Source organism: Balearica regulorum, chromosome 27, assembly GCF_011004875.1.
Source record: "Balearica regulorum gibbericeps isolate bBalReg1 chromosome 27, bBalReg1.pri, whole genome shotgun sequence".
Lineage (NCBI taxonomy): Eukaryota > Metazoa > Chordata > Aves > Gruiformes > Gruidae > Balearica > Balearica regulorum.
Window position 1 is genome coordinate 8721 of NC_046210.1, and position 122216 is coordinate 130936.

At 57.6% G+C, this 122216-nt stretch overlaps 11 protein-coding genes across 21 annotated transcripts in view; 2 read left to right on the forward strand and 9 right to left on the reverse strand.

Annotated features, from left to right (window-relative positions):
- Window positions 1–5093, reverse strand: part of LOC142598271 (uncharacterized) — a 5685-nt gene extending 592 nt beyond the window's left edge. The window contains exons 1-6 of the mRNA XM_075736423.1: window positions 5016–5093; window positions 2159–2214; window positions 2044–2083; window positions 1911–1957; window positions 707–769; window positions 1–58 (exon numbers count right to left, since the gene is read on the reverse strand). The exon at window positions 1–58 is cut by the window's left edge and continues 199 nt beyond it. Coding sequence (XP_075592538.1) covers window positions 1–58; window positions 707–769; window positions 1911–1957; window positions 2044–2083; window positions 2159–2214; window positions 5016–5093 — 342 coding nt within the window. The remainder of the gene's footprint in view (window positions 59–706; window positions 770–1910; window positions 1958–2043; window positions 2084–2158; window positions 2215–5015) is intronic.
- A 1242-nt stretch (window positions 5094–6335) lies between these two features.
- Window positions 6336–7212, reverse strand: LOC142598272 (class II histocompatibility antigen, M beta 1 chain-like). Its single transcript, XM_075736424.1, has 3 exons — window positions 7093–7212; window positions 6721–7002; window positions 6336–6442 (listed from the first exon to the last, which is right to left on the reverse strand). The coding sequence occupies exons 1-3, from the start codon at window positions 7139–7141 to the stop codon at window positions 6336–6338; spliced, it is 438 nt and encodes a 145-aa protein (XP_075592539.1). The 5' UTR covers window positions 7142–7212.
- A 727-nt stretch (window positions 7213–7939) lies between these two features.
- Window positions 7940–9456, reverse strand: LOC142598273 (class II histocompatibility antigen, M alpha chain-like). The gene is given in 5 exon segments (XM_075736425.1): window positions 7940–7944; window positions 8047–8172; window positions 8240–8305; window positions 8308–8620; window positions 9409–9456. Coding segments are annotated over 5 exon segments (558 nt in total).
- A 32608-nt stretch (window positions 9457–42064) lies between these two features.
- LOC142598328 (uncharacterized) lies at window positions 42065–44476 on the reverse strand. The gene is made up of 5 exons (XM_075736631.1): window positions 44452–44476; window positions 44279–44358; window positions 43686–44061; window positions 43374–43585; window positions 42065–42829 (listed from the first exon to the last, which is right to left on the reverse strand). The coding sequence occupies exons 2-5, from the start codon at window positions 44280–44282 to the stop codon at window positions 42207–42209; spliced, it is 1215 nt and encodes a 404-aa protein (XP_075592746.1). The 5' UTR covers window positions 44283–44358; window positions 44452–44476; the 3' UTR covers window positions 42065–42206.
- Window positions 44477–45396: 920 nt separating this feature from the next.
- PPIA (peptidylprolyl isomerase A) lies at window positions 45397–47930 on the reverse strand. Its single transcript, XM_075736638.1, has 5 exons — window positions 47791–47930; window positions 46407–46437; window positions 46210–46298; window positions 45841–46013; window positions 45397–45714 (listed from the first exon to the last, which is right to left on the reverse strand). The coding sequence occupies exons 1-5, from the start codon at window positions 47857–47859 to the stop codon at window positions 45579–45581; spliced, it is 498 nt and encodes a 165-aa protein (XP_075592753.1). The 5' UTR covers window positions 47860–47930; the 3' UTR covers window positions 45397–45578.
- Window positions 47931–48721: 791 nt separating this feature from the next.
- On the reverse strand, window positions 48722–55557 carry ZMIZ2 (zinc finger MIZ-type containing 2). 3 transcript variants are annotated; one of them, XM_075736637.1, is made up of 19 exons: window positions 55417–55557; window positions 54357–54481; window positions 54140–54254; window positions 53826–53917; window positions 53547–53739; window positions 53212–53466; window positions 52963–53136; window positions 52804–52869; window positions 52561–52732; window positions 51871–52015; window positions 51171–51381; window positions 50984–51089; window positions 50633–50790; window positions 50460–50527; window positions 50304–50372; window positions 49954–50198; window positions 49694–49869; window positions 49361–49579; window positions 48722–49246 (listed from the first exon to the last, which is right to left on the reverse strand). In XM_075736637.1, exons 2-19 carry the CDS (start codon window positions 54404–54406, stop codon window positions 49139–49141), a joined length of 2622 nt encoding a protein of 873 aa, XP_075592752.1. In that variant the 5' UTR covers window positions 54407–54481; window positions 55417–55557; the 3' UTR covers window positions 48722–49138. The 3 variants fall into 3 exon arrangements, with proteins under 3 accessions (XP_075592752.1, XP_075592751.1, XP_075592749.1); XM_075736636.1 differs by having other exon boundaries at window positions 53826–53920; XM_075736634.1 differs by having other exon boundaries at window positions 53826–54028.
- Window positions 55558–56693: 1136 nt separating this feature from the next.
- OGDH (oxoglutarate dehydrogenase) lies at window positions 56694–90999 on the reverse strand. 5 transcript variants are annotated; one of them, XM_075736639.1, is made up of 24 exons: window positions 90879–90999; window positions 87349–87597; window positions 80347–80535; window positions 75961–76063; window positions 70572–70616; window positions 68115–68230; window positions 66747–66901; window positions 66162–66308; window positions 65594–65684; window positions 64444–64623; window positions 63240–63368; window positions 62725–62904; window positions 62209–62361; window positions 61411–61513; window positions 61064–61192; window positions 60004–60154; window positions 59792–59919; window positions 59530–59708; window positions 59281–59352; window positions 58679–58801; window positions 58034–58106; window positions 57250–57413; window positions 57015–57169; window positions 56694–56922 (listed from the first exon to the last, which is right to left on the reverse strand). In XM_075736639.1, the coding sequence occupies exons 2-24, from the start codon at window positions 87568–87570 to the stop codon at window positions 56802–56804; spliced, it is 3108 nt and encodes a 1035-aa protein (XP_075592754.1). In that variant the 5' UTR covers window positions 87571–87597; window positions 90879–90999; the 3' UTR covers window positions 56694–56801. The 5 variants fall into 5 exon arrangements, with proteins under 5 accessions (XP_075592754.1, XP_075592756.1, XP_075592757.1 ...); XM_075736641.1 differs by lacking the exon at window positions 75961–76063 and adding an exon at window positions 76193–76283; XM_075736642.1 differs by lacking the exon at window positions 70572–70616.
- A 595-nt stretch (window positions 91000–91594) lies between these two features.
- Window positions 91595–94152, forward strand: IL1B (interleukin 1 beta). 4 transcript variants are annotated; one of them, XM_010312535.2, is made up of 6 exons: window positions 91595–92599; window positions 92692–92740; window positions 92822–93011; window positions 93120–93290; window positions 93400–93545; window positions 93634–94152. In XM_010312535.2, the coding sequence occupies exons 1-6, from the start codon at window positions 92559–92561 to the stop codon at window positions 93844–93846; spliced, it is 810 nt and encodes a 269-aa protein (XP_010310837.1). In that variant the 5' UTR covers window positions 91595–92558; the 3' UTR covers window positions 93847–94152. The 4 variants fall into 4 exon arrangements, with proteins under 4 accessions (XP_010310837.1, XP_075592571.1, XP_075592572.1 ...); XM_075736456.1 differs by having other exon boundaries at window positions 91595–91821; window positions 92420–92599; window positions 92692–93011; XM_075736457.1 differs by having other exon boundaries at window positions 91595–91821; window positions 92423–92599; window positions 92692–93011.
- A 1787-nt stretch (window positions 94153–95939) lies between these two features.
- On the forward strand, window positions 95940–103458 carry CKAP2L (cytoskeleton associated protein 2 like). Its single transcript, XM_075736500.1, has 9 exons — window positions 95940–96011; window positions 97300–97366; window positions 98928–98994; window positions 99352–100484; window positions 100859–101051; window positions 101710–101865; window positions 102399–102462; window positions 102786–102933; window positions 103030–103458. Exons 1-9 carry the CDS (start codon window positions 95984–95986, stop codon window positions 103271–103273), a joined length of 2100 nt encoding a protein of 699 aa, XP_075592615.1. The 5' UTR covers window positions 95940–95983; the 3' UTR covers window positions 103274–103458.
- A 641-nt stretch (window positions 103459–104099) lies between these two features.
- On the reverse strand, window positions 104100–109018 carry LOC142598291 (cytosolic purine 5'-nucleotidase-like). 2 transcript variants are annotated; one of them, XM_075736502.1, is made up of 18 exons: window positions 108880–109018; window positions 108270–108343; window positions 108046–108163; window positions 107873–107968; window positions 107688–107779; window positions 107546–107603; window positions 107358–107451; window positions 107193–107246; window positions 107004–107087; window positions 106764–106805; window positions 106569–106676; window positions 106329–106395; window positions 106082–106252; window positions 105847–105898; window positions 105690–105750; window positions 105379–105555; window positions 105145–105243; window positions 104100–105027 (listed from the first exon to the last, which is right to left on the reverse strand). In XM_075736502.1, the coding sequence occupies exons 1-18, from the start codon at window positions 108960–108962 to the stop codon at window positions 104989–104991; spliced, it is 1569 nt and encodes a 522-aa protein (XP_075592617.1). In that variant the 5' UTR covers window positions 108963–109018; the 3' UTR covers window positions 104100–104988. The 2 variants fall into 2 exon arrangements, with proteins under 2 accessions (XP_075592617.1, XP_075592616.1); XM_075736501.1 differs by having other exon boundaries at window positions 104100–105045.
- Window positions 109019–110473: 1455 nt separating this feature from the next.
- On the reverse strand, window positions 110474–119636 carry SLC20A1 (solute carrier family 20 member 1). Its single transcript, XM_075736849.1, has 11 exons — window positions 119462–119636; window positions 118830–119314; window positions 118608–118748; window positions 118421–118506; window positions 116731–116827; window positions 114874–114993; window positions 112992–113240; window positions 112358–112907; window positions 112072–112257; window positions 111667–111751; window positions 110474–111177 (listed from the first exon to the last, which is right to left on the reverse strand). The coding sequence occupies exons 2-11, from the start codon at window positions 119143–119145 to the stop codon at window positions 111016–111018; spliced, it is 1992 nt and encodes a 663-aa protein (XP_075592964.1). The 5' UTR covers window positions 119146–119314; window positions 119462–119636; the 3' UTR covers window positions 110474–111015.
- Window positions 119637–122216: the final 2580 nt, after the last annotated feature.

The window sequence follows — 122216 nt, forward strand, 5'->3', positions numbered from 1 at the left end:
CCGCTCGGAGTCGGATTCTTCGGTCTGCCGTGCCGAGGCCTCGCCGCCACGTGTAAAACTCAAACGACCGGGTACGATTTCAGCTATGTCTGTAACACATCTCAGAAAAACGCTACGTCGGCACACCGGTCGTCACTCGCCTCGCTTAAGTTCGCTCTCGTGCTAATACCCTGTTCACGCATTGATTTGCGCCTAGAAAATACAACCGGAAAAGCGTGAACAAAATGTAGGGATGAAACCTAAGAAAAGAACTCGGGGCAAAGATAACGCTCGGTGGAGCTGCGGGCAGCGCCCGGCTGGCCGCCGCAAGAGACGTCCGCTCAGAAACATCTACGACACAATGCACGCCAAACAGATCTATGCTTTAAGCTATGACTGCAAGATAATAAGGGCTAGATGAGCACAATACCAATGAGTACAGATATTGGAGACTCATGACATCGAATAAGGTACCTGCTGATGACAGAAAGCAGCGGAGGCATCAAGACCTGAGGAAGGTATGGCATAGAGCATAAGACAGCCAAGACAACCTATGCGACACAACCGCAGACAGGCTGGAACTGCCCTGCCCGGCAGAGACCGGCCCGGTGCTGACGAGTAACCCGCTCCCTTTGCCTACCCCAAGGGGACTGTTCCCAGAGAGCCCTCTCCCGTACGCTAACTTCAAAAGCCATCCCCTGCGACTCCCAAACTCATCCCGGCCTACCTCGTGACGGCGCTCTGCTCCCCTCCTCTGCTGCTCTTTGGTGCGCATCTTCTCTGTCCGCATCTGAAAAAAACCACACCAAATTCTTAAACAAGTCACCCAGAGGCTGAGTCAGAGCCAAACCATTCCAGACCGGGCATATCAACATACTAAGCGTACACTCTTATTGCTATTCCACCTAACCCTGACTCAACAACCCCAGGCAGAGCAGCTCCATGCCCAACCCACACACACAGAGACCAACGCTACACAGAACTCGACAAATGATGTGACGCAAAGCTGAGAGAAAACTCTCAGCGAGAAGAAGGACTCCGGGACCAGAGACGGATGTCGAGCGAGACGACCGACAGGGCGCGACGCCCGGGCGAGGAAGATCTACGGCAACCCCAGAAGAGAATTGACTGCGATGGCCCGTTATAACAAGTTACGGTCAAAACCGAGATGACGGATGCGCGAGAAGCGGTCTTCGAGACCTAAGAACGCGAGGATGCGGGGAGGAAGCCCCGGTCCCTGAAAAGGGATGGCTGGAGAGCAGAGGTCCCGGCACAGCCTGGGAAGAAGCTGCAAGAAGAGGGGATCCGCTGGAAACTTCTGAGATGCAACACCGATCCACACCGTAAGCTCGCTGTGCAAGAAAAGAAGCGCCCGATCGGCACTACCCCGACGAGTACGGGCATTCGAGACCCTAGGGATTGCGCCCGAGAAGCATGCCATGCCCCTCGAGCGCAAAGAGGGCGCCGAGACCCGAGGAAGGGCTAACACACAGAAAACAAACATGCACAACAAACATACCACAGACACAGGCTGGAACTGCCCTGCCCGGCACAGTCTAGCATCGTGCTGACAAATAACCCGCTCCCTTTGCCCACCCAAAGGGCGCTGCTCCCAGACAGCTCTCTCCCCTGCGCTAACCATAAAACCCCTCCCCTGCAGCCCTCAAACTTGCCCCCTTCCTACATCCCGCTCCCTCCCTAGCCCCGGTCCCTCAACTTAGCTTTCAGAGGGCCGGGGATCTGGAACAATCCGCGACGGAAGACCCGCGTGCTGTGCGTTGGCAAACCGGGATGGTTCCTCTTCATCAGCTACCATTAAAAAAAAACCCACAACACAAACAATACAGCAGTGCCAGTCAGCATCGTGCTGCTCAACACCGACCTCTCCCGCAACACCCCCCTCCTCGTAACCGCCGTGGCTTTCCGCTCACCTGCTCGTTCCAGAGACTGACACTGCAGCTGTCATCGCCTGTGGCACCTGGAGACACAAGAGACACAAAATTACTCCTATGTTTGTGGGAAGTCACCATTCCCAGGATCGCCCTTGCTGTTTTTCCAGCTCACCTCAAATGCATATCCAGTTCCAACAGTGGCCACACAGCTCCTGCAAAACCAGAGGGAAACGCTCAAATGAGTTGCCATATAATGCTCTGGTACGAGAAACTGATGAGCATCTAACCTTCTCGGACCGCTCCTCGGCATGCGGCTTCGCCCCTCCGAGGCTCCCCGCAGCACCTGCCAAAAACAAAGCAAAAGGCACGTGCCAAGACGGTGCCCAAAACCGCAGCCTGCCCGCACAGATTCCTATCTCCTGCTCCTTTACCTCAGCCGCTTGCTCACCTAGCCTCTGTCATTTCGGGCTGCCATGGTTGCACCCCACCTAGAAAACACAAACAAAGAATATCTGCATCTTAGCCATCAATGTGACACCTGAAAAATAACTGCTACTTCAGCCCACTAGTCGCTGCGCACCTGGCCCGAGTCACCTCCCATGCTGATATCCAGCTTCACACCTTCAAAAAATCAAGAATCCCCAGACAAATCTGAATGTAGCCATACAGCCACCAGCCACCTCTTCCCTCCGACGCCACCGGCCGACCCGCCTTCGTGCGGCACTCTGCTCGCCGCCTCTGCCGCTCTTTGGTGCGCATCTTCTCTGTCTGCAACTGAAAAAAACTGAAAAAAAAAAATTTTTTTTTTTTCCCCTGCTCCTCACTGGGTATACCTGGCAGCCCAGGCGGCGGCGTTGGCCGCCAGCCGCGGTAGCGGTGGGAGCAGCCGGTGGCATCTTGCCAAGTGGCGGAGGGGTCCGGCTCTACCTCCCTTTTACTTTTTTTTTTGCCTGCTCGTCAATGGTAGACCTGGCAGCCCGGGAAGCGGAGGTGGCCGCCAAGCGCGGGAGCGGCGGGAGCAATGGGTGGAACGTCGCCACGTGGCGGAGGGGTCCAGCTCTCCCCCCATTAATTTTTTTTATTTCCCTACTCCTCACCGCATAGACCTGGCAGCCCGGGCAGCGGCGGTGGCCGCCAACCGCATGGGCGTCGAAAGCAGCGGGTGGAACCTCGCCGCGTGGCGGAGGGGCCCAGCTCTACCAGCAAATTTATTTATTTTTCCCTGCTCTTCACCGGGTAGACCTGGCAGCCCGGGCGGTGGCGGTGGCTGCCAACTGTGGGGGTGGTGGGAGCAGCGGGTGGCCTCTTGCCGCGTCGCGGAGGGGCCCGGCTCTACCCCCCATTTCCTTTTTTTTTCCCTGCTCCTCACTGGCTAGACCTGGTAGCCTGAGCGGAGGCGGTGGCCGCCAACCGTGGGTGTGGCGGGAGCTGCAGGTGGTCCCTCGCCACGTGGCGGAGGGGCCCGGCTCTATCCCTACATTTATTTATTTTTCCCTGCTCCTCACTGGGTAGACATGGCAGACCCGGCGGCAGAGGTGGCTGCTAACCGCAGGGGCGGTGGGATCAGCAGGTGGAACCTCGCCGCGTGGCGGACGGGTCCAGCTCTACCCCCCATTTATTTTTTTTTTTTCTCTGCTCCTCACCGGGTAGACCTGGCAACCCGAGCAGCAGTGGTGGCCGCCAACCACGGGGGCGGTGGGAGCTGCAGGTGGCCCCTCACCGCGTGGCGGAGGGACCCGGCTCTACCCCGCATTTTTTTTTTTTTTTCCCTGCTCCTCACTGGCTAGACCTGGTAGCCTGAGCGGAGGCTGTAGCCGCCAACCGCAAGGGCGGTGGGAGCAGCGGGTGGAACCTTGCCGTGTGGCGGAGGGGTCTGGCTCTACCTCAAATTTATTTTTTTTTTCCCCTGCTCCTCATTGGGTAGACCTGCAGCCCGGGCGCTGGCAGTGGCCGCCAACCGCGGGGGCGGCGGGAGCAGCGAGTGGACCCTCGCCACGTGGCGGAGGGTTCCAGCTCTAGCCCCCATTTATTTTTTTTTTTTCCCTGCTCCTCACGAGGTAGACCTGACAGCGCGGGCGGTGGCAGCAGCCGCCAACCGCGGGGGCAGCGGGAGCAGCGGAGGCCCCTTCACCGCGTGGCTCAGGGGCCCGGCTCTACCCCCACATTTATTTATATTTCCCTGCTCCTCACCGGGTATACCTGGCAGCCCGGACGGCGGCGGTGGCCGCCAACCACGGGTGCGGCGGGAGCAGCGGGTGGCCCCTCGAGGGGTCTGGCTCTATCCCCACATTTATTTACTTTTCCCTGCTCCTCACCGGGTAGACCTGGCAGCCTGGGCGGCGACGGTGGCCGCCAACCGCGGGGGTGGCGGGAGCAGCTCATGGCCCCTCACCGTGTGGCAGCGGGGTCCAGCTCTACCCCCTTTTTATTTTTTTTTTTCCCTGCTCCTCACCGGGTATAGCTGCAGCCCGGGCGGTGGCGGTGGCCGCCAACCGCGGGGGCGGCGGGAGCAGCGGGAGCAGCGGGTGGCCCCTCGCCACGTGGTGGAGGGGACCAGGTTTTCCCCCCATTGATTTTTTTTTCCCTGTTCCTCACCGGGTATACCTGGCAGCCCGGGCGGCGGCGGTGGCCGCCAACCACGGGTGCAGTGGGAGCAGCGGGTGGCCCCTCGCCGCGTGGCGGAGGGGTCCAGCTCTACTCCCACATTTATTTATTTTTCCCTGCTCCTCACCGAGTAGACCTGGCAGCCCGGGCGGCGGCGGTAGCCCCCAACCACGGGGGTGGCGCGAGCAGCGGGTGGAACCTCGCCGCGTAGCGGAGGGGTCTGGCTCTCCCCCCTATTTATTTTTTTATTTTCCCTGCTCCTCACTGGCTAGACCTGGTAGCCTGAACGGAGACGGTGGCCGCCAACCACAGGGGCGGCGGGAACAGTGGGTGGTCCCTCGCCGATTTGCGGAGGGGTCTGGCTCTAGCCCCAATTTATTTTTTTTCTTCCCTGCTCCTCACCAGGTAGACCTGACAACACGGGCGGTGGCAGTGGCCGCCAACCGCGGGTGCGGCGGGAGCAGCGGGTGCCCCCTCGCCACGTGGCGGATGGGTTTAGCTCTCCCCCTTTTTTATTTTTTTTTTTCCCCTGCTCCTCACCGGATATAGCTGCATCCCGGGCGGTGGCGGTGGCCGCCAACCGCGGGGTGGCGGGATCAGCGGGTGGAACCTCGCCATGTGGCGGAGGGGCCCAGCTCTACCCCCACATTTATTTATTTTTCCCTGCTCCTCACCAAGTAGACCTGGCAGCCCGGGCGGCGATGGTGGCCGCCAACCGGAGGGGTGGCGGGAGCAGCGGATGGAACCTCGCCGCGTGGTAGAGCGGCCCGGCTCTACTCCCACATTTATTTATTTTTCCCTGCTCCTCACCGGGTAGACCTGGCAGCCTGGGCAGCGACGGTGGCCGCCAACCGCGGGGGTGGCAGGAGCAGCTCATGGCCCCTCACCGCGTGGCAGCGGGGTCCAGCTCTACCCCCTTTTTATTTTTTTTTTTCCCTGCTCCTCACCGGGTATAGCTGCAGCCCGGGCGGTGGCGGTGGCCGCCAACCGCGGGGGCGGCGGGAGCAGCGGGTGGCTCCTCGCCGCATGGCGGAGGCGTCTGGCTCTGGCCCCCATTTATTTTTTTTTTCCCTGCTACTCACCGGGTAGACCTGAGCCCGGGAAGAAGGGAGGGCTGGGGGGAGGTGTTTGAGGATTTGGGTTTATTTCTCGTTGCTCTACTCTCTTTTGCTTGGTAAGAAATTAGATGACTTTTTTCCTCTAAGTTGAGTCTGTTTTGCCCATGATGGTAATTGGTGAGTGATCCCTCCCTGTCCTTCTCTCGACCCACCAGCCTTTCGTTACACTTTTCTGCCCTGTCTAGTACAGGAGGGGGAGTGATGGAGCAGCTCTGGGGGGCACCTGGCCTCCAGCCAGGGTCAACCCACCACAGCCCGACACCGCTTGTGCTCAGTGTCCCTTATGGCGGCATCTCTGTCACCAGGCATCGCGTGTGCCTGGCCCTGCCTGCGCCTGCTGTCCCTCGTGCCCGGCATCACTTGTGCCCAATGCACGTGTCACCGCTCGTACCCGGCCCCGCTCGTGCCACGGGGGGGGGGGTGTGTGTGTGTCCCCTCAGTGGGACATCACAGGTTCCCCTGTACAAAACCACCCAGTTGCCACACAGCATCGTTATTGTCGGCACTGCAGTGTCACCCCCGGGGTGACGGTGACACGGGGGGGCCATTGGGGCCGGGAGGTCACGGTCCTGGGGGTCCTCAGATGCTGCCTGGGGAGCAGACGGGGTAGCAGAAGGGGTGACATGTCCCTTGGGGACAGGGGGCAGGGACGGGCTGGATGTGCCGTTACCTGCAGGGGAGTTGTCTCCGGGGAGGGCAGTGTAACCTGCAAGAGGGAGTACAGGGGTGAGGAGGCTCTGTGTCACCCCCGGCCACAGTCCCTGTAGAAGCGCCAGACGGGGCAGGTGAGGAGGACGGGCGCCCGGGCGTTGCCTGTCTTAGAGGGGGTGATGCGGGCTTGGGGTGGTGCTGGAGCGGGGAGGGGGGACGGTCAGTGAGCCCCCTCCCCACCCATGTGATGTCCCCATGCGATGTCCCCGTGCAACATTCCTCTGCAATGCTCCAAGCAATGTCCTCGTGAAACGTGCGATGCACTGTCCCCATGCAATGCTCCATGCAACACCTGCGTGCAAACCCCATGCACCATCCGTGTACAACATCCCACACCACACGCTACGCCACGTCCCCCTGAAAAGCCCCTGTGCACGATGCCCCTGTGCAAAGCCCCCGTGCGCTGCAGGGCTCACTCCAGCGCATCACCATCTGGGCCCAGAACTGGGGGGCCAGGTCGTCACAAGCCCAACGCTGGGCTTCGGCGTGCTGTACCGAGGCAGTGCCATTGTTGAGGACGGCAGCAAGTTGGGTGGTGACGGGGTGGAGCAGCCCCCAGTCGCAGGGGACGAAGCACCAGGCGTCGGGGTCGTAGCAGACCAGCGGGTTCTTGTTGAAGACGAGGGCCAAGTCAAAATCCAGTGCGGAGCCGTTGGCCGCCAGCGGGCAGGAGCTGGCCACGTGCATCAGGAAGGTGCCTACGAGGGGGACGCGGAGGTGGGCAGGGTCCCCAGGGGTTGGACCCCTCCCCCAAACCTGCTGCACGCCCCTGTCCCCCCACATCCTACCTGCCCCCCAGCAGCTCAGCACCAGCCCCAGCACCCCCAGCACCCACATGGGCAGCGGTGAGTGCCGGTGCCTTCGGCACAGCGGGCGAGCTCCGGCCTCTCCCTGCAGCGCCCGACCTTCATTCCCACCACCGGCCCGCTCCCTCCTCCTCCTCCTCCTCCTCCTCCTCCTCCTCCTGCTCCTCCTCAGGGCTTATCCCCAGGGATTTGGCCCTGGGATCCCCCGTCACCAGCGATGGGCAGCGCAGGGCTTCGCCCCGAGGGGACTGTGCCCCAGGGCTGGGCTTGGCACCGCGGGAATCCTGCCTGTCCCTTCCCAGTGGAGAAACTGAGGCACGCCTCTTGGGTGTGGCTCTCTGGGGAGTGCAATCCTGCTGCACCCCAATATCAGACAGCAGAGAAGCCACCACCATGTCCTCCCTGTGGCCAGCTGCTGCCCTTCCACCCTTTGGCAGTGGAGAAACTGAGGCATGACTCTTGGGGACAGCTCTTTGGGGGGTGTGTCCAGCCCAACCCCAATATTGGACAGTGGAGAAGCCACCACCACGTCATCCCTGTGGGTGGCTGCTGCCCTTCCACCCTTTGGCAGTGGGGAAACTGAGGCACGCCTCTGGGGAATGGCTCTTTGGGGGGGCGCGATGCAGCTGAACCCCAATATCAGACAGTGGAGAAACCACCGCAGCGTGGGGTAGGGGACAGGCGAGGACACGGGGCGCAGCCACAGACGAGGAGTTTAATTGCTGGGGGGTTGGGGTGGGGCAGGAGGGAGCTTATTCCCACCTTCTCCCTCCCCCCCACCATCTCCACTCCTGCAATGAGCGGCGCCGGTCTCTGCACCGTCCTGTGCTCAACCTGGGCGGGGGACACAAGAGGGGATTTGGTGACAGTCCCCTCCTCACCCCCCCCCATCACACCCCCCCTCACCCGGGGGACACCCCAGCATCCGGGCCATACCATGGGTGCTCCGGCATGCTGCCAGGGTCATGGCGATGCCGAGCAGCCCCAGGAGGATGCCCAGAGCCATGGCAGCACTGCACAGCGCCATCTCCAGCACCTCAGCGGGGTCAGGGGTTTGGGGCACTAAGGGGAGACACGCGGGGGGTCACTGGTGTCTCCCCAGCAGCCCCGTCCCCATCCCCACGCTCACCCCAGTAGGCAATGACGGAGGAGTTGTCCCCTTCGCGGGTGACCATGCAGGTGTAGACGTCACCGGCAGGTAGGAGAAGCGGACAAAGGCCAGGTCGGCCGTGGGGGCGTAGTGGGTGTGGGTGACCCCTTGGGTGACAGGGACCCCGTCCAGCTGCCAACTGATCTCCACCGCCGGCGGGAAGACATTTCCCACCAGACACACCAGCGTGTTGGGTTCACCCAACGCCAGCAGTCTCACCGGGAAGACATTGGCCACCGGGACACCTGCAGCGGGCGAGAGGGGATGGGGTGGGATAGAATCCGTCAAAGGACCATTTTGGGTGGGAAGGGACTTCTGAAGGTCATCTCCTCCCTCAGCAGGGGCATCTTCAACCAGCTCCTGTTGCTAACAGCCCCGTCCAGCCTGACCTGGAGTGCTTCCAGGGATGGGACATCTTCCGCATTCTCGATACGGCATCTCACCACCCTCAGAGTAAAGAATTTCTTCCTTACATCTAACCCAAATCTACCATTTTTAGCTTCAAAACATTCCCCCTTGTCCTAGCAACACTTTTTCTCCCACCAAGTCCTTCTCCGCTCTCCAGCCCTTCATCCCCCAGCCTGTCTCCTTGTTCAGGATTGCCCCAACCCGGGTGCAGGACAGAATCCCAGAATCCCAGACTGGTGGGGGTTGGAAGGGACCTCTGGAGATCATCTAGTCCAACCCCCTGCTAGAGCAGGATCACCTCGAGCAGGTTGCACAGGATCACATCCAGGCAGGTTTTGAATCTCTCTGGAGAAGGAGACTCCTCCACAACCTCTTTGGGCAGCCTGTCCCAGTGCTCAGTCACCCTCAGAGTGAAGAAGTTTCTCCTCATGTTCAGATGGAACTTCCCGTGTCCCACTTTGTGCCCGTTGCCCCTTGTCCTGTCACTGGGCACCACTGAGAAGAGTCTGGCCCCTTCCTCTCGACATCTGCCCTTTAGATACTTATTAGCATTGATGAGATCCCCTCTCAGTCTTCTCCAGGCTAAACAGCCCCAGCTCTCTCAGCCTTTCCTCATATGAGAGATGCTCCAGTCCCCTCATCATCCTCACAGCCTTCCGCTGGACTCTCTCCAGCAGTTCCTTGTCTGTCTTGAACTGGGGAGCGCAGCACTGGACACAGAACTCCAGATGTGGCCTCACCAGGGCAAAGTAGACAGGAAGGAGAACCTCCCTGGACCTGCTGGCCATGTTCTTCTCAAGGCACCCCAGGACACCAGTGGCCTTCTTGGCCACGAAGGCACATTACTGGCTCATGGAGAGCTTCTTGTCCACCAGGACTGCCAGGTCCTTCTCCACAGAGCTGCTTCCCAGCAGGTCAGCCCCTCACCTGTTCTGGTGCCTGGGGTTATTCCTCCCTGAGTGCAGGACACTACACTTGCCCTGCTTGAATTTCATTTGGTTCCTCTCGGCCCAACTCTCCAGCCTGGCCAGACCTCGCTGAATGGCAGTGCAGCCTTCTGGTGTGTCGGCCACTCCTCCCGGTTGTGTATCGTCAGCGAACTTGCTGAGGGTCCACTCTATCCCCTCATCTAGGCCATTGATGACTATGTTGAATAAGACCAGACCAAGCACTGAGCCTTGGGGCACACCACTAGCTACAGGCTTCCAACTGGACTCTGTGCTGCTTACCACAACCCCCTGGGCTCTGCCATTCAGCCAGTTCTCACCCCACCTCACTGTCCACTCATCCAACCCACACTTCCGAAGCTTGCTTACGAGGATGGTGTGAGAGATGCCACCATCCACATGGCCTAGAGCAGGAGCCCTTCTTCTCAGTGACCATCTGTGTGTCCACAGAGCAGGACACCTTCTTCTCAGTGATCATCTACGTTGACCCCCCTATGAAGAAGGTCTCCTGCTCTCAGGCCACCTGACCAGGGAGACCCAGCGGATGAGGCCCTCTGTAGACAGACAGACAGACAGACAGAAGCAGTCTCACGTTCACAAGCCCTGGTCCAGTGACATTCCCAGTGACTGGAAAAGGGGAAACAGAACCCCCATTTTTAAGACGGGAGAAAAGGAAGACCTGGGGAACTATAGACCGGTGAGTCTCACCTCTGTGCCTGGCAAGATGATGGAGCAGATCCTCCTGGAAACTATGCTCAGGCACATGGAAAATAAGGAGGCGATTGGTGACAGCCAATGTGGCTTCACTAAGGGCAAATGGTGCCTGACACATTTGGTGGCCATCTATGATGGGGTTACAGTGTTGGTGAACAAGGGAGAGTGACTGATGTCATCTACCTGGACTTGTGCAAAGCATCTGACACTGTCCCACACGACAATCCTTGTCTCTAAATTGGAGAGACATGGATCTGACAGATGGACCACTCCGTGGATAAGGATTTGGCTGGACGGTCACAGTCAAAGAATTGTGGTCGAGGGCTCAATGTCCAAGTGCAGACCAGTGACGAGTGGCGTTCCTCAGGGGTCGGTACTGGGACTGGCGCTGTATAACATCTTTCTGAACGACATGGACAGTGGGATCGAGTGCACGCTCAGCAAATTTGCCAACACCACCAAGCTGTGTGATGAGTCGACACGCTGGAGGGAAGGGATGCCGTCCAGAGGGACCCTGACAGGCTTGAGAGGTGATGGCCTTAAGCTGAAGGAGGGGAGATGGAGATGAGATGTTAGGAAGAAATTCTTCCCAGTGAAGGTGGTGAGGCCCTGGCACAGGTTGCCCAGAGAAGCTGTGGCTGCCCCTGGCTCCCTGGCAGTGCTCCAGGCCAGGTTGGAGGGGGCTTTGGGCAACCTGGGCTAGTGGAGGGTGTCCCTGCCCATGGCAGGGGGTGGGACTGGATGAGCTGTGAGGTCCCTTCCAACCCAAACCAGGCTATGATGCTGTGCTTCTATGTCCCCAGCCATCCCCACCAGGTCCCTGCAGCATCCCCAGCCACATCCCCACCATATACCCCCACTGCCACACCATGTCCCCCCCCACATCCCCACCATGTCCCCAGCCGTCCCCTGTGCTGCAGGTGGCCGCCGTCCCCCAGGAGCTGGTGCTCTTCTCCCGCTCACTCCACGCCAACATCGCCTATGGGCTGGAGAGCTGGAGCCAGGCAAGGTGACGGTGGCAGCCACCCGTGCGGGTGCCCACACCTTTATCACCCACCTGCCCCGGGGCTATGACACAGGGAGGAGGTGTTCCCCAAAATGGGGAGGCTGCGGTTTCCCTTTGCTGTTTTGCTGCTTGGTTCCTCCTTGCAGGTTTATATTTTGATTCACGACTTGGTGACAGGTGCAGAAGCTCAGCTCGTTTTGTGTAGCATGGACTCTGAAGTCACAGCACAAGCAGTAATTCTGAACTGGAAACTGAGCAGCCTGATGCCTCCGGTGCCCATCTGGTGAGTACCTGTTCCTTCCGCAGGAAATATATTTACACTGCCGGTCCCTACCCCCTAGATGCTCCATTGATGCTGCCCTTTATCCCCCCGGGGTCCTCCGCCCCGTTGCTTGGGGCCTGTTGCTAAGGCCGTTGCTAGGGGGCCGTTGCCAGGTTCCCGGCCCCGCCTCTGGCGCCTGCGCGTTGCGACTGCTCGCCCACATGACTCGGCGGGAAGATGGCGGCCCCCGCGGGCCGGCGTGTGCGGCGCTGAGCGCGGCGGCGCCTGGCGCTGTGGCGGTTGGTTTCTGTCGGCGCCGCGTCGCGGCTTTTCGTGAAAAACCTCCCCAGCGGGGTGAGTCCGCCGCACGGTTGCGGCTTCTGCGGCGTGGAGGGGTCCTTCCGGACCTAGAGCTTGGTCTGAGGGGACACCCCGGGGGGACGCGGGGTCCCGGGCAGGGAGGGGCCCCGGGAGGGGAGGGGGCCCTCGGTGGGGGGGGGACGGGGGTGAGCAGGGAGATTCTCTGGAGAGAGGGTCCTCGGTTCGGGGGGTTGGAGATATCCTGCGGGAAGGGCTCTGAGGGGTCAGGAGGTCGCGGAGATGTGCTGGAGGGCGGGGGTCCGTGTGGGAGAGTGGGGGGGCACCCTTGGGGGTAGGATGGTGGGGGAGCTGGGGCAGGGAGTGCCCCAGGAGAGGGCAGGGAGATGCCCTGGGGGGAGGAGGCAGAGTGTGGGACACCAGCTGGGGAGGTGCCCTAGGGGAGGGGAGCTGGCAGCCTCCCCGGGTGGGGGAGCGGAGCTCGTTGTGGCCGCTGTCCTCCCCTCGATCTGCGGGAGCTGGGCACAGGTGAGCACTGTGCCGCTCTGCTGCCATCCACGTCCCCCTGATGTGCGGAAAATCGGACTCCACAACTGGGAAAGTTGTAAAGTAGGTATGTTTATTCAGCGCTGGGCAGCACGGGGGGTCATCCCACCAAAATCGTGCGCACCTTGCGGCAATTCCCTTTGAATTTTATACAACAAAATGTTACATATTCAAAAAGCGCCTGTACAGAGTCATGATCTTTCTGTGGAAAGGCGGTCTTATTACAATGAGTTCATTTCCATTGTCTCCGCCTTTAACTCCTCTCAACTGCGCACGCACAGTGCCTCTTGGTGGTCGTGGGCCGGGGTCTTGGGGATGAAGGCCGTATGTCTTCCTCACTGTGCACTTTTCACCTTCACCACAAAACTTACTCAGACCGGTTCCTAATTAGCAGAGAATCCTCCGTGTTCATTCCATTATGATTTACTACCTCCTTATCTTGTGATTGGTTACAAAAATGCAAACAGAGGGAAGGGTCATCTTGACCCTTCCTTACACTAGTTCTTGTTAAAACATCTTACGTAAGGGTTAAGATTACTAGATATGTGGCTTAAGCTAGTTAATGGTCCTGCCATTTCCCTTAAGTGTTAGTTCTATCACCCCGCTGGGTCCCACCGTGCCTGTGGCAGGGCAGCGCTGTGGGGCCCCGGGCTCCCTGAGAGCTGGCTGCACCCTTTAGCTGCGGGGGCGTTGCAGGCAGATCTGTACGCGTAGTGGATTCATGGAGGAGTTGAAACGGTTTGGTAGCTGACGTGCGGGGTTTTTGTTGGGGTTGTCACAGTACAGCGTGGTTCCTATGGCACTTCAGAAGCCCTCTGACAGCAAATGTTTTGCTTTAGACGCAAAGTGTTTCTCATTGCGTTGCTGATTTGCCTTCCTGTTGTCCTTCCTTGTTTCCCAGATGAAGGAAGATCGCTTTTGGAAGCTATTCGTCGCCTTTGGCACGCTGACTGATTGTTGCTTGAAATTCACCAAGGAGGGCAAGTTCCAGAAATTTGGCTTCATTGGCTACAAGTCTGAAGATGAAGCTCAAAGGGCACTGAACCATTTCAACAGAAGTTTCATTGACACCTCCAGAATCACAGTGAGCTGGTCTTTAAAAATATTTTCTTGGGATTCTTAAGAAAGTTTGTCACTTTGGTAGTCTTAGGGGTGAACAGCCAGGGGCTGAGAAAGCCTAGAGGTTAAGTCTTCTGCAGCAAACCAGCAAAGCCTGATGCCAGGGCTCGTTGCTGGAGTCTCGAGCAGACACTTGGCTCAGTTGGGCTGTGCTCGTGCACCAGCAGTGATTTCAGTGCTGGTTGGGACAACAGTGTCAGGTTTTGAGCTGTCATAATCTGAACTTTTGAACTTGAGGGTCATTTTCCATTTAAAGTCATTCGTCTTGCTGGATGATTCACAATAAACAGGACAACTTATTTGATTCTGCTTAAATGAGCACACCAGACTGTTCCCCGTGTTGAGTGAACATGTAGCCCTGTGCTTTTAAAATGAACATCCGTATGGAGTTGCCTGTTCTTCTCCTGCACACACACCCTCCGTCCTGTCAGGATTATAAGAAGGGTTTCTGAGTGAGGCTTATCCAGCAGTTACAGAACCAGGGTGCTGAACATATGTTTAATTAAAGATCTGAATGAGTCTTTTCAGGTGGAGTTATGCAAATCTTTTGGTGACCCTTCAAAACCCAAAGCATGGAGTAAGCACTCTCAGAAGGCCCCTGCCTCAGAAAAACAGGCTGAGAAACCTGTGACAAGTACAGTTCCTGCAGGCACAAAGAAAGTGAGTTTTGCTTCTTTCCTTGAGGCTCTGACCTATGTCAGTGGCTTGGCAGAGAGAAGGGGTCGGAGTAGCTGGGACAGCGGATGTTGGGAGTCCTGGTTCTGGTATTTTCTGCCTTAGATTCTATGTTCTCTGTAGTATTAGGTTATGTGAGAAATGATCTTGGCTGTGCTTCTAGTAAGCCTTTTGAAAAATGGTGTTGGTTTTTTTCCCTAGGATAAAAAGAAGAAAGATCCAACAGAAAACTTAAAGGAGGTGAGTTGAGGTTAAATCGCAATCCCTACGTTCTTGCTAGCTTGTATGAAGAGCAAGAGCTGAATAACTCTTTTCTGTACTGCTTCCTGTGCTGTTAATTCAGGCAAGGTGTATGATTTAACCAACTGCCTGACAGTCCAATTCTACTGTAATAAACCATGATTTTAACAATCCCCACATCAGGGACCAATTTTTTAATTGTCAGCCACTCCTGTGTGAGCACAGCATCCGGGACAACCCTTGTTTCAACAATTAAGGTTTTTAACCATATGTGAGTTTTGTCATGTTTAACTTGTACTTTTTTTTCTTTTTTTAATGTTTTGGTTTTTTCTTTAAAGTACTTTCTAAACATGAATTACAAAAAGAAAGAGTAGGACTGAGAGATCTTGAGAAGACTTGAGTCACTTTAGGTGCTCACCTTGTGAGTGTAAAGGGGACTCCCCTCTTAGGGATTTTTCTGCATTGCTGGAAATGAGATGATATTTTTGAAATCAAACTCATTACTAGCTCTCCTGTGTCTGTCTTCACAGCTTGTCTGCTTGGTTTCTTTTTCAACAGCTGGAAGAAGATGAAACATTCCAGGAGTTCTTGGTGGTTTACCAGAAACGGTCTCAAGTGGCCACTTGGGCTAATGACACTTTGGCAGAGGAGCCCAGGAAGAGAAAATCAAAGGCAGCAGCTGATTATCTCAACTTTGATTCACACAAGTCTGAGGAGCTGAGTGAGGAGGAGGATGGGAATGGGAATGAACCCTCTGAAGATGAGAAGGAAACTCAAGGTACCGAGAGGAACTGTTACCCTTTGCTTGTCTTTGTCTCAGTGGACGTGGGAGCAGGTGTGCTCATTGGACCGAACTCCAAGTCCTGCCTCCAAATGGAGACCGTGTAGTCGGGAAGGTGGTTTCTCAAGCATGAGACTCATTCTGCATGTGGTGGATGTATGGTTGTATTCTCAAGTTTGGGGAAACGGGGGAAATGCAGCTTCTGGTATTAAGGGGATGGCATTTGTGCTTTCCATGGGCCCTTAAGTCAATGCCTAGAAAAGAGTAACAGGCCAAACATCTGTGTCACTCCTTTCAGTGCTCTCCTAGCCAACGGCTGCTTTCATCTCCAGGATTTCCAGAGCTGGATGTGGTTTCTGTTTATTTAGTAACCTGTAGCTGATGTCTGTGAACTGGTTTGGTCCGCCTTTGAGGCGTATTTCTGGAAATGTTGGTGTGTCCTTGGGCCCTGTCAGAGTTGATGGGAATGGACAGAGTTCAGTGTCTTGGATCCGGAAAGGAAAACTCTATCTAGTGGAGCAGTGGGATAACTTAGACAACTGAGAAATCTGGGCTGCAGTTTGGTGTCTGTCATCTCAGTCTCCAGTGTCTCTGCACCAGCAACAAATGTGGGTTTGGAGCCGTTCTCCCTCCTTGTATGGTATTTCCTTATGCTGTTCTTTTGGAGTGAATGGTATTTCCCTGCTGCTTCTCACCTCTCTTTGGGTAACTAAAATGATCAGTTGAGCATTGGTAGGGAGGATTGTTTCGGAGAAACAGCTTCCTGTGTCCTTGACCCTGCAAAACTAAACCGAACAATTGAAAACCTTCTCTGGCATCTGTCTGAAGTATTTAGTTAAAATTGAGACAAAATACTCTGCTGTGGAGTTCCTCAATCTCCTTTTTAGTTTGTTTTGTACATGAGCTGTTGCTTTGAAAAATAGTCATCCAGACATGTCAGTCTGGAATTGCTGAGATAAAATTGCTCTGCTATTCTCGAGCCTTTCCTCCCTGTGAAAAGGGAAGGGTAGAGGAGAGGAAGGTGGTTCTTGTGATTGTGTCTGTTCTCAGCTTTTACCTGGTTGGGCGGAGAGCAGCGGTGTGTGCGAAACCTCTCTGGTCTCTCCTCTCTGACAGCAAAGAAAGGAGAGAAGGCGGCAGCTACCAGCAAAGACCTCTCAGATATGGATTACCTGAAATCTAAAGTGGTGAAGGATTCTTCCTCCTCATCCAGTACAGAGGAGGAAACAGATAGTGAGGAGGTGGAAGAGGAAGGCGAGAGCGAGGAGGATTCGGGCATTGCAGAAACCATTGGCACCCACACAGATTAAAGGGGAAAGCCAAAAGCCCGACAAACACAGCAAGACACGCCAGCGGAGAAGAAGAAAAAAGGATCCATGCTAGAGGTGGAGCTGAATTAGACTTTTGCCTTATCTAAAGCAGGAGGTTTATGGAGATGGTGTGTGTCTGTCAGTCGCTCAGGGGATGAGCTGAAAGCCTGAAGTCTGTGGCACCCCAAGGTACCAGCTTGCTTTCCTCACTGGGCGGAAGCCATTTAACAAAGCTTGCTGGATCGCCTCTTAGTGCTGATTGAATTCCTCCCCGCCAAGAGAGGGCTTCCAAACAAGTGCTGCTCATGCCCTTTTCTGAGGCTTTTCTGTTTTTCCTGTGTCCTTCTCTCTCTCTACAGACAACGCTGTTATGCAGAACTCAGTTTTTAGCAACTGGGTTTAACTATCCCAGCCAAACCTGCACCCTCCTGCCCAGGCTGATGCAGTTGCAAGATTCTCTGCTTGTTGTGCAAGACCAGCTGCTTGTGCTATGACTTTTGCTGTTTTTCACCCAACATTTTTTCTTCCCGCCCCCCCCCTTCTGTCCAGAACCAAGACAGCTCAGCGCAAGCCAGCACACCACACACGGTGAAACTTCGTGGTGCCCCCTGAACATCACTGAGGTAAGCTTTGTTACAAAGCTGGGAATGGAGGCTTGGGGGTGTCTTCAGTGTGTAACTCAGTATGATCTTTGCAGAGGTTTCTGTCTTCACTTCTGGAGCTGTTTTGAGGGTTGTATGGGCAGTCAGGAAAACTTTTGAACTGGCTTTGTGCAGAGATGTTGTGGTGCATGTAGTGTTTTTACAGTGTATATAAAAAACCTGTAAATCTGAAACTTGGTGCTTCCTCTATCTGAGAACTTACTTAAACAATTATAATTCTTCCTGCAGCAAAAGATACAGGAATTCTTCTTGCCAGTGGCAATCCGGATAGGAAGAAGTGCCCAGGGGAAAAATACAGGTACATGTGGAAGGGAGGTTGGATCTGTGACTCAGAGGACCTCTCAATCACCCCTCTGCTCTTTCATCTGCAGTTCCAAATTGCTGGCTCATGTCCCGATTGTTCCAGACCTTTCTGTGACTTTGCAGCTCACCTGCCCTGGCTGCTATCCGTAGGATGCCATGGGCAGAGGAGTGTTGGCTGTGCTCCCTTAGGAGCAGCAGCAGGAGCCTTTCCTTTGATCTGCCTCCAGAACTTCCCTAACCATCCCAAACCATGCCAAGGAAAGCTTTCTTCCCCAGGTTCACCTGCAGCAGTGCCCAGGGACTTTGCTGACCTGTGCATATCGGCTGCAGAGCAATCTTCAGCCAAGGTGGGTCTCCTGACAGGCTGAAGGAGCGGGTCCTCAGAGCTGACAGGGAACTTGGCTATATGCTGTTTTCCTTTCATAGCCTAGCAGCAGATGCACCTTTTATTTGCTGTTGGAGACACCTGTGAAAGCCTCCTTCAGCTGTTAAATCAGGCTGCTTTGGTTTGCATGTAGAAATGAGGTTTTAAAAGGCAGACTTCCAGTCTGCCATGGCCATTTTCAGGCTGGATTGACACTTGGATGGGAGCAAAATGCTTTATCTATAGGAATCCATATTAAAGAAAGTCCAATTCACCCTTAATTAGCCAATTAGTGGTTGTGTGTTCCCCACATGATGCTCAGTTGAACCTTTCCTTCCTCCAAGCTTATATCTTTGTTGACTTGAAGAGTGAAGCAGAAGTGCAAAGGGCCTTGAAGCGAAAAAAAAAGACATAGGTGAGGGCTGTTTGTTCCTTCTTGTTCTGGCTGATGTTGATGGCAGAGTGCTCAGCTGCTGAAGTGTTCGCTGCGGAAGTATCTCCTGTTCTTTTAGGTTTTTTCCAGGCAGATGGTGGGGGTGGTTTCCTCTGCTCAGCTAACACGGGATTAACCAGATTTCCGTGTCGGGAGCAGCAAAGAATTGGCAAGTGACTGAGCTGTGCCTGTTGCTCTTTGGCCCTTGGTTTTTGTCATGCTTCAAGTGTATCTTGCTCTTGATATAAAAATGATACTGTTTAAATCTGGTTGGAATAGTGTTGGGGGTTTGTACAAATTAGTTTGTAAGCCTGTGTCTGAAGCCCATTCTTGGCCTATGTCCCATCCCACTCAGGGGGTGAGGTTAACTTTTTAATTCTCTGCACGGTAAGCAGAAGTAATGACAATTACTTTAGAGGTTCAAACCAATCATAAATTTACTTAAAGCTCAGTGGAACTACAAAAGATAGAGGCTTGGCAAAAGTCGTAACAATGCTCAAAACTTAGCAGAACCATGAAAGGTAAGGGTTTAGTAAAACGTGATGATATTACCCTAATGTGCCAAAAATTAAGTTAGAGACAAAGAGAGTGATAGGAAAAGAAAGAGAGAAAGAAAAGAGAGAGAGAGAAAAGATATCACCACTGTTGGATCCAGCGATGTTCTCTGCTCATAGCTGTAGTCTTCAGGTGGTGGGCGTGCGCTGAAAACTTACGCTTCCACTTTTTATAACCTGATGTGCCTGCCCCATAGGCGGGGGTCTGTCATCACTGAGCAGGCGCAGTATGTGCTCAGGAATGTTCAGAAACATTCTAGAAATGAGTCGGTGGGTTGTGGGGGTCCTGGGAGTTACACACCCCCCCCCCCAGGGCTGACCAAGTGAGTGGTGACCTGTCACAGGCACATGGTGTACAGAGCACAGATGGTCATTGTTTCTGTGTTTCAGGAATAGAGGAGTGGTCTCACAAGATGTTATCCTGCCTCCGCAGGCTCCGTCCTTGTTCAACACTCCCTGGTCATCATCAGCCCATCCCTGTCCATGTCAAGACGGGGGTTTGCGACATTCACTTGTTATCAGGGCCTTACAGGGGGTAGGTGTTTTAAGATTTGATTTTATTTCTCATTACTCTGTTTTACTTAGTAATAAATGCGATGAATTTCCTCTCTAAGTTCAGTCTGTTTTGCTCGTGATGATAATTAGTGAGTGATCTCTCCCTGTCATTATCTCAACCCATAAGCTTTTTGTTACACTTTTTCTTCCCTGTTTGGTGAACAAGGGGAGTGATAGAGCAGCTCTGGTGGGCACCCTGGCAGGGTCAACCCACCACAACCCTCCAAAATACATGGTGATTCCCCAGCCCCTGTCTTCCCCCTGCATTTCACAAGGCCCTGCATGGAGGGAGGACCCTCCCTCAGTCCCAGGAGTTATGCAAAGGCCGTTCCCCTTACAAATACCCTTCCATTCCCTGAGCTTGCCTCTTAGTTTCCTCAATTTCTTGTTTCACAGCGATGCTGCAGAGCTGGGCCCTGGCTCCCACACAGTCTCACTACCTCCCTCTTGGGTTTCTTGTACGTGCATTTTACCAAAGCCTCGCGCTTCTCAGCTTGAATGGTTTAAAATGCATTAAAATAAAGCTATGGAGTGTTCTGAGACAAACTCCCTATTTCATTTATTCTCCAAAATCTCAAACATGAGGTTCCTTGCTCGGGGAAAAACCTTCTCCCAGGCTGGGAAACAACCCAGTGCGAGGTGTAAGTGCACATCAGCTGTGCCCGGGGGGCTGCAAGCCAGGTCTGTCACACCAAACCCTGGGCAAAAAAACCCCCAAAACACCACTGCCAGCTGTTCCTAGTATGGTCCGGCCCCTGTGAGATGAAGGGACGAGGTGCCGCTGAGTGGGTGAGCCACCTCCGGACATGGGCAAGCTGCTGCCGGGTGCAATGACACCCGCAATGCTGGGCCTGGGTGTCCCCGAGTGGGGGGGACTGGAAGCAGGACCTGAGCATCCCCGATGCCGGGGAGCCGGCCTTCCCTGGGTCTTCCCCAGGCCAGGAGCCGCTAGAGGACAATAGCGGTATGTCCCACACCCACAGTGGCTGAAGGCTGGCCCACAGTGGCTGAAGGCTGGCCGGGGAGCGGCTGGGGGACCCCCAGGGATGCTGTCCTGGTTTCAGCTGAGAGGATTGATTTTTCTTCATAGTAGCTAGTGTGGGGATATGTTTTGGATTTGTGCTGGAGACAGCATTGATAATATAGAGATGTTTTTGTTCTATGGACTTATTGTTGAGCAGTGTTTACACGGGGCCAAGGCCTTTTCTGCTTCTTGCACTGCCCTGCCAGCGGGATGGCTGGGGGTGGACAAGAAGTTGGGAGGAGACACAGACGGGACAGGTGACCCAAACTGACCAAAGAGATATTCCATACCATATGAAGTCATGCTCAGTTTACAAGGAGCTTGGGGGAAGGGGGGGGGGGGGCAGCGGCGTTCGGAGCAATGGCACACTCGCTTCGTATGTGATTGTATGTCTCACACACTCACACAAATTCAAACACCTCAAGTTATACTTGAGAAAGAAAAAAAAGAAAATTTCTTGAAACTGTAACTGTTAAGCTCCTAAACAACCAATACCTCCACACAGTTACTTTTCAAATGTGTGTGTGTGTAACAGTAACTGTTAAACTCCTAGACAACCAATACCTCCAGTCAGTGACTGTTCCAATGTATGTGAATAAGACGCTAGCAGTCCTGCATACGCTCAACCCTGCGTTATAACGTAACGACCTACGGGGAGCCACCAGACAACCGGTTCCAAAAACAGAGTAGTAACTGTTAAACTCCTAAACAACCAATACCTCCAGACAGTTACTTAAATAAAAATAAAAGCAAAATATTTTAAAGAATACCTTTCAATAGATGGTCCTTGTCTGTCCCCGCAGTGATCTGACTGAGGAGAGGAGTCTCTCCGGAGAAATCCCCAGGGGTACCCAAGAGAGTCCCAATCTCAATGGGTCCTGCAGCAGGGCAGAGAGGGTCCCATCTGGGTCACCAGTCTGAATCAAAGAAAATTCACTCAATAGCCAATGTGACTATTAAGCAGGTATCCTTTATTGCAGCGCTGGGAGTTGCACTGGGATATTTCCACCAACGTGCGTCTCGACGAGAAACAAATTGTTCATGATTTATATTACAAAAGAGTTTACATATTCATTAGGTTTCCAATAAATTTAATACATATTCATTATTATTCCAGGAACTCCTGAATATATGCTAATGTCCTGATACGCCTGCACAGTTTCTTTCTCAGGTGGTCGTCAGGGGTCGTCCTCCTCAAATCTTCCTCTTTCTCCTCTTCTTCAGTGTACAGAGTTGGGTGACCTCTTCTTCATTATCTCCGTTTTGCAAGCTCAGCAACCTTGTTATCCATCCTGCCCAGATGGTCCCAGGCTTGTTGGCATATTGGGCCCCCTTTATCAGGTTGCCTCAAACTTTGTGTCTTTTTCTAGTTCATACCCAAGGACTGTTCCCTAATTTACGGCTTCTCTTATCCTGTTTCTCCATTCCAACTATTTTATTAATTGTTTTCTTTTGTACTGGAGCATGAGACAGGCGAAGCCTGAGTTTGTGGGGCCTGACTCAAGTGTTGCCAAGTTATATTCTTTTTTTTTTTTTTTTTTTAAATTGTTCTACACTAATTAGATTCCCCTATTCACACCTTTCCCCTGATTCTAGGCTTGGAAACAGTTCGAGGCCTTAAGCAGCTTTCTAGTTAACATAAGTTTTCTTCTAGCTCAGCTTCTATATTTTTTACAGCAGTGGATTGCTTCCCTCTACCTTCTCTGGTAACTTTCCAGCGGCTGCTTTGGGCATGCGCCATACACCTTGGACGGAGGAGGAGCTCCCCCCAGCCCAATTTCAGAACGCTGTGGAGACAGACTGCGCAGACAGAACCCCTGAACCTTCTAGAACAATGGACTGTGCAGGTGCAAAGCTCATCTGTGTGTTACCGCCCCAAGGGTGGTCCCTGAGGGGTAGAACAGTGGAAAGGTGAGCATGTGTGTCACAGCAGGGTCGACTCTCCCTCATTCTTGCTGGACCCTATCTCTGATATTGAAAACGTCCAGCGACTGCTCCAACATGGAATGTGCCAGGACAGAAAGCTCTTTCTGGCTCTCACCTTCCCTTGGCACCCCTTCCACAGCCCCACCACAAGTGGGTCTGCACTTGCTTGGGAACTTAACGGTCCCCTCTCTCTCACGCTCACCAGAGCATACCTCCAGAATTCAAAACGTACAGCATCTGTTCAAGACGGAATGTGCTGGGATGGAAAGCTGTTGATGGCCCTCGATTGTCTCTTTAAACGCCCCACCAACGTGGGGGATCGGCGCTAGCCTCACGAGGTGAGGGGCCCCCGCTGCACAGGACCCGCTGGGGGGCAGGATGGGGCAGGCTCAGTGTACCTCCCCCCCGGGAGCCCCGCCCTGGCAAGGTGAAATGTGGGGGCAGGGTGGGGAGGCCAGGCTGTGAGGTCACAGAGCCGGGCTGTGAGGTCACAGAGCCTGGCTGTTCCGTGCCATGATATAAAGCGCTGTGCCATGGGCACCAGCCCAGCAGTGCTAGCAGCAGCAGCGGCAGTGGCGGCAGCAGCAGCGGCATTGGCATTGGCATTTGCATTGGCAGCAGCAGCAGCAGCAGCATCATGGTTCAGGCACGGGGGGCCGTGGCCCCTGCCTGCCGCCTTATCCTCCTCTTGATTGCCCTGCGAGCCCAGGGCGTCGGGGCCACTCCGTGGCGAGCACGGGAATTAGGTAGGTGGGCAGGTGAGGGCCAGCACCCAGCCCTGGCAGCATGGCGCGGCACCCACTGCCCCTTGGTTGGGCTGACAGCGGGGCTGGGGTTGTGGTGGGGCAGGGCTGGAAGAGCAGCGGGGCCGGGCCGGGCTGGGTGAGCCGTGGCCAGCTCTGCCAGCAAGAGGAGACAGACACCCTGTGGGGAGGCACAGGGGTCACGGCTGCTGCGGGGGCATTTTCCAGGTGAAGGCTGGGGCCAGGAGCAGTGAGAAAGCATCCCTAGAGCTGGCCCTGTGCCACCCTGCCCCAGGACAGCCTTCACCCCCCGCCTGCGTGTCAGGGCCAGAGCAGCACCACAAGGGCCAGGCAATAGCCCGCGGGAGCGCTTCTCGAACCCCTGGGCTTGTCACAGCCATGTCCAGGGCTGTGGCTCTGGGTCCCCGCTTTCAGCCTCAGAGACGTCCGCCTCAGGAGATGTCCGCTCAGGAAGACAGCAGCATTCCAGCTCTAGCCTGGCAGTGTTCTCCTTGGGCGAACCCAGGTTCCCGTGGCACACCCAGCCCACAGCCCCGGGGAACAGATGGGGCAGCGCTGGTGCAGCCTCTCCCTAGCCAGCGGGCTCTTGTCCGCAAGATGTGTGAATGAGCATTTTTTTGCTGCCGTGCTCTCATGTGGGCTTCTCTTGTGCACAGGAGAGATCTCCCAATAAAGGGGCTGTATGCTTGTCCAGCCGGTCCTTGAAGGGTGTTACACATGGCCTGGAAACACTTGAATGAATGAGCTGTTAGGTTTTAATATGCTGTTCATATGAAGTTTAACTTCATATTTTCTGGGCGGATGCTCAGACAGGCAGAAGAGCAGAGAAGGAATGGGTCAGGCTCCGTGATGTGCCCCAGGGCACTCTGCCTTGCAAAGCGTTCTAGCATTCCTTCCCAGCCTTTCCAGTGCCCGCTGCAAAGCCAGCGGGCTTGTTGGGGTTGAGTTTAGACTAAGCTGGTGCGAGCTCCAGGGAGTCCTTTCTCCCAGCAGCCCTGTGCACGGCTTGTTTCAGACCGGCATGGTCCAGGCACCCGGTAACTGTCCGCGCAATCCTCCTGAGTGGAAGGGAGAGACGAGCGACACGGAGCAATCCCGCGTTTAAACTGCATTCACTGCCGTTCAGATCTGAAGAAGTATTTTTATGGGATGTCACGGGACTTTCTCTGTTCGGTTTGTTTACAGACGTGGCTGGAGGCAATGGACACCCAGTTTCCCAGCTGGGTTCCGGGGTTGACGCGCAGGGAGATGGCATGGGTATGTCATGGCTTTTGACTTCCTTTGAGAGCTGCCAGCTCAAAGCCCAAATGTGAGCGAGGCATCTCTTGCAGCAGCTGTGAGAATACAGATCTGCATTCTGTGTGCCCTGTCATTCCATCATCCCTTTATATGTTCTGCTATTGAGTTATGATGGTGTATATCACAGTGTATGATGGAAACTTCTCATGGGTGTTTAGTTGCAGGTGTGGGTCCAGGGAGGGCTCTTCCAGCTCCTCGGATGGATCCTGCGCTGGAGCTCACCTGGCATCCCACGGGTGAGTAGTCAGGCTTGACTGACATCACAGACTAAGCACTCCTTTTCAATATTGTAGTTGTGAGAAATTTAACTTTCCACTTTTGGTTAAGGCCCTCAAAGAGCAAAGTATAGAGCCGAGACAGGAACATCTTCCCAGCGGGTATCAGAAATCTTCAAGGACATCCTGAAGGAATGGGACAGCACGGCACATGGTGGGTATCAATCACTCTGAACCAGAAGATGTGGGCAGCTAAGGTTTTAGATGCACTTGCGGACAAGCAGGATGCCCAGGCAGCTTGGGGTCACTAAGCCTGGCAGACTTTGCCTGGGCTGCAGGCATGCCCTGGCCAGGATTGGAGCAGCCCCAGCTTCACCGCCTGCTCCAGCCCCATTGCTCCCCTCTAGGCCTGAGGCCTCTCAGTGCCACCTCGGGGTCAGGGACAGGTGGAAGCTGCCAGCCTGAGGCTGCACACCTAACTTGAAGGCAGCTGAAGCGAAGGGCTGTTAATTCAGTCTCGGGTGGGTTAGCTGTCTGTTTCTAGTTGTGTTTCAGATAACAACTTGGTTGTGGTTTTCCTCTTGTTTGGGGGGACTGTGGGCTCTTCACTGCCACTTGTGAAAGTGCCCAGCATACGGCTGCAAGAGCTTGCGGTTCGGTCCACCACATCTGTCTGTCACCCTTACCATGTGATAGACTTGGCATGATGGGAAGCGCTGCTCAGAAGGGCTCTTTCCCCGGATGAACTGGCTACAGCGTCTTCCTGTCCTCTCTGAAGGAAGCAATTTACCATCATCTTGCAGTTTGCCAAAAATGCACTAAGTGGAATGCGAGCCAGAAGACCACGTGCAATCTCCTAGCCTCTCATCAGGTCGGGATTTGCTGTCTACTGGTAAACTGGAAAGTGTCTAGTGCTTAATTTTTTCTCCATGAATGACACGTTGTTTGAGCCAGCGACTAGGTGCACCGCCAAATGCCCGGGCTTTGTTTTGAAGTGGTATTAATGTATTTGGAGAAGTATTGGCTCGTGAAGATACCCTGTTCCTGATGAGGACCAGTTGCATCTAATGAAACTCACTTTCTTTCTTTCTAAAGAGATGGAGCGTGAGACTGTGGAGAAGGAGGCGCTTCAGGAAGGAGGCAGCCAGGCAGTGCCAGTCTCTGATGCAAAAAAGAGGGCAATTCAATCAACAGGCGTGCCAGGTAATTGCTGTCCTTCGGTCAGCCAGTGTCATAAATCAAAATCACCGTGCGCCTGCAGGCACGTGCCCTGGTGTCCGCTACTGCACATCGTGTCAGCAGCCAAACTATTAGTACAGAGCGAGTGTTCTGGAAGAAGCCAGGAGTGGCTCTCTGCGGATGACTGTCCTCTCTGGGGTGCGGAGGTTATTGCCATCAGTGTGCCAGAGAGAGACACTCGTAACCCTCTGTGGATGCAGCGAGATGCACCCCACTCACCACACCCAGTTCATGGGAGTTTCAGAACTTTGCCATTTTGGGAATGAGGCCACCTGAACCACGCTCAGCAGATGATGGGAAATAGGACTCTTAATGGAATGTGCCTGTCGCAACACCTGCATCCCAGAGCTTGCCGTGAGCCACCCTAGGCACAACAGAGGCGCGTGGGCTCCCTCCTGCGAGCTGAGGTCAAACGGGAGGCACTGACAGATCGGGCACGGCCTTAGAGGAGAACCTGCACTGTCATCCTGCATCCTCCTTGCCCGAGCCACGCTGAGGCTTTACCTTTCTCTGATTCTTGGCAGTGCTGTCCAACCCCGAGGAAGCCCACCACGCTGGCATCTATGAATTTCTTCAAACGAATACAGGTACTGAGCAGTCTGGCAGGGGGCCATAAGTGGGAGCAAGTCCTGAAAACTGGGGGCATGCAAGCAGCGCCCATGCTGGAGAAAAGGCAAAGAGGGAGAGCGCGGTTCAGCTGTCCCCCTCGGGGGGTGGGTGCTGGGCTGTGGAGGGAGAGCTGGGGGTGGAACTCCCTGGCACAGGGATGGTTTGGGTCTGTCTCTCTCAAAGGGGCAATTGGTCAAACAGCTGCGCTCCCCCACAGGCTCTCCATCTGTCCTCATGAGTTCTGTTCACTGGGACAACTTCTCGCAAAGGGTCAGAGAGAGCCTCCAGGCAGCAGCACTAGCCATTTCCTGGCAACATCAGGCCTCCTGTGAGATTACCAGGGGTCTGCAGGACACACTAACTTTCCGAATGGTTCCTCCAGGTGTGGATGGCAAGAGGAACGCAAATGCTATGGATCCTGATGATTTACAGAGGTACTGCATAGAAGGCGCCGTGGCAATCCTGGGCTCCATACTGCTTGGGATGGTATTCTCTTGTGCCATCTATATGTGGAGGAAGAGAAGACGGTGAGTTGTTGGGGGAAGAGGGGAGTTGCCAAACTTCTGTATTAAATGGCTGCTAGTAGCCGTGAAGCATTTAGGGGTAGGGTATTCTGGAGTGCCGCGTTAGTTACTGGCCAAACTCTACTGAGATTTCTGGTATAAGATGCTTGAACTGGCCTCTCAATTCATGGGCTCTCTTTCTGGAAACCCCTTCGTACTGTGGCAAGTGTTAGTTAAAAGTGACCCTGCCTCGACAAGAGCAGACCAGCGACTGACGTAGGCAGAGCAAGGTCAGGAAGAAAAACAACGAGGGATGACATTGCCACAGAAGGTGAGAAGCGCAACAGTGACCTCTCCCTACCAGTGAACCTACCAGCAGAAATCCCCCTCTTAGGCGATGCCATAAATTCCAGATATTTGCCTCGGCCAAGGTGTCCCAGCAACTCAGACCATGGTCAAAAGCCTTCCCAGCTACCGGCCTTGCTTTGGACAGGAGTCTGGCTGTCCCAGCTGCACCCCAACACTGCCCGCGTGCATGTTCTCAGCACAGGCAGGGTTTTTTTTTCTGTGCGGGGGGCTGTATCTCTTTGGATACATATTCCGAAGAGAGGATGGAGAGCACCTCACTGCAGAGAGAGCCGAGGCTGTTCCCTCATCTGGTCAGGGACAGGCAGAGGAGCCAAGGATTGGTCTCCGTCGGGCCCAGCTTTTGTCTGTTGGGGTCAGGTCTCCTTCCGGCACGTGCAGTGCAGGCAAGTCAGGATGGTCAGGGCCAAGAGGAGATTAGCCACGGGCAGGCGAGCAGAGCCCAGGCCGAGGGGTGCGGGGTGCCCCGTTTTCTGCACAGAGCTCTGTGTGCCCACAACTCCCACATGCAGCTGAGTGCCCGCACCCCACAGCGTGCCCAGTGCTGCCCCGCACCCTCACACCCCCCCAGCACCGCAGCCATAGCAGGGCCTCAGCAGCCTCCTGTCTCCACAGGCGCCTCGCTGCAGCTTCGTGAGCCTGGCCCAACACCTGCAGCTACCCCTCACGCCTGGACAGCCGGACCCACCCACCCCAGCAACCCTGAGAGCCGGACTTGACACCATCAGCCATCACCTGTGCCTGGGAAAGCGGCCTGTCAGCCCCGCAGCACCGGGGGGAACTAGCCCACCACCAGCCCGGATGCCCACCCGGTCTGCCCGCCTCCACCTTGGCCTCCATACCTGTCCAACTCAGTCAGCCGGCTGTTGCGGGACCAGCCCAGCACCCTCCAGCCACCAGAGGAGATCAAATCACCCCCCAGCTCCCCAAGTCCATTGCCCTGGCCCTCCTGCAAGGGCCTCAGGCGGCCCCACTGGGGTATAGGTTTGGAGGTGACGACAGACTCCCGGGCGTCAGCTTCAGGGGTTGACTGTTTATTTCTGCCTGGGTCGTGACGTGGCAATAAATACAGACCAGTAGCACAATTGTCTAGGTCGTAACGGCAGCAAACCCAGGAGTTCACTGGTTCTGGGCTCAATGGCATCATGGGGCCCGCAGGGACGTGGATGCCCACGGTGTCAGCAGTCAGGGAGCTGGGCATGGGACCCACCGACGGCTGGGGCATGGGACCAGCCTGCTAAATTCTGAGCCACAGAGGCACCGATGGGGCTCCTTAACAGGTCATCGCCCCCACCTCTGCTCCCTGTGCCAGCTCTGTCCCGGGGTGCACAGCATGGGGAGACTGTGGAGGGCAATACCAGCCCCAGCCCCTGCACTGTGTGCACACGAAATACACCACCTAAGGCAAAGCCACTCCCTTCTCCTGAGACCCCACCTGGAGCACCGCCTCCAGCTCCGGGGTCCCCAGCACAAGAAAGACGTGGACCTGTTAGAGCAGGTCCAGCGGATGATCCCAGGGCTGGAACAGCTCTCCTGTGCAGAAACGCTGAGAGAGTTGGGGGTGTTCAACCTGGAGAGGAGAAGGCTCCAGGGAGACCTTACTGCAGCCTTTCGGTATGTAAAGGGGGCTCACAGGAAAGGTGCGGAGAGACTTTTTACTAGGGTCTGTAGTGACAGGAGAAGGGGTGAGGGTTTTAAATGGAAAGAGGGAGGTTTACATTGGACATGAGGAATAAACATTTTACGCTGAGGGTGGTGACACAGTGGCACGTGTTGCCCAGAGAAGTTGTGGCTTGGAAGTGTTCAAAGTCAGGTTGGAGGGGGCTTTGAGCAACCTGATCTAGTGGAAGATGTCCCTGCCCATGGCAGGGGGTTGGACTAGGTGACCTTTGAAGGTCCTTTCCAACCCAAACCATGCTATGCTTCTATCCTTTTGCTGCCTACTGGGGGAGGACTCAACACTGCGGGAGATGCCTGGGAGGAGTCCCAGGGAGCTACCGGGCATTGCCTTGCCTCCAACATACGCAAAACTGCTCAGGTAGCTTCCTTGGAGGAGTCCAGGGCTGCTGAGGTTTTTTCCCTCTTGCAGCAAACGCAAGACAGTATGTTCCCTGAGTTCCTCTGCAGACATGGACTGCTGTCAGGACACGCTCTGTGGGACAGCCAGCAGCTCTGGGCAGTGCTGGGCAGATGCCCGGCAGGAGATGCTGCAGTATGACCCCAGCTGCTGCCAGCAGCCAGGATGTTGACTGATTGGTAGCACAGTGACACCAGGGTCAGAATGACATCACCTGACATGACCTTATGTCACCATTCTGAGTCACCAGTGCACCCTGTGAAGACAACAGGGGATCGAGGGACACTGAATAGCTACAACAGGATGTCTGGAGCACCACGGCTGGGATCTTGGGAGAAGAGAGGGGAGCACTCTGCAGATGCGTGCCCATTGAGTTGGAGACCTCTGTCCAACCTCTGTCCTCCTGCCTGCCCACACTGCCCTGTTTTGGTGTCAAGACCCCTCACTGCAGCATCTCAGGGGCCATGAGGTGCCTTTGCTCTCCAGCTTTGCTTCACGTCACTGTCCATGTTCCCCAGCACAAATCCCACCTTTGGCCCATTGCTGCCTCCCCATGTCCAGACCCATTCTAGAGATCCTGCCACCCCCCACAGCAGCTCCATCTCCTCCCTGCCCCACTGAACCCCTCCTCCCAGCCCCAGCTCCACATCTCACCTCTCCTCCCCACATCATCTCCTGTCTCCTCTCCACAATGACATGGGAGTCCCAACGTCAGCAAAAAGCAGCCAGACACCATGGCCTTGTGGGCACAAGGCCAGAGAAGAGGGGCTTTGGTGCTGACCCACCACTTGCTCCCGGAAGAGGGAGCATCTGTGGGGTAGGACCATGCGGCCATGGGTGCCTGAAGGTGGATGAGCCAAAGACCATCAGCACACTACTGTGTTGGATTTGCATGGCAAGGTTTTGGTAGTGGGTGGGGGCTATAAGGGTGGCTCCTGTGAGGAGCTGCTAGAAGCTTCCACGGTGTCTGACAGAGCCAATGCCAGCCAGCTCCAAGATGGGCCCGCCCCTGGCCAAGGCCAAGCCAATCAGTGCCTCTGTGATAACATATTTAAGAAGGGGAAAAAAACAGTAGGGGGAAGTTTTTGCAGCCGGAGAGAGAAGTGCGAAGATGTAACACCAAGGTCAGTGCAGGAGGAGGGGGGAGGAGGTGCTCCAGGCGCCAGAGCAGAGATCCCCCTGCAGCCCGTGGTGAAAACCATGGGGAAGCAGGCTGTCCCCCTGCAGCCCGTGGAGGAAGGATGAGGGGGTGTAGAGATTCCACCTGCAGCCTGTGGAGGACCCCACGCCGGAGCAGGTGGAGGCACCCGAAGGAGGCTGTGGCCTGTGGGAAGCCCATGCTGGAGCAAGTCCCTGGCCGGACCGGTAGACCCGTGGAGAGGGGAGCCCACGCCAGGGCAGGTTTGCTGGCAGGACTTGTGACCCTGTGGGGGACCCACGCTGGAACAGTTTTTCTCCTGAAGGTCTGCACCCCATGGAAGAGACCACGCTGGAGCAGTTCGTGAAGGACTGTAGCCCGTGGGAGAGACTCCATGTTGGAGCAGGGGAACGATGAGAGGAGTCCTCCCCCTGAGGATGAAGAAGTGGCAGAAACAACGTGCACTGCACTGACTGCAACCCCCATTCCCTGCTCCCCCTGTGCCGCTGAGGGGGGCGGAGGTTGAAGCCGGGAGTGAAGTTGAGCCTGGGAAGATGGGAGGGGTGGGGGGAGGTGTTTTAAGACTTGATGTTATTTTCTCATTGCTTTATTCTGTTTTGTTTAGTAATAAATTAGATGAATCTCTTTTCTAAGTTCAGTCTGTTTTGCTCGTGATGATAATTAGTGAGTGATCTCTCCCTGTCCTTATCTCGACCCGAGCCTTTTGTTATACTTCTCCTCCCCATCATGCTGGGGGAGGAGTGAGCGAGCGGCCACGTGGTACCTTGCTGCCGGCTGGGCCTAAACCACAACAAGTACCAAATGCATCTCTTTGCTGCCCATGCCCTCTTAGAGAAGAAATTTGATTAACTGTATTCATCTCTCTGAATAGTCTCGTTTAGCATTACTAGCTTAGCACTAGTAGCTAAAGTAGTTGAAGCCTTAGGCTGCAAGATCTGACTGAGAGTAAACTTTTTGATAAAATTAATGGTGCTTACAAAGAACTAGTGGAATACGGCAGATAGGAGAGGAATGAAGAAGGACCAAGGAGACAATCCCAAGAGAATGAGGTAACTTCAGAAGGCCAGCCCAGCAACCAAAAAAACCAATAAGAAATGAAGAGACGACCAACCAGAATTAAGTGATTGGACTTGGGGATCGGGTGATGGGTGATACAGGTACAATTGAGAGACGGGTAGGGGTCCCTCTCTGGGAGTGCCCAGCTCGACCTGTCACCTGAGAACTAATAAAAAAGGAACTGGAAACCTTCACTCAGACTTTGCATTTTCAGCGGGACCCTATGGTCACACTGTGTTGGAGCAAGTCCAGAGGAGGCCACAAAGTTGATCCGAGGGCTGGAGCACCTCTCCTATGAGGACAGGCTGAGAGAGTTGGGGTTGTTCAGGCTGGAGAAGAGAAGGCTCTGGGGAGATCTAATTGTGGCCTTCCAGTACCTGAAGGGGCCTACAGGAAAGATGGGGAAGGACTGTTTACAAGGGCAGGGAGTGACAGGACAAGGGGTAATGGCTTTAAGCTAAAAGAGAGATTTAGATTAGATGTTAGAAAGAAATTCTTCCCTGTGAGGGTGGTGAGGCCCTGGCACAGGTTGCCCAAGGAAGCTGTGGCTACCCCTGGCTACCTGGCAGTGTTCAAGGCCAGGTTGGAGGGGGCTTTGGGCAACCTGGGCTAGTGGAGGGTGTCCCTGCCCATGGCGGGGGGTTGGAACTGGATGGGCTTTGAGGTCCCTTCCAACCCAAACTATTCTGTGATTCTATGATGACCCTTTTATAGTGGCTGGTGTCCTTAAATCCGTAACATTGGGAGGGACTGATGAAGGGCAAAGGGTGACAAGGAGAAAAAAAAAATCACACAGCTTCTGATCCCTGAATAAATAAACAAACTTGGGGGAAAACCTGGGAGTTCAAAAGAACAGCAAAAATGAAAAAAAGAAAGGAAACTTCACACGGGTATCTGGGGCTGTTCTGTGGTTACAAGGGGAGAAACCTCCACCAAGGAAGAAAAAGTGCCTGGAACAGCTGACTCGAAGGGGTCCAGGGCTGGTATGTAGGACATAAGCTCTCTACATAGGAGGCCAAAACACTCTGGGAGATGCCCAGTGAGCTACAAAGCATGGACTTGCCTCTAAAATACACAAAACAGAGGGATTCCTCCCTTGGAGAAGTCTTGGGCTGCTACCCAGAAATTCAGCTGTCTCCAGAAAAAGCCAAAACAGTCTAGCAAATGCCTGAGAAGAGTGCTGGAGAGTCATTGGGCAATGTACAAAATGCCACATGCATCTATTTTGGAAGAGTCTGGGGTGTTATTGACAAAAATTCAGCTGTCTCCAGGTGTCCTGTTATCAGCTGAGATGATAGAGTTATTTTTTCTTTCTAGTAGCTGGTATATTGCTGTGTTTTGGATTTAGCGTGAGAATAATGTTGATACACTGATGTTTTTAGTTGTTGCTGGGTAGGTGTAGTGTCTACACCAAGTCAAGGAATTTTCAGCTCCCCATGCCCTGCAAGGTGCACAAGAAGCCGGGAGAGTACAGCCAGGGAAGCTGATCCAGGCTGGCCAAAGGGATATTCCCTGCCATGTCACGTCATGCTCCAGATAGAACTGGGGAGGTTGTCCAGGAGGTGGGATGGCTGCTCAGAAAGACTGGGTTGTTTTAATTGTTGGGTTGTTTTAATTTTCCTTTCGCATGTGGTGAGTAATTGCATTTGTGTATCACTTGTAGTATTGTTGTTATTGTTGTTGCTGCTGCTGCTGTTGTTATTATTGTTGTTGTTATTGTTATTATTATTATCTTCCTTTGTTATCCTATGAAACTGTCTTTATCTCATCCCATGAGTTTGTTTTTCCATTCTCCTCCCCATCCCCTTGGGGTTGAGGAGTGAGCAAGTGACTGCATGGTGCTTAGCTGCTGGCTGGGGCAAACCCACGACATCAGGGCAGGCCAAAACACTCCAGGAGCTGCCTGGGAAAACTCCAAGGAACCTACCAGGCCTGGACCTGACTCCAACATACACAAAACTGCTGGAGAGAATACTGGGAGAAGCATGGGACTGCTACAGGTCTTCACCTGTTTCCAGAGGAAGCCTAAACACTCTGAAAAAGTCCAGTGAAGCAACCACCATACACAAAAATCCTCAGGCTACTGTATTTTGAAGAGTTTGGGGCTCCTACTTGCAAAATCCAGCTGACTCCACAGGAGGCAAACATATTCCTGGCGATGCCTGTGAGAATTCCAGAGAGCTACCAGGCATGGACATTCCCCCAACATACACAATGATCTTTGTGTAGCTACTTGCAGAAGAGTCTGGGGCTGCTAGCTGGGAATTCACCTATCTCCAGAAGAAACCAAAATGCTCCTGGAGATACCTAGGAGGAGTCCAAGGTAGCTACCAGGCATGGACCTCCCTCCAACATGAACAAAACTCTTCAAATAAATACCTAGGAGGAGTCTGGGGCTGCCACCCAGGACTTCAGCTGTCTCCAGAGGAAGCCAAAACACTCTTGTGGATGCCAGGGAGGAGTCCCGTAGAGCTACCGGGCATGGACCTGCCTCTAACATGAAGAAAACTCCAAGAATCTACCTAGGAGTCATACGCAGCTTCTACCCAGGACTTCAGCTGTCTCCAGGGAAGGACAAAACACTCAAAAGCATCCTGGGAGAAGTCTCAGAAAGTTACAGAGCGTGGATCTGCCTCCAACATATGCAAAACTCCCTGGGTGGCTTTTCTGGAGGAGTCTTGCTATTTGCAAAATTCAGCTGTCTCCAGGACAGGTTAAAATACTCAGAGGTACATGGAAGAGGTCCTGGGCAGCTACTGGGCATGGACCTTCCCCAACATACACAATGCTCATCAGGTAGATACCTTAGAAAAACCTGGGACTGTTTCGTGGGACTTCACCTGTCTCCAGAGGAGACCAAAGTGCTCCTGGAGATGCCTGGGAGGAATCCCAGGGAGCTACCAGACACGGACTTATGCTCAACATACATACAAAATGTTCTTCAGGTAGTGACGTTAGAGCAGTCTGGGGCTGCTACCTGGGAATTCACCTGTCTCTACAATACTCCAAACACTCTTGGAGAGGCCTGGGAGGAATATCAGACAGCTAGCAGGCATGGGCCTGCTTCCAACATATGCAAAACTCCTTGGGTGGATTCTCTGGAGGAGTCTGGGGCTATGACCTTCAAAATTCAGCTACCTCCAGTGGAGGCAAAAACATTCCAGACATGCCTGGAAAGGTCACAGGAAGCTACTGGGCATAGACCTGCTTCCAACATTGACAAAACACCTTGGGTAGCAAACTTGGAGGAGTCTGGGGCTGCTAGCTGGGACTTCACCTCCCTCCAGAGAAAATCAAAATGCTCTTGAAGATGCCTGGGAGGAGTCCTGGGGAGCTACCAGGAATGAACCTGCCTCTAACATCAACAAAACTCGTTGGGTAGCTACCTTGGAGGAGTCTAGGCCTGCTATCTACAAAATTCAGCTCTCTACAGAGACAAACACACTCTGAAGATGCCTGGAAAAAGTCCCAGAGAACTACTGGGCATGAATCTTCCCCCAACACACACCATGCTCTTTGGGCAGCAACCTTAGAAGAGTCTGGGAATTCACCTTTCTGCAGAAGAAACCAAAATGCTCCTGGAGAAGCCTGGAAGGAGTCCTGAAGAGGTAACAGGAATGAATCTGCCTCCAACATGGACAAAACTCTTCGGGTAACTACCTAGGAGTCCTATGGAGCTGTTATCCTATAATTTAGCCATCTCCAGGGAAGGTCAAACCATACCAAAGCTACCTGGGAGAAGTCCCAGAGAGCTACCGGCATGGACCTGCCTCCAACACAGGCAAAAACATCTTGTGTGGCTTCCTTGGGGACTGCTGAGGCTAGGCAGTCTGGGGCTGCTACCCAAAAAAATCAGCTCTCTAATGGGAAGACAAAAACAGTCCAAAGGTGCCTGGGAGGAGTCCCGGGGAGCTACTGGTCTTGGACCTGCCGCCAAGATAAACTATGCTCTTCACATAGCTACTTGCGGAAGAGTATAGGACTGCTACCTGTGAATTCACCTATCTCAAACAGAAACCAGACACCTCCAGAAGAATTTTGGTTTCTTCTGCAGACAGGTGAATTTCCAAGGTAGACACCCCAGACTCTTCTAAGGTAACAATTACTAGAAGAGCATTGTGTATGTTGGAGGCAGGTCCATAGAATCATAGAATGACAGAATGGTTTGGGTTGGAAGGGATGTTTAAAGGTCATCTAGTCCAACCCTCCCTGCCATGAGCAGGGACATCTTCACAGAATTACAGAATGGTAGGGGTTGGAAGGGACCTCTGCAGAGCACCTAATCCAACTCCCCTGCTAAAGCAGGATCACCTTGAGTAGGTTGCACAGGATCGTGTCCAGGTGGGTGTTGAATATCTCCAGAGAAGGAGACTCCACAACCTCTCTGGGCAGCCTGTTCCAGTGCTCGGTCACCCTCAGAGTGAAGAAGTTTTTCCTCATGTTCAGATGGAACTTCATGTGTTCCAGTTTGTGCCCATTGCCCCTTGTCCAGTCACTGGGCACCACTGAGAATAGCCTGGCCCCTTCCTCTTGACATCCATCCTTTAGATATTGATAAGTATTGATCAGATCCCCTCTCAGTCTTCTCTTCTCCAGCTTTGTATCATCAGCAAACTTGCTGAGGGTACACTCTGTCTTCTCATCCAGCTCATTGATGAATATGTTGAATAAGACTGTACCCAGTACTGACCCCTGGGGCACACCACTAGCCACAGGACTCCAACTAGACTCTGCACTGCTGATCACAACCCTCTGGGCTCTGCCATTCAGCCAGTTCTCAATCCACCTCGCCATCCACTCATCCAACCCACACTTCCTTAGCTTACCTTTGAGGATGTTATGGGAGACGGTGTCAAAAGCCTTGCCAAAGTTGAGGTAGACAACATCCACTCTTCTCCTCTCATTTACCCAGCCAGTCTTGCCATCATAGAAGGCTATGAGATTGGTCAGGCATGATTTGCCCTTGGTGAATCCATGTTGACCACTCCCAATAATCTTTTCCTCCACATGCTTAGAGATGACCACCAGAAGGAGCTGTTTCATCACCTTTCCAGGGACGGAGGTGAGGCTGACTGGTCTGCAGTTTTCCAGGTCCTCCTTCTTGCCCTTTTTGAAGACCGGAGTGACACTGGCTTTCCTCCAGTCCTCAGGCACCTCTCCTGTTCTCCATGACCTTTCAAAGGTGATGGAGAGTGGCATAGCAATAATATCTGCCAGCTCCATGAGCACTCCTGGGTGCATCCCATCAGGGCCCATGGATTTGTGGATGTCAAGTTTGCCTAGATATTCCCTAACCTGACCCTCCTCGACCAGGGGAAGGTCTTCCTTTCTCCAGACTTTTTCTCTTACCTCGAGGGTCTGGGATTCCTGAGGGCTGGCCTTAGCAGTAAAGACTGAAGCAAAGAAGGCATTCAGTAACTTCACCTTCTCTGTATCCTCCATCACCAAGGCACCCACCTCATTCAGCAGCGGACCCACCTTTTCCCTAGTCCTCCTTTTGCTGCTGATGTACTTGAAAACACCCTTCTTGCTGTCCTTGACATCCCTTGCCAGATTTAATTCTAAGTGGATCTTAGCCTTCCTTGTTCCATCCCTACATATTCTGACAATGTTCCTCCCAAGTGGCCACTCCCTTTTTCCATGTTCTGTAAACTTCCTTCTTCCATTTGAGTTTTTCTATAAGCTCCTTGCTCATTCATGCAGGTCTTCTGCCTCCTTTGCTTGATTCCTTACTCTTTGTGATGCACCAGTCTTGCGCTAGGAGGCAGTGGTGCTCTCTTGGACCCCCTTACCTTCCAGAGCCCTAACCCATGGGATTCTCCCAAGCAGGTCTTTGAAGAGGCCAAAGTTAGCTCTCCTGAAGTCCAGGGTTGTAAGCCTACTTATTGCCTTGCTTCTTCCACGCAGGATCCTGAACTCCACCATCTCATGGTCACTGCAGCCAAGGCTGCTCCCAAACTTGGTATCACCAACCAGTCCTTCTTTGCTTGTTAGTATAAGGTCCAGCAGCACCCCTCTCCTCGTGAGCTCCTCCACCACCTGTCTCAAAAAGTTATCATCAATGCTCTGCAGGAACCTCCTGGACTGTGTGTGCCTGGCTGGGTTGCCTTTCCAGCAACTATCAGGGTGATTGAAGTCCCCCATGAGGACCAGGGCCTGTGATCATGAGGCTGCTTCCAGCTGTGTGTAGAAGGCCTCATTGACTTCCTCATCAGGTGGCCTGCAGTAAACACCCACAAGAGTGTAACCCATATGAGTCTGCCCCTTAATCCTTACCCATAAGCTCTTAACACGTTCTTCATCCACCCCTAGACAGAGCTCAATCTAGTTTCAACCAGGTCATATTGCTCAGAGCACCATCCACCATGACCTTGAATGTTTCCAGGGATGGGGCATCTATCACCTCTCTGTGCAACCTATTGAAAGGCCACAGTAAGGTCTCCCCAGAGCCTTCTCTTCTCCAAGCTATTCCTGAGGGATTTGGCCGATGTAGTTGCTAAACCACTTTCATATTGGAAAAGTCATGGCAGCCAGGTGAAGTCCCTGGTGACTGGAAAAAGGGAAATGTTGCACCTATTTTTAAAAAGGGTAGAAAGGAGGGCCCTAGGAACTAGTGACCTGTCTGTGCCTGGGAAGATCATGGAACAGATCCTCCTAGAAGCTCTGCTAAGGCATATGGAGGAAAGGGAGGTGATTCAAGACAGCCAGCATGGCCTCACCGAGGGCAAGTCTTGCCTGACCAACTTAGTGGCCTTCTGTGATGGAATGACTACCTCAGTGGACAAGGGAAAAGCTACAGATGTTGTCTATGTGGACTTCTGTAAGGCCTTTGATGTGGTGGTCCCCCATCCCCCCCAATAACCTTCTCTCTAAATTGGAGAGATATGGATTTGATGGGTGAACTGTTTGGTGGATAAGGAATTGGCTGGATGGCCATGGACTCCAGAGACTAGTGGTCAGCGGCTTGATGTCCAGATGGAGCTCAATGACAAGTGGTGTCCCTCAGGGGTCTGTATTGGGACCAGTACTGTTTAATATCTTCATCAACATAGGTGGAGGGATCAAGTGCACCCTCAGAACATTTGCAGATGGTACGAAGTTGAGTGTTGTGGTTGACATGCCTGAGGGATGGGATGCCATTCAGAGGGACCTGGACAAGCTTGAGAGGTGTGTCCATGTGAACCTCATGACAATCCATATCCTGCCCCGTCCTTGTCTCCTTCTTTGTCCTGTCCTCCTTCCTGTCTGTCTTTTTTCTCTCTTTATCTCTCTCTCCCTGATGCTTCTTTCTCTACCTCTGTCCTGTTCCCTGACCCTTTTTTCCTCTCTCTGTCTCTCTGTCCTGCTTCCTCTCCCATCTTTCCTGTCTTTATTTCTCTGTCCCACTGCCCGTCCCATCGTTTCTTGCTCTACCCCCCTTGTCCAGCCAGCTCTCCCTTTTTTCCATTCATTCTTCCTCTGTCTTACTTCTCAGCCTTTCCTTCCTCTTCCTCCATCTCTGTCCTCCAGCCCGTTGCTGTTATTTTTTTCTTTTGGTCTCTTTGTCCAGATCTGACTCTCTCTTTATTTCTCAGTCATTTGGTCCTGTTCACTGTCCTTCTTTTTCTCTTTCTGTCTGTATGTTCTGTTCCCTGTCCCTGTCTTTCTCTACCCCTCCTTCCTCTCCTCCCCCCACCCCCCCCACCCCCCTTCTCTATCACTCTGTGCTGCTCCCCAACCCTACTTTTTCTTCCTCCATCTCTCTGCAGGCTTCCTCATCCCTATTTTTCTTTATTTCTCCATCTCTCTGGCCTTTCCCCTGTACCTTTTTTTCTCTCTCAGCTCCTCAGTCGTTTCCCTCATTCTTCTCTTTCCAGTCCTTCTCCCCATCAGCTTAACCTGAATGACCAGGTGTCCCTGTGCTCTGGTATTTCCCTAGGGAAGATCTGTGTCTTTAGGGCTGGGGAGCATTTAGGAGCTGATCTCATGTAGGCGGCAGAGCTAGGTATAGTTAAAGCAGAGGTTATTCTCAGCTGCTGCTCTGTGCATCTTGTTGAAAGAGCAGGCTGTGGGCCTTCTTTTGAAGCAAGGTTTCTTGTGCTGTGCTTACTGCTCCTCGGGACACTGCACAGGAGTGGTGTTGGGGTCTGCAGGGACGGTGTCCTGGTTTCGGCAGGGATAGAGTTAATTTTCATTCTGGCAGCTGGTACAGTGCTGTGTTTTGGATTTAGGATGAGAATAATGATGATAACACACTGATGTTTTTAGTTGTTGCTAAGCAAAGACTTTTCAGCTTCTCATCCTGCCCTGCTAGCGAGAAGGCGAGGGGCACCCAAGAAGCTGGGAGGGGACATGGCCAGGACGGCTGACCCAAACTGGCCAAAGGGATATTCCCTACCATATGACATCATGTTCTGTTTATAACTGGGGGGGTGGGCTGAGAGGCTGGGTAGCTGGGGGTCATGTGCAGCCGCTGGGGGTCTTGCACGGCATCGACTTCAGGTGATAAGACATTGTGCTGTTCATCACTTGGTTTATATTATTATCATCATCATCATCATCATCCTTTTTGTGTTTGTCCTATTAAACTGTTTTTATCTCAACCCACGAGTTTTCTCACTTTCAGTTTTCCGATTCTCTCCCCCATCCTGCTGCAGGGGAGTGAGTGAGTGGCTGCGTGGCACTTAGTCGCCAGCCGGGGCTAAACCACGACAGGTGGGTGGAACCTGCTGTGATTCCTCGTAAATGTGAACTTGAACGTACTTGGACTTGAATGAAACCAGACTGACTGCATATGGTTTTCTTCCCAGTTTCAATTCCAACCTACGTGGTCAGCACTAACAAACAAGAGCCCCTGAGCTATTTTCCAGATGTCAGTGGCTGCAAATTAGCTGAGAACATCACTTATTTAGGTAATGGTGCAGTTGGTTCGTGATCGGCGATGCGTACTTGCACAACAGTGCTTTCATGAACATTTTCTGGTCTGGCCACTTCAAAGCTTTTCCTTTTTTCCCAGAAATTTTAAGTTGGCATTTCTTATTCTCAGGTTCAGACTGGAGTTGGACTTAGTGTTGAACAGCTGATAGAATGGACTTCATAAAATGTGGAAGAGAACCCTGCTTTTTTTGTTTTATGTTGTGGTTTTCTAACACTCTCTGAACTTTGGTAAGCAAAAGGAAGAGTGGTTGAAAGAGCCTGTTCTTTGCGTTCCCATAGTGTGCCTGTCTTTGTATGATGAACGTTTCCTACCCACAGTATGATTTTGCTGGGCTGTGAGGCTGTATTGGAGTAGCAGAGCTAAAAAGTGTCACCTTTAAAGGCAATGAAGCTGTAGCAAAACCTGCAGAAAAAGATAGTTTATTCCTAGAATGATGCCTGGAACAAATAGTAATGAGTGAACACACTTGACATTGGCTTTCTTTATATTCTATAATTTGTGACCTAGCCTCCTGCCTCGGTCAGCACGGACTGCTTGCGAAGTTTTCGTGACACAGGCTCAGAGCTCACCTGTGGGCAGGGGGGTTGGCTGGATGAGGTCCAGGCAGCACCAGACAAAGGCCATAGAAGGGATCAAGTGAGCTGGGCAGCCAGTGCAGCGCCAGCTTGGGGATGTTGGCATGCGAGCCCCGGCCAGTGATGCCCGCTTGCCGGCCAGGTGCGAGCTGGTTTCTGTGCCCAGCCAGTCCCTGCCTGGCCCCGGGGGCAGCTGCAGCTCCCTCCCAGCGCGGGATCCAGCTCGCCAGCAGTGATGCCAGCACTGGGGCAGTGATGGAGGCCTCCATCCTCCTGGCGTTGATACTAATGAACTTGGTTTCTCCCATGGGCTCCTGGCACCTGAAGCGATGCCCTGTCTTCCTGTGCTCTCAGTGGCCATCCCCAGCCCAGCTCAGCCACCCGCGGGGTGGGCAGGGGCTGCGTTAACCCCCCACCCCTCCTCCCACTGTACAAATGACCACAGGCAGACCCAACTTGAATGAAGCAAGGAAGAGGGATCTGGGAGAGGGCTGGAGCTGGTGGGTGCAGGTCTCTGCCTGCGGATGTCCTCTGCACATGGGTGCTACAGGGGATGGTGCTGGAGTGGTGGGTTATGGATAGCCATACTCATTGGCTATCTCCATGTCACTCTCCCTCTGCAGAAAAACCTGCAGCTGGCCCAGTGCCATCTGCAAGGCCGCCCGCTGCCACTCCTCCTGGGCTGCTTCATGCACTCCTGCTCAGGCTGCTGGTCAGGTGCGATGGGCACCGACTCCTCTTGCTCCAGCAGCAGGGTGGGCACAGCCGTGAGGCCCTCCCCAGAGCCCAAGGGATAGCACAGAGTCGGTGGAAGGGTGGGCAGCTGTGGTGGCATGCACAGCTGCCACAGCAGGTCCTCCCGTGGACTTCGGCCTCTCATGGACAACGGGTGCAGCCTGCTCAGCTGCTCGGGTTTGACAGCAACCCCAGTGCGTACCTTGCTGCTCGATGCCACCGCCGGTGCTGTCTCCTTCTTGTCATCATCCAGGGGCTTGAAGGCATCCGGCCCTGCACTGGTTCTCAGGGCCACTGGCAGGGGGTTGGGGACCCTGGGGGGCACGCTGGGGCCGGCATGGGGCTCCAGGTTGGCAGTTGGCACGCCAGCCCCACTGCCTTCGCTCTTTGGCCCAGCGGGTGGAAACTCCGGATGGAATTCAGCAAGTACGCCATCCCGTCGGTGCGGGGCATCCTCAGCCCCTGCAGTGTTTTTGCCTGGAATTTTTTGCACAGCAGCCTGTCCTGGGGTTGCATGTCGCAGGGATCCATGCTCCATGCCTCCTTGATCTGCAGCAGGCAGGGTGGGCAGCAGGCACAGGGTGCTTTGCCCTCCAGCATCCCCAGGCTTCCAGGGTGCTCAAGCACCATGGTGGGCACGTTGGTGTCCTCAGATACCCTGCGCTTGCTGCTGCCTGCCTGCTGCCCACTGCCGCCCACCACTGTGCTATCCCTCTCTGACTTCCCCTCCCACAGGGTTTTTGAGTATTTTGCCACCCAGCGCACCACCATCTTCTTGCTCTTCCTGGGTGACATGTTGTCCTGCGGGGAGGTCTCTTGCATCCTGGGGCTGCTGGCTGGCACAGGGTGCTTGGCCTTCTTGCCACCTGCCTCTCCCGATCTGGGCACCACACGGCCTGAGACGATGCCTGGCAGCAGTGGCAAACAGGTCAAACCCCCCCCCCCAGGGCTGCCTCTGCAGAGCCTCCTCCGCCACTTGGGCCATGTGGGGTGGATGACGCTGGGGGGGAGCCGGAGGGCTGGCCTGGGGACTCAGGAGTGGGATCAGCAGGGGACTCTCCGGGGGACCCTTCTGAGACTTGCCTTCTGGGCCACTCTTCAGGGGACTCCCTGTAGGACTCCCCTTTGAAGTCTCCATAGGACTCTCCGGCAGCCAGGTGAGGAGGTCTGCCACCACCCACCCTGCTTCCCCTTGGGGTCCAGCAAGGTAGACATCACCACCCCAAGCCAGGAGGGGCCAGCATCCCCCAACATCGCTGCTGCCACTTAGTCCTTGGGGCAGTTGCCCTCCGCCCTGTACTCCGAGAAGTCGGGGAGCTGATTAAAAAAGGTGGTGCTGCCGGAGACATTGGGACATTGGGGATGTCAGAGACATCGGGGACAGTGTCCTTGCTGTCCCCTAGCCCCGTTGCCACTGTTCGCTCCTTGGGGCAGCCGCCCTTCGCCATGTACTCAGAGAGGTCGGGAAGCTTGTGGAGGAAGGCAAAGTTGGGGCTATCAGGATATCAGGGACAGTGTCTGTGCCATCTGCAGTGTTGAGCCAGGTGAGCAAATCATTGGTGTTGGTGTCACTTGTCTGCAAGGAAAGGCCTCGGCGAAGGCAGCTGGCCCCTGCCCAGGCAGACTGGCAGGCTTCCCTGGGGCTGCTGGGGTAGTCACTGCTGCTGGAAAAGCAAACAAACTCAACCAAACCCCAGGGCAATGCAAGCTTTCCTTGGCTTGACAGCGCACCTGCAGGCTCTGCCACCCCCCACCAAAGCTCACCTTTCGGCTTCATGGTGGTTCTGCTGTTCAACGGAGCCAGGGCAAGCTGGTGGGGGCTGGCAGTGGGGTCGCTGTTCTTGATGGTTGCCCCGTCCTTGCTGGAGGCCTCTGACGGCTTCTGGGTGCTGCCGGGCAGGTTGTGGAGCACAGGGGGGCCCTGCACCCAATGCTGAGCCACGGGGCAGCAGGGTGGCAGCAGTCCAGGGTGGGCAGGGACGTGGAGCACGCAGGAGCCTGTGGAATAGAGGGGCTGCCCCTGGAGCAGGGCCCAAAACCCCAGCCCCATCAGCTGGTGGGGCAGCAGCATCCCCATCACCAGCTGCTGTCCCCAACCGTAGGCAGAGTGACAGGGAGCAGCCCTGGGGGGAGCTGCACCCTGCAGGGGAGCTGCACCCCAGAAGGGACCTGCACCCCGGGGGCAGCTGCGCCAGCTGCCCTGGTGCCCCCAGGGGCCCTGGCACCCCCTGCCAGACAGTGGCCTGTGCCAGCTGGTGGGTGACGGGGTGGAGCTGGGCAGGCTGGCAGGACACCGGCAGCCCCGGGACAGAGAGGCACGAGCTTGACAGGAGCTCCTGGGGCGCAGGGTGCAGCACCCATCAGACCCCCAGCCTGGAGCTTGAGTGCTGTGATGTGAGAGATGTGGAAGAGACGACTCTCCTCCAACCCCACGGAGCTGCAGAGGGAGAAGAAGAAAACATCGGGGGGGGTCAAGGAGGGGCCCACGGCTCCCCCGCCCGTGGGCTTCAAAGGCTTCCTGCGCACCTACCGACACCCACAGGCCTCCCCCTCCTGCCTGGGTGCAGCACAGAATCGCTTCCCCCGTGCCGCCTCGGTGCTCACAGAAAGGCTCCCCCCGTGCCGTCTCGGTGCTCACAGAAAGGCTCCCCCCGTGCCGTCTCGGTGCTCACAGAAAGGCTTCCCCCGTGCCGTCTCCTTTCAACAGGCGGCAGCTTCTCCCAGGGGCCAGGACCAACCTCTGCGCGTGCTCCACCCCTCATCTCAACTGCGCCGAGCTCCGGAAAGGACACCCACCATCCGGGGCTCCCCAACAGAAGGTGCCAGGACTGAAAGCCACTGCTGGCCCTCCCCTCCTATTGGCAGCGCTTTCACAGCCTCACTAACACCAGGGTTCCACGCTTGCTCCAGCACCTCACCCCCACCAGAGCCCAGCTCCCAAACAGACCCCATCACACAGCACAAGGGGCACGCAGGGTGCCACAGCTCCAGGTGCAGGCAGGGGGTTACAGCTCCCAGCAAAGGCCAAGCTGCAGACAAGGGGTGCAGGCAGCAGCGCTGCTGCAGGTACCCCCCAGAGTGGGACAGGGCCCTGCCTTGCTGGGGCCACAGGAGTCTATCTCCACCCACAGGTCCTGCCCCCAACAGAGACCACTGGGATCCCCCCCAAACCAGGACCTGTGGAATCCTCATGTTCTCAGCACAGTCCAGATCAGCAGCCCCCAATGCCACATGATGACACAGACCCACAAGGCACCCTGATTTAGGGGACACCACTCACACCCCACCAGCCCCTCTGTGCCTGAGGGAGGGGGTGTTGCAGCCCCACAGCTGCAGGGGACCCACGGCAGTGAGGGAGCATGTCTTCCCTGATGCTCCTGCAGATCAGCTGTGCTGGGACCTGGTGTAGCCACACAGCAGGGACTCCCCTGACTTCCCCCCACACACCCTAGTAAGAGGGAGAAAAAGGGGCCACTGTGGTTTAACTCGTTTTATTTAGACTCATAAAGGTAACTGTGGCCCGGCTGGACCATGCACATGGGGCTGAGACCCAGTAGAAACGCAGCAGTAACTCAGGAGTAGGGTAGGATGGGGCGAGCTGCAGCGGGGCACAGCACCCAGGCTGCCCAAGGAATGGTCAGTCGTTAAGAGGAGGGTTTACGAGAGCTGCCCGCAGTCGGTAATGGTGATCTTCTTGCTTGTTTTGCCATCTTTGGAGCCACAGCGCTCCATAGCCTCCACCACATTCATCCCCTCCTTGACACGGCCAAAGACAACGTGCTTGCCATCCAACCTGCAGGAGAAGCACCGGTCACAGCTGGCACATGCTGTCCCCATGCAGGGACCTTGCCACCAGGCCTGGCACATCACATCCCTACCTGGGACCCCCAAACCTGCCCCCCCACCGCCCCCCACTCACCATTCAGTCTTGGCAGTGCAGATGAAGAACTGGGACCCGTTCGTGTTGGGGCCGGCATTGGCCATAGACAGGATGCCAGGGCCCGTGTGCTTCAAGATGAAGTTCTCATCAGGGAACTTCTCCCCATAGATGGATTTGCCGCCAGTGCCATTGTGGCGCGTGAAGTCACCACCCTGCAGAGCAGCAGCATTTCAGGTCACGGGCTCAGCACAAGACCCAAACCAGATGCAGCAGGCCTTCAGAGGCCACAGGTAGGAGGCAGAACCGTCTTTCCCACCCCAAATCTGCCAGCACCCAATTCCGAAACCCACGCAAGCACCAGATCTCCTCACCCACCCACCTCCCTGCTGTGGTGGGAGCACCACGCACCTGGCACATGAACCCAGGAATGATTCTGTGGAAGCAGGACCCCTTGTAGCCAAATCCCTTCTCACCAGTGCTCAGGGCACGGAAGTTTTCTGCAAAGGAAGAAGAAAACCACCATGAATGGCTCATTTTTTCCAAACTTAGGGAGAGCACTGGGTTTGGCACAGCCACAGTGTAGCCAGTGCCGCACTACTACCAACCTGCTGTCTTTGGGACCTTGTCTGCAAACAGCTGCAAAGAGAGGAGAAATTGTTAGCCAGGTTGCATAAAGACCGGTCACCGCCCTCGGGGGCGCCCGCAGCCACCCCCTCACTGCTTGGAGCCCAGGGACCCCCTCCAGGAGGTGAATCCTGGCCATGCCTGCGGCTGCAGAGCATTCCCCACCTCAAGCTTTCATCTGGAGGCATCTGGAAACTCTGAACTAACAGACATGGCATCCAAACGAGTTCAAATATGCTGCATGTCTCCTCAACGGGGCAGATGCACATTCGTTCCGTTGGCCGGGATTAAATTAAAAACCTATTTGACTCAAGCCTTCCCAGGCAGAGAGCGCACCACCTCCCAGTTACTCCAGGACGGTTGTGGGCAGCAAGCAAGCAGCCATCTGCACGGCGAGGCGCTGCCGGGCAGGGAGCGTGCTCCCCATGGGCTCTGCGACAGCCGCAGCGATTCCTGGAGCACAGCCCCGGCCATAGCGGAGATGCTTCGCACCGCCGGGTGCCCGCTTCGCGGGGCGCTAAATGCTTCGCCGTCGCAGCGACAATCCTGCGGCGATCGGGTTGCCACTGCCGCGCTCGCTCCCCGCCGGCCTTCCGAGACCCGGGAGCACAACGGGCGGCCTAGAAGCATCACCCCGGGAAGGGGGGGGGGGGGGGACACGACACGCAGGTCGCGCTGATGCACCAGGCGGCTCCGGGGGCTGCTGACGCCCGCCGAGGGGCGGCCCCGTTCCGGGTGGAGGGGTGTGGGGGGGGGACCGGGACAAAATGGCGGCGCGGGCAGTTGCAGCCCCGATCCCGCAGCAGGGGAAACCGCCGCGTACACTCCGGGGCGGAGCGGAGCCTCCCGGCGCGGCAGGAAGGCGGGCTGGCGGCGAGGCCACCCGGCACGGGGTGCGGGGCACGCGCTGCGGCGGGGCGGGAAATGCCGGGCGGCGCGGTGGAGCTCCCCGCGGGCGGGGGCACGCCCTGGGCTAGCACCGCGACGCCGCCGCTTCCCAGACTGAGGCGAGCCGCATCCTCCGCCCCGCTCAGCCCGCAGCGGGGGAGCCTGGCGGGGCCGGGGGGGCTGCGCCAGGTCCTTTGTTCCCTCCACGCCGCTGCCGGAGCGGCGCGGCCCCCCCCCCCCCCCCGCCCTTTCACATCCCCTCCCCCGCCCAGCGCGGGAGCCGCGGCCACGTGGAGGCGGCGCAGACCCCCCGCCGCCCCCCACTCCCGGCACGCAGACGCAGTGCACACCGCCCCTCCCCCCAAAACGGCCCCGGCGAGGAAATGGCGGCCCCCCACCCCCCTCATCCCAGCACCGCCGGCCCACCCCCCCTCAGCTACCGCCGGCTTCCCCATCCCTCTCAGCCCACCCCCCCACCTCGAAGGTGACACGGCCCAGGGGTTCGCCGTTGGCGGCGATGTCGAAGAAGACGACGGGGTTGGCCATTGCGGGAGCTAAGCAGCGGCGACGAATCCGTGCGGCGGGCGCGGCGCAGCAGAAGGAGAGGGGCTGCCCGCCGCCCCTTATATAGGGCCGGGGAGGGCCCGCCTCCCCCGCAGCGCCGGCCAACGGCCGCTGGCCTTGTGGCGGAGCGGCGGAGCTGACGGCCAATCAGCGGCGCCGCATTTGAAAGGGGGGGGGAAGCGGGGGCGGGGGGCGCGCGGGTCCTGCGGCTGGGCAGGGCGGGGCGCGCATGCGCGGTGCCTGCGGGGGGGGGGGGAAGGCGGGGGCCGGGGCCGAGCCGCGGGGGGGGCCTGGTGCGGGCCGGGGCCGCCGTGTGGGGCAATCCCAGGGCGGGAGGGTGATGGCGGGGCGGTGGGCAGGCCGGGGGCCGGGCGGGCAGCAGCCGCCGCCCTGCGCTGCGGGGCGAGCGGGGCCGGGAGCGCGGTGGGGGCGGCTGCGGCCACTGTTTGGGGCGCTCTGCTGCGGGCTGTGGGGCGGCCGGGCCTCGCTCCCGCCTTGAAGAAGCCTCAGAGACTCCCCCGTCCAGCCCCGGGCGAGGCTTCCGCTCCCGCCACGCTGCTCGGGGCCTGCCGGCAGCGCTGCCCGCCCTGCCCGTGGTTAATGATTGACGGCGGCGGGCACGGTTCGCTGCCTGGCCTGGCCGCGACTGCCCGGGGCGGGGGGTGGGGGGAGACGGGGGGGGGGGGCAGGACCCGCCCAACCGCCCACCTGGGCTCCCCTGCCCCGGGGGGGGGGGGCGGGGAGGGGGCCGTGGGGGCAGCCCCACAGCGGGGTGACAGGAAGACCGAGGGGGACACGCGGGGGGGGGGGGCGCCGCACCCTGCCCAGCGACGCGCAAGCCCCGCCGAAACGAAATCCTTTAATAGCCAGCAATAAGGAGACGGTACAGGGCGCTCGACGGCGGAGGGGCTGGGGGGCAGCTGGGGGGCTGAACCCCGCACCCCCAGGCCGGGCACGTATGTTACAAGGGGAAGCAGCGTATGCACGTTTATACAAGGGGCGCGGGCCGGCCCCGCAGCAACGCACTTGCCTTTAAATACGGGGGGGGGGTGGGGGGCAGTAGTGTTTCTACACTATGTACAGCCTTGTGCTTCTGGGGGGGCTGAGCCTGTCCGTCTGTCCGTCCCATCGCATCCCTTCAGGAGAAGCCCCCTTGCTGGGGGAAGGTGGGGGGGTCCCGGCTCTGCAGCAGACAGGGGCACACCAGCGCTGCCCCCCCAGCCCCGCGATGGGGTCCGGGGGGGGGGGGAGCAAGGGTGGCTCAGTTGTTCTCAAAGAGGGAGAGGAGGTCGTCGTTGCTGCTGCTGGGGAGGTCGGGGGGACCCAGGTAGGAGAGCAGCTCATCGGGGTTCGTCAGCTCAGGCAGGAGCTGGGGGCGGCAGCGTGTGACAACCGGCCCCCCCAGCTCCTCCCCATCCACCCCACGGCAGCCAGGGTCCCAAACCAGCAGCAGGACCCCTGCCACCCCCACCAGGGTACTCACATCGAGGGCAGGCTCTGACCCGTCGCCCGTCCCGGTCATGCCAGGCGCAGGGGGGAAGGTGAGGTCAGCAGCGTGCGCCGGGCCGGGGGGTCCCAGCGGGGGCCGTGCTGGCGTGCTCCGGTGGTGCAGCGGCTGTGCTGGCTGGCTGCCCGGGGGGGTGTTGTGCAGCCCCAGTTGTACTGGGGGGTGGGACGGCTCCATCCGCCCTGGCGGGGGCAGCTAGGAGGAGAGAGTGCAGCAGTGAGACCCTCCCTTCACTGGGACCCTCCCAGTCCCCCAAATGGGGAGATGTGGGGACCTGAGGAAGAGCCCCCCACCTGCAGCCCAGCTGACCTGTGTGGGGAGAGGGGGTGCGGGGGGCTTCTCGGAGGCCAGGAGACCACCGGGGATGTCGGACTGGTAGGAGATGGGGGGCGGTCCTGGTGCGAACTCACTCAGCGTCGGAGTGCTGGGAGCACCGGAGGGGGGGAACGGTTCTGGGAAGCCCCCGGGTCCTGGAAAGCTGGAACCTGCGGGAAGAAAGAAGGCAATTGGGTGGGGGAGGATACGATGTGGACGGGGGCCGTCCCTGTCCCCCACGGGTTCCCCCATACCCGGGGCACCATAGTCGGCAGCAGCACCCGCTGGTGGTGGCGGCAGTGCCGGGAAGGGTGTGGAGCCAGGCCCCAGGGCTGCGATCATCTCCATGATATTAGGCAGCACCATGTGCGTGGGGCTGAGGGTCCGGCACCGCTTCAGTGCTGGCCCCTCCGGCTCCTCCTTGACGTGGACGTCGGGTTTGACTGGGACAGGTTTCCAGCTGCAGGTCGGGTCGATGGTGATCTCCTCGTGCTCCGAGCTGGGGGCAGGAGGATTGGGGGGGGGGGGGGAGGGTGTATCAGCTGCATAGCCCCCCAGGCACGGTACAGTGCCAGCCAGGGACAGACGGAGTGGGGACACTTACTTCTGGATGTAGATCAGGATGCCCAGCATGTACTGGTCCACCTCCAGCCCCTCCAGCAGGGCTGTCTTACTGCAGGCAAGGAGAGGCAGGGTGAGGGCAGGAAACCCCCCCACAGGCAGGGAAACAGGGGCACGACCCCACTGGGCCCCCACTCACTTGCAGACAGGACACCGCCATGTCCCCCTCTCGCAGTTGAGCTGCAGGTAGGACTCCAGGTCGAAGCACTGTGGGGAAGAGCAGCAGCTGAGCTGGTGGGGGGGGGAGCACACGGCGGGGGGAGCACACGGCAGGGGGTGCATCCCCCAGCCACCTGCCACCACCACCCCTACCTGTATGTGCCGGCAGTCATGGCCCCTGGCTGGGAGCTGAATCCTCCGGAAGGTGATGGGGCACTTGAGGGACACCTTGATGGCCGTCTGCTCCACACCATCCTCACCGTTGGGCCCTGGGGTCCCCGGGATGGTCCCGCTGCTGAAGTTGCGCTTGACTGGGAGGGGGGTGAGGCGCACAGAGAGTCAGAACTGGGATGCCGGCATTGGGGTGGCACCGTGGTGGCATCTGGGCATGGTGCCCTATCACCCTCACTGTGCTGCAGCCCCTGGACCAGGGTGTCGTCCCCCCCACCATGCCCCCCATCCCCCAGGACCTGGCAGGCCAGGGGTGCTGGCCGCGGCACTTACTTTTGGTGATGCAGTGCTCGGCGGGGAGCAGGCGCTTCTTGATGAGACCCTGCAGCACTGAGCGCACTGAGGGCCGGTGCACCAGCTGCAGGACAAAGAGGTGGGACTGCGGAGAGATGGGGCAAGAGGCTCAGCCACGGCCCTAGCCCCTGCGCCCCAACCCCCGCCCCCCCCCCCAGTGACTCACGCAGCAGCAGGCGGTGACGGTGATCTGGATGGTGTTCCTGCCAGGCTGGCAGACTTGCTTCAGGTAGAGCGGCTTGTGGGAAGTCTTGTTGTCACCACGCTCAATGGTGAGCGGCGTGGCATTGACGCTCACCTGCACAGAGGCTGGCCAGTTGGTGTTCATCTGCCGGTCCTCGTGGTGGTAGCACTTGAACTGCAGCTCCAGGTCAGGCCTGTCAGGGCAGGCAGGGGTGTGGGCAGGGACGTGAACCACCACACCAGGTACCACCGCGCCATAGAACACCACGCTGTGCCAAGCCACGCCACGTACCATCGCGTCATACCGCACTGTGACAAGCCATGCCAGGTACCACCACGCCACAGAGCACTATGCTGTGCCACGCCACACACCACTACACCGTATAGCGCCATACCGAATCATGCCACGTACCGCCACGCATACTGCACCACGCTGTGCCAAAGCAGGCCAAGCACCACTGCACCATACAGCGCCGTGCCGTGCTGAACCAGACCACATACCGCCACGCCAAGCCGTGCCACGCAGCACCGTGCTGCGACAAGCCGCTCTGCATAGCACCGCGCCACGCTGTTCCACGCCACGCTGCGCAGCACCACGCTAAGCGGCACCACGCGCCGCTGTGCCGCTCTGTACGGCGCAACCGTACTGTGCTCTGCCGCGCCGCGCAGCCCCCTGCCCACACCTCATCATGAGAGTCTTGTAGACGGAGTCACGCAGCTGGAAGACGTGGTTGCTGACGGCCAGGTTATGCTGCAGGCGGAAGGGCTCCAGCACCACCCCGTCCCGCACCGGGAAGGTCAGCCGCAGCTCCTCCCCGGGGGCCGGCCCTGCCGGGGACACGGTCAGCAGGGACGCGGTCAGCAGGGGCACCCCTGCCCTGGCCACGCCCCATGGCCACGCCCCAGCAAGCCCCACCCACCAGGGCACCCCACCCCATGAAAGACGCTCCTCCCACTCAGAGGCCCTGCCCCCACAGTGGAGGCCCCTCCCACTCAGACACCCCACCCCTATGCAGGAAGCCCCTCCTACTACGGCGAAACCCCATCCGGGCAGGAATCCCTTCCCACTGAAGGCTACCCACTCCCCACGTAGCCCCGCCCATCTCAGAAACCCCTCCTGCTACTCAGCCCCTCCCACTGCCTCAATCTGCCTTCTCATTGGGCAGTGCCTCTGAGGCCCCTCCCCAGCCCCCCAAACCCTTAGTGGCCACGCCCCCTGTGCTGAAGCCCCTCCCTTTTCCTTAAGAGTCCTCCCTGCAGCACCCTGCCTTTAAAGGGGCAATGGCTACACTCTGGCAGCAGTGGGGCCCACACAGGGGCTCTGAGATGTGCCCCCCCGCCCAGGACCCCTCCAGCCCCAGGGGGACACGTACCCGAGGGCGACGGGTGCAGGGAGGTGACGCTGGGCTTCATGTCTGGCAGGAAGGGCGACTTGACGTCCTGACCCGGGGACGCATAGGGGGGGATGCCACTGCCCGGCGTCATGGGCGGCGTGGGGTTCCCGGCTAGCGGCGAGCTGGGGTACCCCGGCAGCGACCGGCCTGGCTGCAGAGGCACCGCGCACCTTCAGCGCCTGGCCAGGCCAGCATTGCCCCCCACCCGGTGCCAGGACTCACCCCGTTGACGGCTGCCTGGCTGTAGGTGCCGAAGCTGGCGCTCTGTCCGTTGAACTGGTCAGCCGGCTGTGGGAGGAGGAAGGTCCCGGGGGGGCTGGCACCAGGGGATGGCAGACACCCCCCGCACACACGCCGTGCCCACTATCCCCACTCCGGTACCTTGTAATAGGGTCCAGCGTTGCCCGAGGCGGAGAGATACTGGCCCATGCCCTGCTGCAGCCTGTGGCTGGGGTAGGAGGGGGACGGAGCGGAGGGCTGGGGGGCGCTGGGGGTGTACTGGGCACTGGCCGCAGCATACTGCCCGCCCTGGAGGTACTGCTGCGCTGGGTATCCCTGCAGGCCCAGGGGAGTCAGAGTAGTGGGGGAACAGTTCCGGCACGCCGCGATCCTGCCAGCGCAGATGCTCACCTCGTTGGAGTACGCCCGCTTGAGGCCCTGGCGGGGAAGCTGCTGGCTCGGGGGGGGGCCAGGGTAGGTGTGTTGGGGCATCCGCTGCCCACCGTACAGGGGGCCGGTGCCAGGTGCCCGTGCGGGGCTCATGCTCACGGGGGAGACGCCGGAGGGAGCCAAGACACCCGCGATACCAGCCGGGCTCATGCCGGCGGGGCCGCGGGGTCCGGCATGGGGCAGGAACTGGCTGCTGAAGGGCTGCCCCGCTCCCATCTGCAGTGCGGAGAGAGGGGAGTCACGGCGGGGCAGGGGCAGCCACCAGCTCCCCGGCTCTGCCGTGGCCAGGCTCTTACCGCGCCATACTGGCTCAGCTCTTGGCTCTGCTTCTCCTGCAGCGCCGCCACCGTCGCTGTTGCCGTGGCCGTGGCTGTGGCAGCGGCGGCAGCCACAGCGGCGGCGGCAGCCGCCTGGGTGAAGTCAGCGGGGGGCCGGCCAGCGTGCGAGGGGAGCCCCATCCCGCCGGGGCCACCGGGGCTGCCGGCATAGCTGGAGGACAGAGAAGCAGGGAAGGGGCATGCAGCGGCCCTGCAGTGGGGCATGTGCCAGGACAGGGTGTGTAGGGCCAGCCTTACCTGGCAGCGAAGCCTGGCCCGCCGGGGTAGGTACCACGGCCATAAACGCTCGGCTGCACGTAGCCCTTCCCAGACGCCCCCTCAGCAAAGGGCTGCTGTGGCAGGAACGGTGGCGAGCTTATGCCCGAGCCGGTGCCGGCCATGCCGGGCAGCAGCGGGGTGCTGGAGCTGCTCCCCCCGGGGCCCATGGGGCTGCCAAAAACCTGGGGGGTGCAGGTGGGGGGGGGGGGTGGGGGAGCAGCGGGTCAGGCAGGGGGCAGCCATGCCCATTTGTGGGGAGTCCCCGGGGTGGGGGATGAGGATGCTGCCGGTACCTGGCTCTGGGAGGTGTTGCTGACACCCCAGACGGTGGTTACCACGGAGAGGGATCCCGCCGGCTGATTGGTGCTCGGTTGCCAAGGAACAGCCTCATATGCAAATGAACCATCACTAAAAAGAAAAACAAATTAATTAAGACGAAGGACGGAGGGATGGAGGCCACGGCCCGGGCGGCAGCAGCAGCGGCAGCCGCCCCAGGGCGCCGGCACTCACCCGTGGGGCGTGGGTGGCAGGGAGGGTTTCATGGGGTTCATGGAGTTCATCGGCAGCGGGTGGGCGCAGGCTGGGTCTTCCGAGGCCGCGGCGGGCGCTGCGGGACGGCGTCACCGTCACCAGGGCTGTGGGAGGCAGAGGAAGCTGCGGGTGAGGGGGCAGCCATCCCCAGGAGGGGCAGGGGACCACGGACCCCGGCGGGGCCGGCGAGGGGGGGAGGCCCGGAACCTGCCCGCCCACCCCCCACACCCCCCCCTCCCCGGGCCTCCGGCACCGGGACTTGGCGTCCTGCCCGGGCCTGGCACGGGGAGCCGGCCAGCACGCGCCCGCCCCCACCGCCCCGGTCCCGCCGTGGGGGGGGGTGTGGAGGGGTGGGAGGTCCGTGGCCCCCCAGGAAGCCCTCCCCGTGCTGGCCCACCGCGGCTTCCCCCCCAAAAATCCCCGCGGGCACAGACACCACCACCACCCCCCCCCCGGGTGCCGCGGGCTTTCCCCCACGCCTGCGGGTGGGGGGAACCGCGGGGACTTTCCAGGACGAGACCCGGAGGGGGACGCGGCCCCTCCAGCATCGCCCCCCGCCCCCGGCCGGGAGCCGCCGGCGCCGCCCGGGGTATTTCCAGCCCGGCCCGGCACCGGGGGGCGCCCGCGGGGTCACCCCGGCACTTTCGGTTCCCTCCCGGCCCCGCGGGAGGGCGGCAGGGATGGGGCCGCTGCGGGGGGAAGGAAGGGGGGGGGCACCCGCGCCGAGCCGGGCCTGCCCCGACCCCCGGGAGGTGCCACCAGCTCCGGGCGCCCCCCACCCCTCGCGGTGACAGTTCCCCCTTTCCCCGGCCGCGGGCTCGGTGGCACCGCGGGGACAGGCCCCGGGGCCGGGCCCCCCCACCCCATTGCCATGGCAACCGCCCCCGCCGCCCCCGAGCAGTGTGTGTGTGGGGGGGTGTGTGCGGGGGGCGAGGGGCCATTTTCAGCCGCAGACGCGGGGCTGTGCGCAGAGTCCCGCCCGGCGCGGCGCTGCCCGTCCCTGCCCGTCCCTGCCCGCCCCGGCGCTGCCCGCACTCACCGTCGCGAGCGGCCCAAAATGGCCCTGGCGGCGCCGGGCGCGCGCGGCTGCGCGGAAGCTGCGCGGGATTTTCAGCCCGCGCGCGGCCCCGGCTCCATGGCGGCGGCGCGGGGGGGGGGGGGGGGGGGGCGCGCGGGGCGGGGCGCGCGGGGGCGGGGCGGGGCGCGCGGGTCCGAGCCGAACCGGACCGAGACGAGCCCGCGCCGCCGCCGCCGCCGCCGCGCACAATGGGGCCGCGAGCTCATCAGTATGCACGGGCCGCCCCGCCCCGCCCCGCCAGGCGCGGGCAGCCGAGCACCGAGCGAGAGAGCGCGGGGGGGGGGGTTCCCCGCGGGTGTAAAGGGTCGCGCGTGTGAGAGGGTGCTCGTGACACGGAGGGTCACCTGTGACCGTGCGTGTGACAACCTGTGTGACACGGTGTGACTGTGCGTGCGCAGGGCGATGCGGTGTGACGCGCGTGTGTGACGGCGTGACAGGTGCCTGTGACAGCGGGGGTGGGACCGAGGGCCACGCGTGCCCGTGACGCCGTCTGAGCGTGCACGCGAGCGTGAGCAGGGTGTGCGCAGGGACGCGGACCCCGCGCGTGCCAGAGCGACCGCGTGCCAGCGACGCGACGCGCGACCGGGCGCGCAATAGCACGACCGCACCGACGCAGCCACGTGCCCCACTTTGAGAGGTCGCACGCTCGTGTGCAAGCACCTGCGCGTGTGTGTGTGTGCGCGACGCACACCCTCCCTGGCTCCCGGCGCCCCAGCCCCACGGCCAAAGGACGACCCGCGTGGCTCCGGGAGGACTCGGTGTTTATTAGGGTCCCAGCCAGGGCCGCGCCCCCCCCAGGACCCCCCCCGTGGGAGGACGCGGTGCCCAGCGCCGGCCCAGCAGCTGCAGGGGCTCCAGGCCGGGGTGCCCGCAGGGGAAGGGGGGGACACGGTGCTCCCCAGGGACAGGCAAGCCGCCCCACGGGTGCCCAGGAGCTGGGGGGGGGGGGGGGGGGGCAGCACCCCCAGACCTGCCTGGGCCCCCAAAAGAGGCAGCGGCTGTGGGGACAAGTGCCGCACCAGGCTGGGAGGACCGGGGAGGGGCCCAGCACGCTGGACGCTCCCACGAAAGATTCTAGGAACCAGCCCCCGCCCCTTCCTGGGGGACGGGGGGGGGGGGGCTGAGGGTCTCACCCGCCATGGCTGGGCTGGGCAGCTCCCACCCCCTCTCGCCTTGCCAGGGCAGCTGCACCAAGGCTGGCCCCAGCGCGAGCCAGACAAGGACTCCAGGCGCCAGTGTGGGGTGTTACAAGGTCTGTAGTTAAGGAGGGAGGAGGGAGGCGAGCGAGGGACAGACAGTTGGACAGACGGACGGACGGGAGCATGCTGCCGCCGCCGGGCTGGCACTTAGGCCAGGTCCTTGAAGGCGTCGAGGTTGAAGGCCGTGTCAAGGAGCCGCTGCAGCTCCGTCAAGTGGGTTTTCTTGTTGCCGGTGGCAGGAGCAGCCGCTGGCTCCCGCCCTGCATACCTGCGGAGAAGAAGGCAGGGAGTGAGGGGGGGGGGTCTGCACCCCAAGACACCCCCCTACCAGCATCACAGCGGCCCCCCCCGAGTCTCTACCAGACGGGCTTGGCGCGGTTGATGGTGGTGCGGAGCCGGGGTTTGACGTAGTCGTAGTAGCCCTGGTTCTTGTGCTCCTCCTGGCACCACACCAGCTCCGCAGCCGGATACTTCTGGGCTTCCCGCTGGAGGAGGTCAAAGGGGAACGGGGAGAGCTGCAGGGAACACGGAACGGCGTCACGGCGGCCACGGCACCCCCGGCCCACGGGGTCAGAGGCAGCCGGGCCCCACTCACCTGCTCCACCCTGGTGATGGCCACATCAGCCTCCATCTGCCGGGCCTTGCGCTCGCGGGTCAGGTCGTAGTAGACCTTGCCGGTGCAGAACAGCACCCGCTTCACCTGCTCCGGGCTCTGGGCTGCGGGGCCACTGTCGGGGATGACGCGGAGGAAGTGGGTGCCTGCCAAGGGAGAGGACGGCACTGTCACCCACAGCAGTCCGGGGCACCGCGCTGGCAGCTGCCTGCACCCGCATCCCGTGCCAGCACCCCCCCAGGACCCCAGCCCCCCCTGGGACCCCAGCCTGGGCAGGCAAACCGGAGAGGCAGAGCCAGACCAGCTGGTACTGGGTCCGGCTCCCAGTACAAACCATCACAGCTCTGCGGGACTCGGGGCTGCCAAACCCCAGCCACACCGCTCCGGTGGGAAGCGGCTGCCAATGGAGGAAGTGCCACGGCAAAGCCTGGAAAGCTGAGCCACGTCTCTCCGGGATGCCAGACTGGGCACTAATGAGGGGTGGCTTCAATTTTCTGGGTAGATGGCTGCAGCCGGCACACCCCAGCCACGGTGGGGGCAAGCACACCACCTCGGCGCTGGAGAGGAGCAGGGAGGAAGGCAGCCCAGGTGCCACGCCGGCGCAGAGCTCCTTGCACGGGCTGTCTGCGATGCCCCGATGGTGGCTGGTGACTCTTTGGCGTGCGGAGTCTGCTGCCAGGCAGACTTTACCCCAGGCGGCCAGGTCCTGCCCTTTACCCTGCAGAGTGGCGCGGGGAGCAGACAGACACCCCCACACTGCTCGTACCTGGCAGCATGTCGTCGAAGCTGGAGCGGGCTTCAGGGTGGCGCAGCAGCGACTTTGGAGTGAAGATTATCAGCTGGAAGGGGGAAGAAGAGGCAGGGCGAGGTGGTCAGCCTCACCACAAACACCCCTGCAAGCAGAGGTCGGAGCACTGACCTGCCTGTCCTGCCTGCCCTCCCCTGCCCAAGCACAGGAGCAGCTTGAAGAGATTTGCTCCTCACCCAGCGGCTGTGCTCTGCCAGATTGGGCACCACCGGTTTCTGACAGCACCGGCTTTCCCAGTCTGGGTTTCCCCTGGGGAAGATCCGAGGTGCTGCCAGGGACCTGCCTGCCCCACGAGTGGAGCTGAAGGCAAGCGGCTGGACTGGGTTATCTACCGATGCCTGCCAGCCCCAGCGTCTCTGACCTCGCTGCGGAGCGCAGGAAGGGTTGCAGCCACCCCAGCCTGCACGAGCCGGCTGGCAGCATGTCACATACTGAGCCAACCCCGAGCACCAAGAGGTCCTTGGCCCGGGCAGAGGCAAACCACCTGTGTTTGGTGCCAAGGTGCAGGAACAAGCCCGCCCCAAGTCCCGTTCCCAGGCTCGGCAGGAACACGGGGCTGCCCTGCCTCAGCATCGAGCTGGGTACAGCGCTGCCAGCACTGACCGGTTTGCGGAAGGGCAGGAGGATCTGGCGCCGGAGGACATGGAAGAAGTTGGCCGGAGTGGAGCAGTTCACGACGATCCAGTTGCAGTCGTAGAGCTGGCGCACGTCGAAATCGTCCAGTTTCTGCCTCAGCAAGCGCAGTTGAGGGAATTTCAAGAAACACAAGGTGCCTCTTGGCCTCGCAGCTCCGGCAGTGGGGAGAAGAGCGGCACCCAGCCCTCCCTCCCTCCTCTCCCCCTCCAGAGCACACAGAGACCCAGGAGAGGCTGCACGTCTGTGCCCCTCACACCTTGGCGTGGCCAGCAACCCCCTCCCACGCTGCTTTTGGGACCACCTCTGCCTCATGCTGTGCAGCAGCCCCAGGAACAATGGAGGTGCAGCCTGGGCACTGGCTTCAGCCCCTTTCCCCAAACTCTCCTGGCTGCAGCATGAGCCCAGACCATCCCACACCTCCTGTTACCGGCTCCACAACACCCACCCCAAGCGCAGCATTGCACTGAGTCCACCCGGGTGGTATTGCCCCCCCCCTTCCCCATTTCAAGGCAGCGGTGGGATCCAGGACACGGGAGGGCCGGGCTGAGCTCGGCACAGCCGCCACTCACGGGGAAGACGTCAGGATCGTCGTTGCACATCTGCAAGAATCGCTCCGGGCGGGCGGAGGAGTGCTCGGGACCCTGCAGGGACCAAGCAGGGGGGAGAGTGAGCAGGGGATAAGGCTGGTGTGAGAAGTCGACGCTGGGCACTGCCACGCTGCACGCAGTGCTACCTGCTGCCACTGCCCTCGGCTCTGCTTCTGGTGCAGGCCAGGCAATGGGCACCCTGGGGTGCCCACGAGCTGGGGGAATCCTTACCATGCCCTCCATGCCATGGGGAAGCAGCAGGACGATGCCGTTCTGCCTGACCCACTTGGCCTGCCCAGGACAGATGAACTGGTCGATTATGCACTGAGCGGTGTTGTGGAAGTCCCCGAACTGGGCTTCCCAAAGCACCAGGGCGTTGGGGCTGGCCATGGCAAAGCCCAGCTCGAATCCTGAGGGATGGCAAAGAAGCAAGGGTGTTATCCTCCCAGAGTGGCCTCACCCCCGGGCAGCAAATGCTGACCTCCTCACTCACCAAGGACGCCGTACTCCGACAGAGAGCTGTTGCAGACGGTGTAAGGAGCCTGGTTGGGCCAGAGGTGGTTCATGGGGATACAGGTCCTCTTGTCCACGTTCTGATCGTGCAGGACATGGTGGCGATGGCTGGAATAAGGGGAAGTGTTATTCCATCGTCACCCTTCGGATCCCTTCTGGAAAGGCTGGAATCGCCTTTATGGCTGGCTTTACCTGAACGTCCCCCTCTCAACATCCTGGCCGCTCAGGCGGATGTGGATGCCCTCTTTGAGCAGGGAGCCGAATGCCATGTACTCTGCCAGGGCCCAGTCCACCGTTCGGTTCTTCACCATCTCCCCACGGGTTTTCAGAATACGGCTTAAACCTGCCGGGACAGAAGCTGGTTTACAGCCAGCATAGGAGGGAGCTCCAGCAACACCATGTTTGTCCCACGACCTGCTCACGGACTGACAGATGCAAACACCTGGGGACAGAGGAACAGATCCACCTCTGCCAGAGGGATGAACCAGGGATGAGGAATCAGGACTGCAGGGAAGGATCAGCTCCAAAGAAGAACTACTCCTCGGTTCACTTCCCTTAACCACAGCTCCCTCATGAACTAATTCTCATAGACTCACAGAATGGTTTGGGTTGGAAGGGACCTTAAAGCCCATCTAGTTCCAACCCCCTGCCATGGGCAGGGACATCTTCCACTAGATCAGGTTGCTCAAAGCCCCCTCCAACCTGACTTTGAACACTTCCAATCCACAACTTCTCTGGGCAACACGTGCCACTGTGTCACCACCCTCAGCGTAAAACCTTTATTCCTCATGTCCAATGTAAACCTGCCCTCTTTCTGTTTAAAACCCTCACCCCTTCTCCTGTCACTACAGACCCTGGTAAAAAGTCTCTCCGCACCTTTCTTGTGAGCCCCCTTTACATACTGAAAGGCCGCAGTAAGGTCTCCCTGGAGCCTTCTCCTCTCCAGGCTGAACACCCCCAACTCTCTCAGCGTTTCTGCACAGGAGAGCTGTTCCAGCCCTGGGATCCTCTGCTGGACCTGCTCTAACAGGTCCATGTCCTTCTTGCGCTGGGGACCCCGGAGCTGGATGCAGTGCTCCAGGTGGGGACTCAGGAGAAGGGAGTAGAGGGGGAGAATCCCTTCCCTCGACCTGTTGGCCACACATATCGAAGCACTGTAACAGGTCCTTTCCTTCCAGGCTATGTTCCAGCCCTATCCCCTATCATCTCTGGAACAAACGCCCAGTCTGGCATAGCTTCCGCAGGCTCCTACCTCCGTGGATAGTAAAATCCTCCACTGGCACCGAGCTGGCCACTTGACCAATGTGCGTCAAGTCCTCTTCATTCAGACCGGTGGAAGGGCAGGTCATGCTCCGGGGCTGGCCATCCAGAGTGAAGAAACCTGCAGGAGGAGGAGCAGTCCACCATGTTGTGGGAGTCACGCCCAGCTCCCTGCCATGAGCTCAGGTCATGGACACCCTCAAGCAAGGGTCAGGATGCCAGGAGCAGAGAACACCACCCCACCTCCCCACCAGGGTGATTTACTAGAAAACAGCTGCCACAGCTCTATAGAAGCCAGGCTTTTTGCTAGGGACCCCCAAAGCGTTGCTAGTGACTTACCAGGCCAGGGTGAGTCAAGCCAGTGCTTGATGTGCAAGATCTTTTCGTCCTTGGATCTTGCATGGGCCTCCTCGCAGATCTTATCGTACTTGGCAATCTCCTCCTGAAAGGCAGAACCAGGAGGTGGAAAAGCATTAGCGAGGGGTCTCCAAACAAGGGTGCTGAGCCTGGGGGCCTTGGTGCAAACTTGCAAGGGTGCTGGAGGGCACAGCTAGTCCCCAGAGCAGGGGAGCCCCAGAGCTGTGCAGCTCAGCCTTAGAGAGCAGACCTGCTGCTGGAGGCCCCTGTCCCCCAAGGGGCAGCTCTGCTGTCGTCTGAACCGACAACACGCGTTCAACCCTAAAGATGCTGCACAGTGGTACCAGGGCAAGGGAGGGCCTGCAGAGCTGCGCTTGCTGCCAGGGCGGCAGAGCTGGAGCAGAGGACCTGCCCCAGATACCCCCAGGCCACAGTAAGCCCGAGTACTGCAGAGCCCAGCTCTCCTGTGGGTCCCAGCCGTGCCGCAGTGGCCCAGCACCGTATGGCCTGTGCTGCGCTGATCATGGGGCAATCCTTGAACTAGATGTTCCTGTGCTGTTCAGAGCTGGCACAGTCCAAGGACGAGCCTTGGCTCCTAACCCCGTCGCTGCCAGGTCTGCAATGCTCACCCAACCCTAGCACAGCTCTGCCACCTTTAGGTGACAAGCACAAGCAGAAATGGTCCTGTCACATTGTTCACACCCAGGTCTGAAACAAACAAGTAGTTTTTCCCCAGAGATGCTGCCCGCAGTTTTCCTCCCAGGTCCCAAGGAACAGTACCTCATACTCCGGCTGATTTACCACCCCCTGGGAAATCAGCAGTTCTGCGTATTTCTGCAGCACTGGCTTCTGTTTCCGGATCTGCTTGTACATCAGGGGCTGCGTGAACATGGGTTCATCCATCTCATTGTGACCATTGCGCCTGTAACAAACCTGCCAGGAAGGCAAAGAGCCTTTGAAAGCAGCTGCTTGCAACGCATGGCTCTGCAAGCGGTCAGAGGTACCTGGGTCTCTGTGCTAGGAAGGGTCTGAAGGAGCCAGGTGGGACCCAAGCACGTCCTCCCCAACGCGGGAGGTGAGGGCAGGCTCCATATAGTGACAGTGTTGCCCCTCCAAGTGCTATCACAGCCTCATTGCCTTGCTTTATGCCACCTCCTCCCTTCCCTCATGTCAAAAGGGCCAGACAAGCCCTCAAGAAAAACACTCAGCTTTCAGAAAATACAGCCTGAGAGGTATCGGCGAGCACCCACGGCAGAGCTACAGCTTTAGGATAAAGCCTCGTGCCACGTTTCTTACCAAATCCACCACCACGTCCTTATGGAAGGTGCTTCGCCACTCTGCTGCCACGTTGCACACATACACGACGGCCTCTGGGTCGTCCGCGTTGACATGGAAAATAGGTGCATTCACTACGCGGGCAACATCGGTTGGGTACGGGGAGGAACGGGCCATCCGGGGGTCTGTTGTGAAGCCGATCTGTAGTGGGCGAGAGAGAACAGGACCAGCACAGTGGTAAGGACACTTCAAGGACAGCTCGGCTGCTGCAGCTGAGCTGGGGGTTCCCCCACAGCTGCGCTGCTCAGCCATAGCACAACCTGCCTGTCTCCTGCACCCCATGCGCCACAGCCTGTCCCTGTCCCTGTGCCCAGGCCGTCGTCCCACTGCACTGTGGGGCATGGGCTGGATTATGGCTCGTGCCAGGAACACTGGCTGGGAAACAGCTACTGCCTGCTGCCAGCTACCGCCCAGACCTGAGCCTGCAGAGGCTGGTCTGCAAGGGACCACCACGGACACAGCAAGTTGCTCCTCACCTGGTTGTTCACCACGACGTGGACAGTGCCGTGGGTGGTGTAAGAGGGCAGGTCACTCAAATGGAACGTCTCGTACACGATGCCCTGCCCAGCGAAAGCGGCGTCTCCGTGCAGGAGGATGGACATTACCTGGGAGACAAAGCCACCGTGGTCAGCAGGGGCTCTGCAGGGACGGCGGGCAGGGAAGGGCCCAAGTCTCATCCCCATGAGCCTCTGGCGTCCCAGAAAGGACACAGAGCACCTCATCAATGTATCCGATGCTTTCTCAGGGGATCTGAGCGGAGCCGGCCATGATTGGCGCAGTTGCCACGGAGAAGGCTACAGCCACCAGTTCTCCCCTGAGCGAGGGCGGCATGCTTGGGGCGCCTTGACTGGGCAGCAGGATGACACCCAGCACACAGCAGCTGGGAGGCAAGTCCCTTTCCCAAACACACACATCTCAAAGCAAAGCCTTTTTCTAACTGGGGGAAGATGAGAAAAATGCCCCTTTCCCCCATGCTTTCACCCCAGAAGACCTTTGGGCAGGAGCCAGGCCAGGAGCTCACTCCGGCTTCGGTGACATTATTTTGCTGTCGTACCCAGGGGCTGGCTGAGGATGCTGCCTGTCAGACGAGGACAGAGTTTGTCTATTTATATCCAGCCCCTGGGGTGTAGGAGGAAGGGAAACACTTTTGATCTCAGCCTTCTGCTTCTTGGTGTTGCAGACAGGTCTGTGATGAATCAGACCGCCAAGAGACCCCCACCGCAGCCCGTTCCCCACCTGCTCTCCCACCTGGGTGCAGAGAGCTGCCTCCTGCTGCCAGCTCCAGCTTTCCCAGCCCCAGGAATGGTTATCCCTGGTCACGTTAAGACCCTTCAGCTCGAGGCTCCTACCGCCAAGCCCTCCAAGCTGTGATGTTCAGGTTAGCTTTCGGGAATTCCCCTCATTTCCCTGCTTTCCAACTGGGGGTTTGGGCATCTGCTGCTCCCCGCAGTCCGGCTGAGCCGGTCATTCAGGGATGGAGGAAGCAGCAATGGGAGCCTGAGGTGGGCAAGCTCCTACCAAAGTTATCCTCAGCGTCAGTGGGGAAGGATGGGGGAGCAAAGTCAGGGCGATGGCAGGGGAAGGGGCTTGGCAAACAAAAACCAGCTGGGTTTCTTCGCTTTCCCACCAAACCTAGTCCAGTCCTAGCCATTTCACTGCAGGCGTCTCACCACCACTCACCTTCTTCCCTTCCGTGTCCCCACAGTAAAACTGCTCTGCTTTAGTCTTCCCTTGAACAACGGGATCAGCTGCCTCCAAGTGAGAAGGATTTGCCACCAAGGAAAGGGTGATGTTCCTGTCGGTGACGCGGTTAATGCGCCGGTGGTACATTCCCAGGTGGTACTTCACATCACCAGAGCCCTGACAGAGGGAAAAGGAGAGTGACCCCAAGAACATGAGCGGCTTTTGGGGCATGAAGGAGACCTGAGGCAGCTGACCCCTTGGTGCTGACCCCAAGGGCTGGAAAAAGGGGGCATTTTCTGGAGGCACTGGCAGAAAGCAGCAGGAACTCACTTTAGGAGCTGACCTGGCACCCAGCAATGCAAAAGTAGCCTGTTCCAGGTGCCAAACCACCACCAAACCTCAGACATGCATCAAGCCCATCTAGGTAAGACCATAGGTGCACAGGAAGAAGCAAGTGTGGTGGGTTTGGGAAGACACAGGAAAACAGCCAATGCTCACCCAAGTTCTGCCCGCACTGCGGCAGTACAGCTGTCCCTGGCACTGCTTGCAATACAATGCAGCTCCCAGGTGGGGCACATCGACGCCCCAGGCTGCTGCTTCCTCACCTCAAAACCCCACCTGAAGGGCGTGGCAGGATAAAGCCAGCCCAGCTTTCCAAAAGCCAAATCATCCCAGTTTATGATGCTGGAAGCTTTGGAGCACGAGTGCATCACAGCAACAGAGCCTGCTGCACAAGTGATTCGAGCTTCGGGGCTTTTGGAGCTTCTTTAGGGCCCCATATGGGGACCAGGGGCTGCTGCAAGGGTACAAAGCCAACCTCAACTCCTGTCTGCCTTCCTCTCACCTCACTGTTCACCCCAAGGCTGCTTTACACCCATGGAGAGCTGCTGACCACTCAGACTGCGCTGGAGGCACCAGCCAGAGCACACATCACCCCCCGGGACAGGCAAGGACAGACCAGCAGCAGCACCGACACGAAGGCTTCAGTCACACGAGCACGTCTGCGACACGGAAATCCTTACAACGCTGACGCCACCAAGTGAGACCACAAGCGGTGGCACAATCCAGCTCACACTGCACGGCCACAGCCTTCAAGGACTGCACAGGGACAGGTGACTGTAACCTGCTATGGGCAGAGGAGACTCACCTCATCAGCAGCCTCCAGCTTGGAGTCGAACTGGCAGAAGATCTGCTCCAGCTCTTTCCTGATCACGTTGGCAAGAACGTTCAGGCGTCCTCTGCAAAAGCAAGACCGTTGTTGGCAACCAACGGTGCCAGACTGGCATCGAGTGCCAACAGTGACCCGCCGTCCCCCTGTCACTCAGGCAATGCAACAACCCCACACCTCCCATGACGGCTGTAGGGTCAACCAGGGAGGGAGTTCCTGAGAAGCAGACTGCAGAGCCCTCAGCATGGGGATGGACTGGCTGCCGCCACATCCCAACGGCTGCCCCAGAGTGGGCAGGCCAAACCATGCTCTGGGATTCCAGCTCTGCCGGTCGAGCCACAACCCCTCTCCAGATGAATTTTAAGCTGAAGCTGAAAACACCGTGATAAGCAGAGAGCAGACAAGGCCTGAGGTCTCCAGCTAAGTTTCACCACCAGCCAAGACCAGTTAGATGATGGCAGAAGCCAGCATGCCCTCCAGTACCGAACCCCGGCAGCATCCCCCTCCTCCGTGCCCCAAGCACCGCCGTGGAGAGAGGCAGGGTTACCTGTGGGGCATCCCCATGATAACATAATCCACTCCCTTCTCACTCGACTTATCAATAATGGTCTTTAAGGCTGGGATCAGCACTTCGCAGCCCTCCAAACCAAAACGCTTCTCTGAAGACCATTTCCGATGGAGGAACTCCTCAAACCTGGAGGGCAAACGGAGAGAGGAATCAGTGTCAGGGCTACAGCTGAGGAGAGAAACCAGAGAAAGGATGGGGACCACACCAAGGGAGCCACAGCACCAAGTGATGCTTAAACAGGCATCACACAACAGCCCGACAGCCTTCCCGGTCACCACGGTCTCCTCCTGCAGAACTTGGCTGGCTGCTCCCCTACCCCAACGTTGTGCTGCACTTAAATCCTATTTTTAGACCCTTTCTTTCAGGATCATCCACAGTTTTGGGCTGCCAGCACCTGAGCCTGCCAGACCAGCAGATCACTGGCATCACCCTGCTGATTAAGCCAACCACGACAGATGACGTCAAGGTGTGACTCAGGTGGTGACCGCATTGCTCCGGCTGGGAGCAAACCACCCTGTGCAGCAAGGGAAGATAAGGAGAAGGTGAAGACCCCTCCTGGGATACCTGGTAGAGCGGACCAGCCTGGCCAGCAGCGTGCGTTTCTCTTCATTGGTGAACTGCATGATGCCCGGGGTCTCAAACTTCTGCCGGATCCACTGGCACTGCTCCAGGTCATTGATAAACATGAACTCCACGCCGATATGCTGGCAGTACGCCATCTGCCCCGACGGGAGAAGGGCCGTGAGACAACAGTCAGGGCTTTCACAACTCCTCACCCCCCCGCAAAGACAGGCACGTGCGGCATCGTATTGGACCATGGGGCCCGGGAGTCTTTTGTTCCCCTCTAACCTTTCAGCAAGACAAAGAGCCCTCCTGCGCCAGCAGAGACGCAAACCCTCCTGCCTGACAGCTGCATCACGCTGACTGAACACCGGCAAGCGCTGCCTGCGACGGCAGCCTGGGGGGACCCGTGAGCAGCACACAGCAGCCAGCACCATGCCAGCCCTGTTTCGGGAGCCTGGTTTGAGCTTTTTTCCCAGGAAAGGGGACACCACAGGGGATGTCCTGGGATGCTGCAGGGCAGCTCGGACCTTGCACATGACCCAGCATCAAAATGTTTAATTCCCTTTCCCCAAGGGGCCCAAGATCAGACCCCTGAGTCCTTTACATCCACCTTGGTGACAAGATTTTCCCTCTCGGTGGCATCAGCTGTGACCAGGTCCACAACCCCACTTCATATGGCAGGGAGAGAAGCAGCAAAACAAGCTCCACCAACAAATACGTAGCCCGTTCTTGCAGCTTATCCAAGATGTTGACACAGCTTTGCTTCTCCCAAGGTCAACTCGTCTCTGCAGAGACCATCTGAGCAAGCCTGCAGCTTGCCTGGGACCTGTCTGTGCCCTCAGCTCGGGTGGAGCAGGGTATAAAATTTGGCAGTGAAGGGGAACTGGCTGCAAGAGCTGGAAGCCCCAGCCCCAGGTTGGAGCTGCTCCTGCACCAAGACCCTCCAAGGGGCAACCATGCAGGGCAGCAGCACTGCAGCCAGTGCACAGAGAGGGGTATCGCCTGCCTCCAGCCTGCTCCTGTACTCTCCCAGCACCATTTGCTGATTTAAACTGGAAAATGTAGCTGGGGAGGTTTCAAAAAATGCAATACTTAGCTGCCTGGGGTTTGCTCCACCTTGGGTAGACCAAATATGTTGCCCCAATACAGCATGAAGCTGGAGGTGATCAGAGATGACCAAGTAACGTGGGGCAGCTGCTACGAGCGGGGCAAGCACTGAGGACTAGCTCCCAACCTGAAAAAGCTTAAAAACTGCAGGTTGGCCCAGGCTGCGGGCAGCAGCAGGGCTCAGGACCTCCAAAAAGCAACTGCTCTGCCCCTGCCCCAGGCTGCAAACAGGTCTCACGCAGCCCGCCCTGCCCTCCTCACCTCCAGCCGACGGATGATTTCCCGGAGCGGAAGAGCCGATTCATTTCCACCGATGAAAGTGGTTGTGGGCAAGTGGAAGACCTTGTCGAGGTCAGATTCATCCAGCCCGTAAAAGCCTGCAGGATTTTTCGTGGGTGGGACAAGCGAAAGCAAGAGAGAGGAGGGAAGAAAGGGGACGGGGGGACACCGTCACGCAGGGACCAGGTGCATTTGGGAGAGGTGGGGAAGGGACAAAAAAAAAGCAGCATAAAACCAAAAATAAGCATGAAGGAGGTTTATATGGATAAAAACCAAGCCGTAATTAAACAAAAAGACATTAAGCACCAAACAACAAGGTTATTACGAAAGGTAACGCAGGAAATGAAACACAAAGCAATATATATATACGCATGTAAATTGGTAATTAAAATCCAGGGTGAGAGTCAGGAAGTTTGTAGCCCCAAGAATGCAAAAAATACACCACAAATTATAACAGAGAGGAGAGAAAAGAAACAGAGGAATTGAGGAGTCACCGAGCACAACAGAGGTGTCACCACATGGTGGGAATTAAAAGGAAGAGTCAATGCGGAGAAGGAAATGGTTAAAACAGACAAACCCCAAAGACAGAGAAAAAGAGAAGCAAGAAAGAGAAAAGGGCATCAGGGCTCTGCGACGGACTCTCCTGAATAGCTCAGCCCGGGAGCGGGGCAGCCAGCTGGCCCTTCGGGGGTTTTGCTGCCCAGATAGCCCCCTAGCCGCAATTAACAGCCTTTTAATTAGGGGTTTAGCCTAACTCTGCTCAGCAAACCCCCTCCTTTTTGGTGCTGGCACCTCCTGGTTTGCAGGCAGCTCCTACTTATGGCACGCGGGGCTGCAGGGAGCCGGGCTGCGCCTGGAGAAGGTGCCAAGCAGGGCTCGGAGCCGAACGTCGGATTTTAGAGCTGCAGGCGAACGCCCCGCTGCCTGCTGCTGTTACAGCATCGGCAGCTCCATGGTACCCCAGAGCCATCAGAGGTGCCTCAGCGCCCGCTGAAGCTCGTGGTTGTCTTTGGGGAAACTGAGGCACAGAGGAGGAGGGACAATGAACTCGCTGAACCGATGCAGCAAGGCAGAAGCAGAGCTGGGAAGGGGACTGGGGAGTCCGAAGACCCTTTTGAAGCAGGAGCCTGGCTGGAAGGGGGCGTGGACGAGCAGAGCTGCCCACTGCCAGCCCAGAGCACTAACACTTCCCTCGGGCTCCTGTTCGTCCCTCCCAAACTCCCAACAGAGCCGGGCTCCAAGGTGTTCTCTAACCCAGGACAGGAGCCAAGGAGGAGGCAGAGTTACCACCGCTCCTCACAGCTCCCTCCAAACCAGCCCAATGCCTCAGCTGGGGTCTCTTCTAGGGAGGGTACAGGGGATGCCACCCCCTAAATGCTGTGGGGCAGCACCCCACCTGCCTCCAGGCAAAGGGAGGCAAAAATTTGCCCCTCCAGAGCTGGCCCTCCTTGAAGTTAATTTTAAAAGTCTATTCCTTGCCCTCTGTCCAGGAATGGAGGATGAGCGGGAGACGGGGCTGGCCCACGGCTCGTCCCTGTGTGGCTTCAAGGACGGCGCTTGCCAGAGGCTGGGAGCACCCACAGCAAGCCCGGAGCAGAGGCTTTCCTGGTTGCCTCTGCCATCCATCCCCCACATCACCCTCCTGGATGCTGCCGGTCCCCGGGGAAGGAATTAAGACAGACCCTGGGGAGCACTGAACCGCAGCTGGCCGGTTTGGCCCCGTGTCTCCGAGACTCCTCTGCGGTTCCTATCCAAACAGGAGTCCTGGAGAGAGGCAGCGTTAGTACAGAGCAACCCAGTTAAGCTGCTGGCTGGAGGTTTCTCGGTAATTTGCTGTGGCTCCCAGCCCCACGGCACAGGGCTTCGGCTTGCTTTGCCATGCCAGTTTGAAGACTCAGGCATGCTTTGGGGGGGGTATCAGATTTTACAAGGACTTTTCAGGGCTCGAAGCATCTCTGCTTCTGCTTTGCTGCAGCCTGCCAGCTTTTTTGACAGTGCTGAGTATTTATAGGCAGCAATACCATCAGATGGGAGGGAAGGCTAGTGATGAGCTGCCGAATTTTCACTGGGACAAAACCAGGGCAGTGTCAGGAGAAGACAGCTTGGATTTTTAGGAGACTCGAACCAATCGGGGAGATTGAGGCCTCGTAAAATTAATGTTCACAACAAAACGTGTACTCTAGCAAGCTAGGCATGCAAACACACAGTATGGAAAAGGCCAGCAAGGTTCTAAATTGGGGATCTCTACAGGTGAAGCATCATTAACCAAGCGCCTACACCAAGACTTTTAGTGGAACAAATTAAAAATAAACACATCACAAAACTCAAGAGCGGTGCGAGACGAGAGGGGACCGCTTTACCGGCTTGGTTCATGCCCAGAATAACCTATTCAAAGAGAGTCCTGCACTCCAGAGGGTTAAAGGCTCATTAATTGCATACCTCCTACTGTTAACACTCTCAGCCGCTCCTTGAACACTGCGAGATCTGGGGTGGGCAGGGAAAGGGGTGCAGAAAGGGAGAAGATAGAGAGACGCAGTCAAAGTTAGTAAAAAAAAAAAACCTGGAACCGTGAAAACTAGAAAACTAGTCATGGAAAGCACAAGTCAAAAAAAAATACAGTATTTAAAATACAATCAAAAACCATTAGAGGCAGAAGGGTTGGGACAGAGGATGACTGCACACTAGGCGGAAAAGAAATCCCGATGGAAAGTCTGGCGAGAGGAGGGAGGAGCAGGGAGGGGAACGGGGGGCATCAAACACTGGGGAGCAGTTGAGCTGCATGGTTTGAGATCTCCTCTCGTGTGCGCACCTCGGACGGGAGAGAGAGACCACCCGGCTTGGCATCTTCACCCGCTACGACCAAAAGGCATCTGCCAGTCAAGCTGCATCCAGGGCAGCATTATCCTCTGCAGAGCAGGGAGCTGCCTCCCACCAACATCTGCTCCCAGAGGGTTTTGCTCTGCTTGTCACTACTGGGAGGATTTCAAGATCACCCCCAAGGAGGCACCACTGCTGCCTACACAGGCAGGAGGGGGATCGGGGTGTTAATGAGCAGGCCATTAATGAGGAAGACCAATGGCGAGGCAGGCACGCATAATGCCGTCATTTCTCGAGCACGCTTGACGCAGGCGAGAGCACTGGGACGCCATGGTGGATGCAGGCCGGGCTGCGTGCGTCACCGGAGCTGCGCTCCTCGGCTAGGTTAGGTAACTCGAGTGCCTCAATCTCACCTGGGTTACAAGAAAGGCTTTGGAAACACCTCTCCTTTTGGTCAGTGGGGAAAAAAAATTGTACGTTTAGGTGAGATGTTTGGTTAGCAAAGTCTCAAACTAGGAAAAGGGGGGGTGGCAGTGCTTCCAGCCCATCTCCCCACAGGGTCTTGCCTTGGCTTTTCCCAAGCTGGAGGATTATTTCCATCAATTCCCCTGAGCAAGAGGCAGGAGCAGCTGCCTTCCACCGAGAGACAGACCAACAGACAGATGGGTGCGCGGACACAGACTGCCTTCCACGCACAACCTGGATTTCAGCATGCCGAGGTATTATTTCCTTGGACAGGTCACATCAAGTTCCTGCAATCATCTTGTCCTTGTTTTATGCCACTTACCATGCCAGATCAGCTGCAGTAGAAGACCAGGATAAGAATATTTCATTTTTTAAAAAGAGAAAGAGGAATTTGGTGGCTCCGGCCCCACCACTCATCAGACCGAGTACCCCCAGGCAGGCTTTCTCCTCCTTACATTTTCTCCAAAGCTCACACTGCTTAATCCAAGGAGAGCTTCCAAACCAGACACAAACCAGTTGCTTAACAAAAGGCAACTGAGAAGAAAGATCAATTTCCAAGATTAACCATGCAACTCCTTTTGAATTATGGCACTGCCCAGCCACGGTTTAAGCTGTTGGCAGCAAAGCTCGCACCACAAAAGCTGACCTTTAAGGATTTCACTGCTCAGAAACAGGAAACAACATTGTTTCCAAGTTTCAAAACCATTCCTGTTATTAACTGCTCTGTCAAGTATTAAGAAATACTCTTTCAAAGCAAAAAAAGCCAGCAGGATCTGCTTAGAAATTTGCTTTCTCTACCACAAGCAGGTGACACTCGATCTTAGGCTCGGCCAGAGCTCTGCCCATGTTCTGCACCAGCACTGTTCTCCTCCCCTCTTGCTGAACGGTTTGCAAGCTATGTTCACCAAGTTGTATTTTAAGATCAACCGGATGAGGTTTTCCAGGATGAGGATACCAGGGGAAAGTCTATTCAGTACAAATAATACTTACAGCAAGATACAGCCCTTCTCGTGTCCAGAGGAGGGTAATGAAGCTGGTGAAGGGTCTGGAGCACAAGTCTGATGAGGAGCGGCTGAGGGAACTGGGGTTGTTTAGCCTGGAGAAGAGGAGGCTGAGGGGAGACCTGATCACTCTCTACAACTACCTCAAAGGAGGTTGTAGTGAGGTGGGGGGTTGGTCTCTTCTCCCAAGTAACAAGCGAAAGAACAAGAGGAAGTGGTCTCAAGTTGCATCAGGGGAGGTTTAGATTGGAGATTAGGAAGAAATTCTTCACCGAAAGAGTGGTCAGGCATTGGAACAGGCTGCCCAGAGAGGTGGTGGAGTCACCGTCCCTGGAGGTGTTCAAAAAACATGTAGATGTGGCACTTCGGGACATGGTTTAGTAGACATGGTGGTGTTGGGTTGACAGTTGGACTTGATGATCTTAGAGGTCTTTTTCAACCTTGAAGATTCTATGATTCTATAATAAAGCCTCCTTTGATTAGACACAGCCATTTGAGTCTGGGGTCCTAACCATGGGACAGAACCCCAGTGCGAGCTAGTGGCTGATACCAGCATAGCTTGTTCCCAGGACTCGTTATTTCCTAAGAATTCATGGATTCCTGGTAATTCAATCAACACCAGGAACCACAATGGCAGATATCTTAGTATGAAAGCCACAAAGAAACAGAAATTAAACTTAACGCCTGCCTCAGACACAGAGATTGTGGGCTGAGATTCTCTTCCAGCCGATGCCTACAGACCAGCCATGCCTGAACACTTTCCACCACACCAAGCCGGGCCGGGTCACACTGCTGGGCTCGTGACTGCTCATCCTGGAGAAGCAGGAAAAATGGAGCTTATACAACTTTACTCTGTGACGATGCTGTCAGCCCAGCTCTGCAGTTGCTGCTCTTGGACCGCTTTTGGCTACTGGGCTCTTCTTCTTCTTCTGAAGCAAGGACACTGCTGGAGCACACCTTGCTTCAGAGGAACCACACAGTCAAAGCAGAAGAAAAGCCCTCTGAACTCGTTTTCCCCACCGAAGCAACCCCATGAGTTCAATGTCCAAGGGGAAACCAGGAAGGAGCACTGACCCTCAAGGGTCTGTACTGGGACCAGTACGGTTTCGTATCTTCATCAATGGTGTAGATAGTGTGATCAAGGGCACCCTCAGCAAGGCTGCAGGTGATGCTGAGTTTTGTAGCTGATACAAGGGATGCCATCCAGAGGGACCTGGACAGGCTGGAGGAGTGGGCCTGTGTGAAGTTCCTGAAGTTCAACAAGGCCAAGTGCAAGGATCAGGACCCAGTCCCAGCAGATGGGGATGCATGGATGGAGAGCAGCCCTGCGGAGAAGGACTTGAAGATAATGGTGGATAACAAATTGGACATGAGCTGACAATGTGTGCTTGCAGCCCAGAAAACCAACCATATCCTGGGCTGTATTCAAAGAAGCGTGGCCAGCAGGTCGAGGGAAGGGATTCTCCCCCTCTACTCCCTTCTCCTGAGACCCCACCTGGAGCACTGCATCCAGCTCCGGGGTCCCCAGCACAAGAAAGACGTGGACCTGTTAGAGCAGGTCCAGCAGAGGATCCCAGGGCTGGAACAGCTCTCCTGTGCAGAAACGCTGAGAGAGTTGGGGGTGTTCAGCCTGGAGAGGAGAAGGCTCCAGGGAGACCTTACTGCGGCCTTTCAGTATGTAAAGGGGGCTCACAAGAAAGGTGCGGAGAGACTTTTTACCAGGGTCTGTAGTGACAGGAGAAGGGGCGAGGGTTTTAAACAGAAAGAGGGCAGGTTTACATTGGACATGAGGAATAAAGGTTTTACGCTGAGGGTGGTGACACAGTGGCACGTGTTGCCCAGAGAAGTTGTGGATTGGAAGTGTTCAAAGTCAGGTTGGAGGGGGCTTTGAGCAACCTGATCTAGTGGAAGATGTCCCTGCCCATGGCAGGGGGTTGGAACTAGATGGGCTTTAAGGTCCCTTCCGACCCAAACCATTCTGTGAGTCTATGACTTGCTGAGTGGCACAGTAACTCTGCTCCCCACACCCAGCTCCCTTTTCTTATGAGGGAGAGCAGTCACTGCAACCACCTGCAGCCGGCTGGCTCTGGGTTTCATGCAGACCCTGTTCTCCTCTCAAAAGGGAAACACGTCCAGCAGGCACAGGGTTTCAGGGCTCTGCTCTGCTTCAGAAGGATCATAATGCCCACAGCAGAGCCCCAAAAACGTAAGCTAGAAACTGCTCTCCTCACCCATTCCTCTCCCCAGCCACTGGGAACAGCTTCAAAGTCACCTAAAAAAGTCTCCCTGCTCCTCTCACAGTGCCGACTACAAGTACTTGTGTCCTCTCCTGCACCTGGGTTCGTGGCCATCGTCTTCCCATCAAAATCTCCCAGGCACAGGGCTTGCTCCAACTCAGAGCCGGCTGGCTCCCCAGACAGAGCCAGGGCTTGATCCTCTGGACAAGCACATCAGAAGTCCAGACCTCAGGATGAAGCAGCTTCCACATCATCCAGCGAGCTGGGTCAACCAAAACCTAATCCTTCCCTACCACTCCCAGTACACGTAATCCTGTATGAAGGTCCAGCAGGTCCAGGACTGGTGTCCCTGTGCTGGCAGCTGAACAAGGAATCAAGATCGTTTACATGCACCGTACGCTCTGATCGGCTGTTTCAGTTGTGCGAGGTTAGTAATCATTACTGCTGCTCTACTCTAAGTTAGAAGCATGCCTCTCGAGCGCTCGTAGTGCCAGGGTAACGACCCTTGGAAAGCACCAGCAAGGTGAAAGAGCTCAGCGCCGCAACCTCGTTCTAGCTAGAAGAATGGCAGCATACTACAGAGATCAAATCTAAAGCACGTTGAGAGGTGCTAAGTTTAAGCAATTTCAGATTAGAATTTCCAGTCCTAGGCATCACACACGCTTCTGTGCAACACTCATGCATCTTTCGCTCAAAGGCATTGGAATTTCCACCTCTTTACTCGGACGGGAACGCATCCCAAAGCTTCCTTGTTATGATCACCAGCAGGGACTCATAGCTCAATCTTGGAAAAAGGGGGAATTAAGGTATTTAGATGCTGTGGCAAGCCAGGAGCGAAGGAGGAGAGGGCATCGTTGCAGGGGCACGCCAAGAGGCACTTCTCAGCCCTCAGAGACAAAGCCAGCCCGTTCCCCCCCAGCTCTCAGGGCCCCCGAGAGCAGCAAGAGGAGCTGAGGGAACAGACCTCCAGCTCCCACCAACACAAAACCTCTCTGCTTTGCATTTCCAGAAGATGCAATTGCTTCCACCCCTGGATGAATGAGTTCAATGGCATAATTAATTGGCACTGGTTGGAGGAGAAACATGAGCTGAGCAATAGGGTTTTGGCACAAGACCCATTTGCCGTGACAGCCGGAGGGGGGCAGAACTGCTCCACAATGACCGGTTGGTCGACTATAAATTTAGAGTGATCATTACTAAGGAAACTTAAGACCTTTCCCCGCTTACTGATGAAGCAATCTACCTACAAAGCTGTGAAAGAGAGAGGAGCTCAAGCAATGCAGCACTAACTGCTCTCAAAGCCCTCACCCAGTTTGTCTGTGGATGTGATAATATCAGCTGGAAGGGAGGAGTCCAGATCTGCATCCAAGATGCCCAGTGGGTCGAGTTGTGCTACATGATGCCCTCGAATCTATGAAATGGGCCAGGAATGGAAAGGAGAACAGGTACCAAGAGGGAGAGGGGACAGGGAGAAAAACAAAAGAGGGGAGGGGTAAAAAAGTTAAATTACATTAGAATTAATTTGCAGAGTAATTCTCACCGACGTTTGGAGAAACAGTTACTGGCGCATCATCAAAATTTACACAACTAATGCCGAGAGGATCAAGCTTTGCAATGTGATGACCCCTGACCTAGAAGCAACAACACAAATTAGTCATTAAAACAAGTTAATTGAAGAGACATTAAAAAAAAAAACCCCACAAAAAACACAAAACCAAACAAAAAACCAACAACAAGTCATGCACAGTTTCCCTCTTTGCATTTTCTGCAGAGCCACCCCAATTTCTGGCTGCAACTAAAGCCTGGAAAAGTTGGGTTTACTTTCAACTACAGCATGTAGGTGTGAGTGCTACCAGCTGCAAGGACCACTCTGCTCTGCCTGAAGCCAGGCTTTGATGGGGCAGGCAGGGGGAAGGTGATCTCCTTTGCAGCAGAGACCTTCCGGAACTGCGGTCCGAGGGTCTCCCACCACTTGCCTGGCATCCAACCCAAGCACCTCCTCTCTATGGATGCAGTAACTCCACACTGATGGTTTCCTCGTAAGCATCAGAGCAAATGAAGAGGCAGTTTTCCAGATTTTGGCAGGATGTAGGTGCTCTCCTGCCAACGTGGCAGAGAAAACAAGCGTTGCCACCAGCAGTAATAGCTCCTGAAAGGTGGAGGAGCGTGTCTGAGGAACATCTGCTTGTCTGTGCTATTAGAGGTCAGCAGCTCGCAGGATCGTTTTGGAGAGAGGAGCCTACAGCAGGACTTGGAGCACTCTTCTGGGAAGGGGCAGGTGCAGAAATACCAAAGAGCTCTGGCACCAAGAGAGCCCTGACAGCTCCCGGTGGTGGCAGACAGGCCAGGAGTCACCACGCTGGGTTTGAATCTGCAGCGGGAGCCACAGAGAATAAAGAGAGATCATGAGGAATTTCGTTTTTTGCCTTCACAGGAGGAGGTGCCCACAGACAGATCCCACCACATCTCTCTGGGCAAACTCAATTCATCTCAGTTGCCAGAACCTTCCAACTGGCAAGCCACGGTTTATTTCTTGACAGCTCCTGGTCTCCAAGCTTCAGGCTCAGCTACGCTGGGAGCAGGGCAGGAAGCCCTACTGCTGTGGTGTGGGGTGCAATGCCTTCTTTATGCGGTGAAAACATTACTCCTGGCCATCAAATCTGTTACCAGTTAGAAAAATCACTCATATACGAGGGGATTAATAAATCTCTTGCACAAACCAGACATACTGATCTGACTTTATTTACCAGAAAGGCATTTCTATTCAAAATATCCCAAGGGGATTTTAGCAAAGAATTTTTGTGGTTTTACCAGCCAGAGGGCCTGAAATCACCCATTGATGTTAAGGCAAATTGCTAAGAAAGCAACGTTCCCCCGCTATGCTCTCTGCAGGGCCAGATGACCAAGTGCCCCTGAGCACTGGCAGCCACATGGAAAGGTCTTCTTCTGGGCCAGCTTTGTGTGGGAACTATTTGTTTGTCCATCTTGTAGCAAAGCACGGGCCCTCTGCCCATCATTTAGCAGTCAGCAGGACACAAGCTCACTGCGCTGTTCCCCACGGCCAGGATGCTCTCACCAGGACCAGGAGGCCACTTCATCCAGCAAACAGCTTTGAGCCGGGGGCACCCAGTGGCTTTGAGGTCAACTCAGCAGTTTGCAGCTACACAGCAAATCCTCAAATCGGTGCGGGAGCGAAGAGAAGGTCTTCTGCCCCATAGGAGCCATGCTGCTTGTTATTCTCCACATGCAACGCAAGCCAAAACAAAAAGCCCCAAACCCAAAACAAGACCACAGCAGATACTTGCAGGAAGTATCACGCTTGCGGGCCCTGATCCTGATAGGGGACTTCAACCACCAAACCATCTGCTGGAAAAGCAGCACAGCGAACTGCAAGCAGTCCAGGAAACTACTGGAGTGGTTGAGGACAACTTCGTAGTAGAGATGATGGAGAGTCTGAACAGAGAGCAGGCACTACTGGACCTGTTGCTCACTAAGGCAGAAGAAATTTGGAATGATGCGGAAGCTCAACATCAGCCAGCAACGTGCACTCGCAGCCCTGAAAGCCAACCGTATCCTGAGCTGCATCAAAACCAGTGTGGCCAGGAGGTCAAGGGAGGGGATTCTCCTCCTCTTTTCTGCTCTGGTGAGACCCCCCTGCAATACTGCATCCAGCTCGGGGGTCCCCAGGACAAGAAGGACATGGAGCTGTTGGAGCGAGGCCAGAGGAGGCCACGGAGATGATCCGAGGGCTGGAGCACCTCTGCTCTGGCTGAGAGTTGGGGTGTTTCAGCCTGGAGAAGAGAAGGCTGCGGGGAGACCTTAGAGCCCCTTCCAGTCCCTGCAGGGGCTCCAGGAAAGCTGGAGAGGGGCTGGTGACAAGGGCAGGGAGTGACGGGCCAAGGGGAATGGCCTGAAGCTGCAGGAGGGGAGATGGAGATGGGATGGGAGGCAGCAATCCTTCCCTGTGAGGGTGCTGAGGCCCTGGCACAGGGTGCCCAGAGAAGCTGTGGCTGCCCCTGGCTCCCTGGCAGTGTTCAAGGCCAGGTTGGATGGGGCTTTGGGCAACCTGGGCTAGTGGAGGGTGTCCCTGCCCATGGCAGGGGTGGCACTGGATGGGCTGTGAGGTCCCTTCCAACCCAAACCACTCTAGGATTCAAAAAGAAATAATGACTTGGAGATGCAACCACAACTACAATTAAGAAACCATTGCTGATGCTGCAGCAGAGCAGGGTCACTGCTCACCTGTAATTACAGGGATAATTCAGCTTGATCCAATTAAGAAATTAATTGCCTGGTGTTTTAAGTAGGTTACCCATCACAGGCAGGGTTTCCTCCTGCCTTTCTACTCCTTCATACCTCCATACACTGTGCTGAACCTCCTCACCCGGACACCCCACTGCAGATACAACTCTACAGTGACACTGGGGTAGGAAGGGAAGTGGATGCAAACAGCTCAGAAAAATACATCCAAGAGCAATCACCTCCCAGCACTGCCATTTGGAGCCTGAGGAAGTGAAGGGAATGCAGAAGAGGTTGTGGATTTTGTGTTCCAATCACTGACTTTGAGCTGCTGCCTCCAACTACATCAGTCACCACTTGTTTGAACTTGGCATCTGCCCACGTTCCACCAGCGAGAGCCGCATGGCCTTTAGAAACGGCTCGCCAGGATCTGCCCAAGCTGGAGAGAGCTGGCAGGATGGTCATCTCCCACGAATCAGCCACAAGGGAAGACACAGGTCCTCACGAACACATCCCAGCTTCTCCTTCTTAAAGAAAAGCAAGGCAGTGCCCCAGCATTGACGTCGGCACCTCGGCTGCGGAGGCGGACAGGGGCACTTTCTTCAAGCCAGAGAGCAGGGCCAAGACTGGGCGGACCTTTGAACTTGCCCAGTGCTGCAGTTCTTGCCTTAACCTATGGCCTTGTACATTGGATTTTCCCCGTACCTAAGCAGGAACACAATCTGCAGCGGGTGCTGCTTTGCAGGAATAGGTGACAAGACCATGGTCACACCTCCACAGCAGCTGGGTTTGTTAACTTCTCACCACAGCACCAATTAAAGCCCCCACACTTGACAAATCAGAGCGCAACTGAAGGTGAAAAGATGACACAGATATAGAAATCTGTTTAAATGTTCTCTCAAGTTAAAATATTGCCTGGCCATCCCCTAGCCGGCCGATGTTTCCTTCCTTGTTTCTCCCAAAAGGCTGACTTTGGCAGTATCGGTCTGAGTTGCAGCCCAGCAGCACCACAGCCCTCTTCCCAGCTGCAAATCACAAGGAAATGCTTCCTGAACTTTGATTTTAAGACCTCAGAAGTTCTCTCAGCAACATGGGAGAAGCAGGATGTGTGTCCCACGTCACCGCTGAGCGAGGCAGGAGCCCACAACGCAGAAGCACCATTCCAGAAGCCAGCAAACCATCTTGCGCTGAGAAGACCTCCCCCTCCCTGCCACCACAATCGCTCTGTTTGGGTGACAATAGCTTTAATCTTTCAATTGTCCAGCAAAGCAACAGCTGAGCTTCTGCCCCAACAGATCAGCAGCTCCTGTTAAAAAACAGGCAGCCCAGCACACATCCTGCACACTCTCCATGCAAAACACGTGCATCAACCACACTAAACCCAGCCCACCTCAGCCACCACATGTCCCTCTACGGAAGACACACTCCTCCTCAGCACAAAGGCTGTCTTCTTACCTGATACGCCCTGATGAGAGATTGCACTGCGAGATGGTCCTCCACCAGTTTATCTACATTGGGCTGTGCTTGAACCAGGAACTGGGCTTGGGACAGCGTGGAAAGGCTGGTACTCAGTGGAGGGGGGCTTTGGTAAGCGGTGCCTGGAGCAGCTCCAGCATTGGCATTGCGAAAGAAGATGTCCCATGACTAGGATAAAGGAAAAGAGAGAGACGACAGTGTCATTACCCACAACCCAAACAGCTCCTCACTCGAGCGAGGTTACTGGGGTCTCAGCTCTACTGCCGCAGCGGGGAGTAAAAGCCCCCAGGGCAGAGCTGTCTCCTCCCCTGCGCCCCAGCTCCACGCAGCCGCTGCCAAAGGCCCCCACCTGCCTTGGACAGGAAAGCACTAACGCTCTCCCATGATTCCAGTCATGCCATTATCCCTCTTCCCATCCATCTGAATTGTTTCTTTTGGCATGAGACCATCCCAGAGGCCACCCTCCCTCAGCAGCAGGGCTCAGGACAGGACACGGGTGACACCCCTCACCCAGCTCAGCTCTCGAAACTGCTGCTCTGAGCGGTGAGCCCCAGCCTGGTCTTCAGGCTCGTTTCCTTCTCTCCAGCTCAGGAGACTGGCCTCTAAATACCCACAATATTTTCTGAAAAATATTTTTTACCCTGTAATTAAATACACCTCTTCCTCTTTTCTGTGCTATAAATGGCCTGAGACCCAGGACACAGCGTAACCCATGTTGTCCAGCTCTCAACCAGCAACAGCTTTTTACTTTTTCTGTCCCCTCTCCAATTTTTCCCCATCCTTGCAGCAATGCTGATGCCAGTGCTATACAGATACTCCTGTGCCAGCTGTCCTGTGCCCTGAGCAAGGCAGATAGATATCACCTCTGCTCCTGTACCCCTCCGCAGATGGGCATTTCTAGGTGTTAGGAAAAAACAAAGCAAAACCTGTCAAAAAAGCCCTCAACAGACTTGGCGTAACTTTGTCGTACTTAACCAGCACTGCCTGAAGAACCCAGAAGCCTCACAGGCCAAGCCCAAGTTAATCTGTCTGCTCAAAGAGGCGTCAACAGACCTGGGTAAAGGGAGAGACCAGCAGAGCAAAGTCCAAGCCACGTCCTCCTGTCACGCTCTCACCCCTACCCACTTCCCACGCGCCCCTGAGCGATAGCAAAGGACGAGGGCAAGACGGAACGGCATCTGCATGCCGGCAGGTACCCGAGGCACCAGATAGAGCAAGCAAATCCCGTCAGATTTGCACATTGGTTTCAGCCCAATGGTCTCTCCGTTGGCCGGGAGCAAGAGCTCAGTGCTCAGTACCCTGCGCACCCCTGAACCTCGTGTCTGTGGAGAACCCCAAACCCAGCCTCAGTGGTGCAGAGGAGGGTGAAGTGCTGCCCAGCCAACCCCAGCGTTTTTAAGCCAAGTTGAAAATTGCTGAGAGAGCAGCTCCAGTGGTGGTTTGGGGCAGAAACAGCAGCTTTTGCACCCTGGTAGCAGGGTGGAGAGAACTGAAAAACCTGACCTTTGCCAGAGGAGCACCAGCTCTCCCCCTTCCCTGGAGCTCCTGCGGCTGCAGCACCCATCACATGCCCCAGGAAGCTATTTCCAGCCCAGATTTACCCAGGCACCCCATCACACGGCTGTGCAAAGTGATTAAATTTAGAAACAGGTCATGCTGAAGGAACATAAATAAAATCTGGAACAATTTGGCACCATAACTGATAAACAATAGCTCCCCCAAAGGAAGGAGGGAGGGAAAGAGAGAGAGAGAGAGAGGGGAAAGAAAAAAAAAAGACAGAAAACATCCAACCCTGTTCTGATTGCTGTCCGCGAAAGGAAATTCAGTAGGAAAAGAGGGATAGCTGCTTTTTGTACAATCCTTACTCCTGGCCCAAGCCCCTTCCCCAGACACGCAGGGCTCATGGGTGCTCCAGAAGCCATCGGCTCCCGTGAGCGGAAGGGACAAGCACCCCAGGATGGGTTCCATGCCCTTGGGATGGGGAATCTGGCTGGCTGCTTTGCTCAGTGGTTTAAGGTTGTTTAATGTACTGGAAAATAAAGACAGGAAAATAAAGACAGGCAAGAGAAAGGGAGCATCTGCTAGACCAAGGAGGGGGCTGGCAGCAGTGCTGGGGGCACAAGGACAGAGCCAGGAGGCAGAGGTGTCTCCTTTAGGACCTCCTCCCTTCTGACATTCAACAATATTAACCACATGGAGATGCAATTTGCTTCTGTTCTGAAAGAAAAAGTTAATTTTAAGCTCTCCAAACAAGGTGCGGCACTGGCTCGGTCAGCTCAGGCACTTTCGCTAAATGCTTTATTGCCCAACATAATTACAGAGTACTTCAGGCTGCCTGACTGCAGGCTTCACCCCTGGTGAAGGTTGTGGCCCTGATAAGAGCTATAAAAACGTCAGATTTCAAGTTGCTGATGTGGTTTAAAATTTGAGGGTATTCAAGGGCCACCCTGGGGGGTTCTGGTGACCCACGGAAGCACCTTTGGAGCTCTTGTATCCCATGGGAGAGGCTGAACAGCCCCATCGGTGTTATCCTGCTTTATCGCGGGAAGGAGGACTTTGCCTTAATCCAGCACTTGCTGAAGGTAACAGCAGTAATAAAGCTCATCGGGTTATTCCCCTCCAACCCTCTCCATGCCCACAGCAGCCCTGTGAGCACTCCTCCAGCTCTTATACCCTACACGTAAGCCAGTATCTCCCCCCTCCTGAGGGCACAGGCAGCCCCCAGGTCTTGGCACGCTAAATGCTCTCAGCCCCAGGTCCCTGCTGTGACCACCCCCCAGCCATGTGTCCCACCACAGCCACAGCACGAGGTGTTAGCCTGGACCGGCTTTCCCGGCGCTCCTCTGTGCTGCTGCTCGTGCACCAGCAAAGCGGGATGGGAGAGCCAGGTGACTGCAGCAAGCCCAGATAGTTCAGGCTTTGGAGGGATTTTGAGCTCACCACAGGCCTCTCTGTTGAGAACAGCCCCAGAAGGAGCTCACCAAGCGAAACCAGCATCTTTCATTTCCTTTATCAGACTCGGTTCCCAGAGAAGGGTGTGGGCTCAGACTAATACGTCCCAGCCTCCGTCACAAAGCCAGCTCAGAGATCAGGCATGCGTGGCAAGGGGAGAGGGGTGACATCTCCCACCCCCCCCGCAGGGCACCTCAAATTGGGCTGGGGCTGCTCCGGGCCAGGAGGTTAACAAGGGAGACACAGCCTCTACCTCCAGCTCAGGCTGTGTCCCTGCTCCTTCTCCTGCCACGGACTCCAGGGGACAGAAAGTACCAACCAGAGCTGCTCCGCATGGTCGGCAAGCCAGGCAGCACCTCCTGCTTTAGCAGGGAGAAGAGGAGGAACATTCAGAGCTTACAGCTGGAACAGGAGAAGCCCAAACCAAATTTACAACAGAGAGCAGGGGGCCAAGCAGCGATTGATCAGTTTGTGCTTTGCATATCACCTTGTCCTTTATCAACATAAATAAGGGCCTTCAATTCTCCAGGGTGCTCGCTTTTGAAGGAGGAGGGTGAAACTCAAATGTTTCCAACTCTCAAGACTCCTACCAAATTCAGCCTGGGCCCCTATTTGCGAGCACAACCGCACAGAATGCGGCAAAGGCACCTCCCAGGGCCAGGCGTGGCTGCAGGTTCCGTCATGTCGGCAAAGCTGGGGTTACACGCATGTCTGTGTGCATTGTGACCATAAAGCCACTTTCAATATAAAAATCAAAACACTAGCATATTAAAAACTCCACGTTAAAGACTCTTTGATGGACATACGTACTGGGAGAGCTGTATCCCTTTACACCAGGTCAACCTAAACACAGGAACTGCCGTTTAGAAAGGCTAAACTTGTCGCAGATGTATGGCTGTGGGTATCACCTACCTCTGGCCACTTGCCCTGAAGCAAACAAGCTGCTCGGGGTCCTGGGGAGATGGCAGGGGTTGTGCCGAGCATCACTAGCAGCCAGCGCCGTACCCGAGTTGGCAAAGAGCTGCTCAGCCCTGCGGGGCAGGAGAAGGGTGTCCCCGCTCCCATCGGAAGCGGTCCCAGCAGCGAGCAGCACTGAGCCTGCGGCAGCCCACCGGCACCCCACACCGTCGCCTCCTCTTTCCCCACCTCTATTAGCTCATCAGACTCAGAAACTGGAGTTCAGCTGAAAAAAACCCTAAAAAAATATTTACTTTTTTTTCTTCAAATCTTCCCTACTCTAAACAAACCCTTAAGTATTTTCTGCAGTTTAAACCACCAGTGTCTGCATGGGGAAGTGAATTCATTTTGCTCAGCCAGGAGGTTGTGCTGGCCGGACTTCTCATAGGTTTTTGGTGACAACAGCAAGGAAACCCCAGCTCCTCCCTGGCTGAAGGTCTCACTCTCACCAGCAAAGAGCAGCACGGCGAGGCATAGCCAGTCTCTGCTATGTGCAGGGAACAGATAAGCCACAGCCAGGTCTGTGTGACAGCCCGGAGGGTTTTTTGGGAAGCCCACCCTCAGATCTGACCCTACGTCTAACAGGATGGAGGCCAATGCTTATCAGGGACGGTGGTGAAACGTTCCACTGCTGCTCCAGTGTTGTGTCGGAGGGGACACAGGCTGACGGGGACCGCTCGTGAGCCAAGACCAGGGACAGCCACAACCCCGATCCCACCACAGCAGCTTGGTGTCCCAGCAGGGACAGGGTGAACCATAAAAAAGTGCAGAGAGGAGAAAGGGGCAAAGCTAGGAGCTGAGAAGGGATCTTGGTAAAGGGGTCACTGGAACGAGGTGGGATCCACCCAGGAGAGACAAGTCAATTATGAGGGTCAAGTGCATCAGGGAGCAAGAGCAAAGTCCATGCCAAACCTCAGGTACCAATCCCACCAGAAGTTTTGGGACCTGGAATTGGATTTCATCAGATCACAGAATGATTTGGGTTGGAAATGACCTTCAAAGATCAATCTAGTCCAACACTCCTGGTCCAACCCCTTTCTGTCAAGCAGGATGCCAGCTTGATTTTCTTTAAAAAGCAATCTGTAAGACTTGCTTTTTACATTACAAGCATCAGGTTTGCTTCCTGGCAAAAAGACCCTATTTCATTTTCACACTGATTTTTCTGCTTTCATAAACCATTCCCAGCCCCACTGGAGGCAAAATCTTATGTCAACTCCTGCACTGCTCTCCAAGCACTTACTTCAAGGGACATTGATTTCCAGGGGGGACTAATAGACACTTGCAATTCTTCACCATAAACATTGGACTGGGGGCCTGGAGAGGTGGTGGGAGCTCCACTCTTGTAGGTGCTCAAAACTTGACCGCACAAGGCCCCGACTGACCTGATCTAGCCACAAACCTAGACGTCACCTCCAAGCTGGATGCCACCTCCAAGTGAGACATGACAGGACAGAGGCTCCAGAGGCTCCTTCCAACCTAAGTTCTCCTTCCAATTTCTTCAGCCAGCGTGCACGAGGACTCCTGCACAGCAACTGCATGCACTGCCTACCTACAGGCAAGGGGCTACGTTAAAGAGGAGACAAGACCAGAAGAGATCTAGAGGTCTGACCTCAGGACCCAAATACACTTCCCAGCCAGCCACCTCGGTTAGTCTTGAGGCTTGCTCTCACATCTGCTCAGAGCGACATTCAAGACTGAGCAGGGTCTGTACGCTGAAGAGCCGGCATCAAACCGTGAAGACTCTTGCCAAAGACACAAATCTGCCTGTCACTGGGACAAGCGTGGTATAACCCTTGCTCATTTTTAAATTAGACTACAGCACTTAGATTGATGGCTTGTAATTCACTATCTCACCTCTGAAGGACTGGGCTGCACCACATGCGTGTGCTTGGGTAGCTTTCAAGTGACTATCTGACCAAGGGCACAACCCAAACCAACGTACTTTGTGCTTTCTGAGTCTGTATTGCTTGGCTCAGCCACCTGTTTGCCTCAAAAGAGGCATAAAGTTAACATCATTTATGAAAATCCAGCTGTGATCCTACCTTAAGACCTTTACAGCACCCTACAGGCAGTGCGTTTTGGATGCATGGGATCGGTGCCATCAAAAACACACTCAACACTGATGCAAGCGTTGGGGCATGAGATTCCTTAGTCAGCCCTGACTGCTCATTTAACCATCTGCAAACCTGGTTTGCAGACTGCTCATGTGCTACTGAATCAAGAAAATCCCTGCTCTACATCAGGACATGTATGAAACTGTCTTAAAAATCCCCTGGGTAATGCTGAGACTTAGTCACTAGAGGAACATTTTACTTGTGAAACACTGGGGATGAGGAAAAATGCAGTTGGGTTTTAGAAATCCTCTTCCCAGCTGAGACCTCACCTGCTGGACTCTATGTTTAAAGAGCTGGCCTTTTCCTCGCTGGAGGAGCATCAGTAATTCAGATCAAACCAAACCTCTGCACATACTGCCCATGGCTGGGTTGGTTTCCCAATTTTAAAATTGGGAGCAGCTGGTGGGAATTCCTCTGGCCACCAGATCCAGCCCCCCTCCCCAGGCTGGAGATCAGCAGCCCGGCTTTATGCACACAAGCTCAAAGTCAAGCTTAGCTACAGCCCATCTACCGCAACACGTAACACCACATGTGCTTGAAGCAAAAAAGGAAACCAGTCAAGATGTGGAGACTACCCTCCCTGCCTCCCCGCCATCCCCCACTCCAGAATAAACCCTCCTGATGAGCCATCAGAGCTGGAAAAAATAAAGCATTGGGAGCTCGTTACAGGTGGATTCCCAGGATAAGGCATTCCTTGTATCCGTTTGTGATCCAGGATGCTGCCCACGTCCCACAAGCCCACGGCATTCCCTCTCGAACACAGAAACTCCTCTTGGCTCTTCTTCAAGGAATCGCTGACGTTTCATTCCGGCAAAGCGAGGCAGAAGGACCATCCACAACCATCCGGCCCCTCCAGCTGAATTCAATCCTCCTTGAGATGCGTGCACTTACCTGAAGCCAATGCTCAGACACGCACAGAGAGAAGCGAAGGCGATATCCTGGAGAGGTTGCTCCTTACCTTATGTACACTTTTGGGATTTTCCAGCCAAGCATAATACATTTCCTCCACGTAGTTTGAACTAGTCCCACTCAAAAAAGGCTCAGCAGCCACCGGTGCGCTGTAGCACCTGATCTGTTGAAACGTCCTGGGTGCTGCCGGCCTGTGTTGGGAAATTGTCTTTACAGTCTGTGAGGCCGTCAACGGCCTCAGCTTTGCCACACAAGTCCTTAAGTTAAGCATGTTTGTCCTGTCGCCTCACGCAAGTTCCTGTTGAGAGAGAAGGGAAAAGCAGGTTAGAAATTATTGCAGGAGAGCACAGAGCAAAGACCACCCTCCTCCCCACGCTGACCACGGAGAACTGAGCTTAGGATCAGTTTTTAATTTGGATTAATCCATCCATGCGGTCCCATGGCCAAGTCCCAGATGGCTGGGAGATGTAGTTTTTGCTCAAGACGCTCGGCGCAGCCGGGTCTGTCTCCCCCATCCCTGCCAACACAGCACTGTCATCTCCCCCGACGCAACAGTGAAAAGCAGATGTGCTCGGTGAGGTACACAACTCCGGCCTCAAACAAGCCACTACACGTCAAAGCCACCTGCACCTTTTTATATTGGCACCTTTGTACAAAATAAGGCATGCTTGATGGTGAAACGCAGCCCCAATTAACAGTATAAGGTATCAGGTTCCCCCGATGCTTTCCTCTTTAGTTCCTAGTCAACAACATCGACTCCTTTTCCAATAATAAATCCATAAAGTATTCTTTCATTTCTTTTGATTTTTTAATTCTTCCTCTGAGAATCCTCTTTTTGTTCGTTTTAAACAGGAAAATCCTCTCTATGAAACTCAGATTCCAGCAGGAGTTGGACACTTTGGCCCTTCAACCTCTCATTTGCAGGGACGTCGTACAAGATTAAAGAAAAGCACTTTAAAGCACCGTGCCTAGAAGGGTGCTGGAAAAAATTTGTTACCAGCTGGATTTTAATGCTGAACGTCATGTTTTCCTTCACATCGAGCTCATCCAATCTAGTGGGTGCACTCCTCCAGGCCTGCGCAAGCTGCAGAGTGACAGCTCTCGTCACACTGACCCAGTGTGGAAGCTTTTTCTGTTGTTCTCTCCCAGGTAGAAGGTGTCAGCTTTGAGTTTTGCTGAGTTACTCACCCTGCGATCACTCGCCTTGGCCAAGGTTTTCTTCTTGCCAGATTGTGTTACGTGCCCCAGGATAAAGCTGGGAAGAAATCGTCTATGGGGAAGACCCCTCACAAAATAGAGGTACAGTGGTGCGAAGCACTTGGGATGCAGGCTCCAGGACAGACTGCTTTATTGCTTCTCCTTAAAGGCTCGGACCCAAGAAGGCTCATGCAGTCAAAAGACACAAAGAGGGGCTCTCCCCTGCCTGGGGAACCCAGAAAAGCAACCCCGAGCCAGTGTGGGTCCTCTCAAAGGTCCACCAGCAACCTCCACCTTGCAGCTCTTGGTGGACAGTGAGGCCTGGGGTTAACCACGCTCCTTGTTAGACACATTCGACCGACAGCCACAGCCCAAGGGAAAGTGCTGGAGCAAGATCACCTCGGGGGAAGTGCTGGCAGTTGGAGCCAGCTCTTCTTGGAGCTGCCCTTTCCAGCCAGCTCCTCCCGCAAGAGGCAGGACCCGAGGCTGGAGGTGACCCAACTGGCCAGTTTCCATTTTCCCCGACCAGTTTAACGAGCAGCAGCCCAATGTCAAAGCAGCTATCGTGCATTCACCACATTAAAATCAAGTTTTGTAGCAGACTGAAGAAAAAAAAAATACACCTCTGTGACCTGTGTTTCGTCAGCCAGGCTTCCAGATTTGCCTTGCTGAATCTAGTTCTGGCTACTCGGCACAGCAGTGGCTATGCTTCCCGCCTCAAAACACAATTTTGGTCCAAAGAACCCAAGGAAGACCCAGGATCGCTCTAATTCAGCCAAAGTCTTTTACAGATTTACTCAAGGGAAAAAGGGAAGACCACTTGTCCTTTCCACCCTGCTCGCTCACTCCTACCTGCAGTCAAACCCAGACTGTAACAGGCAAGAAATGGCAGCAGGTACAGGACAGCGAGCGCGGCCGCAGTAGATGTTTCCCAGCTTACCCTCCTCAGATTTAACAGGCAAAACACACGCAAATATTTGAGAGAGCTGACTGAATCAGATGTCGGCGTACAGGCACGCACGCGGCGGGGAAAAAGCTTTAGGACGAAAAGCGTTGGCAGAGTCTCTGGCTTTGGTGTCCGGTTTCGGTGCTGCTGCTCAGCAGCATCCCAGTGACTTCTCTGGAAAACAGGGTCAATGCCAGGTCAATACCAGGGTTTCACCCAAATCAAGTACAACCAGCTGGTTTTCAAGGGCCTCTTGCAGAACTATTTGCCTTCCTGAAGGCGCATGAGCTCGTGCCGTGCCGCAGACCAGGGCGAGCTCGGAGCAGGGATGTTTCCAAGGTAAATCAAATCAGCGCACAAGGACCAGGAGCAAGGACGTAGGAAACCGAGCCCGAGATAACCGATACAGGGGTCACACACGAACACAAAGTTCACGCACGGAGTTACAGCTGAAGAGGCGTTAAGGAGAGGAAGCCCAGGTTTGTTGGCCAGGCCCCCGTGGCGACAGTCGCGTCGCAACCCGAATTTCACCGAGAGGTCAAACAACAGGAACACTCATAACAGATTAACGGCTGGGACAGGCAAGAGCATACCGTTAAGCAGATTAAGGTACTAAATTTGGCCTCTGGCAGCCGGAAACCGTGACACCTGCCCCAGAAGGCAGTTAGTTGGGAATTGCGGGGTTTTTGGAGGGTTCAAATCAGCGCAAATTCAGCGTTAAAAGGAAGCGGCAGGGCCGGGGCCGTCCCAGGGCCGCGGGCTCCTGGCCCAGCTGCTGCAGCACCAGGCACCTTCGGGCCCGCGGCAGCCGAGGGTCCCGGGGCAGCCGGCGGCAGGCACAGACCATTCCCCACCCCACCCCCCCCCCCGGCACCACCTGAGCCCTCCCAGGCCGCCCCGGGAAGCCCCGCCGGGTCGGAGCGGGGGATCCAGCCGCCGGACGGGGCGGACCGAGGCACCCAGGGCGCGGCCCCGCGGCCGAACGCGCCGGGCGGGGCGGGGACCGGAGGGAGACCGGCGGGGGCCAGGGGGAGCGGACACCCCCGCTGCGGCCGGGCGGGGAAGGGGGCGCGGGACCCCCGCGCGGCCACACACACAGGCGCGCGCGCGCGCGCCAGGCCCGCCCCCGCTCCGGGTCCCGCCAATCAGCGCCCACCGCCGCCGCCGGGACTTCGCGCCCCTCGCCGCCTATAGGAGCGGCGCAAGACGCCGAACCGCCTTCCCATTGGCCGCGCTGGGACGCCCATCTAGCGGTACTCCCGCCCCCCCCCTCCGCCCCGAGGCGCCCGGGCGGCGGCGCCAAGGACACCAAGGAGCGGCCGCGGCTCCCCCCAGCCCGGCGCGGCCTCCCGCCCTTCCGGCCCTAGCCCTCGCCCCGGCCCTCGCCCCGCTCTGCCCGGCCCCGCCGCCCAAGCCGGCCCCGCCGCGGTACCTACCGGCACGTCCGTCCGACCCGCTCGTGGCCCCGGCTCTGACAGCGGTCCCCAACTGCCGGCTGCCGCCCCGCCCCGCGCTGCCCCGCCCCGCACGTTGCGTCACCACGTCGCCACACCCCCCCGCCTGCCGCCACTCCCCCTCCGGACCCGGCCCAAGGCGCCTGCGCCTCCGCGCGCCGGGCGGGGAGAACCCTCTAGGGGCGGGGCTAGGCGCTGGGGCGGGGCCTGGGCGGGGGGGGGGCGTCATGGGTGTCTGGTGCGGCCCTCGGGGCTCGGCCTGTGCCACGGCCCGGGGACCCCGCCACGGCCCGGGCACCCCACCACGGCCCGGGGACCTCCGCCACGGCCCGGGGTCCTCTGTCACAGCCCGGGGACCCCACCACAGCCGAGGGACCTCCACCACTGCCCGGGGTCCTCCGCCACAGCCCAGGGACCCCCACCACGGCCCACGGACCCCCACCATGGGGACCCCTGCCATACCCTGGGGACCTCCGGCCTGGCCTAGGGACCTCTCTGTGCACTGAGGACCCCCACCGTGGCCTGGAGACCACCATGGTGTGGAGAACCCCTTGGCACGGAGGATGCCATGGCCCGCGGGACCTTGGGCCTTCAGGGCATCCCAGTGTGGGTGGCAGCCAGCAGGCCTCACCCCTGCATGGAGGACTGGCAGGGCTGGCGGGGCAGGAGACGCCCCAGGGAGTTTTGGGGTTGCGGGGCAGGAGACGCCCCAGGGAGTTTTGGGGTTGCTGGCAATTTCCTGCCAGGTGAGTCACGGCCGCAGTAGCCTCAAGCCCGAGGAGCTGTGCGGGGCCGCTGGCGCTTTCAGGAAGTGAAATGGGCACCAGGAAAACACCTCGACAGCCTCTAGCCACGCAAGCCGGGCCACGCACATCCCTGGCCAGGCCAGCGTGGCGCAACAGCCGACACCCCAGATGGACGCGAGGTATCCTGCAGAACGGGGTGCGCTGCCAGCTGCAGGGTGGGGACAAGGAATATCCCCAAAAGCCATGTCCCCAGGGCGGCATGGGTGGGCACAAGGGGACAGCAGGGTCCTGCACCCTCTGATACTGGGGCAGTGAGGACAGGAGGGGTGATGGAGGCAGCCCTGCCGGCCGTGGTGCCGCGGGCCTGGGCAGCGCAGGAGGAAGCCGTGGGGTAATGGTGGAGTGGCAGCGCTTGCGCCACCAGCCCCTTCCGGGGCAGCTGTGGTGCCGAGGCCTGACGAGGACGGGCGTCATTGCGGCCCTGGTGGGTGGGATGGGGTTGTGGCCGGGGCAGTCCCTGGCTGGGTCAGCCCAGCAGCCAAGGGCCAGCACACGAGCACCAGACCCAGACATTGACCCCAAACATCGCCCCTGTTCTGCCCCACACACCGACCCCAGAGCATCACCCCTGCTCTGCCCCCTGCACAGTCCCACACTCAGCCCCATGCCACTGCTTATGAGAAGCCGGCCCCCCAGCCCTCCCAGTCTTGCTGGAGGAACTGGGCAAACCCAGCCGTTGCGAAAGGTGGAAATCCCGCTGACGGAGCTTCCTTCCAGCAGCTCTTGAAAACCCGCTGCGCCGACACCAGGCTCAGAGAGCGCCCAAGTGACGCTGCCAGCGGGACAGGCAGGAGCAGGCAGCCGAGCACTGCAGCGCTCAACAGGTACCGGCAGGTTTTCGCAGTCAGCAGCGGAGATGGCATTCGTCCCTGATTTGGACATGTTGGAGAGCAGCAGGTAAGTGTGGTGGTGCCGGGGGGACACTGGAGACATGATGCCACCCTGGTGCCATGGGATCCCTGGCTTCACCATCTCCCTTTGCCTTTCAGCCTGAATGAGGAGACATTTTATGGCCTCGACTGCCTCTGCCTGCAGAAGGTAACACTGGAGTGGTGGGAACAGCTAGACCTCCATGATGGGGAAGCCAGGATCTCACCCCATGTCCCCTTTCCTCCCCAGAAACCACACCTGGACTTGGAGGTGACATCACCTGGGGTGGACATCCGGGTGACATTGACCAAGGAACAGCCTACCAGGACCTTTCGCCAGGCAGCTGTCCTTGTGGTTGCCATGACCAAGCTCCTGAAGCAGCCAGCACCCAAGGACTTTGCCGACAGTGACCTTGGGGGCTTCCTGGATGACATTTTTGGTATGGGAACGTGGTGTCGGGGGTGTCACCCCAGCCAGGGCATGTTCTTGGGGGATGTTCTTGGATCCGGGTCCGTCAGCATCCCCCTGACCGTCTCCCTCCCTGCAGAGCCCGTCTCCTTCCAGCAAATCAAGGGCAGCTACACTGGGGCGCCCGTCTACCGCTACACCCGCTCCCAGTCCTTCGACATCCTCGACATCGACCACAAGTGCTTTGTGCTGGAATCGCCCACCCAGCTGGTGGCCCTGCACCTTCAGGGACCCTCCGCCAGGCAGAAAGGTGAGGGTACACGGTCCCAACCCAATGTCCCTGGCCCCAACCCCGGAACCATCCGGGAGCCACCCCACAGCCCCAGGAGCACGTGTTAACCCATCCCTTCTCTCTGCAGTGAAGCTCAACATTGCTCTGTACCGTCCCCGATCATCACAGGGTGGCCCAGGGAGCGGGCGGGTGCCAGTGGCGTTGGGCATCAAGGGCTACCAACTCTATATGTCATGTGTGATGAGCGGTACCAAGCCCGTGCTGCAGCTGGAGGTGAGCGGGGGGGTCTCAGCTGCTCTGTCCCCCATGGGGCTGGGGGTTCCATCCCACCCTAAACCCAGTTTCACCCCCCTGGTTATAGGAAGCCGACATCAGGAGAGACATCGAGAGTGTGGAGCTGACCCGCTTCATCTTCTACCGCCTGGACAGCCCGGCCGAGGGGACCACCCGTTTCGAGTCGGTCGCCTTCCCTGGCTGGTTCATCTGCACCTCCCTGCAGCCCCGCCAGCCCGTTGGCATCACCAACCAGCCCGACCAGGTCAACATTGCCACCTACGAGCTCAGCGGGCGCTGAGGAGCCCCCGCACCCAACCCAACCGGCAGTCACCGGTTTTCAGGCCGTATGTACCGAGTACAAACCCCCCAGCCAGGACCCCCATCCTGTCCATCTATTTCATGTGAAATAGCAGCTCTGGGCCCCGTGAGCCCAAGTCACCCCAATTTATATTTATTTATTGTGTCTGTCCAGTGCTTTTATACTTATTTATTGTGCCCATCCCTTGCTTTTAACTTATATACCTTTCATTGGAAATATTGTAGTTTTGTTACTGGGAATGGGGGTATTTGTTGGTGATGGAGGTGGAAATAAAAAATTTCCCAGGATGGCATCACTCAGCTTGTTGCTCTCATGGGGGTTAAACGATGTGGGGGTGGTTTATGGATGGGGAAATCCTGCTGTTTCAGCTGCTTTTGGGGGCTCTCCAGGCCTGGGTGCAAAGCCCAGGAGGTGGGGGGGGGTGACCATGGGCCACCCCACAGCTCAGGGCCGGCCTCATGCAGGACCCTCTGCCGCCCTGTCCCCAAGCCCACCCCACGCTCAGGGGTGGCTAGGGTGGGCATCCCACGGGTGGGGTCACTCACAGCCCACAGCAGCACCCAGGGCTGCCACCCTTGCCCGGCCACTGCCACCACCCCCCACTGAGGCATGGTGTGGTGGGCCGGTAGCATAGCATGACATCATGCGGTGTGGCATGACATCACATAGCATGATGGTATCACCGAAATTCGGGAATAAAAGGAAACTCCTTAACACCAATTTGGCATTAAGAAGCAGGCATTTCCTTTATTGCAGCGCTGGGTGTCAGGAGGAGAGTCCTCTAATCAGGCACACCTAACGCTGGTTCTCTTGTCACGAATATTACAAAGATTACAAAGCGGTGGATTCCCTGTTACAATAATTGGTTCATATTTCTTCACCTAGTATGCAAACTAGAAGGCCTGCTCAGTTCCCTTCTCCGCCTCTGTCTTTTGCGTAGGTGCTGTAATTTGGGTAGGGGGCTTATGGGTGGGTGGTGGTGGGGACCCTGGCCCAAATTCCCTTTCCCCTAGTTTCTCTGTACTTCCGTGTTGGTAATTGTTCACTCTGTGCCTCGGGAAGATCAGGACGCTGCTGGAGGCAAGGAGTGTCCTCCCTTTCTGCCAAGTCTGTCCATAAGGACCTTGCAGTGTCTTGTAGCTGCTCCTTTGTCTCATGATGTGTAGCAGGGGCTCATTCTGAGAATCGTTAGCCTTCGGCCTGAAGTAATGAGGAATAGTTTCTTACTGCATACAATACAAGTAGGTCTGAGTTACAGGCTTATCTTTTTGGCTACAGTGTGACGTGCTCTGGCATCATATGGCATGGCATGGTCTGGCATGGTGTGGTGTGGCATAGCATTGCATGGCATGGTATGGCGTGGCATTGCATAGCGTGCCGTGGCGGTGGCATGACGTGCCATCGCGTGGCATGATGTGACGTGGCGTGCCTCGGCGGTGGCATGGTGTGCCGTGGCGGTGGCATGACGTGCTGTGGCGGTGGCATGACGTGCTGTGGCGTGGCGTGCCGTGGCGGTGGCATGGTGTGCCGTGGCGGTGGCATGACGTGCCATGGCGGTGGCATGACGTGCCCACCGTGGCGTGGCATGGCATGACATGGCGTTGCATGGCACGGCCTGGTGTGTTACGCCACGAGAGGGCACGGTGTGGTGCAGCGCGGCACGGCATGGCATGGCATTGCATGGCGCACTATGGCTTGGCATGGTAAGGCGTGCCGTGTCAGTCCGTGCCATGCCAGGCCACACCCCCGCCGCACGGTAATTGACGGAAATCGGGACCAATTGTCGGGGCAGCCGCTGGTGCCGTGTGCGCCCGCCTTCCTTCGCCCCGCCCCTCTCCCCGCCCCGCCGCCCAGCGAGACACGCCCCGTACCGGCCCCGTCCTTGCCCCGCCCCCCATGAGCAGGGCTGCCGGCGGGGACGCGTTGTCACCGCACCCCTGCCCGCCTCCAGCCAATCATGGCTCTCGCCGCCCGCCAGCCCCCTCCGTCACGGCAGTTTCGCGCTCTCCATTGGTCGGTTTGAAGAAGGCGGTGGCCAATGGACGCGGGGCGGCCGTTGGCGGTGGCGGGTGGGCTACTGGCGGTGGCGGCGGCTGCGCTGAGGCGAGCGCTCGGCATGGAGCGGGCAGGGGCGGCCACGCAGGGTGAGGGGCCGGGGCTCCCGGGGGGTGACGGGTGTTCCTGGGGGCCTGGGCGGCTAGGGGGCCTGTGCCGTTGGGGATGTCAGGGGGCGCGGGCACGCCAGGGGCCCTGTGGGGTTGGTGTGGGGCTGAAGAGTGGAAATCTGGGGGCCCTGTGGGGTGATGGGGAACTGGGGCTGGTATGGGGCGGACGGGCCTCCGCGGGGGCTGTGGGTGATAGGAGGAGCCTGTGGGGCAGGGACATGGGAGACCCTCTGGGGTGGGTGGGGGACACACCCCGCTGGGTACGGGCTGTGGGGACCCTGTGGTGACAGGGGCGATCGTGAGTGCCCGTGGAATTGGGGGTGCTGTTGGGGCAGGGAGTGATCAGAGATAGGCTTGGGTGGCTTTGTGGGGTGGGTGGGCCTGCCTTGGGGGTGGAGTGGAGGGACAGGGACAGGCTGGGTGGCTGCTGGGACTTTGGGAGGAACGTTGGGACAGCCGGGGGTGGTGAGGGTGCTGTGTACCCCCATTGACCCGCCATTGAGAGGGGCGCGTTGACGTGGTTTGGGAGGACAAGGCAGTGTGGAGGGGCTTGGGGTGTGCCTTGGAGTGCTGGGGAGACTGGGGGCACCCGGGGGTGTCATGCTGCTCTCGGGGCTCTATGGAAGCCTTGCGGTGCAGTGTCAAGGGAAGGGGGTAGCTTGGGGGCAGAGGGCTGGCGGGAGGATGACTGAGGTGCCCTCAAGAGCCCTATCAGATGAGGGTGGGACAGCTTTAGGGACAGGGCCAAGGCCCTGGGGACTGGGTGATGCTGGACTCCAGCCAGGGCCAGGTTGTCCCTGCCACGAGATGCCCCAGTTCCACAGTCCTCAGCCAAACTGGGGGTGTCAGAGGTATCCCCTGACCCCCCGTTGAGATGCTCCTTGCTTTTCCCACCTGCTTGTATTAGCAGAGGGCTTGGCCACAGCAGGATACAGGCTTACAGGATACATAGCTGAAGCAGGGTCGTTGGCAGCATCCATTCTTTCCTTCTGCAAATTGACTAAGCCCCACACACCTGAGGTTTTCAGCAGCACCATGCTGTGAGCTTCGGAGAGCTCTGATCTTTATGTGCCCATGAGCCTCTGGGCATTATCATGTGCATGGAAATGCTCTGGGAATTTCTGGGAACAGCATTGTCAGGCTCGGGCAGGGAGCTCGGGGGACCTGCACAGTAATGCCGTGAATGTAAAAGAAATCCATTCTTATCGATGCTCCAGACACCGAGGTTGTGGTGCATGTGCTGCATTTTCCTACCCTCTCTTTGCAGAGGAGCAGAGAAGACGGCTCCAGGAGTACGTAGCAGCCAAAGAGAAGCTGAAATGCCCGAGTGCAAAGTAAGTCAGGAGGATGTTGGGCTTGGACTAGATGATCTGTAAAGGTCCCTTCCGACCCAAATCACTCAGTGATTCTCTGAGGTAAAGCTTGCTTCCTGACTTGCTAGTGTGTCTCTGCAGCGATTCACACACGTCCAGAGAATCACCTCCTCCTAGTGCCCTGCTGTCAAGGCAGTGACCGGGGACAGCTTTGCCACACGGCACCCCGGCAACGCTCTGTAGAGTTACTGGCAGCAGGAGCAAAGGGATGGTTTGAGTGTTGACGTTTTCTGCTGGTTGATATTGTCCCTTCTGGGTATTTTCTGAGTCTCCATGAAACTTTGTCAGCTCTTGGGTCTGACAGAACAGGTCTCACCACTGCTTTTTATGGCAGCTTTAAGTGGCCTTCTGGGATAGGTTAATATTAGGAAGGGGCTTTTTCAGTGCATTTAAAAGGAAATAGATACAACCACCTGCTAAATGAGTTACCTGGCTCTGGGAACCCTTTGCTGCCTTGCTTGGTTCCTCTGGAGCTGGGCTGCCTGCAGATGCGCTGCTGTGAGAGCAGCAGCACCTTGCGGGCTGCGGGTAGGGAGGCACCTTTCTGCAAAGCTTTTAATTGAAACTGCTGATGCGCTTGGCAAACCTGAACACTTGAAAGACTCCTCACTGCAGTTAGTATTTCTCATCATATTGTAGTACAAAGGAAGCCATAAAACTTCTCCGTGGGGAGAAGACAAAGGGAAGCAGGATCAGAGACCAGAAAGAGCCAGCCAGTCGCTGTGCCAGGCTCTGGAAAACTCCACTAATATAACAGAAATGAGAAGATTCATGATTTTTCTCTATGGCAACCACTTGTGTAGAATAGAGGACAATACCCTAACTCTTCAGGCTCTTTCATTACAGAAAAATAGCTGCACAGACATTAATCTTTCCTGACGGAGCTGCTAACTCTGGAGCAGAGGGGTGGGGGAACCCCGCAGCTGGTTGCTGTCAGAGGGTTCCAGTTCAGGGAGGAGGAGGAGGGCAGGATGGGGGGGACCCAACAGCCAGTGCTGCTGTCCTACCTCCCCACTTCGCTGCCGGTGCTTGGGCAGCTGAAAGGCTTGTGAATCAGCCACTGCAGCATTGCGGCTTGCCGTGACAGCGTAAACCCTGGCCAATGCTCTGAGACACTGCTGTGACCTGCAGCACGGCAGCAGCTGACTCGGATGCACCTCGGCTGTCTGCAGCACACGGAGCACGTCAGGACACCAGCCAGGGGCAGCAGCGTCAGGAGCCTCCAAACCTATTGCGATCTCCTGTCTGCCAGCCCCCCCTGCCTGCAGGAACCATTTTGGTTACTTTTGTTGTCAGTGGAAGCCATAAGTTTTGTGATGATACTGGATGTCAATGTTTTGTGTTGCTTTTCTGTTGCCACACAAAAGAAAAAGAATTAATATCACATGGTACTTGACAGCTTTTTGATTTCCAAAAGTTTCTTGTTAGCTCCTGTGACTGAGACACCCAGCAGTGCTTTGGATATTTAACCTTTTCTGCAATATCTGTTAAATAACCTGATACATTGTTTGACTTCCTACAGACCCCTTTTAAAGGACCGGAGGAATCACCTGAATCCACGCTTAGAACCAGTTTCTAAACTAGACCGTGTAAGTAGAAATCTTCTGAGTCTAGTTTTGTATTTCACACTTGAAGCGACTCTGGGCAGAACAGGGTACCCAAATCATGGAAGTGAGTTCCTGACTCCAAATGGGGTGCAGTCATCAGATTGCTGAATAACTGGCAATAAGTCAACTAATCATTTTTCAGAGGAACTTAGTGTGAGAGACTCATTCTCTGCCCTTGCACTGGTGGGTGTTGTGTTATTGTTCTGTTTACAACTGCTTTGTCACCGTGGGCCTTCACGTGGACATCCCTTGTGCTAGCAGGGCTGGGGCAGGAGTGAGCTGTCAGGGTTTGACCAAGCTGAGCTTGCCTCGGGGCTGAAGTTCACTTTATCTCTCCAGGTTGACAGGAACAAGAAGGATGTTCCCAGAAACGTGGCGATGGGTGCTCAGAGGGATGGCAAGCTTGGTGCCAAATCCACACAACATGCTGGCCATGCTGCTCAGCACAAGTCTTCAAATACATCCCAGAGGGCAGCCGTGGTGCGTCTGGAGCAGCCGAGGAAGACTGCAAAGCTTCCCATGGGGCTCGTGCCAAGCATGAGCCACCCTATGCAGCCCAGAGGGAGGCTCCCAACTTCAACCTCTGGTCACCTAAATCCAGAAAGGAGCAAGAAGCCTGCACAGGAGACTGTCACCGCTGCAGCACCTCAGACTGGAAGTGACCATCCCCCTCTTGGGGCACCTTGCTCCCTAAATGAGGGTCTGCAGGACAGGCTGGTCTGCAACAAAGAAAACATCCAAGCACAAACCTCTACACGCTCTGTGCTGAACAGAGTTTTTCAGTCTGATGGAAACAATCTCGGGAACAAGAAAGTCTTGGCTCACAGGCAAAGCTCAGCCATAATGTCAAGAGTCGTCACAGGCCCAAAGGGCAGAATTAATAACTGCCAGGCTAAGGAAGATCTGATTCAGGATAAGTTCAGGAAAACCCTGCCAGGCTCAAAGAGCACATCTCAAAAACCAAGTGTCAAAACTCAGCCGTTGCAGCCCCCTCGGTTACTTACTGCTTCTACTAATTTGCCACATAAAAAACCAGGAGCAAACCAGGAAAAAACTAATATGGCAGGGGAGCCCATAGGAAAGCCACTTGGCATACTTCCAGTGGGAAGTCTTAAGCACCACAGTAGACCCCCCCAAATGAAAAGATCTCCCATAAAGCCTCCGGCCTCCAGCAGGCCCCAGGGGACCACAAACTTGAAATCCAGCCTGAAACCGGGTGGCACGATGCAATGGCAAAGGCCCGCGGCTAAAGGGGAGGTAGGTAGGAAGGACGTGAAGGTGGTGCCTCCCGGACGCACAGCAGCATCCCGAGTGACAGTCCCGCAAAACCAGTCTCGCAGCGCGCACAGCTCCAAAACGCAAGCAATTGAGAGTGATTTTAGTAGGAGAGATAGGCTTAAACCAGAGCTGCCAAAGGCAAGTGGAGTCCAGGCTAGGCGTGTTCCCAAGACCCCATCAGCTGCGGATCGTAAGTAAGTAGTAGCTTTGGCCAACTGTCCTCACCTCCAGGGGACAGCAGAGTATAAAGTGTTTAACTGTGTGAACCAGCACCAACCTGCTGGAAACTGGGTCCAAAGTCCCCCTTATCAGTGAGTGCCTGCTTGGAGCTTGATGCCCCAGAAAAGAAGAGGGTGGGGATGAGATTTGGTGGTACCCTGGATTCCTCTCCCACTGATTCAGCAAGCAGGAGGAGAGCCTAGAACGTGGATGTCTTTTTAGGGTAGATGTACTGGTTCTTCCTGAGCAGCTGAAGTTGGCTAGAGGGAGATTCCAAGGGAAAACAGTAGCCTGGCAAGCGCTGGCCATCTGCCAGGATGGTAACAGTGATCCTTTGGTCCTTTAACAGGAAACAGCTGGAGGAGTGGTTGGCATCCAAAGGCAAGATATACAAGCGGCCACCTATGACACTGCTTCAGAAAAATCCAGTGAAGCTGTCCTGGAGAAATGTCAAGGAGAAAGAGAAGCAAGAGAAACCAGAGCAGCTCTGCCTGGAGAAGATCAACAACATACTAACTGAGTGTCTGAAGCTTGTTGAGGAGGTGGGAGTGGGAAAGGAGCTGCTCAAATGGGCTCCTCTTCTCCTGGAGCATCCCGGCAGATGAGGGCCATGTCCCCCTGGCAGCACAGAGGGGTTTGGAGCAAGCATTCTTGCTCGCTTGGCTGTAGTTGTCAGAGGGGTAACATCATGCATAGGAAAAGTAAGTCCTCATGGAGTTACAGATGGGCCAAAGGCACGCCGTGAGGTGTGCTAACGGGCAAAATGAGCAATACCCAGTCACGGGGCTTGCGTGTGTCATCGCCAGTGTCCTGGTACCTGGCAGTGCAGTCTGCAGCAGGAATTTCTGCAGCAGCAGCTCGGGTGATTGAGCCAGCTTGAGGTATGTCCCTGGTGGACCTCACAGCTGCTCTGAAGTATCACCTCTGGGAATGCTGGCCACCAGTCCTGCTCCGGGGTTTAGTGGCTCAGTTAGTGCCAGCACTGAAGAGTCTATCCCTCAACATCCCTCTGAAATACTAGACTCATTTTACCAAGGGGACAACAGAGGCAGGAAAGCTATTATTTGGCCATGGTCACATAGAAGACTTGCAAAAGACCCTCCTTTTCCTAGACAGTGATTACGCACTGACAGCTCCTCCGGTGCGCACCTCTGGCTCTCGCAATTGACACCTTTCTCTGGGACCTTGCCCTTCTTGTAGGGTGTCCAGGAAGAGGAGCTCTCTGCAGTGCTCTCCCATGTGCCCCAGGCAGAGAAATTTGCCAAGTTCTGGATCTGTAAAGCGAAACTCCTTGCACGGAGCGGCCCTTTTGATGTGACGGGGTTGTACAAAGCAGCAGTCTGCGCTGGTGCTGTGGTGAGTGAGGCGCGTTTCTCTTTGGTAGCTCCCTGTGTTCCCTGCCTCTGTGCCGGCAGGTTTCCTCAAGATCCAGGGGCTGGATTTTGGGATGAGTTTAGCAGCACTAGTCACTGGGGAAAAAAGCACTTGAGCTGCCTGTCCCATTTTGTGCTGTAGAAGCACCTTCGGCTTTAATCAATCAGCCAAGTAGGCAGTGCTGTGTGGGCATGAACGGGGCCAGGGACGGTGAGGATGCGCACTCTGCCTGTGTTAGAGCTGTAGCTGGAAGCAAAGTGACAGCAGCTCTGTGCCAGTCTGCGCGGCGTAACTGCAGCATCTGGTGGGATTTACCCATGCCGGGTGGGCGTCTGCCCAGCCGTGTCTGTGCGCTGATGGGTCTGACTTGGAGAAGGGAAATTCTGCAGCCTTTTGCCGCTGTCTCCAGCACGGGGTGTCACGATGCAGCAAAAACCTTTTCACCTATTCAGTTGTAACTCTGGTCTCCATTCCCATCAGGCTTGCCTTGACCCACATTCTGCTTTATTCTGCAGCCACTCCAGGAGCTCAGGGAAGTTGTCCTTGATATTTTGAAGGCTGCAGACCAAACATCAGAAGGTAACATGTGCATGTGGGGGCTGGCTGCCAGACTGGAGCATGGGCAGGCTGGGGTTCCTTGCTGCTGCAGGCAGGGAAGCAGCATGGTCTGCAGTCTGTCCTAGCACCCCATGTCCCTCTTGATGGAGACAGCATGTTGTGAAAGTCCAGAATTCTGATCTCAAAAATGGGGCAAGATTCCTCTGTCAGGGCTGGGCACGGTCCCGGCCCAGCACACCTCTGTAGCAAGGTGCCCTTGCCCATGTCCAGACACCGTGGTGGTGTAATCCCTCCCCAGCTGCTGCTGCTCTCTGCAACCGTGCTGCCCTTTTTTTTCCTGTCAGGGGAAAAGGCTGAGCAGCCCGTTCCTTGGGAGCCTACAACGCCTTGCCCGAGTGAGAGGCAGCACGCGGCAGCCACTCCCTGCCTGACGGGGAGGTCTCTGACCAGCCTGCCCGTCTCAATCAAGTTACAAGTTACGTCTGCGTCCAGGTAAGGCTGAGCTGCCTGCTCCTGGCAGCAAGCACCCTCTGCCTGTGCCAGCGCTCCTCTGCAGGATTTACCTAAAGGCTCTTGTCCTTTCCGCAGAGGAAAGGAGTTGCTGGAACGCCAGGAGCTGAAATTCCTGACTCCAGTGCGGCGCTCGCTGCGGATAGAGCGGGCTGGGAGCCACTACCCAGAGATGCTGAAGGACCATGACCCTGTGGTGTCGTCCCTCAGTGAAATCCTGGATGCTGAGGAGGAGACTCAGTTCTTCTTCCGGAAAAACAAGGCTTTGCCAGAGGTGGCAGAGCTGGAGGGTTTGAGTTCGTACCCCTCAGAGTGCTGCTGAGGGATGCCCGGCAGGGTACGGGCTGCTTGCTCCCCTGTGCTGCCTTGCATGCACTCCACTGACTTCTCTTGTTGCCTCTCAGATGTAAATATGTAGGGGTGGCACATAATAAGCCTGTTTCAAATAGATAACCACTATTGTAAACGTGTAAAAACTTGCAGTAGAGATGTAGTGTGGGCTGGTGAGTAATGTGCAAGGCCCAGGGTTGGAGACATGGGCTGTGTCCCCTGGGATTGCCCTTGGCTCCTCTGCTGTGACGCATGCCCCGATTTTCCTGCTGTAGGATGATGTCAGTCAGACTCTGCAGTGCTCCAGGCACCTTCCGGTGTTTTGGAAGTGATGTCCCCCGAGGGATTTGTTTGTTCCAGAGCTGTGTCGTGCCCTACCTGGACAGCATCCGGATGTTCCCTGCTGCAAGGCATGCACAGCCCCGATGTCTTGAGTCTTGTACAGCAGCGCCAGCTGCGCCAGAGTGGCAAGAGGCTGGAGGGACTGGGGTACCTGCAGGACCACAGCAGCTTCCACACGGGCCCTGAGGAGGCCGAAGGCGGTATGCGCAATGGGTGCGGAAGTCCTTGGGAGGCAGCCCCACTAGTGCCTCAGGGCCCTCTGGCAGCCTCCCCTGCCCCAAAGCGAGTGGTGGCACAAGGCTGCTGTGGCAGGCTGGTTCTGGGGGTGGCATGGTTTCCCTGCTGTGAGGAATAAAGTGGTACGGCTGCCATGAAGGGTGGAAGGGAGACCCGTTGTCACCTTCCCATCCCCAGCAAGCAGAGGTCCTATCCTCATCCCCCCTCTTTGCCTCGTCACAACACAGCTACCACCAGCATTGGCTCAGCATCTTTATTGAGAAACCTCGATGCTGGGAGAAGTCTGAGAGCAGCATCTGGAAGTCCCGACGCGGGTCTGGCTGCGGTCGGGGGAGTGCCGCAGGCCTGGCCCCCTCCTCTGGGGTGCGGGACAGTGCTGGCAGGGGGGGGTGTCTCAGGGCTGCCACCCTCTTCCAAGCTGCTGGCCAAGGATTTGGGATTTGCCTTTTGCCCTCAACTCCCAGGTTCTGGGGTAAAGCACTTTTCCTTTAAAATAGCCAATTTTATGTCTCTCTGGTGCCAGGAGTTCAAGTATCTTATAAATAGAAAAGGGCAGAAAACAGAAGAGAGTAATAGCAGGTAAAAGGGATTCCCAGGGGCAGCAGTGTCCCCCGTCCCCCCCCCACCCCGACCCCTGGGCCACTATCCACCCAGCTCCCCCCCAGAGCCAGGCCCCAGTGTCGCGGTGGTGCCTGGGACCAGGCACCGAAGCTGCAGGGGCAGGAGCTGCTGCGACCGCCCGCCGGTGCGAAGAGGGTTTCCAGCGGTACCCGGTGCAGATGGCTGTGCCCGGCACCGCGAGGCCCCAGGCTGGCATTGAGCTGGCTGGGAGAAGCAGCTGATGCTGGGGGTGGGGGGGCATGAGTGACCCATGGGGGCACCAGGCAGCTCCAGGGCTCTGGGGGACCCTTCTCCTGGGGCAGTGGGGAGAAGGGCACCACTGCATGGGGTGAGGTGTGACACGGGGTGCGGGCCAGGGCCACCAGCCATGCTGTGGCCACCGGAGATGGTGGCTGACCACGGGTGGCTTTGGTCTGCCAGCCAGCAGTGCAAGCAGTCTGAGGCCACCAAATGTCCTCCCGAGGGCTGGCACCTGCCAGCTCAGCAGCCATTGGCACTAGGGTGGGCTCAGGCTTCTCCGTCATCTTCCTCCTCCCCGCTGGAGTCCTGGTGAACCCCAGCAACCTGAGATGGAGGTGGGGGGCTCAGTGGGCATAGTACCCCACCTCCATCAGGGTGCTGGGACTCCCATGCCCTTCTGCCCATCTGTCCCCTGCCACCCACCTGCTGGCCGGGGTGGCCGTGCTGGGCGAGCCAGGGTGCCAGGGTGCCTGCCTCCCCCATGTCCAGGCGGCCGTGCTCCACCGTCGACTCGTGTGCCATCTGCAGCGGGGAGAAGGCTTGCAGAGAGGGGCCAGTATGGAGCAGCCAAGGGGTTGGGTGCCCCCCAAATGCCTCCATCGGCCCCGTTACCCCCGAGGCACAGCAGGGGAGCAAGAGGGGCCAGGAGCTGCGTACCAGGACGGGAGGTGCCCGGAAGAGGTAGCTGAAGGGGTAGTAGAGGAAGTTGATGAAGGAGGCGGCATAGAGATCTGCATAGCGCATCAACTGGTTGGCAAAGAGCGTCTGGCGTGAGCCGCAACGGAACAGGCTGCCCATCTTCCCGTAGCACATGTCCATCTCGTGTGTGACTTTCTGTGGGTGCAGTGGGATGGTCAGGGCACCCAATGAAGGCCCCCCCCTTCCCCCGGGGTGCCCCCCCCCGTGGGGGCGATTGGTGTGGGGGGAGCTGAGCTGTGTGCGGACTGGGACAGCGCCTTGGGCATCACCTGGATCCGACGCTTGATGGAGCTGATGTCTGGGCGCTCGCTGCTGCCGCTGTCCAAGTGCCTGGAGTGGGAGAGGCCCAGCCAGGGGCTCGCCTGGAGGGTCCCACATGGGTGCCCCCCCCCCCCAGTGCGCCCTGCCTGTCCTGTGCCCACTCACTGGTACAGCTCCGCCAGGAAGAGGTCCAGGCTCCGCAGCTCCTCAAACAGCTCTGCAAGAGCAACAGGGCTGGCTCAGTGTAGGTAACATCCCCCCACTGCCCAGCACAACCAACACGGGCTGTCAGGGCACAGCCCACCGGCCAGTTTGCTGTCAGAGGGGCAGGGGGGGTAGGAGGCTCCAAGCCACCTCCCCCAGCTGGGCTTGGCCGTGTCCCTGGCCAGGTGCTGCTCACCACTCTTCTCCGTCCAGACCTGCAGCTCACGGGCCAGCTCGGGCACCACCAGGAAGGTGCGCCAGCCCTGACGCTTCTTGGACTTGAGGATGTCCCCGAAGATGTGGTCCCCCATGTAGAGGATGTCTTTGCCCTTCACACCCAGCAGGTCACACACCACATCCGAGGAGCCTGTGACAGCCAGACGTCAGGGTGACGGCGCAGGCACATCCCCTGTGCTGCCCGCAGAGCCCGGCTGGGTGCTCACCGCCGGAGTAGACGGCGCAGTGCTGGAGTGGACCGGTGTACGTCCCGATGCGCAGCTTCCCTGTGTCCTGTGGGACAAGAGGACCATGGGATGGGGTGGGAGTACCGTTACCTGTGCCCACCTGACAGTGCATCCACCCCACCATGCCCACAGGACCACCACCCCCCCCCCCCCCCCCCCGCAGCACCCAGATGGTGCCCACCGCCCTGACCAGCCCCGCAGCAGTGGAGGGATTCCCACCGTGTTGACTTGGCGCAGGACGGTGCCCTCAGCGAAGAATAGCGGCTTGCGGGTGTCCACCACAATGAGGTCAAAATAGGATCGCCAGGGGCGCAGCGGGGTCTCAGCCTGCTAGGTGTCGGGGTGGGGCTCAGCGAGGGGCTGCCGATGGCACCCTGCACCCCCCTGCCCAGCCCACACTGGGGACAGACTCACCTTGTCCTTATCGCTGAAGTTGAACAGGTAGGACATTATGGCCTGCAAGGACATCCGGCATCTCCACCACTGTCCCCAGGGAGGGCAGCCCCCCCCCTTGCCTGCACTTTGCCCCCCCAAGGCTGCCCCAGGGCAGGCTGGACTCAGGGGTGGGGGTGGGTGGGAGGGGTGGACACAGACACACACACACCGCCCAACCCCCCCCCCCCCCCCCCCCCCCCCCCCCCGCCCCCCACTCACATCAGTGTAGTTGTAGTCGCTGTTGGTGGCCAGAAAGACCTTCCCCACCTCCTTCATGCGGCTCAGCAGCAGCGGCACCCGGGGCTGGCGAGGGGCAAGTCAGTGTGGGAAGGGGGGGGCCATGGGGACCCCGCTAAGGGGACCGGGGGGGGGGGGGGGGTGGGTCCATGGGGGTCCACAGTTACTCACATCCTTCACCACATATTTCTCCAGGTTCTCCAGTGTCTTCTCCTTCAGACAGCCCTGCAGAAGGGACAGGTGAGTCTGGCCAAAGTCTCCCTGGGGTACCCTCTGCAACTCCCCCCCCCCCCCCCCCCCCCCCCCCCCCCCCAGCACCCTGACCATCACACCCACCGAGAGGTGGACGTGGTCCATGGCCTCGCGCACGTCCTGGAACATGCTGCGGAAGGACATGAAGAGGTTCCCGTGCTTGTAGCCAGTGTCACAGCTGCAATGGTCAGGGAAAGGAGGGGCATCAAGGGAGTGAAGACCCCAACCCAGAGCCACCCGGTTCAGGCCCCCACCTGCCAGCTCCCTCTTACTTGACATATCTGGAGCAGCTGGTGAAGAAGTCCACGAGACAGGCGTAGAGGTAGGCCTCTGCCGGGGAGGGGGCTGTGAGAGGGGACACAGGGCACACGGGGGAGGGCAGCTGCCCGCAATGGGGAGGGGGCTCTCACCCACCCGTGAGGTTGAAGAGGGTGTTGAGGATGTGGAAGCGCTTCATGTCGTCCCGCTGGATGAACTTGTTGGGGTAATAGTGGAGGATTTCGGCCCTGGGGAGAGAGCACAGAGCTGCACCCCACGGAGAGGGCCCCCCCCCTCGCCCCCCCCTCCCCAGCCGCAGGGGGTGGGTGTCCCAGACTCACCCCTTGAGGAAGCGGAAGCCATGGGCGCAGACCAGCAGGTTCCCGTGGGAGTCCACCTTCAGCAGGTTCCCGTACAGGGCATCAAACACCAGCCCCCTGCACCGCACACCCCATCAGTGGGCGGGGGTCCCATCAACACCCCCACCCTGTGCCCCCCCCCCCCCAAAACTCACCGAGTGGGGAAGGTGGGGTCATACTTGTAGGCAAGGATCTCGTGGGGGTACCCAATAGAGACGAGGTGCTCCAGCAGCAGGGCGAAGGCCAGCTCCTCGTAGTCAGGGGACTTGTACACTGTGGGGGGCAGGGGGGGTGGCGTGGGCAGGGGCTGGGGGGGGGGGGGGGGGTGTCCTGTCACCCCCCCACACTGCCTCAGCCTCCCCCCCACCCAACAACGCACTGGCCAGGGTGTAGTCCATGTCGAAGCCGAAGCACTTGATCTTCTCCAGCGCCAGGCTCCGGTTGACGAAGATTCTGGGGGCAACCGGGGAGGGGGTTATAGGGTGGGGGGTGTCTAGGGCTGGGGGTGGCACGGAGGAGGGTATGGGGACCTGTCCCCACATGCCCTGTCCCTGGCCAGGGGGGTGGGCTGCGTGCCTGGCCTGGCCCAGGGGCCCCACAGAGAGTTATTGGAGCAGAAAAATGGGCTTCTGAGCTGGAAATGGATGTGGGGGGGTGGGAAGTGTGCAGGGTAGGGAGGGGGCATGGTGAGCCCCCTGTTTTGGCCTGCCCCCCCCGGCATGTCTACATGGGGGTCCCCCCAGGGCCTCTACCCCCTCCCGCACGCCCCCAAGAGTCCTCCCCCATACCCGCACCCCCGGGGTCTTTCCCCCAGGTCCTGCCCCCCCCTCCCCAAGTGTGTTCCCCCCCCCATATCTGCTTCCCCAAAGCTCTTTCCCCGCAGGTCCTGCTGCTCCCGATCGCCCCCCCGACACCCCACCCCCCGCACCCAATTGCTGCCCCCCATCCCCCGCCCTCTTGCCCCCCCCCGGCCCTTCCCCCAGCCCCACCGGTGCTGGCAGTCCCTCCGCAGCGCCCGCGGGTCACCCTGGCCCGGGCCCGCCGCCGGGCCCCGCTCCCCCTCGCTGCCCATCGCCGTCGCCTCCGGCCACCGCCTCCGGCCGCCGCCGCTTTAACGGGGCCCCGCGGGACCGCCCCGCCCCGGCCCCCGGCCCGGCCCCCCCCACCTCGGGCGCAACAGCCGTCCTGGGGAACCGAGGCACCCCGGGATGGTGAGCCCCAAAATGGGGCGCTGATCGCGCCGTATCCCCCCAAAACTGAGACAATGCGCCCCCAAATGGGGCAGTGCCCCCCGTGCTCCCCCCCCCACCTGGGGTAGCACCCCTCCAGACACCCCCAAATAGAGCAGTGCCCCCCCCGTGCACCCCCAAAAGGAACTCCCCCCCCCCCGGCAGTGCCCCCCGTGCCCTCCACCCCCCCCACCCCCCCCGGTGCCCAATCCGGCCCCCCCCCCGCGGAGGAAGCGCCCTCCCACGGCCACGGCCCCGACGGCGCCAGGAGCGGCCGCGGGCGCCCGCCCCGTCCAGTCCCGGAGCCCCCGTGGCCGGTGTTTGCCCGGGGGGCCGCTGGCAGCGGGGAGCGCCCGGCGCCGAATCATTAACTGGGGTCAAGGCCCGGCCCCGCCGCCGCCCCGATAGGTGCCCCGGCCCCCCCCGGGGAGGGGCGGGAGCTTGGAGGGGGGGGGGCTGCGCAGCACAGGGGGGTGTCCAGCTCCAGGGGCCACCCCCGGCACCTCACACTGGAGGGACGGGGACAGGAAGGGGCACCTGAATCCCGCGGGACGCAGCCCAGTCCCAGGGGGAAACGTGCTCATCCCCAGAGGGCACTTCACCATCACCCAGTGGGTGACATCCCCACGCAGTATCCACGCAGCGTCACGAGGCACATCCCAAACCCCCGAGCCATGTTCCCAAGTCCACATGTCCCCATCCCCACCCCTCCACCCCCAGGCAGGGCTCAGCACCCCCAGGGAGCCCCAGGTGTCCAGGCTGTCCCCCACACCCAGCCCAGTGCCAGTCCTCGATCTCCCTGCAATCGCCCCCGCAGTTCTTGCAACACCGCAGTGCAACCCAATGACGTGGGTCCCCATGCCTGGCCTTGACCCCAGGACAGGAGGGACCATCACCAGGACACCCTGGGGCTGGGGACACAGACATGCGTTGGGCAACCTGGGCTAGTGGAGGGTGTCCCAGCCCATGGCAGGGGGGTTGGAACTGGATGGGCTTTGAGGTCCCTTCCAACCCAAACCAGTCTGGGATTCTGTGACTGCATGGACAGCTCCTGCCCAAGGCGGGGGGGGGGGGGGAACATAAGGCTGGTAACAGGGGGATGAACTACCCCCTGCTTCCAGCTGTGGGGCCCTGATAACCCCCCCCCTGCAGGGTTGGGGCACAGCCCAGGGATGTTTACAGCTGGTCCTATGACACTGGGGGACACGTGGGGGCTCTTATCAGCTGCCCCAGGCCCAGCTCCCTCCCAGTGTGTGGGTCCAAGGAGGGGCAGGGTAGAGGCTGAGGGGCAGCACGTGATGAGGGACAGGGGCGACCCCAGCACCCCCCACTTCCCCAGGATCAGGGGCAGCACTGGTGTACGAAGGAAATCTTTATTGAATCCGAGGTAGCAGCAGTGAGGGGAGGGGGCTGGGGGCTGCTCCCCAGGGACCCCCGAGCAGGATGGTTGGGCAGCATCTGGTGTCCACACCACTACAGCGATGGAGGCAAAGCTGAACGCAGCACAGCCCACAACAGGGGGATGTCCCACAGCCCCCAGGCCCTCCCAGGAGGGGCAAGGACCAGTCCCAGTCCTTACTCAAGGAGGAATCACTGCCAGGGGATCTTAAGTCATTAAAAATAAGAAGAGTAGCCTCCCATAACTGCTAATCTAAAGCTACAGCGCAGCAGGGGAGTCACCCCAGGGGCAGGCACAGCCTCACCGCTGCAGCCCCCTCTAGAAACTTAGCGCCAAGACATTTATATTAAAAAAAAAAAAAGATACTTCAGTGACAACACTACGCAGAACTGAGGAAGCCCCACAGATGATGGCAGCCCCCATCCCACAGTGGGATGAGCCTCCCCAGCTCCTGGAGGGGAGGGGGGCAGCAGGGAAGCAGGAGCAGCACGAGCCCCTCACACCTTCAGGATGGCATACTTGAAGACAGCCATGATGGCAGCACTGATGAGACCCGAGATGGGGACGGTGACAAACCAGGCCATGAAGATGTTGCGGAAAAGGCGCCAGTCCACCGCCTTCCTGGAGCGCAGCCAGCCCACCGAGACCACCGAGCCCACCTGCCCGAGGAGTCAGGGCACAGCTCAGCATCGCAGCAGAATGGGGCACCCACTGGGTGCCTGCTACCCCACTCCCACCCCACCACCCTTCCCGAGGTGCCCTCAGCCATGGGTCCTGCTCCAGCCCTTGGGGACACTGCAGACCCCAGACAGAGAGAGGAAGGCAAGGAGCCGCTGTCCTCGAGCGGGGACAGGGCACTGCAGAGCCTGGGTTCCCACGACCACTTGGCAGAGCCCAGGGATCCATCAAAGGGGTTTTGTTCTCCCAGAGCCTCCTCGACTGCTGCCTCACACCCAGGGACTCCCTCCAGCCCTGGGCAGCCGCTGCCGCCCCGCATTGAGATGCAAATGGCAGAGCTGGGACCTGAAGGCCGGCCAGCAGCCTATTTTTGGGACCTCCTGTGCAGCTCAGCCTTATTAGCACCAGGATTTGGAGGCAGCTGAGCTCGCACCAAGTAGGCACCATCCCCTCCTGCCACCCCCACCTACCTTGCAGTGTGTTGTGCTGATGGGGAGACCAACGTTGGAGGCAATCACCACCGTCAGGGCAGATGCCAGCTCAATGCTGAAGCCACTGCAGAGACAGAAAGTGTATGAGAACCCGGGCACCAGACCTCCCGCACTGCCCAGCCTGTCAGGCTGGCTTAGCCCAAGCCAGACCTAGGACTGCTCTCCCCAAGCAGACCCTGCACAGCAGGGTCAGGTGCTCACTTGGCTCTCCAGACCCGCGGCAGCCCCAGGCTGACCCCCCAGGGGATGCAGGGAGATGTTATGGGGCCACACACACCCCAGCTCCACCACCTGAGTAATGAAACCCCCCAGAGAGGAGCTCCAGGAGTGGGCTGTAGCTTTAGGACTGCCTGAAGCCTCCCCCTGTCCAAGACAGGCCCTTACCTTGATGGTGTGATGGGAGTCAGGTCCTTCCCCATCGTCTGGATGACTCTCCTTCCCCAGACCCACAAGCCGATGCAAATCCCCACACCTCCGTAGAGCAACAGCCAGATGGGAGTTGCCACCTTGGTAGCCACATCACCTGTCTGATAGACCAGGTAGAGCGCAACCAGGGGCCCTATGGCATTGCTGGAAGGGAAAGAAGATCAGTCTAGAGGGCCAGAGGCTTTGGGCAAGATGGGCACCAGCCCCAGTGAACACCCCCACCGCTCCTGCCAACCCAACTGACCTGACATCATTGCCACCATGAGCGAAGGAGCCAAAGCAGGCTGTGAGGATCTGCAGGAACTGGAAGAGGAGGGACACCTCAGGTTTGTCCAGGTCATGCCATTCTTCCAGGGAGCTACTGCTGCCCTTGTGGTCGCTGACTCCCATCTCCACCTGGGCCGTGTTCAGATCCACATCAGCAGCCGGGTGGGCATCTGCCACTGCATTGCAGTAGCTGGTGTAGCTGTCCATGCGGACCCTCTTCTTGGTGTCCGCCACAGGCCAGGTCAGCTTCTCCATCTCCTCCCCCTCCTTGGCACGGAGGGAGTCCAGGGGCATGCCACAGATGGCCATGGTGTAGGAGGTGTAGCTGTTGTTACGCCGCAGGGGCTTGTCCCCCGAGTCCCCCATGCAGTCCCCCATCTTGGCCAGGTGCAGTTTATGCAGCAGCTCCTTGTAGAGGCCAGAGTCCTTGTGCACAGTGTGGTACTGGTACTGCCCGCTGGAGCTCAGCTGGTGGCCCATGGCCTGGTTGAACTGGACAAGGTTGCCATTGGGCAGCCGCACAGCTCCTGCCACAAGAGACAGCAGAGGTTTAGCATCCGGGGTACCTGGGGTGGGGTGCCACCACCCCCGTACCACCCCCCACCGCTCACCGCTGTCAATGCTGGTTTCCTTCAGGTCAAGGCTGGGGAGCCTCTCCTGCTCTGGGGCCTCCTCCAGGTCCCCAAGGTTGAAGGAGACTGTCCTCTCCTCCACTGCTGCCCGGTGGGGCGCAGCTGACCCCACATCAACAACGGGGCTCTTGGCATCTCCCAGAGCTGCCTTGGGCTCCTCATGGTCCTCCTTCGGGCTGATGTTCTTCTCCATCAAGGGGCTTTCAGAAGGACTGGATTTGATCTCTCCTGTGAAGGGAGGCAGCTGCCATCAAACCCTATCCCACCACCACACCCAACACCAGGAGCAAGCCCACACCCCTCACCACTCAGATTTATGGCAGCTAAATAAAAATTTATAGCTTCCCCCCCCCCCCCCCATCCTGAACTTCGGAAACTCCCAGGGAGTCACACCTCGTCTCAGGCACAACAGCCAAACTGTCACAAGCCAGCTCATCTCCTATTTTTAGGCCCCCCCCACCCACACGGGGTGTGGTGAGCACCATGACAGGGCTTTTATGCCTGTTCTTTCTCTGGCAGAGGTTCCTTTTTGAGCCACGTTTGTCCCATCCCCATTCCCAGCAGCCGTGGGATGCTCCAGACCTGCTTCTGGGGCAGTTGGTTGCGACCCCTGAAGCCGATGGGAAGGTGCCCAGAAAAGCCCAGAGCTCCTCTGCCAGCCCATCAGCTCCAGCCTGCTGGGAGGACTTGCCCACCTGGGCTCCTCTCCAGCTCCCACTGGTGGGTGACAAACCCAAACAGGAGCCAGTCTCCACCTCCGAGGCCAGCCTGGTTTCCTGTCCCACTGGAAGAGCCAAGCCAGCAGCACCAAGCCCTGGAAGCTGAGGCTGTTACTCCCCCTCTACCAGGAAAAGTATGTTTTCTCCAGGTGAAAACATGAGGTCAGCTCCTTCAGACAACACAAACCACCTCCTTGTCACAAACACGATCATTTCCCAGCCAGTTTGCTTGCTGCAAGGGCCAGGCTGTGACATCCAGCCCCTCACCCTGGCATCAAGCCCCTGCAGAACTTGTCTGCCCCTGCATCACCACCTCCTCCCAGCAATGCTCTCGGGCAGGCAGGCAGCCTCAGCAGGCAGGGGAGCCTGTCTTGCAGGCAGGAGTTAAGCCAAAGCTCGAACAGCTGGAAGAATGTCAAGGGCAGCCATAAAGCTGTTAGTCACACCCCAATTACACCAGTCTGACAAGGACACTGGTTATCCCCTCATCTCCAGTTCCTTAAGTGCCTCAGACTGCACACAAAATTTATATGCAAGACCACACACGACTCTAGGAGAGCTGCCTGTACTTTTCAGGAGGCAGAGCTTGGGACTGCTCTTTTGGATGCCTTTCAATAGATTTTTTTTTTTTGCTACAGGGAAAGGATTTCATCAGCTTACACCAGCTTTAAACTTGTGATCTGCATCTGCCAGGCCAAAAATTGATCAGCAGGTATGCAGAGGATTAAAGGTTACACTGGTTAACACGCAGGTTGTCTCCTGCCTCCTCTTTTTCTATATTAAACAGTGAAATCACGCTGTTTTAATATTCCTCGAACTGCAAAGGACAGCAGGCAGAGATAGCCTGCTCAGAGATCAGCTGCCAGATACCGCTTGGCAGCACAACAGCTCCTTCACGGGTATTTTGGGGTCCCAGGGAGCAGCTTTCTGGTGCTGCTGCGGGTTAGGAGCACGCAGGGTCCAGCTCAATGAGATGCGCCCCAGTGACTCAGGGTTTGCAGAGCAGCTTAAGTGATAACTGAAGCTGAGGATCCCTGCTAATAACAGCCCTGCAGCTAATGAGATCTCCCGCTGGGAAGAGAAATTGGTTAGTCCGAGCATGCCCTTCCCCAAAGGATTGCAAAGAGAAAAGTGTTACTTACGTTCGATTTTCTTCTTCATTCTCGGACATACAAAGAACCAGACGACGAGAGCACAGACAACAGCACTCCCCGCCGAAATTAGGAGGATACCCCACAGAGGAAGTTTGTCAAAGCCCAGCACTAGGAAATAAAACAACGGATCTTTGAAAACCTCTGGGCAAAAGCCTCCTCGACATATGACTTTGCTCTTCCCAGCATGGGGACTCCATCACCTGCAACATCCCTGAGCTAATTCGCCTGCCAGAGAGAAACAGCATCAGAAAGCTACCGCTGACCACACTGAAACCAAGAGCTTAACCCACACAGAAGCCCCCCCCAGGTTACAATCTCCCCCATCAAAAGCTAATCTTTCACATGTGCAGACACTTTCCCCTCCCTCCCACAACCAAACCCGATCAGGGACCAGCGTGTGCCCTGAGCAGGGACAAGATGCTCCTCGCAGCCCTCGTCTCCTCACTTGCTGCAATGTCAAAGAAAAAAAAAACCAAAACCACCCAGCACAGCTGCTGCAGCGACAGCGCCGCTTCCCGCAGTCAGGGAGAGGACACGCAGGACCTGGGCTGCTCCCACCGGAAAGCCCCGCATCTCTGTTAACTCCTCCAGCTGCTGGGGGAAGATGGTTCTCCTGCTCCACGAGTCCCTAGGAACTTAAGCTCAAGTTTCAAGGCATCTGAGGTGTTATGTGACCTAGTTTCAAGCATTCTCACATGCAGCGTGACTTTTAGCAGAGGTTTTGCGTTATACAGCCTGCTGCAGCCCCAAGTCGGAGTATCAGGCGCTTGCAACCGCTCAACTCCTGCATTTTCTGCTGCAGGCAATAACTTACTGCTCCTAATGCACCACCAGCAACATCGCAGCTACTTCACCCACGCACCTGGCTATTTGCTTACGCCAAGGCTGGCTCGCTGAAGGCTACAAACCCCGTGCTGAATTGGCACAGAGCTCATCCAGCCCTCCCGCAGCTGAGCGCTCGGGATAAACAGGAATCCACCTTGGGGGTGCCAAGTGACAAAGTGATCTCAGAGCAGCACCGCTGCTGCTTTGCAGCCCCCGTGCCCCCAGCAGCATCACAACAACGCTGCCTTCTCCCCACGGCTGGAAAGCCAAGGGAAAGAGAAGCTGACATCCCTCCAAAATTTTTTCCAGCCACTGTTTACAGAGAAAACCCTGCAGAGCCAGCGCCGGCTGCCCTCACCCCACCTCCAGTGACTCCTCCACAACAGGAAACCCATGCTCAGACCGAAAACAGCTCACACCGAGTCACCCCGGCGGATGGAAGTTGTGGAGCCAGAGGCTCCGCAAGCAAAGCCATTCTCCCCTGCCAAGCCCTCTCCTCGTCCTGCCCACAACCTGTCCCCCTATACAACAGCCAAACAAGCATTTCAATTTGGCTTTTCAAACTGAAGTACAAACTCCTCTTCTCAGTACAGGTGCCAGCTCTTCTTGCCAGGGATAATTAGTTTATCCTTAGGGACAAGGTGAATCAGGAGGCACAGCCTCCATCCCTGCTCCTAGCCTTGCTACCGGCAGCCCGAGGAGTCTCTTCAGCAGCAGCCGGGTACCTGAGTTTTAGCACAGGTAAGAGAAGAGAAGGGGAAGGCACGTTATCTGCAAGTCCTGTGAAGTCTAAGGAGAAAGGTCTGGAGGGGTTTAGTTTGAGCAGGTCTCTTTGGTTGGGCAACTATCTAGCCCAGAACTCAGCGCACGCTAGCCTGCAGCCTTCTGTAACCGGCACAGGCCAGCCGCCTTCTAGGAGATTTCAGCCCTGTAAAGCAAAAAAGGGGTAAATCGTGCATTTAATGGAGGTTTTGTGAAGAATTTAAAAATTAAGGTTCAAGTATTCTGACGCATACTTACGAGGTGCACCAGTATACATGATAGAGAAGAGGTTGATCCCCACAGTACAGGCATAGAAGATGGGCAAAGCTCGCAAGCCGTTGGGAACGGGATCTGCCTGCAAAAGAAGGATCAGTGCTGCAGAAAGCCAGACCTCGAGGGTTGTACAGCAGCCGAGGAGCAGCCAAGCAACAGCCCCTTCCCAAAAAGGGGTTTGTGTCTTCAGTCAGCTGCTGACAGCAGCTCAAATACCACGCTCCTGCCAGCCCTGCCAAAAGCCAGAGCTCCCGACAGCTTTTAGAGAATAACCCATGGGGGAGTCTGAAGAGCTGCCACTGTCAGACCCCCGTGGTGGGCTGGGGAGAGGGCAGAGAGGGTGGCAGAACTCCCACAAGGCTCCCCAGGGCAGGACCAGCCAAGTGTCTCACCACTCCCAATGCTGGAGCATCTCATCTGCACCCGCAGCCGGGGGCTGCCTGGCTCCTGCACCCCTCCTGAGGCTCCCCAGCCTGCAGACCTCCCCAGCCTCCAGCTGCACCGATGTTTTCTTTCAACTGCCCAGGCACTCTCAGACAAAACCATTATGTCAAAGCTTTTACCTCTTTCCAGCTGACTTGGACGAAATAAAAAAATCCATTACTCACAAAGCAGCTTATTTGACCACATACCTGCACAGAGAGGCCCTCACCCAAGCAGCAGGAGAACTTAATCTCCAGTGCTGCCCAGCAATCGGGGTCTAGCACCGGTACAAACACGCTGAGCATTACTAAATGCCGAGCGGGACAGAGCAACCGGGCTATTCAGCACCAGAATGAAGCGTGACGGGGCCAGTCCAGCTTTGAAAGGCCAGTTACGCAAGGTTACTCTGACAGCGGTGACGCTGAATTGTTTTAAAGGGCTGCCAGGTAGAAACCAGCAGCGATAAGATCTTAACATCTCTCAAACCAGAAATAGTTAGACCCAAGCCCTAAAATAATTTAAGTTAACCTCGAATATGCAGAAGAAAATGCCAGAGTTCCTCTGCGCAGCCAGCTGGGGACCCCTGCTCAGGGCAGACAGCATCCTGTGCTCCAGGGTCATCACGTCAGGAAGATGAGGTCTAAAGCTGCTGCCTCCATTTCCAGCACCTCTGGGTGCCCAATCCTTCCTCCTGGGCTTTTGGAGGCTTCTGACAGTGGGAGCATGTCTCTGGAGCCAGCCCGAGCACCCCTTGGTTTACCAGGGGCACCAGACAGGAGGAAAGCGCAGTTTCCACGGCACCAGGGACAATTCTGGCCCTCCTGGCTTTAGAAAAGAATCATTCCTGCCAGCTCCTGCCTTCACCTGCAGCCTGACACAAGATGAGGTCCAACCTTGCACCAAGACTTAGGAAAAGCCTGGCAAGAAGCTCTGATCCTATCAGTCCTGGGTGACCTCACTACTTGGAAACTGCAGCTGTTTCTGCTGAGGCCAGGCAGGACACTCCTGGCCCAGATGTTTTGGACAAGGTGAAGCAAAGCCTCCTCATCTCCCAGGCTCCACTCTGTGGAACAGCTACAGGTCTAGTTCTCCATCCCCTCAGCTCCTCCTGAAGGGCTCACCCAAGTGTCAACCCAAGAACAGATGTGCCTGGAGAAGCTCTGGTGCACATAAGCCAACCACCAGTCCAACAGGCAGACGAGGGAGCACCCGCAGCCCCAAGGTGCCAGAAAACAGGGTGAACAGCCCTTACCTTACGGAGAATGAACCTCTGGACAAGGAAAAACAGGATAGCAGACATGATGCCCGAAAGAAGGGGTGAGATGAACCAGGACAACACTAGGAGAGAAGAGGCACGATCAGCATCCTGCGGCTGGAAGGGGAAGCCCAGGGTGCTGATGGAGGCCACGCACAGAGGTGGTCTCACAAGCTGGACTTACCGATCTTTAGCAGCTCAGACCACCTGACACCTTCTTGCCCCTTGGCCACCAGCGAAAAGCCAATGGTTGCGCCAACAATGCAGTGGGTACCAGAAATGGGAAGCTTTAAGAACGAAGCCACCAGCTGCCACACAGCAGATCCTGGAGGAAGAGAAACTTGGCGAGGGAACCATCACCAGGGCGCGCTGCCCCCCTCCCCATTTTGACCCCACCGTTCCTCACCGAACATGGCGCTGATCGAACCCGCCATCAGCAGCTGCTGCATGGAGCTGTACATCCCCACGTCGATCAGCCCCTTACGGATGGTCTCGCTGACTTTGGCTCCCAGGAGGACAGAGCCCACCGTCTCAAAGACGCTGGCCAAGATGCAGGCTTGTCGGAGGGTCACCACCCCCGAGCCCACCGCAGTGCCGAAGGAGTTGGCCACATCGTTGGCGCCGACAGAGAAGGCCAGGACGAAGGCGATGATGAAGCCCAGGACCAGCATCCAGAGGAAGCCCGCCATGGGGGCGGGGGGCACCACGGGGGTCGGGTCCATGGTTTGGGTGGAGGGGAGCGGGACAAGGGATTAATAAATTAGGTATAAAATTAAATAAGGGGTGGGGGAGGTCGCTATAGGGCACAGGGGGGTTCCACCGTCCTACGGGCCCGCCGGCCGCGGGGGCTGGGGGCCGGGTACCGCGCCATGGCCTGCGCCGCTCTTCATCCTGCAGGAGAGACGGGGCTCAGCGGGGGGGGGGGGAGGGCACCGGATAACGGCGCTTCCCGCGCGCCGGTAACGGCCGCTCCCGCGCACGCCGCCGCCCCCCCCCCCTCCCGCCGCCATGTGCCCGTCCCGCCCCCCCACCGCTCACCAGCAGGGCCGGGCCGCGCTCGCCGGGAAGGGAAGAACCGGGCCCGCTCCGCTCCGGGGGGGGGGGGGTCTCGGCTCCTGCGGGGAGTTGAAGCTCCGCCACCGCCCCCGCCGCCTCCCACTGGGGCAGCTGCCCGCCGCCTGCCGCACTTTAACCACCTCCCTCCGCCCCACGTGACCGCCGCGCCGTTTGCCCCCCCCCCGCCCTACGCGCGGCACCGCCCGCGGCGGCCATTGGTCCGCTCGCCGCCTGCGAGGGGCGAAGCCGCGCCGCCATTGGGCAGCGCCCCGCAGAGATCCCCTCCCCCCCGCCCCAGGTCCCGCCCCACTAGCTGCCGCCCCCCGCGCGAGCAGCCTGCCCCGGCACCACGTGCGCGCTCACCGGCGCCCCGGGCGGAACGGAGCGGCTGCGGGTTCGGCCGGGTTCGGCCGGGCTCGGCTGGGCTCGGTTCGGCCTGGTTCAGCCCGTCACAGCCCAGCACCGGTGCGGGCCGGGCCCTGGCATGGTCCGGCACAGCCCGGCACGGCGGTGGGCTCGGCTCAGCCCAGAGTGGTCTAACACAGTCCCACACAGGTGTGGGCTTGGATCCAGCGCGGCCCTCGTGGGTGTGGGCTGCCTTGGCTCCGGCACAGTCTGGCACTGGTGTGGCATGTCCTGGCGCAGGTGTGGGTTCAGCTCCAGTACAGTCTGGCACAGCCCAGCACGAGTGTGAGCTGGCTCGGCTCCAGCACCGATGCAGCCCAGCGTGGGTGGCAGTCTGGCTCTGGCACGGTCCAGCACGGCCCAGCGTGGGTGTGGGCTGGACTGGGCTCTGGCGCAGCTTGGCACGGGTGCAGCCTCAGCTCTGGCACAGTCCAGTGCGGGTGTGGGATTGGTTTGGCCCCCCCACAGTCCCACGCGGTCCGGCACAGGTGTGGACTTGGCGCCGGCATGGTCTGCTTTGGGTCCGTTTGGGTCTGGCCAAGGCCCGGCGTGGATCCGGCACGGTCTGGCACGGCCCTGGGCTCAGCCCCAGCATGGCCCCGGCGCAGCTCTGGCCCAGGCTGCACTGGACTTGGCTCTGGACCAGCCCGCATCAGGCACAGCACCGGTACTGCACCAGGTTGGGGGACACCGAGCCGCAGACCACCAGGCTGGCACCGTGGTGCCGCTCAGCGCAGCTCCGGCCTCTGAATCGGCATCACACCCGGGCCTTGCGCCGGCACCATCTGGGAGCCAGCACCCAGCAGCAGCACCAGCCCTGGCAGCACCCGGCCTGGGGGGTACCCGCCTCATCCCAGCACCAGGGCAGCCCAGGCTGCCGCCAGCAAAGGCCCCGTGCGGGCACTGAAGCTGGTTCCTACCGGGACCGGCCATGGCACCTGCAGCTGGGCGAGTGCAGCCTGAGGGATCCCGCAGGGACCCAGGAGGTTTCGTGGGCCCCACCGGCCCCCGCAGCACGGGCGGCACAGCCGGGGGGGCACCCCTGCACACTGCTGGTGCACATAACGCTCGTGACAAGCGTGCATGCACAGCGCCCATGTGCACACGCACATGCTGGGTGTGCACGTGTCCCTGGGGGGGGTGTCGGGCCTTGGGGTGACCATTGCCCAGCAGGAACCGCAGCTCACCAGGCAGAGCCGTGACGTCCCAGCCCTGGGGCAGCGGGTCAGTCCGGCAGAGGAAGCCAGGGTGTCCGGCTGGAGGGGCTGTGCCAGGGCATGGGTCAGCGGCTCGGTGCTGGCCGGGGCTGGTCTGTCGTGGACCGTTGCACCGCAGGGGCCGCTGGTGACGTGAGCCTACGGATGGCACCCAGCGGGGGGGAAGCGGCTGGGGTGCCCCAGCCCCACTGCCCCCACGTCACCGGGCCAGAGTCCGTCCCGTGTCCCCACAGGCCCTGTGTCCCTGGCCACGTGCGGTGCTGGGTGCACAGAGCTGCAGCATGGCCCAGGGCGGGCCTGGGGGGCGGGGGGGGGTGGGATGTGCCTGAAGGGAGGGGTCCTCTCAGCCCTGCCAAGGTTTTAGCAGGGGATGACCCCACCCTGTCCCTGTCCTGCACCCGTGTCACCCCCGGGTGGCCCCATCTGCCCCAGACAGGCAAGTCTGCAGGGGAAACTGAGGCAGGAGCCCCTGGGTGACGCTGGGAGGACCCATGGCCTGGGCCCCTGGGCTCCCAGCCCCCTGCACCCCCAAAACTGGGAAGGGACCCAGGTGTGTGGGTGCTCCTGCAGCAGGGCTGCCCCCAATAGCAAGAGCCTGCACCCCTGCAGGGGTGGAGGCAGCCCAGGGGTGCAGCATGAGCACATGGGGTGCAGCTCCGAGCACGTGGGGTGCAGTTCTGAGCATGCAGGTGCAGCGCAGAAGATGTGGGGTGTGGGGCCAAGCACAGAGAGGTGCAGCACGGAGCACAGGGGGGTGCAGCAGTGAGCACATAGGGTGCAGCACTGAGCAAAAGCGGGTGCCGGGCTGTGCACATGGGAAACAGCACCGAGCCTGCGGGGTGCAGCACCGGACACGAAAGGGCTGGTGGGTGCAGCCCCAGCTCATGGGGACGGCACAAAACCACAGGGTGCAGCACCGAGCAAGCGTGGTGCTGGGCTAAATACACGAGGAGCAGCGCCGAGCACGCAGGGTGCAGGGCCGAGGATGTGCTGGGGAATGAGCAGGCGTGGGCGCCTCTCCGAGATGCCTCCAGGTTGAATGCATGACGTGTAGGGACCCAACAGGACGAGCCAGCAGTGCTGAGGGAGCTGGATCTAGATTAGCTTTGCGTGGT

Coding starts and splice junctions, on each gene's coding strand:
- LOC142598272 (XM_075736424.1), bottom strand. CDS start 7,141: ATGTGGGTGCTGGGGGTGCTGGGGCTGGTGCTGAGCTGCTGGGGGGCA. Junction 7,003..7,092: donor GCTGAGCTGCTGGGGGGCAG/GTAGGATGTGGG, acceptor TCCCCCTCGTAG/GCACCTTCCTGATGCACGTG. Junction 6,443..6,720: donor CCAGATGGTGATGCGCTGGA/GTGAGCCCTGCA, acceptor TCCCCGCTCCAG/CACCACCCCAAGCCCGCATC.
- LOC142598328 (XM_075736631.1), bottom strand. Junction 43,586..43,685: donor AACCACCATGAAGCCGAAAG/GTGAGCTTTGGT, acceptor TTGCTTTTCCAG/CAGCAGTGACTACCCCAGCA. Junction 42,830..43,373: donor AAGCTTCCCGACCTCTCTGA/GTACATGGCGAA, acceptor CACTGCTGCCAG/GCATCGTCTCAGGCCGTGTG.
- PPIA (XM_075736638.1), bottom strand. CDS start 47,859: ATGGCCAACCCCGTCGTCTTCTTCGACATCGCCGCCAACGGCGAACCC. Junction 46,014..46,209: donor TTCCTGGGTTCATGTGCCAG/GTGCGTGGTGCT, acceptor GCTGCTCTGCAG/GGTGGTGACTTCACGCGCCA. Junction 45,715..45,840: donor TGCACTGCCAAGACTGAATG/GTGAGTGGGGGG, acceptor CTTCTCCTGCAG/GTTGGATGGCAAGCACGTTG.
- ZMIZ2 (XM_075736634.1), bottom strand. CDS start 54,406: ATGAACTCCATGAACCCCATGAAACCCTCCCTGCCACCCACGCCCCAC. Junction 53,740..53,825: donor GGGCCAGGCTTCGCTGCCAG/GTAAGGCTGGCC, acceptor TCTGTCCTCCAG/CTATGCCGGCAGCCCCGGTG. Junction 53,467..53,546: donor AGCTGAGCCAGTATGGCGCG/GTAAGAGCCTGG, acceptor TCCGCACTGCAG/ATGGGAGCGGGGCAGCCCTT.
- OGDH (XM_075736639.1), bottom strand. CDS start 87,570: ATGCTTAACTTAAGGACTTGTGTGGCAAAGCTGAGGCCGTTGACGGCC. Junction 65,685..66,161: donor ATCATGGGGATGCCCCACAG/GTAACCCTGCCT, acceptor TTGCTTTTGCAG/AGGACGCCTGAACGTTCTTG. Junction 61,193..61,410: donor GCTTGACTCACCCTGGCCTG/GTAAGTCACTAG, acceptor CTCCTCCTGCAG/GTTTCTTCACTCTGGATGGC.
- IL1B (XM_075736455.1), top strand. CDS start 92,559: ATGGCATTCGTCCCTGATTTGGACATGTTGGAGAGCAGCAG. Junction 93,291..93,399: donor ACCCTCCGCCAGGCAGAAAG/GTGAGGGTACAC, acceptor TTCTCTCTGCAG/TGAAGCTCAACATTGCTCTG. Junction 93,546..93,633: donor AGCCCGTGCTGCAGCTGGAG/GTGAGCGGGGGG, acceptor CCCTGGTTATAG/GAAGCCGACATCAGGAGAGA.
- CKAP2L (XM_075736500.1), top strand. CDS start 95,984: ATGGAGCGGGCAGGGGCGGCCACGCAGG. Junction 98,995..99,351: donor CAGTTTCTAAACTAGACCGT/GTAAGTAGAAAT, acceptor TTATCTCTCCAG/GTTGACAGGAACAAGAAGGA. Junction 101,052..101,709: donor GTCTGAAGCTTGTTGAGGAG/GTGGGAGTGGGA, acceptor CCCTTCTTGTAG/GGTGTCCAGGAAGAGGAGCT.
- LOC142598291 (XM_075736501.1), bottom strand. CDS start 108,962: ATGGGCAGCGAGGGGGAGCGGGGCCCGGCGGCGGGCCCGGGCCAGGGT. Junction 107,780..107,872: donor GGCTTCCGCTTCCTCAAGGG/GTGAGTCTGGGA, acceptor CTCTCTCCCCAG/GGCCGAAATCCTCCACTATT. Junction 105,899..106,081: donor GGTCTGGACGGAGAAGAGTG/GTGAGCAGCACC, acceptor TTGCTCTTGCAG/AGCTGTTTGAGGAGCTGCGG.
- SLC20A1 (XM_075736849.1), bottom strand. CDS start 119,145: ATGGACCCGACCCCCGTGGTGCCCCCCGCCCCCATGGCGGGCTTCCTC. Junction 114,994..116,730: donor CATGTATACTGGTGCACCTC/GTAAGTATGCGT, acceptor TTTATTTCCTAG/TGCTGGGCTTTGACAAACTT. Junction 112,258..112,357: donor CATGGTGGCAATGATGTCAG/GTCAGTTGGGTT, acceptor TTTCCCTTCCAG/CAATGCCATAGGGCCCCTGG.